We start from the raw sequence: 144,179 nt of genomic DNA, 5'->3' as shown, positions 1-144,179 counted from the left end.
AACTTCAGGTCCCTCAGTTATGACGTCCTCTGCTACTGACGATTGTTACAGCTGCTGAGAAGATCGTCCACTGCCGGATTACTCCCCAGGTCCGCAGAGCGTATATTCACACCAGCAGGAACCATATTTCTGCCATTATTTCTCAGTTTATTCCCAAATTGGTACCACTGCCGTAATTCGGCCTATTCTAATTGTTTCGATTTGATCTATCAGGCAGAGGACTTCTTCCCCACCCGCCACGACCGTTGTATCAATTCCACCTGCCGGCCGCTGTGGCTGAGCGGTTGTAGGCGCTTCACTCCGGAACCGCGCTGCTGCTACGATCGCAGGTTCGAATCCCGCCTCGGGCATGGATGTGTGTGATGTCAGGTTAGTTAGGTTTAAGTAGTTCTAAGTCTAGGGGACTGATGACCTCAGCTGTTAAGTCCCATGGTGCTCAGAACCATTTGAACCGATTCCACCTATTCTCAATATTCCCTTGATTCTATCCCATCTCTATCTGAGCTTTCAGGTGGGGGACTCCTTCTGCGCTCATATCAATTAGGGCTATTCTAATTCTACCCATTTTGATAGAAGGCTTGGTATCACCCATCGAATCTATCGCGATCACACGTACCTTCACGCCTGTTGTGCCTACCTCCACTACGACTCCTATTGCGCGGCGGTTCATAGTAATTATTTTGGCCTCGCCAGTCATTTTGTACCGAATTATCCCCCCCCCCCCCCGTCATATTCCAGTTCCTGTAATAATATTTCGACAGTTTCTACACCATCATTGCGTCTTCCTGCTAGGATGATGAGTCTAGCCGGCCGGAGTGGCCGTGCGGTTCTAGGCGCTCCAGTCTGGAACCGATCGACCGCTATGGTCGCAGATTCGAATCCTGCCTCGGGCATGGATGTTTGTGATGTCCTTAGGATAGTTAGGTTTAATTAGTTCTAAGTTCTAGGTGACTGATGACCTCAGAAGTTAAGTCGCATTGTGCTCAGAGCCATTTGAACCATTTTTTGATGAGTCTAAGATACGCAAGTATCTTAGTGATACAAATTCTAATCAGTTCTGCCGGACTATATGGATTGTATAAAAACTGGTTCTTTAGTACCCTCTGTTACAAGAGCACTGCCGTACTCGAATACCCTGAGAATTAATAATCTGGCATCATTATGATTTCGTGCTGTACACGATCTTGCGCGGCCTCCGACCATTATGAGAACAAAAGTGCTTGGCAAAGCTTTCTGTACAATTGCTCTCCCGCGCGATAGACCGCGTTCTAAGTGCCGGTTCGTTTTCCAGACAACCGCAAAAAAAAAAAAAAAAAAAAAAAAAAAAAAAAAAAAAAAAAAAAAAAAAAAAAAAAAAAATGTCCGAACACTATGGGAGTTAACTTCTGAGGTCATCAGTCCCCTAGAACTTAAAACTACTTAAACCTAACTAACCTAAGGACATCACACACATCCATGCCCGAGGCAGGATTCGAACCTGCAACCGTAGCGGTCGCGCGGTTCCAGACTGAAGCGCCTAGAACCGCTCGGTCACGCCGGCCGGCCAAATAACCGCAAATAAATTCAATTCGGGAGGCACTGGGCCATGAAGATGGTAACAAAAAAGTGAACTGTTCTGGCCAACCCCTGGGGTGAATCCCGTTGGGTGAGTTGCGAAAAACGAACTTTCGTACCGACAAGAAGTGCTTGTAGTCGAACGCTCGCATCTCTTGTCGGGGCGAAAATCCTCGGAAATTTCTGTGAACAGTCCTTCATCGTGCCTCCCAGTTTTCTTCTGGCTCATCGTCCGACTCATCCTCGAGTCCAGAGTCGCAGTGATCAGCCCTTGAAACCTATCCTTGCTAACATTCCTATTACCGCCAGCGCTATGAGATAAACTTTCCTCTGCCTTAGCCACCTGCTCATGTAATTCCTGCCTGATCGCTCGCTGACGACGGTTGAGCTCAAACTGACATTCTCTAAGCTTTCGCAGAGACAACGTCGTCAAAATCAGCCACCGCAATCAGCAGAGTCCAGTCACTGTTTCTATCCGTACTTGTTAGTTCCTTTACGCTCTCCGCTAGCTGTGGCATCCCCCCTTTCAGATTTAAATTTTGTTCCTCTGTGTTTAGCTTTAACGATACTAATTTAGTTTCCAGCTCCTGTATTGACGAACCATGGTTCCACTCTGCTTTGCATATTTCGTCTGTTCTGTCCGTACAGCGTCTAGATCTCGCTGTACGGCATCCTCGCGCTCTTCAACCTCTTCACGCACCTTGAGTCCACGGTTTCTGTCCTGTTATCAGCCCTTAGAAACTTAGTCTCCTGAACTTTTCTAACGTTTTCCCGAATCTGACTGCTTTGTGATTCAAACCTCTCGCCTAAACTTTTCGTCATCTCTTCACTTTTTCTGGTTATACACTGAAGAGACAAAAAAACTGGTACGCCTGCCTAATATCGTGTGGGGCACCCGAGAGCCCACAGAAGTGCCACAACACGATGTGGCATGGACTCGACTAATGTCTGGAGTGAACTGACAAACTGTATACTGCAGGGCCGCCATAAATCCGTAAGAGTACGAGGGGGTGAAGATCCCTTCTGAACAGGACGTGGCCACGCATCCCTGATATGCTCAGTAATGTTCATGTCTGGGGAGTTTGGTGGCAGCGGAAGTGTTTAAACTCAGAGGAGTGTTGCTGGAGCCACTCTCTAACAATTCTGAACCTGCCGGGTGTCGCATTGTCCTGCTGGAATTGTCCAAGACCGTTGGAATGCAAAGTCGCTATGAATGGACGCAAGTGATAAGAAAGGATGCTTACGTACGTGTCATCTGTTAGAATCGTCTCTAAATGTATCAGGGGCCCCATATCACTCCAACTTCACACGCCTCCTCCATTCGCCTGATACAATTTGAAACGAGACTCGTCCGACGAGGCAAAATGTTTCCAGTCATTAACACTCCTATGTCGGCATTGACAGGCCCAGGCGAGGCGTAAAGATTTTGTGTCGTGCAGCCGCCAAGGGTACACGAGTGGGCCTTCGGCTCCGAAAACCCGTACCAATGATGTTTCGTTGAATGGTTCGCATATTGACACTTGTTGATGGCCCAGCATCTGCAGCAGTTTGCGGAAGGAGTGCACTTCTGTCACGTTGATCGATTCTGTTCAGTCGTCGTTGGTCCCGTTCTTGCAGGATCTTTTTCCGGCAGAAGCGATGTCGGAAATTTGAAGTTTTGTCGGATTCATGATATTCACGGTACACTCGTGAAATGGTCGTACGGCAAAATCCCGACTTCATCGTTGCCCCGGAGATGCTATGTCCCATCGCTCGTGCGCAGACTATAGCACCACGTTCAAACTCACTTAAATCTTGATAACCTGCCGTTGTAGCAGCAGTAACCAAGCTAACAACTGCACCAGACCCTTGTCTTATATAGGCATTGCCGACTGCAGCGCCGTGTTCTACGTGTTTACATATTTCTGTATTTGAATACGCATGCCTATACCAGTTTCTTTGGCTCTTCAGTGTATTTTCACCCTGAATTTTAATTTGTTCGGCCTGAGTTTTATTTTTTACGCCATGAGTTTTACTTTATTCTTTCATTTCTTTTGTTCTTTATAAAACCTGACGTAGAAAACCCTCTATACTCTCTTCTTGACTCACAGAGCCACTGGTTTCCTGTTCATTTTTACTGAGTTACTCATTTTCAGTATCAGAGTATTGGGAAACAGCGACGTCATTTATATCGTTACTGCAACTTCGTGATTCGTCTAGAATCCACTGTTGCAAACGTACTATAAATATCCCTCTCTCTACCAGCGCCCAAAGTGCCTTGCTCAGTAGACAATGGATCAACTCCCTACTCGGTGTCCGCATTCTCAAACATGAAATGAATATTTTCTAGTAACCCTACATTTTGATCCCACGTGTCTTACGTTCCAGATTCCATCGAATGTTTTGTCATATTATCCTGAGTTCTCCGCAAGCTACTTTTGGACCTATTTCGTTACGCCATTTTCCAAAACTAACTCATGTTCAAACAGAATTTAGATTCGGCACATGCAACACAAAATTAAATACCTGCGCTTATTAAGCCGCCAACTATTGACTCCATAAGCTCACCAGATAGATCAAAATCCCCAAAGCACAGTAAATCACATCTCACGAAAACGCTTCAAACAACAAATTCAAAACACAAAACAATGCCATATCAATGCAATACAGGAAGACAAAAGAAACCATTTGAAACCTGGAAAGAGTTTATATTAGTCATGCTATACATCTTTTCGTAATTTTATTTTATCTAATTGCTTCATAGACGATTATATATACTGTCAGAGGTTCCGAAAGCAGGGTTCTCCATGTGAAACATACCCGTTAATATTAAAATGTGCTAGTGGAGGACAAATTAATTATTTCAATTTAAAGGGTGCATCTTTCCTTTAAGATTTAAATGTGGGCCCACTCACTGCTTGCATCTCATAATCATTCAAAGGAAAACGCAACGCATAACTATCTTCTACGTCTAACTTATTAACCGAAGAGAAAGGAATTCTAATTTATTAATGGTGTTTTCAATTCATTCTTCCACAAATACAGAAGATAAAAGGGGATGGGACTGCCATATAGAAAACGCGAATTAGTTTTCAACATATGGTCCGAATGATATATTAAACAATTTGACTGGGCGAGAACCATGTGCAGACAAAACAGCAGCACTCAAAATATAATAGGTTGGTGTGGTTCTCTACTTTACACGAAGATTTTATGAAATACATTGGGATCGCACACCCCCTCATACCACAACGCACCAATACACCGAAATAAACACAGCATTTGCCGGCCGGTGTGGCCGGGCGGTTGTAGGCGCTTCAGTCCGGAACCGCGCTGCTGCTACGGTCGCAGGTTCAAATCCTACCTCTGGCATGGATGTGTGTGATGACCTTAGGCTAGTTAGGTTTAAGTAGTTCTAAGTCTAGGGGACTGATGACCTCAGATGTTAAGCTCCATAGTCGTTAGAGCCATTTGAACTATTTTTTAAACACAGCATTATTACTACCACAACTATCACAAAAAACAATGACTACACTGCACCGGCTATCTTGACTAGAGACGTGAGATAGAACGTAGGCTGATCAACACGCGGTAGCACATGGCGCAATACAAACAAAGAAAATTCGCGGTTATAGCATCGATAAAACTTGTAGAAATATAGTAAATGTACAAACGATCTACGAATGTTGAAGGCATGAAGAGTTGTTGGAAAAGTAATAAAAGAACGAATTAGTTGCTGGCATGTTCTAAAAACAGTGAAAGTGCCCTGAAGTGCTCAATTCTTGAATCAAAAATAATTTGGCTAAGCAAATACATATTCCACATTACAGACTGAAATCAATCTACTGATTGATTATAAAGATGCAATACACTTTACTCTGCTCAAGCGTGATTCCCACAACGAAACCATCGATTTACAACAGAAAAATTCAGTAGGAATTGGGAATGCATTTCATACAATACCTACGCACTGAAAGCGCACACATTGACTAGAAGCTAACAAAGAATGAGCGTAGAGTCTACCATCGACCACGTGGCAGTGTTTCTGCAAAAAACCACCGACTTCCGTGTTCCAAAAAACTCATAAACGATCTAAAATTCAGTCTCGCGCCTCTCAGAATTTCTTTTAATACACTTACACTATACACTGAGAGTGTATTAGCTACACTACCGGTCTTGATAGTCAAAGTATTCAATCACTGATAGACGTGCACTGAAGTCACACCTGATGGCTTCCCAGACCATGATGACAGGAGTTGTCCCGACGTGCCTTTCCAAAACATTTGAAAATAGAACTTTTCCCAAGCTCATCGCCATATTCGTCAATGATGATCATCTGAAGTACTGCAAACCCCAGTCCGGCTTTTGCTAGTCTCCGATCAATGGTGTAGGGTGAAACGGAATCTTACATGGATACCATCACTAGTTCTTGGATGACACTCATAGATGTGAAATGGTTACAACGTTTTCTTACACAATATGGCGATCCCCCCACGTGGTGGTCTGACATGCTCGACCAGACCGCTCGCGACCAGCATGCCTACTCCCACGTTCCCTTGCAGTCCAACATCGGGCTGCTGTCACATACTATTATCCCACAAACCTAGATATCACACGATTCGACCAGCTGGCCAACTGGAGACCTCTTTCGAACTCGGCCTTGTGCTGTCTCACGCAAGTCCCCAGCATCTCCGTGTCCTTCACAGTGATCTCTCGACATCTGTCGCTGCTCATGCATGTTATGTAGTCTACCAGGTCTGGTAACTACATTAAACACGAACGACACTGATCCAAGCTGGTGACCATTCTACCTGCCACAGAGTATTGCAGCTCTAATCATTCACATCCATTGATTACGCAAACTACATCAACTGTCACCCACGTCCTCTTGGTGCTTCACTTTTTTGTCAGGTAGTGTAATTTTGTCAAGAACTGACCGGCAATGGAGAGAGGGGTGATGGCACTAAGATCATTACCACTGACTTTGCACCTGTGTCACAGGTTAAATTCCGAACCTCACTTCAGTGCCTCATGGGAAGACAGTACGTGATTCTGTCTGTGGCATGAAGACGCTAAGCTCTGCAGCCCTCTTGGTGCTAGTTTTAGATTATTTGTCAGCGCAGGGTTTCAGCCTGTCCCTTGCCTCTGTCATTATCCGAGAGGACGGACACTATACTTAACTCGGTGCATACTCGTCATAGATGTACTTCGCGAAGGAGAGCTGACGTTTTGTGCAAGGAAGGAAAACCTGTGCAATTACGTGGCTCAAGAACCCCTCAGGATTTCACCATCCAATAATGTCATGTAAGTGTTACGTAGAGATAGCTGGAACATGGTTCTAGGAGTGCATTACAACCAGAAGTAGCTCCATCGCTATAGTCTATCACTGATAGAAGACATTTTCTACCAGATAAAGAGATCTTTAAGACGAGCGATATTTTGTAATGTCACGAGACGTCAGAGTGGACCTGATGAAAGGCACCCACGACGCCCGATCCACGACGCAGCCACTATAGCCCATCGGAATGTTTTGCTGTGCTGTTGAGGAGAACAGTGGAAGGGGCGCAGATTGAAACGCCTTGTAAAACTGGAGCTAAGACATTTCCAGTGTGCCAGACGAGGGGTTGCTTGTTATAAATGTCGAGAGGTGTGGGAACTATGCGTAAGTCCCAATTGATATTAGTTGATGAAAAATGAACGGGATACAGGGTATCTGTTCCTAATTGGCGTAACGTTATGCGCCCAGCGAAGGAATTTCACCCACAATAAAGTCTGCGTGTGGTCGTCTAGCAGTGTATGTGGTACAAAACATTTGACAAAGATCGTGAAAAATTATTTGATTTGCCAGAAGAGAAACATAAGTCCGGTTGTACGGCCAAGTCCAGGGTGATAGCTCTGGAAAACCGCAAAGAGATCGCCCTGGAGACAATGATGGTCGAGACGGAAAAGGGGACACTTCCCGGTGGGCCTCTGAGCGCCGCTGCCGCCATCCTCGGACATCCAGCGCCGGCAGCTGCCAAAGAGACGCAGCGGCCGCTGCTCCGCGCCGCCAACAGCGGGAGATGCGTCCGCCGTCTCGGCACGCATGACTGCCGCCTGTCTTCAAGCTGCCGCGAAATTCAGCTAGCCGATCGTCGCCCGGTAAATGCACTACGGCTCTGTTGCCAATGGCTCGTAGCAGTCAGGATTGAATCACGCTGGTAACTGTAATGTCGTCCTTGCACGCTCTGTGGTTCTTCAGCGGAGCGAGGAACGCATGTTGTTCATGAACAGAAAATTCAGATATTAATTTATGAAAGAGCACAGTTGCTACTTACCATATAGCGGAGATGCTGAAGTGGAATAGGCACAACAAAAATACTGTCACAGAATAAGCTTTCGGGCAACAAGGCCTTTGTCAAAGATAGACGACAGTCTCACAGAGACACACACACACACATTCACGCAACAGCGTCTCACAAGCACATGACTGCAGAGTGTTGCAGCTGAAACCAGAGCTGCCAGAGACTGCAGTCATTTGCATGTGAGACGCAATTGCGTGTGTGTGTGTGTGTGTGTGTGTGTGTGTGTGTGTGTGTGTGTGTGTGTCTGGGAGACTGTCGACTATCTTTGACAAAGGCCTTGTTGCCCGATAGCTTATTCCGTGACAGTATTTCGTGTTGTGCCAATCGGGACTCAGCATCTCCACTATATGGTGAGTAGCAACTTTCCTTTTCATAATATTGTTACATTCTGTCCTGGATTTTCCGTTGTTAGATAATAATTTACTCTACATCTAATATCAAATAGCAAAAATAATACATAACTTTATTGCTGTATTTGCAGCGTCAGCTGCTTATAGTAGATTTGAATGTAGAAATATATACAAAGGATTCATAAATCTGGCGCTCTGCAATACAATGTCTATTCAGAAGAGGTCGAGCCCTGGCCACTATGAAAGTAAATGTTATTCAACCGACAAACTCTCAAAAATGGGATCAGTGCATAAATGTTCGAACTTAAGTACGCCCGCCGCTGGAGTCTGGAGAGGGGATCCTTGCTTCTCATTGGCGTAATCGTTCGTGGCAGCGCCTCGCGAAGCAGCGGCGGTTGTTGGAAACGCGGAGGAATAACTGGCGGCGCGCGTATTCGAAAGTGCGGCCGGTACCGCAGTAACAAACTGCATAATCTTGTAATTGACAATGAGCAAATCATTAATTCATTTTTTCATCAGTAAAAGTAATTTGTAATATGCATCTGAATAACTGAGGTCCTTAGGCACTTTCGTTTCTAAAAATAAATATTTGTTACTGATCTCCTTATACTCGTGTGGCTGAGGCTCCAAATCCTCTCATATAATTTACAAACGCCGCACACAAGTGTAATTTATGGTACTGTAATTCCTTTTTATTTACTTTTCAAATGCTGCACTTAACTGCAGTTTCATATATTGCGATTTCTTTTCTTTAATACAAAAATGCTACACTCAAATGTAAATTAATATATACTGTAAATGCTTAATGTTTCGACCTCTACGATATATAATTCTTGCTTCATAATGATTTTTAAAACAATCAGTTGCTCCTCGGACAGATATTAAACGCCAAAGATCGTGGACAAAAATAACACATTAAACTAGGAGAGGATTAGACAGCCGTTTTAACTGGAAGACACCTGTCTTCCTCTTGGACAGCGAAGTTAAGCTGGCTGTAGGGGAACATACTTTGGACGAGGTTATACAGTTGGCGGTGGCCATTCGTACAAGATGGCAGTCAGTCTGTTCTGTGGCCATTCTCTATGGTCTATTTGTTACTCACCACCGCACTGGACACTCTTGCGTTCAACGTCACCCCAAAAGCATTACTATCGTAGCTGCATGATCTAAGCTGGAACACTACTATATGAAAACCTCACTGACTGTTATGGTCTATTCAAATTCATGTGTTGATATTGCGTCTACGACGAGCTGTATTAGCTGTTGCTTTCACGGATCCGCGTCGTATGACGGCTCTTCATTGATTAAGCGTGCCGTGGCACAGGCCTTACCGTTGACGCGTGAATATGCGTCGCTGGCACTGCATATGCACCATCTCTACGTCTACATATACATAAATAGTGAAGCGCATGGCTCTTGTAACATAGTATTTTTTTTAATTCAGCGTCTTGCTCGTTGCCGTGTATTGTATAGTACGTAAACAGTTATTTACGCTTTTATACACTGACGGAAAAAATAGAACACTAAAAAATAATTAATGTAGAGTAATGAATTTTGGGAACGCATTTGCCTAGGTAACATATCTAAGTGATTAATACTCCACGAACACAGGTTAATATAAGCGCAAGATGAGCCGCTGCAAACGTGAAATTCTGGTACGTTGACAACTAGTGTAACCACCAGAATGTTGAATTCAAGCATGCAAATGTGCATCGATTGTGTTGTACAGGTGTCGGATATCAGTTTGTGGGATGGAGTTCCATACCTGTTGCACTTGGTCATTCAATACGGGGACGATTAATTTCGATTGTGGATCACGCTGGAGTTTTCGTCCGATGATGTCCGATATGTGCACGACTGGAGACAGACAACGAGATCGAGCAGGCCAAGGCAACATCTCGATACTCTGTAGACCATGTTGGTATGTGGGCGAGCGTTATCCAGTCGGAAAACACTCCCGGCATCCTGTTCATGAATGGCAACACAGCAGGTCAAATCACAAAGCTGACGTACAAATTTTCAGTCGGGGTGAGGCGGATAATCACGAGAGTGCTCCAGCTGTCACACAGAATCCCTCCCCAGACCACAACTCCAGATGCAGGTCCAATGTGTCAAGGCCAGTGACAGGATGGTTGCAGGCGCTCAACTGGTCTCTTTCTAACCAACACAGGGCCATCACTGGCACCGAAGCAGAACTAGCTTTCATCAGTGAACCGTGATTTATTTTCAAAGAATATTCTTAAGAATTTATTTTATTTACTAGCGATTCATCAAGGACATTAACACATTTAATCACACTATGTAAGCATGGAAGTAGTTGCCAGGGAGTAACTGATGAAATCTTAACCAAATTCCTTTTAACAAATGGGAATTTCATTCACTTTAATAGTGCCTAAAAGCATTTTTTTAAAAGAAACCTATTTAAAATTATAATCTAAATATCGAAGTTACAGTTTATTCAGAGGCAGAAAGAAACAAGATTTGACTGTGTTGTGGATTGGCAGGAGCCAACCCACGGGGTTTGGAGGAAGCCGAAAGGCACGCGTTTAAGCTCACGCAGGCTGGCGTGAGGTCTGGAACAGGACAAGGTAGTTAGACTAGAAAAAAAAGGATGTAACTGGTGGAATACTTAACTTTAATCCATTAATGTTGAACGTAGCTCTTGTCTGTACATTCTTTACAATATCAATAGCAACTGATAATGGCGCCTTGCTAGGTCGTAGCAAATGACGTAGCTGAAGGCTATGCTAACTATCGTCTCGGCAAATGAGATTTTGTCAGTGAACCATCGCTAGCAAAGTCGGTTGTACAACTGGGGCGAGTGCTAGGAAGTCTCTCTAGACCTGCCGTGTGGCGGCGCTCGGTCTGCAATCACTGATAGTGGCGACACGCGGATCCGACGTATACTAATGGACCGCGGCCGATTTAAATGTTACCACCTAGCAAGTGTGGTGTCTGGCGGTGACACCACAGACTGTATGAGCTTTCGGGCAGACAACCTTGCCGTAGTTACGACCGCTCACAACAACCTCTGAAAGACTACTCTGGTGCAAATCTACAACACACCAGATAACTTTAAACTAAGAGTTTTAACAATTTACACAAGCTCACAAACTATGCACACGGCCCCCCCTCCCCCCCGTAGGAGGGGTGGAAATGGTACAAAACACTAACAATTAAAATATTAACCTTGCCACCGAAGGTGCAACTTGATTTTAACTTCTAAGAAAAGTCTTACGGTGAAAGGGTGGCAACTTTATATACTAAAATGATCATTTAAATAAAATCCCATAAAATGCAATATTATATAAAATTCTACAAGGTTGGCCAAGCAATAGTAAACATACTCTACAGTACACAGATACCGCCTCTCAAAATCATAGGCAATAATATCAAAGATTCCAAAGATGAAAACATATTTCAGGTATTAGGCCGTTACACTCCAAGCAATAAATTCGTTAACACGCCAAATCCGACAAACATGACAGAGGCAGCTACTAACGTACGGTAGATTGATAGGGAGATTACCGAACTGCAGGTTGCTCTTACCCGCCCCTACCCCACAAGGGAAAAACGGACCACCCAATTTATAAACAACCACCTTCCCGCGGGTGGGCAAACGGAGAAGAATGGTGGGACGACCGCAAAGCAAAACGGCTGGTGACCTCACCAAGAAAACAAGTAGAATTTAACAAATCAAACAAAATATCACCAATCACTTAACTTCTAATAAATTGCGATTTCTCGAGAAGACCTGGCGCAGCACCCCCAAATCGCTCTCCCGAACCGTCCGCTGCCAGCCGCTTCAACGGGCGCAGGAAGGCGCGCCGATCTCCCATCTCACAGCGTCGCAGCTCGCACCGGCCAGACTGCTGTCGTGGGTTGACTCCTGTTGCTCTCGTGTCGACCGCGAAGTCACTACCCCTCGCTATACGCTGCGGCCCACTGAACTCACATGGCGACCCCACATGCGTCAACGCTCAAGACAGACAAGTCGTCTTGCATCTCAGTGCGCGACCGACCAACCAATCGATCCAACCTCCAATGACCATTGCCTGAGCAAACTCGAGCAGACTGGCGGCCTAACGCGCAGACACAGATGCAGGAACTAAGCCCCGACCGGGCGACCTCGCAGTCTGGTCCCTTTAATCCCTCAAACCAACCAACCAACCGGGCGACCACTCGCTGAGTTCTCTTACTGGCGGAGTGGAAAGACTCTCATTTTGCCGGCTTTAAAGCTTGATCCGAACGATAGACATACTAGCACTCCGGACGACAGACAGACACTAACTGCCTAACAAATGCGGACGTGAGACAGACTAGCAACCTGGGGACGAGAGACTGACACGGACTGACCCACTGGAGAGTTTTTTTTTTGTTTTTTTTTTTTTACTTTATTGTTATTTTAAAGCCTGTACAACAGACAGGCTGTCAGCAGCACACTACGCTGCTCTTCAGCCATAGAATATACAAGCAGAGAAAACAGGAGAAGACACATAAGTTACAGAATGTGGGCAATAAAACAGGAGACACATAGAGACAAACACGGAGCCGTTCACACTCGTCGATAATCCACACTGCTAACTGATGAGACGACGCACAAACTCTGAAGATGACGATGGCACTGGTGAACGAGGGAGTGTGACGGGGAACACTGAACACTAAACACGACGGCACACACTAGACACTGATGGCGATGATCTCCGGCGCGCGAATGTTCACCATGCGTGTGCGAGTCCGGGGACCTGCCAAGAGAGGAGGAGGAGGAAGGGGAGTGGGAGAGGGAGAGGGGAGAGCAGAGATGCCACGGGCAGGGGAGAAAGGGGGGGAGGGAGGAAGGGGGAGGGGAAGCCCGGGGGGAAGAGTGGTGGAGGGAGGGGATGGGGGAAAAGGAAAGAGAAGGGGAGGGAAGGGAAGAGAAGGGAGGGAGGGAGGGTGCCTAAAGGAAAGGACACCGGAAGTGGGTGGTGGGGCAGGGTCAAAGTTGATAGGAGGGGTAGATGGAGGGGAGGAGGACATCATCAGGGAGGGGGAGCTGGCGGAAGCCACCTTGGGAGAGAGTAAGGAGGGTGGAGAGATGGAGACCGGGCGGGACGTGGGAATACAGGCGCGGCAGCGGGCGGGGATGGGAGAGGATTGGGGAGACGAGCGGGTGAGGAGGATCGAGTTTACGGGAGGTGTACAGGATCCGTATCCTTTCAAGGAAAAGGAGGAGGTGGGGGAAGGGGATGAGATCATACAGGATCCGCGTGGGGGAGGGGAGACGGATGCGTTAGGCGAGGCGGAGAGCATGGCGTTCAAGGATTTGGAGGGATTTATAAAAGGTAGGGGGGGGGCGGAGATCCAGGCTGGATGGGCATAACAAAGGATAGGGCGGATGAGGGATTTATAGGTGTGGAGGATTGTGTAAGGGTCCAGACCCCACGTACGGCCGGAAAGGAGCTTGAGGAGACGGAGGCGGGAACGCGCCTTGGCTTGGATTGTATGGAGATGGGGAGTCCAGGAGAGGCGACGGTCGAGGGTGACGCCAAGGTACTTAAGGGTGGGAGTGAGGGCGATGGGACGGCCATAGACGGTGAGATAGAAATCAAGGAGGCGGAAGGAAGGGGTGGTTTTGCCTACAATGATCGCCTGGGTTTTCGAAGGATTGACCTTGAGCAACCACTGGTTACACCAAGCGGTGAATCGGTCAAGATGGGATTGGAGAAGGCGTTGGGAGCGTTGCAGGGTGGGGGCAAGGGCGAGGAAGGCGGTGTCATCGGCAAACTGGAGGAGGTGGACGGGGGGCGACGGCGGCGGCATGTCCGCCGTGTACAAAAGGTACAGAAGGGGGGAGAGGACGGAGCCTTGGGGCACACCGGCGGAGGGGAAAAAGGTGTAGGAATCTGTGTTATGGATGGTGACATAGGAAGGACGGCGGGAGAGAAAGGAATCGATCAGACGGACGTAGTTAATGGGAAGGGCAAAGGTTTGGAGCTTGAAGAGGAGACCGGAATGCCAGATGCGGTCATAAGCGCATTCGAGGTCAAGGGAGAGGAAGATTGCGGAGCGACGGGAATTAAGCTGTTCGGAAAGGAGATGAGTGAGGTGAAGGAGAAGATCGTCGGAAGAGAAGGATGGCCGAAAGCCACACTGGGTGACGGGAAGGAGGCGGTGCTGGCGGAGATGCTGGTGGATGCGGCGGGTGAGCATAGATTCCAGGACCTTGCTGAAGACCGAGGTAAGGCTGATGGGACGGTAGGAGGAGCCACTGGAGAGCTCATAGCGCCCCTTAAATGGACGTGAACAAGCAACCTTTCCCCTTTCCGACCAGAGTGAGACACCAAAGCTGCGATTGCCACAGCGGCGCGCTCTTCAAAACAGCAATTTTTTACCACGGCTCAATCAGAACACACAACAGACCTCCACTCTACCCTCCGATGTGATCTCCCTTGACACCACTGAAGACTAAAATGGCAGTGGTCTGGGGTCAGTGGAATGCACGCTACAGGGCGTCTAGCTCGGAACTGCCCTTGAAATAACCGATTTGCAACATTTAGTTGTGTCACTACGGTGCCAACTGCTGTTCAGCTACTGCAGCTGCAGGATGATGTGCCAGAGCCATAGGCCGAATACGAAGGTCTTTCCTCTCTGAAGCTTTATGTGGCCGTCCGGTGCCCGATCCTATGGCGACCGTAAGTTCCAGTGACCACCGCTGCCAGCAATCAAGTACAGTGGCTAAATTCATGCCAAGTCTTTCTGCAATATCGCAGAAGGAACACGACCTCGTTAAAACTCATTGTGCTGTTGATAATGGCGTCTTTGTCGCCTTAAAGGCATTATTGACTGATATCAACTCACCACGTCCAATCTCAAAGGTAACTAACGCTCACGACCGTTATAGAGCGCATTTAAAGCAAACATAATTTGCATTCTCATAGTGGCGCTATTAGCGCCACATTTATGTCACTGGCGTAAAATCTGAATAGACATCACCTTTCAGACGGAGAAACACGCCTATCAACATTCGTTTATGTCGCACAACTCCTTCTTTGTATTGCAATTTTCTTCCGTCAATTTGTCTATTGTCATTAACTCTACAAACATTTCGTACAGTTAATTAAAAGGACAGCAACATAACTTCACTACCATGTTCCTCAAATGACTGTATAACGATTGTCACCTTGTGACACTCAAAGTTGCTGAAGGACGCCCTCACGGTTGGGGAGACATCAAGCTTCAAGATTCAGGTGCTTCACAAAAATGTTCACGTAACCCACTGCTGTTGTGGTCCCTTCGTTCGCCACCGAAGACCCCTCGAAATTCCAGCCAAGTATCCCTCACAGCATGGAACTAGGGACCCTCGCCGTAGCAGCAGTGGTACACAACTCCACAACAGGCTGCAGCAGTCCACTCACCCCACCGCCACCCCACATCGAACCATCTTACAGGGTTATTGTGCGATCGGCCCCAATGGACCCCGCCCCCCGGGAACGTCAAACACCAGACGAGTGTAACCCCATTCTTTGTGTGGTAGAGTAATTAGGGGCCGCGCGGGATTAGCCGAGCGGTCTCGGGCGCTCCAGTCATGGACTGTGCGGCTGGTCCCGGCGGAGGTTGGAATCCTCCCTCGGGCATGGGTGTGTGTGTTTGTCCTTAGGATAATTTGGGTTAAGTAGTGGGTAAGCTTAGGGACTGATGACCTTAGCAGTTAAGTCCCATAAGATTTCACACACATTTTAACAGTAATTAGGCTGTACGAGTACGTGGAGAAAGTGTTTGCGCAGCATACTCCGACATAAAGTAACTGAGGCGGAATAACGGGAACCAGCCCGCATTCGCCGAGGCAGATGGAAAAACTCCTTAAAAACCATCCATAGATTGGCCGAAACACCCGACCTCGACACTGATGAGTCGAGCGGATTCGTGCCAGGGACCGGCACGCCTTCCCACCCGGAAAGCAGTGCGTGAGACCTGACGGCTAACAGGGCGGGCTGCGCGTCAGAACCAAATACTACCCCGCGGATCTTCGTCTATGGCGCAGTGCTTGCTTAGAACAGCCATTCGCCTGCACGACCTAGGCACACGATTTATCGAATGAAGCGACATGTTTCCAATCTCGGTCCTCCCGTGCCCACTGCAATCGACAATGTCGTTGGGTCAACATGGGAACGCGCAGAGGTCGTCTGCTGAAGAGTCCCACTTCAACAACGTGTGCGCAAAGGTGTGCTCCGACATACTTGTGTCTGCATCACCATTTCGTCCTGCCATCAGATCTGTCGCAGTTCGCCACCTATCCCACATTACAGAGCGAGGACAAGCTTCTGACATTCATGTTTTGTGACGTGGCGTGCACGTCCAACACCTTTTCGCCCACTCGTGGTATCGTCGTTCTTCAGACATATTCCACAGATATGAGGGTAGTACACGGACAGTAGACCAATTTCGCGGTTTCCGAGATGTTCATCCCCAGAGGCTGAGCCATAACAAACTTCAGCGTCACTTATGTCCGTGGCTTTCCCGATTTTCAGCCCGAAGAGTCTCATTTTCCCTGATCCGCTTGTATACTTTCCTTACCGCGTCACGTGCCTGCAGTGCTACCAGCCGACATTCAGTTTCGCGGTGAGCAGTGTCTATAAGTCGTTTCTCATCAGTGTCTTTCCCATGATTAATCCACCATGAAGAATTGTAGATAATGAGTTCTAACACGAAAAACGTTTCCAGACCCATCTCATTATAACACATACCTTCGTCTTTGTATACGAGATGCGTCCCGAGGGTCTGGCCGTACTATTACTCCATCTATTTCAGTACGCTGCCATCATCAGAAGAAATAGACTGAAGAGTCACCAAATTGATGTACGCATAGATCAAGTTGACTGACACTGTAGCGCAAAATGTAAAATCATAATACAACATTATTTATAGAGGTCCCGATTTAAAAGTATTTACTGAAGTAACAAAAATCATGGCATATTTCCTACTATAGCGTCGGCCCTCCTTTTCCCCAGCACAGTGCAGCAGCTTCAAGTGGCATGACCTCAACAAATCGTTGGAAGTCTCCTGCAGAAATATTGAACCACGCCGCCTATACAGACGTCCATAATTGCGAAAACGTTGCTGGTGCAGGATTTTGTGCACGAACTGGCCTCTTTATTATGTCTCGCTCAGTAGGATTCATGTGGCAAAATTCAAAATGGTTCAAATGGCTCTAAGCACTATGGGACTTAACATCTGAGGTCATCAGTCCCCTAGACTTAGAACTACTTAAACCTAACTAACCTAAGGACATCACTCGTGTCCATGCCGGAGGCAGGATTCGAACTTGCGACCGTAGCAGCCGCGTGGTTCCGGACTGAAGTGCCTAGAACAGTTCGATCACAGTGGCTGGCCTGTTGCCAAATGATTTGCTCGAATTGTCCAGAATGTACTTCAAACCATCCACGAAAACTTGTGCCTCGGTAACATTACATCGTTGTCTGAGAGACAAACGGCTGCTAATGGTCTCCATGTAGCCGAACGTAACCATTTCCAGTCAACGATTGGTTCAGTGGGACCAGAGGACGCAGTCCATTTCAACACAGCCTATGAAGCCACCACCAGCTTGGACAGTATCTTGTTGAAAACTTGGGTCCATGGCGTAGTGTCTCGAACACTGTCATCAACTCTTACCAACTGAAATCGAGACTCATCCGACCAGCAATGGTCTTCCATATGGCTAGGGTCCAACAGATAGCCGCGGCAAGTGGCCGCGCGGTTGGAGAAGCCACGTCACAGATTGCGCGGCCCCTCCCGCCGGAGCTTCGAGTCCTTCCTCCGGCATGGGTGCGCGTGTTGTTCTTAGCATAAGTTAATTTAAGTAGTGTGTAAGTCTAGGAACCGATGACCTCAGCAGTTTGGTCCCTTACGAATTCACACAGATCATAACCGATATGGTGACACGCACAGAAAAGGCGCTGCACGCACGCTGTGCTGTTGACAAACACACTGACGTCAGTCGTCTGCTGCCGTAGTCTATTAACGCCAAATTTCCCCGCACTGTCCTAATGGATACGTTCGTCGTACGTCCCACATTGATTTCTGCGGGTGTTTCGCGCGCTGTTGCTTGTCTGTTACCACTGATAACTCTAAGCAAACGGTGCTGCTCTCAGTCGTTAATGCGCGGCCATCAGCAACTGTGTTGTCCGTGTTGACAGGTGATGCCTGAAATTTGGTATTCCCGTCACACTCTTGACATTGTAGATCTCGAAATATTGAATCCCCTAACGATTTTCGAAGTGAAATGTCCACTCTGCCTAGCTCCAACTACAATTCCGCGTGTGAAGTCTGTTAATTCGCGTCGTGCGGCCATAGTCAAGCCTGGAACCTTCTCACATCAATCACCTGATACAAATGACATTTCTGCCAATGCACTGCTCTTTTATACCTTGTGCACGCCATGCTACCGTCTTCAGTATATGTGCATATTGCTTTCTCGAGACTTTCTTCACCTATATAAACCAGGGCAATGGGTATAAATGTGATATTTTTATATGTGGTACGTTACTATGTACACACTTCGGTGTGTTGATTGTTTTTTCTCTGGGCCTAACAGTCTTCCAACGAACACGTCACAATTTTTACGATCTGGTGTTTTCTGCATGGTCGTACTGCACCACTAAGTTGACTACGCCTCTTAGCATGGACTAACCGTCTTCCGCGAGAACCTCCGCACTTCAACACCTGAACTGCTGCCCCGGGAAAAGTAAGCATTAATGGCTTGTCATTGCCACATACACTTTGAGGTACTAACCAACCTAAAAACATGTGACTTGAAATAACTATTGTTATTAGTCTTCAAATTACGCGATGTGTTACATATTTAATAAATGTGTTGGCTCTGTAACACCCGTATTGTAAATTAACTATAACTAAATGAAATATTTCGCTTTGCAAAGCTAAAAATCTAATTGGAAGATTTGCAATTATATTGAAGAGTGCAATTTATTTCGTCAATCGGTTGTGTCTAAGAAACTGTAGGTGATACGGTTGAGAGCCGGCCGAAGTGACCGAGCGGCTATAGGCGCTTCAGTCTGGAACCGCGCGACGGCTACGGTCGCAGGTTCGAATCCTGCCTCGGGCGCCGGCCGCGGTGGCCGTGCGGTTCTAGCGCTGCAGTCCGGAACCGCGGGGCTGCTACGGTCGCAGGTTCGAGTCCTGCCTCGGGCATGGATGTGTGTGATGTCCTTAGGTTTAAGTAGTTCTAAGTTCTAGGGGACTGATGACCTGAGATGTTAAGTCCCATAGTGCTCAGAGCCATCTGAACCTGCCTCGGGCATGGATGTGTGTGATGTCCTTAGGTTAGTTAGGTTTAAGTAGTTCTAAGTTCTAGAGGACTGATGACCTCAATGTCAAGTCCCGTAGTGCTCAGAGCCATTTTTTTGATACGGTTGATATTTTTTTTCCCCCAGCTTTGATGGACACCCATCTTTGTACAATAGAGCAGTAACGTAGAATTTATAACGAAGAGTCGTGTGTTTGAGCTCATCGAGAGCAGCTGTACAAAATGTGCGGGAAAGAGTGTCGTAAAACGTAAGTTTGAAGAGAGGTTAACAAGCGATTCATTCTTCCACGTTCTGATAAACATCCAACTAATCTGAAGTCCATGTATTTAAAGATTACCTGTGAAAAGTGCTGTGTGACGATTAACTGTGACAACGGCTACTGTACTTCATTGAAAAAACAGATAGCCCTAAGTTGATACTAATTCAATGCTTTCTTTGCGAACATTTTGCTTCAAGAGCTAAAAACATACAACATAATTTAAATGAAAGGCACATAGAAATTTCAACTTTCATGGCTAGACGAAAACAAATCTGTTGATTGGCTTTACTTGATTTTCAATTTTTTCCTGTTTTTAAAGCTGTTAAAGCTAATAACATTCTTAAAAAAACAATTCTAGTATACTCAGCTAAAAAATTAAAGTAAAACCACCCATCTTCTGCGAAATACAAATTTTTCTCTTTTCTTTATCGTGTCATACTTCCACAACTATTAATTTTTATGCAGGGGTCCCGCTTCATTACTGAAAGAATAACACAAAACAATAAGTTCGTTTTCTATCTTAGGCCCAAAAACGATAAGATTTGCAGTTTTGATTACTGCGATTGCTTGCCTGATATTAAATTAATTCCAAAGATGATATTGCTCATTTTCTTTTGGGTTTGAAAATATGTCACATGCATTTTTGCATATTTTGCCGGAGAGTAGTATCTTGGTATAGTCAGTCAACAGACTGTCCAGCTCTTGGTCGGTCCTGCCTTCTATTGGAATGCCACCTGCCTTATTGAAAGGCAGAATGAAAGGAGAGAAATCCCCAGAAGTAAAACTAGTTTCGATCGTACCCCAAAGGAGAGTTGTAGGACCATTAATTTTCACATTATATATAAACGACCTACTAGATAATGTCAGAAGCTGAATGAGGATGAGCGCAGATGATGCTGTTCAAAAAAATGGTTTAAATGGCTCTGAGCACTATGGGACTTAACATCTGAGGTCATCATTCCCCTAGAACTTAGAAGTACTTAAACCTAAATAACCTAAGGATATCACACACATCCATGCCCGAGGCAGGATTCGAACCTGCGACCGTAGCGCTCGCGCGGTTCCAGACTGAAGAGCCTAGAACCGCTCGGCCACGACAGCCGGCGATGCTGTTCTATACAGAGAAATCACAGCTCTAGAAAATTGTATCTAAATGCAGGATGATCTGTAGAGTGTTTCGTCACGAGTATGTAGGCGAGCTATTCGTAGATTTATGGCCGGTACTGCGGAGAGACGAATTTGCTTTGTTGGCTGGGTACAAGTGGGCGAGACGAGGACGTCACACGGCCACCCCAGGCGAGCTCAGGTGCAGAGATAAGAAGTGCGTGGCCGCAAATGGGTAAATCCCGGTATGGGGAATTTTGACAGCTGTTGCTTGCATTGCCTTTCTGCAGAAGATGCACCAAAAAGGTGGAGTGTCAGACAAGCTGAAAGATGGCTTTTTACAGCTCTCTGCGAATCTTTACTAATTTACAGTCAAGTACACTCCTGGAAATTGAAATAAGAACACCGTGAATTCATTGTCCCAGGAAGGGGAAACTTTATTGACACATTCCTGGGGTCAGATACATCACATGATCACACTGACAGAACCACAGGCACATAGACACAGGCAACAGAGCATGCACAATGTCGGCACTAGTACAGTGTATATCCACCTTTCGCAGCAATGCAGGCTGCTATTCTCCCATGGAGACGATCGTAGAGATGCTGGATGTAGTCCTGTGGAACGGCTTGCCATGCCATTTCCACCTGGCGCCTCAGTTGGACCAGCGTTAGTGCTGGACGTGCAGACCGCGTGAGACGACGCTTCATCCAGTCCCAAACATGCTCAATGGGGAACAGATCCGGAGATTTTGCTGGCCAGGGTAGTTGACTTACACCTTCTAGAGCACGTTGGGTGGCACGGATACATGCGGACGTGCATTGTCCTGTTGGAACAGCAAGTTCCCTTGCCGGTCTAGGAATGGTAGAACGATGGGTTCGATGACGGTTTGGATGTACCGTGCACTATTCAGTGTCCCCTCGACGATCACCAGTGGTGTACGGCCAGTGTAGGAGATCGCTCCCCACACCACGATGCCGGGTGTTGGCCCTGTGTGCCTCGGTCGTATGCAGTCCTGATTGTGGCGCTCACCTGCACGGCGCCAAACACGCATACGACCATCATTGGCACCAAGGCAGAAGCGACTCTCTTCGCTGAAGACGACACGTCTCCATTCGTCCCTCCATTCACGCCTGTCGCGACACCACTGGAGGCGGGCTGCACGATGTTGGGGCGTGAGCGGAAGACGGCCTAACGGTGTGCGGGACCGTAGCCCACCTTCATGGAGACGGTTGCGAATGGTCCTCGCCGATACCCCAGGAGCAACAGTGTCCCTAATTTGCTGGGAAGTGGCGGTGCGGTCCCCTACGGCACTGCGTAGGATCCTACGGTCTTGGCGTGCATCCGTGCGTCGCTGCGGTCCAGTCCCAGGTCGACGGGCACGTGCACCTTCCGTCGACCACTGGCGACAACATCGATGTACTGTGGAGACCTCACGCCCCACGTGTTGAGCAATTCGGCGGTACGTCCACCCGGCCTCCCGCATGCCCACTATACGCCCTCGCTCAAAGTCCGTCAACTGCACATACGGTTCACGTCCACGCTGTCGCGGCATGCTACCAGTGTTAAAGACTGCGATGGAGCTCCGTATGCCACGGCAAACTGGCTGACACTGACGGCGGCGGTGCACAAATGCTGCGCAGCTAGCACCATTCGACGGCCAACACCGCGGTTCCTGGTGTGTCCGCTGTGCCGTGCGTGTGATCATTGCTTGTACAGCCCTCTCGCAGTGTCCGGAGCAAGTATGGTGGGTCTGGCACACCGGTGTCAATGTGTTCTTTTTTCCATTTCCAGGAGTGTATTAAAGGAAATCTGAATACATCTGCGATCTCGGCAAAATGAGGTGCGTCCAATGACAAGACAATATTTTCAAAATCTTTAAAAATACAGAAGTTAATATTTCACTATGACTAAACATTTTCGCAATGAATCTCTAAATTAACAACTTCTAAATTCTTCATGCGAGTTCAACAAATGACATCTCAGGTGACAGGACTGCACGACAGCTATCATCCCTGAAAGCCACTAAATATTTATTGACTTATCAAGTCTTTTATATCTTTTTTTTATTTTGCAAATATTTGTCGAAAAACTGTATTCTCCACAATTGCACACCAAATGAATCCAGCATGAATACCTCACATATTGACATACTTGTGTAATTATTTAATGAAGAGTTTACTATTTTGCCGGTAACTTAATTTAAACGTTAATTGCAAGTGCTATTCAAAATTGCGCTAATTGGAAAATAGTCAGTTGCATGTGTCAGCGGACACTACAGTTGAAAGGAGAAACAAAAGATGATTTTCTCAAGAAGACATAAATAATTCCTTAAACAATATTTCACGACAATGTGTTGCCATTTATCTTGAGCACACTTGTGCAAGAATACTAGCTTATTTATTTATGGACAACCCTTTATTTAAATTTATTTTGACTGGTCTGAATGTGACCGAATATTTATAACAGTTCTTTTTTAAATATTGTTGTAATATATTAGTTTAGTCAGGGAAGTTTTCAAGCTGAGTCAGATGTTGTCCGAAGAACGCAAGAACGATATATTTTTCGTGGGGACAGCCATCAGCCAATGGAATGTAGACCATAGTGCAATGCTACAAGAGTCAAGTGGATGATGTTTGATGATGTTTTGTTTGTGGGGCGCTCAAATGCGCGGTCATCATCACCCGTACAAAGTCCCAATTTTTACACAGTCCTTTTTTTCACAATCCAATCTTGTCACTGTCACAAATGATGATGATGACGAAATGATGAGGAAAACTCAAACACCCGCCCCCCGGGCAGAGAAAATCCCCAACGCTGCCGGGAATCGAAGCCGGGACCCCGTGATCCAGAGGCAGCAACGCTAGTCCCCAGACCACGAGCTGCGGACAAGTCAAATGGAGACTGGGGCTTTTCGAATGAAGAGCTCATGTGAACGGTTCTGGGCACTTTTACGCTAGTTCTGGAAGGAGGTAGACCTGCCTGTAATAAGGAGGAGTATTCCATATGGAGGTGTTTAATTATGGCCGATGAACAGCCGTTACCATATTTGAACTTCTCAAGGAACTTTATATTTCAAGACGTCTGAACATGCTTCAGAGTATGACTTTAGCTTTCCCGCTTGTGTTGTGGAACTGAGGATACTCAGAACATGAGTTGCTACTCATGTGTGACAATTTGTATAGCATCATGTTGATCTCTGAACTGCTTTGAGCTGGTGAATATTTCGTCTATTGTATTTACGAAATGGACTTAGTTTTCGCGTCTCTTTGATTACAATTTAGTCTGGGAACTTTGCTGTCATTCTAATAACGCTCTCAATGTAACTTTACTGCATTTGATAAGGGTATTTTCTGACTGTATTTTAACTGAATATCACAGGACCATTTCTCGTCTGTTGTGATGTCTCCTTTTAAACAAATATTATTCAACATAATTCTCTGTCGTATTTTTCTATTTCTGTGTATTTTATTGACTCGCAGTTCTAGCCAATGCATAGTCTATTTGACTGCACGATGAGAGCTACAGATTGTTAGATTGTTATTTGGAGCTAATTAACTGCTGGGCACGAAAGCAGACATGCGCAGCTGGAACCTATGACTGTTTCGAGCATTTTTTTTTTTTTTTATTAACAGAGACTTGCATAGCTCAAGTACCTAATGCACGAGTAACCACAGGCAAGGACGCAACTGGTTTGCTCGTATGGGATGCTGCAGCAAAAAACCGTTAGGTACCGTGGCGAAAGGGTTGGCAGTTGACCCTCAGCAGAGCCAAAAGTAACCTACTGCTTATAAATATGTAGAGAGAGCCATTATTGTATGACTACACGATTGCGGAAATAATCACTGGGAATATGTACACGAAATGATTTAATGTGGAACGATTAGGTAAAACTAACCATTTGTAAGGCAGATATTTTGAGATTCATTGAAAGAAACCTCAAGAAGCATAGTCCACCCAAGAAGGAGCTAACTTACGAAACCGTCGTTGGATCAATATCTGAATATAGCTCGTCAATAACGATACAGAGAGGATATCCAAATAAGAGCAACATGTTTCCTCACAGGTTCATTTGGGAAGCGCGAAAGCGTCATAGAGATGCTCATCAAATTCCACTGGCAGGTGCTGCAAGGGATGGCATTTGGTTTACTGTTAGAACTCCGAGAGCTTAGGTGCCTAGAAAAGTAAATCGATACATTGCTTCCCCTCGGGCATGGGTGTGGGTATTGTCCTTAGCGTAAGTTAGTGTAAGTTAGATTAAGTAATTTGTAAGCCTAGGGACCGATGACCTCAGCGGTTTGGTCCCGTAGGAACTTACCACAAATTTAAAAAAAATTCATATGCATTGCTTCCTCCTGCGTATATCTCAAGAAAAGATCATTATGCCAAAATCAGAGAGATTCGAGATCTCACGGAGGCTTACCGACAACCGTTATTCTCGCTGAAATTTCGACACAGGATCGGAAAAGAGGGAAACGACTGTGGTATCCAGGGCATACAGCTTCTCATCTCTCCACATTATGTTTTTATACAGAAAAGAAAAATTTCTTTTCGTTTCGTAATCTGTTTGTGTTGCAAAATGAAATTCAGTTTGCAAGCGTGGCAGAGTTATATATGATAAATGCAAAATTGCCACAATTACTTCGTGAACCAGAGATTAGACTGGCCGTCGCGAATAGGAGTAGCAAGAGAGACAGGCTGGAGGGCAGTCGGCGTGCATAGCAGCTGCGATCTGGTTCACACGAAGGAAGAGTGTGTGGGAGAGGTCCATTATGCAAAAGGCCCGGTGTGAGAGAAGTCCATTATGCAAAATGCTCGGTGTAAATGATGGAGTTGTTGGCTAGTACTGAGCATTAATTGGACACATATTTCTGGAATCAATTTGAAACCAGAGCTGCGAGAGGACGACGCGGCGAAAGAATATGGAAGGTGATTCATAAGCCGATTTAACAATTGTATGAAATGGTCTGAGTAAAAGCAGTACTGTTACTGCAACCCCTTTTACAGTCAGAAAAATTTTGGATGCTCTGACTTATTTGTAAAATTAGCTTCTGTTGCCGTATTTGAATTTCTTTATTCTCTAATGCTGGCTCCTGATAATTGCTGCTCGTATTCTTTCTAATGAACTATTTACAGTTTAAAAGTAAAATAAGGCAAATGTAATATTGTTTCATGTAATTGTTTTGGGTCCATGAACGAATGAATTTACTATTTTCTGTCTTTTGTGTGTAACATTCTACACTACATTATACTAACGTGGTATTATGACAAGTTTTAATTTTAGCATATGCGATAAGATACGCAATACGAATTGTTAGTGTGTCTTTTAGTTGCAATGTTTTTCGTTATTGTACTAATGATTTTAAGCTGAATTATATTTTTTCCAGAAATTAATTTGTCATGCGGTTTGCCATTTTGTCGATAACCTATGTTATATTTAAGAGTAATTTTTGAGTAAGAAGTGCATGATTCATTACAAGGAAATTTTGAGGTACCCTAATAATCTACATCTACATCTACATCCATACTCCACAAGTCACCTGACGGTGTGTGGTGGAGGGTACCTTGAGTACCTCTATCGGTTGTCCCTTCTATTCCAGTCTCGTATTGTTCGTGGAAAGAAGGATTGTCGGTATGCCTCTGCGTGGGCTCTAATCTCTCTGATTTTATCCTCATGGTCTCTTCGCGAGATATACGTAGGAGGGAGCGATATACTGCTTGACTCCTCGGTGAAGGTATGTTCTCGAAACTTCAACAAAAGCCCGTACCGAGCTACTGAGCGTCTCTCCTGCAGAGTCTTCCACTGGAGTTTTACTATCATCTCCGTAACGCTTTCGCGATTACTAAATGATCCTGTAACGAAGCGCTCTGCTCTCCGTTGGATCTTCTCTATCTCTTCTATCAACCCTATCTGGTACGGACCCCACACTGCTGAGCAGTATTCAAGCAGTGGGCGAACTAACGTACTGTAACCTACTTCCTTTGTTTTCGGATTGCATTTCCTTAGCATTCTTCCAATGAATCTCAGTCTGGCATCTGCTTTACCGACGATCAACTTTCTAATGATCATTCCATTTTAAATCACTCCTAATGCGTGCTCCCAGATAATTTATGGAATTAACTGCTTCCAGTTGCTGACCTGCTATATTGTAGCTAAATGATAAGGGATCTTTCTTTCTGTGTATCTGCAGCACATTAAACTTGTCTACATTGAGATTCAATTGCCATTCCCTGCACCATGCGTCAATACGCTGCAGATCCTCCTACATTTCAGTACAATTTTCCATTGTTACAACCTCCCGATATACCACAGCATCATCCGCAAAAAGCCTCAGTGAACTTCCGATGTTATCCACAACGTCATTTATGTGTATTGTCAATAGCAACGGCCCTACGACACTCCCCAGTGGCACACCTGAAACCACTCTTACTTCGGAAAACTTTTCTTCATTGAGAATGACATGCTGCGTTCTGTTATGTAGGACCTCTTCAATCCAATCACACAATTGGTCTGTGTCTTAGAGAAGACCATTGTCTAAATTGCTTTAATGTCGTAAAAAAATCACTAGAGCGCGGGATTAGTCAATACAAGTGTCTAGATTTCTTTTTTCATGACAGTTCAGAGACGTCTTACAATCACCACAGGAATCGCTAGTGGTCTAGTCTTCTTCTTGTCACATGTAAGTGATCTTCCATCATACACTGATTCGGCAAAAGTCATGGAATACCTCCTAATATCGTGTCGGACCTCCTTTTGTCAGGCGTAGTGCAGCAGCTCGACGTGGCATGGACTCAACAAGTCGTTGGAAGTCCCCTGCAGAAATATTGAGCCATACTGCCTCTATAGGTGTCCTTAAATGAGAAAGAATTTCCGGTGCAGAATTTTGTACACGAACAGACCTGTCGCTTATATCCTATAAATGTTTGATGTGATCCATGTCGAGCGATCTGGGTGGCCAAATCATTCGTTCGAATTGTCCAGAATGTTCTTCAAACTAATCGCGAACAATTGTGGCCTGCTGGCATGCCGTACTGTCATCCATAAAAATTACATAGTTGTTTGGAAACATAAATTCCATGAATGGCTGCAAATGGTGAACTCCACTGAATGATCGATTCAGTTGCGCCAGAGGAGTTAGTCCATTCCATGTCAACACAACCCACGCCATTATGGAACCACCACCAGCTTCCACGATGCCGTGTTGACAACTTCAGCCAATGGTCTCGTGCGATCTGCGCCACACTCGAACCTTACCGTCAGCTCTTATCAACTGAAACCCGGACTCATCTGACCAGGCCACTGTTTTCCAGTCGTCTAGGGTTCAACCAATATGGTCATGAGCTGCAGGTGATGTCGTGCTGTTAGCAAAGGCACTCGTGTCGGTCGTCTGCTGCCATAGCCCATTAATGCCAAATTTCGCCACACTGTCCTGATGGATACGTTCGTCGTACGTTCCACTTTGATTTCTGCGGATTTTTCACGCGTTGTTGCTTGTCTGTTAGCACTTATAACTCTATGCAAACACCGCTGCTCTCGGTCGTTAATTCGAGGACGTCAGCCACTGTGATGTCCGTGGTGACACGTGATCCAGAAATTTTGTGTATTCGGCACACTCTTGGCGCTGTGGATCTCGGAATACTGAATCCCCTAACGATTTCCAAAATGGAATGTCGCCTGTGCCTAGCTCCAATTACAATCCCGCGTGCAGAATTTGTTAATTCCCTTTGTGCGTTCATAACACGTCGGAAACCTTTTCACATAAATCACTTGAGTACAAATGACAGCTCCGCCAAGGCACTGCCGTTTTTTACCTGGCGTACGCGATACTTCCGCCATCTGTATATGTTTATGTCGCTCTCCCGTGCGTATTGTCACCTCTGTGTGTATCCAACAAGCGAAGCAATAATCTTTGCTGACAGCGCACGTATTATAATCAAGTCTCATGGAATAACTATAAAATAAATAAACAACTTGAAAATAAATAAATAACTCGAAAATGTAAATAAGATTTTCTTGGTCACACGATTATAAATAACTCATGAGGACAAATCAATAAACAAAAGAGAATATTCTTAATTCTTAAGTGTTTATATTAATAAGAATGTGAACTGGAAGTCACATTATACAGATCTTCTTAGCTTTGCAACTTTCGTGTCATGGATAATATCAGCTTTTAGAAATGATAAAGGAAAAAAAATTGTGATTTACTTTTCCTATTTTCATTCACTAATGTCTTATGGCATCATAAACAGGAGCAACTTGTCACTGCGAAAAAAGTGGTTATTGAACAGAAGCGTGCAATAAGGGTAACGTGTGGTGTGTACTCTAGAACCGCCTTTAGACAACTCCTTAAACAGTTGGTCATACTGACAATAGCCTTACAGAAAATTTACCCCCTTATGAAGTTCGTGGTCAACCATGAATCGCCTATTCTAAACAACAGTAACATTCGTAAATTCATTATTAGAAGCAGAAACGATTTCTGCTATCCATCACTCAGTCCTCGTACGTCGCAAAAAGGAGTAGCGTACTCAACCGTAACAATCTTTCACCACCTACCCAGCAATATAAGCAATTTGATGGATAATCAACTTCAAGCAAATTCAATCGAAATGTACCACCCTGACATCTCCTTCTCCTCCATAAAATAATTTCTCAATGTCTGTCTGTGTGTGTGTGTGTGTGTGTGTGTGTGTATTTTGAAGAGATGGGCAGAGAGACACTGAACATATTGTGTGATTCAGTCAGCAGACTAGTCTGCTGCAGCACTTCATGCTAGTCTATCTGGTGCAAGCATGTTCTCTGCGCAACTATGGCAATCTACATCCACTTGAACTTGTTTGCAACATTCATTTCTTGGTCCCATTGTACAATTTTTACTCCTGCCCCCCTCACAGCCTGCCAACACACACACACACACACACACACACACACACACACACACACACACGCTTCTTACCTCCAATACCAAATTGACGGTTTATTGATACTTCTGGAATGTGCACTGACAATGATTCCTTCTCCGTAATACGATTCAGTATCACCTGGTTACGTGATCTACCCATCTAATCTTCAACATTCTTCTATCGTACCGTGTTTCAAAAGCTTCCATTCTCTTCTTACCTGAAATGCTAATAGTCTAAGTATCACACATGTACAAGACTACACGCCATTCAAATAGCTTTGGAGAAGACTTCCTAACAGTTGCATTTCTATTTCGGGTTAGCAAATTTCTCTTTTTCAGAAACCGTTTCCTTGCTACAGTCAGTCTGAAAGTCATATTGACTGTTAACGGACAGTGACTGTTTCAAAATATGAAATTGTTCTTCAGAGACCGCTACCGGTTTCAAAACATGTTTACTACTCAAATGGTTTAATGTAGCAACGTGTTTCCATCTGTCAACCTCATCTTCAAGCTACAGTGGCCATATGGATATATTTAACAAATGTATGCGTAGATATTAAAATTGTTCCTGAGACTCTTGGTATGTGTGACGTAGTCATTCTGTGGAGAAGGAGGAGGATAACTTAATATGAGGGAATATGCATTGCCCGCATTTCCTGGTCGTGCGGTAGCGTTCTCGCTTCCCACGCCCGGGTTCCCGGGTTCGATTCCCGGCGGGGTCAGGGATTTTCTCTGCCTCGTGACGGCTGGGTGTTGTGTGCTGTCCTTAGGTTAGTTAGGTTTAAGTAGTTCTAAGTTCTAGGGGACTTATGACCACAGCAGTTGAGTCCCATAGTGCTCAGAGCCATTTGAACCAAGCCATTTGAATATGCACCTCATATGTCTGTCTGTCGTTCATATTTAAAATCACTCACGTTGCTTATATGATATGGTTATCTTCTTGTGATGTGTTCAGTCATCGCCATTGTTTCTCCTCCTTGGATCTTGTTTAACCAGTGTCCATAAACATGCAAAGGATTCTTAACACATGGAATCACAGTCTATCACCCCATGCAGCAAAAACCAGAGGGCGATAAAAACAAAGCTTGTTTCGATTTAACTATCGATATCTCGATACTCGCTAGGTTTACCAGATACAACGTTATCAACAGATTCTACCCTTTTGTTTTGTTTTGTTTTGTTCTGTTTTTTTTCGCCCAAGTTTTCTTCCTCCGTTTATTTTCTTCCCCAGAGTATTTTCTTAAAATGCATCTTCTTGAAAGTCTTTGTTATAATTTCTTTAGCTACACTGAATTACATGGATATTGGTCAAGCTTAAACTTCCAAACCGAAGCAACAACCAGCGATACCAATTCACATTGCTTTCTTGAGCAACTCTAGTCTGATTCAAGCATGTTTCGGGGTGCGTTGTTAATTCGTTTGTCTTCCCCTGAAAATTAGTTTGAAACTAGAAATGTGTGATGGTGAACGAGATCATCAAAGACTCCTCTGCGAAAGAGTGATAGCCAATTATTAAAAAGTTCCAGAAGTTCAGCGACATAAATTACAATCATTTTGAATCTCCAAACAATCCTGTTGGAAGAACATCCGCAACTGAGCATTATACCAGAGGTTGAAAGTACCCCTTCAGTTGTAAATTTCTAATATTATCACGCCCGGTTTCGGGCTCTCATATGCCCATCCTCAGGATCGCACCGGAAATAGCAAAAGGCTGGAGATAACTTTAACACGCCACAACACACACAAAAAATTTCAAAAAATGTTTTAAAAAACTTTCAAAAAGCTTTCGAAACAGCTGGTCGGGCTAGGTGCTGTGGAACCTATTCCAATGCGAAAGTGACATCAGACAGTACTACGGACGACTGCCTGGGTAGGGAAACATACAAATAATACCAGGACCCTTACACCGTGCTGTGGCCACCAAGCGCCGCGGTGGACGTTTACTAGGCGCGGTGTGCTGCCTATGAGCGCAGAACAGGAAGCAGCGGATGCCAACGAGGAAGCAGATTGGTAAACCAGAGTGGCAAAAGTGCTGCGATCTATTAACCGAGAGAAGAACGTGGGCCACTGGCCCGGCCATACACAATTTGAATTAGTGGTTTACATTTAAAATGAAGAAAAAAGCAAAAAAAAATTACATAAAAAATACACGAAATAAGTTAAAAGGGCATTATGCGCAGTAAAGGAGCGTATTGAACAGGTCAGTACAGAACTGTGGTAAAACTGAATGGAAGCTGCGATATAAGATTATTATATGTCCTGGTATTTTTTGTATATTTCCCTACCCAGGCAGTCGTCCGTAGTACTGTCTGGTGTCACTTTCGCATTGACACAGGTTTCACAGCACCTAGCCCGAAGAGCTGTTTCGAAAGCTTTTTGAAAGTTTTCTAAAACTTTTTATGAATTTTTTTTTTATATGTGTTGCGGTGTGTGAAAATTAACTCCTGCCTCTTGCTATTTCCAGTGCGACACCTGAGGATGGGCTTGTGAGAGCCCGAAACCGATCGTGATAATAAAATAAATTTACAACTTAAGGGGCATTTTCAACCTCTGACAGTTTGAATCTGATTAACTAGACCTTCAAAATCATAAATTTGTACTTTTTTGTTCTTTAGATGCATACTTCGGCGCTATTGCTATTTTGTAGCCTCTATCAAATATACGGAAGGGCTATGTATTTTTTATGTGCTCTATGCGTGTATTTTACTTCTGAAAATATTATTATAAACAAATAATGAGTCGTCACTATGTTCTCTTATTATTTTATAAAATCTGGCAATCCTGATCCTAGCGTTTCAGTCACTTGCAGTTTCTTTCTGCACACATCGCTGTCGCATCTCTGATGTTAGTTGGCGAAATATATTCCAATATGAAAGACTGTGACCCCTCGGGCATGGGTGTGTGTAAAGCTTAGGGACCGATGACCTCAGCTGTTTGGTCCCATAAGACCTTACCACAAATTTCCAAAATTTCCGTCCCTGGTGTTGACCGAGCAAATGCAACATGCACGGAACTCCATCCAAGAAGCTGACATCTGGCACATGCGCAACGCAATGGATACCAGTTTGTATGCTTGAATTCAACATTCTGGCGGCTATATCTGATATTAAAGTTCTGGCATTTCATATTTGCAATGATTTATCTAACGCTTACCTGCGACCTTGCAACGTTAATGAGTTACATAAATTTCATAGACAAATGTATTTCAGAAATTTCGCTACTCTACATAATTTTTTTTTTTTTTTTTTTTTTTTGGTGCTGCTATTTTTTTCTGTCAGTTGACTATTACAACTCTGTGCCCTCTGTCGTCTATATGTTTTTCGCTAGATAACTGATTAGTTTTATCAAGTCTGAAACAGTCGACGGTTTTTTAACGGGTTTTAAAATTTCTCCCCTTAGATGAATGTTATAATTTGTTGCAATGATCACGAGGTATTTTATAAATACCTGATTTGTTCAGTTTCTCAGCTGGTTGTGAGACGTCAGGCGCCGGTTTCTTTAAAGTGTCTGTCGTGACAAAAGTGATCCTGATATCTGCTTACCTATTTTGTCTGTAGTGACTCCTAAATGCGGTATAGTTACACACCTAGATCTTTGTATGTTGTTCTCAGCGGTGGCCATGTCAGTTTGTTAGTTTTTGCTTCTTGTTATATGTAGTGTAACTGTATCTGTTTCATGTTTATGATAGCTATTGTAATGTGCAATGTACTGGACTGCATTCATTTCTGTCTGATAGTTGTTGTTGTTGTTGTGGTGGTGGTGGTGGTCTCCAGTCCGAAGACTGGCTTCATGTGTATCCCCATGCTGCTCTATCTCCGAATAGCTGTTGCAACTTAAATCCTCTTGCATCTGCTTCTGTATTCATCTCTTGATATCCCTCTACAATTTTTACCCTCCCTCCCCCCTCCACACACACACCCTTCCCTCTAATACTCAATTCGTGATCCCTTGATGTCTCAGAATGTGTCCTATGAAACGATCCTTTCTTCTAGTCGGGTTTCGACACGTATTACTTGTCTCACCAACTCTATTCAGTGCCTCCTCATTAGTTATGTGATCTACCCATCTAATGTTCAACATTCTTCTGTAGCACCATATTTCAAAATCCTCTATTCTGTTTTTGTCTAAGTTATTGATCATCCATGTTTCTCTTCCATACATGGCTACACTCCATACAAACATTTTCGGAAAAGATTAACACTTAAATCTATACTCGAAGTTAACAAATTATTTTCTTCAGAAATCCTTTTCTTCCCAATGTCAGTGTACGTTTTATACCGTCTCTTCTTCGGCCATCATTAGCTACTTTGCAGCCCGAATAACAAAACTCATCTACTGCTTTAGTTGCCTCGTTTCCTAACCTAATTCCCTGCCAGCTGGTGTGGCCGAGCGGTTCTAGGCGCTTCAGTCTGTAACCGCACGACCGCTTGGGTCGCAGGTTCGAATCCTGCCTCGGTCATGAATGTGTGTGATGTCCTTAGGTTCGTTAGGTTTAAGTAGTTCTAAGTTCTAGGGGACTGATGACCTCAGAAGTTAAGTCCCATAGTGCTCAGAGCCATTTTTTTATGTGGCTTTGTATTTGGTTTTCTGTCCTGCAGGTCTGGATTAACTTGTGCCTACGTGCGGTACTGCAGGCTCTGACAGCCTGACAGGGAATTAGTGCTGCTCCAGGGTCTACGTGAGTAGAAACGACTCGAGCAGTGCCATTAGGACGGGGATTAGACGCAGACGTGGCAGAACGAGCTGTTGTAATGACAAGGTGCAGTACGTTACTGGCCAGCCTCAAGGTGGCTCGCGACACGGGCCGCAGTGGGGTGTGGTGAGGTGCGCCGTGACGTAATGCGGCCCCTGGAGGGGAGATGTGGTCCACGGCGCGGCCGGCGCTGGCGACTGGCGGCGCGGACCGGGGGGTTGGAATTTGAAAGCCGGCGGATAGTGGGGCAGTGGCGGCTCTATAAAGCGGGGCGGGGCCGGGCAGCGGCCAGTGTGTTCAGTGACCGCCGCACAGCAAGATGAAGGCCGCTCTTCTCACGGTGAGTAGCACCAGCCCCCGCCGTCCACCGGCCCCACGTGCGCACCACGCGGCCACAGCGCAAGGCCGCCGCGCTGACCCAAATTCGCCGCCGGGACTGGTTCCGACGGCGCCAAACCGATCTGCCGCGTAGGGGGCAGTTCCACGCGTAACAGGAAGCTGCCCGCTCTTTCCCATGTGGAGGAGAAACAACCTGAGTAGTACCTGATCACAGCATTAGTAGTGAATATCGTCAAATCGTAGCCAAGTATTAAGAGTAAATCAGCGGTGTTGCTCGATGTCGTAGTGGTTAAGTGCCAGACCACGTATCCTGACATCGTGCATCCATCTCCCATTAGATGCCGGTTCAGTACAGGGGATGTAATTTTTTTCGTATACACTACGAGTCGAATGATGATAATTACAAATGTATTACGTCAACTATTTTGACCTAAGGATGACTAAGTGCCGAAAAGGGTAATCAGAAATAGTAAAGTGCGACAAATAAACAAAAAAAATCCGTGCGACTGGAAATAAAATGACTCCTATAACTTAAACGTTATAGGAAGGCAACAGCATATCGTGCCTAGTAAAGCACAATACTGTTCAATGCAACCCTCTGGTTGAAGACAGGTTATGAAATGGGACGATCACGTAAATTCAGTATTAGCGACGGTGAACGGAAGACTTTAATTTGTTAGAAAAATTCTGGAAAAAATCAGTATATCTGTAAATTAAATTACATACAAGACGCTATTGCCATCGGTTCTAAAGCATTGTTCCAGCGTTTGGAGTTCTTCTCAAACATACAGTGAATGAATTCAAAGGCGCGCTGCTAAGATCGTGACAGGTCGGTATACACCATATAAAAATTTAATGGAACTGCTTTTTATAGAACTTAAAATGCCATCGCCTAGAAGAAAACGGCACAGTTCTCACCAAACCCTTTTGGATTGATTTAGGAGACCTGTATTTCGAGAAGACCGGACGACCATCGTATGTCTCGCGTAGGTATCATGAGAGAAATTATGGTACCTACAGAGGCGCGCAGACAGCTTTTCTCTAGCTCAACGCGCGAATAAGTCGGGAAAGGGAATCTATAATACTGGTAGTATGTACCCTCCATCATGCACTGTGCACAGGCTTGCAACAAATACTGTGTGTCGCAGGTGGAATGATCAATATATTCAGGGATATGACAAAATCACTCCTCTGAAGCAACAAATTTTGCATGGATGTATGACCTATTTCGAATGATTTCTGAGATAGAACACATTTAATGCACATTATTTTTGTATGGAAAACAGCTGGTTAAATCATGCTTCAAAACAGAATTCAGAAAGTTGTGCGCATTAATTCAAATAACGTTCGAAATATATTTAAAAAAAAATACTGATTGGGGATAAATCACAAAGGGAGTCCTACAAGGTTCAGTATTGGATACACTTCTATTCTTATAGCAGACAGACATCGGGAGAAAAGAGGTTGAAAGCAACGAGGTATGTTGGACTAGAACAGAACATCAAGGACGCTGGGTACGTAAGACACATGGTTGCACACCACTAGCCCAAAAACAAATGTACATTACACGTGTAACAGGGCATGTATACATAAGAAGTTTTCTGCGTTCCTGCCATATCTCCGAATACTGATCATGGCTCCTGGGACACCCTTCATACGTAGATGCAGAAGCTAAAAGGCAGAAACGAGTACCACAGTGGTCCACATTTACCTTCAAGGAAATCAGCTGAAGGACCATAAGGGGAAACTTCAAGAATTAGTATGAATTGAATCCTCCTGTTTTTGTATCTCAGACTGCAGATTCTTCTTCTAGAGTGAATTCCGTCGTTGCAAAGTTTTCTGGACGTTAAAACTGTGCCAGACAGACGGACAGGACTAGAACGTGGATCGGTGCCTGCTTGGTACCTCGGTTTCATTACAGCGCTCATTCCGCTGCTGGGTGACAGATTCTTTCTGGAAACGGCCCCTTAGGCTGTGGGTAAGCAACGTTCCACGATACCCTTGTTCCCAGGAGAGCCACTCCAGCAATACGAGCAAGGCAGCTTCTGTGGTGTTGGGAAACTGGCAAAGAGATAGCAGCGGGATCGAAGTGTTTTGGATAGCTCAGGCAGCAAAAGCTTTCACCGCGATAGCCAAGGGTACACTATCGTGACTCAGTTCAGCACACAATTTCCTCAGGAAATTTACCTTGATTCCTTCACGGAAACACTTTTCAGCACTTTTGTACCGTCTTCAGTGGATTTCTCCCTCATATCTTAGCTGAAATTCATTTTTATTCAAGGTAGATTTTCATACTTTATTTCGCTGTTGTGCTCTCACGTACATTGTCCTTCGTTGAAACATAGTAAGACGAACATAGTTCTTTTTTTTTATGCCGCACTTGAACCCGCTAAGTATTGAACTGCACTATGTAAAATGCAGTATTTTCATTATTTCTGTAAACGCGTGATAGAGCAAAACTGAAGAATTGTCAAAAGAGAAGGCGGTTAGTGTTTCGTGTCCCGTTGACGTCGAGATAATTAGAGACGGAGCACAAGATGGGACTGCTCAAAAAGAGGTACGAAATGGACCATGGCCTCTGCAAGAGCTATCCCAGCCTCACGGAACTTACAGAAATATCACTACAACATACTACATTTTACTATGCAGCCGATGACATTCCACGAAACTCAATATTTCGCCGCTGAAAATGGGAAAAAGTCAGATGGCGAATAATAACTTACAGCTGAGTATAACTTAAACTAAATTATGAAACAAAGCAACCTTGAGTAGCTGTGCCTACTTACAGTTGTTTCATTTAAATATAAAATGTTTTTCGTTGCTTGTGTGGCGTCTCCCAAAATTCAGTATTATTCTAAAATTGGCGTTCGTTGGTATTATTACATTATATCTCGGTACATTTGCGTATTCATCTAATTTCTCTTGTTGTCTATCTGAAAACAGTTTGTTGTACGTACTTCTCGAATACGCAATTTACCCATAAAGGAAAAAGGGATACATTTTAGTTTAGAGAGTTTCTCCTCTTTTCTGTTTCATTTCATCAGTTAGGAGAAACCAATTTACATTGTACAAACGATACTTACGGAAGAGACAAAGAAAGTAACAACAATGTTTCATGTAATGCAGCTAGCACGGCTAGTATAAAGATTTTTATAACAAAAGTAAGTGAGAAAAATTTTCGAACGTCATTAGTGTTGCGCCTACATCAATCGCAGATGATATATGTTAAGTATACGTGGAATACTTGCGAATCTGAAAGTAATTCTTCACATCATAAAATAGTGTGCCAGATAAAAAGTGCAATGAGAATTTTTTGTACAAATAAAAAGAAATTTTACAATTTATCAAAAAAGTGTTAACATTAATTTCAGAATAAATAGTAAACAGCTCCCGATAATGCAGCTGCAATCACGTGAAAAGTTTGGGAGAACGTAAAACAAAACACTGTTTACACAGCGTGGACCAAACACACAGAAGTTTTGTTACAAAGCGTACTCTTTTCAAGACTCTAACAAGTTCTGCCCACAGCTTATCGACATCAGTTACGTACTCCCTATACTACAGAGCCTGTCAGCGGGGTCCGTTATAACAGTTGCCCTTTCTCTCATTGCTGTTTCAGTTTTAGTCATTCGCTTATAGACTCTGTATCTCCTACACCCAGGCTTTATTGTTATCCGCCGTACTTGGCTTACAGGAACTGTTGTTATAGCGGTGAGAAAAGAACGTACCTGGAGCTCGGGAAGAATCCGCCTTGCCCGATACTGGCTCCATTATCTACGGCGCAAATGGGATATGCCCTGTAGTCGTCATTATTGATCGGCTTTTCACAGCCATAAGTGGTAGAGAGCAAATATTTGTAACTGTGACTACACCTTAAGTCGGATTTTACAATCTTTGTATTGCCATCACACATGGTTTCCTCGACAGACAAAAAGAGGGGGAAAGATTGAGTTTTCGGTTACGCATAGTCATGTACACAGCGCCACCTGAAATCCTGCACGATAATTCGTATACGTAATGTAAAACATGCAGATGCGCAATTCCTGGTGGCAATAGGAATCGTAATTGTAATTTTAAATCTCCGTTCAGTAATGATAGTGGTTACTTCACAAAAAAACAGCTAACATACGGTCCGTAGTAATATCGCCTAAGTACAAGTCACTAGCGACAATTATTGCTACACAGCTGTCCGAAGATAGCAGCGTCTCTAAAATGAAGCATAAACTGACGCATTATGTTAATATACACGCGGGGACTAGAGAAGGGAGCGACGCTGTAAGCCGTTCGTGTTCCGTGTCGTGAACGTAAGAAAATGTCTCAAGCTCATAAGACGACTTGTCGGTGAGGGAAAACACAATTCAGTTGCGAAAAAGCGAGAAGCATTCTTAAGTACCGTACTGCCACCTCAGTATTGTTTGCAGAACGTCAAGGAACAATTTGAAGCTCCGAACACGCTTTGCAAGGAGCTCTAGCTACAGAAAGTAACGTAAGAGTGCAGTTTTGAAATCTCACAGACTAAAATGGAGCCGCTTGACTTTTGTGCCCCATCGCTAGTCCATTGGATGTTCGTCTTTAATAACAGATCCGTTAAACAAGTCGGCTAGTTTATTTTGCTTGACCGTATACTTCCACCCGCTGAGAGAGTCAATAATATTTCGACTCGCAACGAATAACATCTCCCTTTACATGTGGATTAAGATAAAGTAATGAACTCAATAAAGATCGGACATCCGACAAGATTAGTCATAAAAGTATGGAGCACGTCATGACGCATGTTTGGTGTAATCCTAAGAAGTTACATGAAATGGAACGATCACGTATAATCAGTATTAGGAAAGGCAAATGCAAGACGCAGATTTGTAGGAACGCTTCCTGGAAAGCGTGGTGGACCTCTAAAGGAAATCAGCGTTTGGAGTCAAAAAAAATGGTTCAAATGGCTCTGAGCACTATGGGACTCAACTGCTGAGGTCATTAGTCCCCTAGAACTTAGAACTAGTTAAACCTAACTAACCAAGGACATCACAAACATCCATGCCCGAGGCAGGATTCGAAGCTGCGACCGTAGCGGTCTTGCGGTTCCAGACTGCAGCGCCTTTAACCGCACGGCCACTTCGGCCGGCCGTTTGGAGTCCTTATGAAATAGTTATGATAACAGAATCCGAAAAAATTCAAAGCCGAGCTGCTAGGATCGTAACATATCGATATTTTCTTAAGAAAGTGCCATAGGGGCGTTAGGGGGATCTTAAATGGAAATCTTTGAAAGAAAGCTGACATAGTTGCCGCGAAACCCAGTTGGATAAATTTAGAGAAACCACGTTCGAAGAAGACTGTGCAATGTTTCTGCTGCCATCGTTGTATATCTCCCATAGTGATAATGACAATAAGATAAGAGAGACGGTAGGGCCTAAGCGACATACTATCTTTCCGTCACTCAATACGCGAAAGGTGTAGAACGGATATCGCAATACTGGTACGAACGACCCTCCGTCAAGCTCTGCACAGTGGCTTGTGGAGCTTGTAATTAGATGCAGATACCAATATTTTCATAAAGTAGCACATACCGTCTTGTCTCTAGAACTATACTATTGTGGCGACGGTATCCATACTATAGAGCGCCTGCGCAGAATTGAGACGTAAATGGCAGGGCCAGATGACTCAGTCAAAGTTATAATAGGTTGCTGATGACAAAGCATCCCTATCAGTGTACGAGGTATGGAATGGCATCAAACATAGTGTTTTACATGCATGGTTCATTATCAAATTAGTCAATGGAGGTACAAATCTCTCTCTTTGCTACGGACATGAGCGCTCCAACGCTAGGCTGGCAGTCTGCGATTGAATGGCCACAATAAAACAACAGTCGTTCATATTAATAACAGCTTCTAGCTTCTCAACATGGTGTTGCACAAAATGGCGGCACTAGAAAAATTTCACGTTGAGTAACAGAACGCAGGGAAGCGGGGGGGGGGGGGGGGGGATGAGAGTCTTTGGCATCATTAAATTGCTTATCTACCAAAACATTGAAGTAAATATAATTTTAGAGCAGCATTAAACAGGTCGCGAAAAGGTACCTGCAGTAATGTAGCATATGTCAAAATTCGCAATGAGCTTTATCACAAAAAGTCGGAAAATTTGTAAATCTAAGGAAAGGGTCTGGAGTACAGCACAGTTTCAACTCCTACATAAATAATATAGCCTAATAGGACTGATGTCATGCTGTGCTAGCAGCTTGCAGTTTCACATTTAGCAATTTACCCAGCTTTTTCTTTTCTTTTTTTTCTTTTTCAAGAATAGTAAACTGTGAGTACTGACAGTGCCATACGATTGTTTGTCTGATGTATGGAACGCCTCTAGAAATGCACATCTTTCCAGTTTTCTTCAAATATCGGTATTATGTCTCGGAATATCATTTGCTGGACTCTTGCAGGTATTTTATACGGATGTGTATAAGCAGATTCTGTAAAGTACTGGCTATGGTACCGTGTCGAAGGTCGACGAAAGTTGTCAGTCCATGACCGTGGGTACCAACTGAACACGCTTCTAATAGATACCAAAGACAAGCACACTAGACAAAAAATTAGTCAAGCTATGAAGACATTTGGCCAGTATTGTCTAACAGCGGATCTAGCCTTTGTAATTATCCGAATTCGGCGAGGAAGCCACTCATTGGTGACCAGGTCCTGTAGAAGTATCAGATTACGGGGATGTGGACAGCTACGTTTGACCTGCTGCTCCCAGCAGTGCCAGACTTTTGTACGGGATTAAGATCGGATGGCTTAGCGGGCCAGTCGAAGTGCGGAAGGGTGCTTGAATACTCGTCAACCCAGGAACGAATGCGTGTAGCTCTGTGAGCATTTCTGCAGAAATCCTGGAAGATGGGAGTGTCCACGAGATACTCATCCTGATGGCCTCGCATCATTTAAAAAGCGGCAAAATAGCGATTCGTCGCACTAAAACACATGCCTCCAGTCCGCTATAGTGTCTTGTGCTGTCTGGAGCGTTGAAACGTACAGCTTTAGGTGCGCCCGTGAGCAACGGTCTTTCACAAGGAACCCGACTCCAAACGTCCATTGCATACAGTTCTCTTTACAGTGGTGGCAAGGAAACTGGTTGAGATGCACCTGTATTTACTGAAAGCAACACCTTCTGTTGGATCTCAAATCGACGATCATTCACAAAGTGTGATACAAATGTGCTGGCCCTGTCGGTTAGGATCTTTTGCAGACCGCTGTTCTTTCGCTGTGTTTCATTGCGGCCAGTGGTACATCATCCTTTGTAGACACGTTGGACCGTCTGCGATGACCCATCAACAGATCGAGAACGTTATTCACGGTGCGGTCATGGGCGCTTGCAAAGCCGATAGCTCCTCTCTGTACTGTCACTTCTCCACGCCGACTCATCTTTTTCTGCTTCCATAAAAGCGACTGGCACGTACACATCACTGCACTGCCTTCACTTACGCCAGCGGTGCAGGGTCACGAGTCCACCCGGAATCATTTCAACTCCATTGGATGGTGTTTGGTTTGTGGGGCGCTCAACTGCGCGGTTATCAGCGCCCGTAAAAATTCCCAACCTTTGCTCAGTCCAGTCTCACCACTTACATGAATGATGATGAAATGGTGAGGACAACACAAATGCCCAGTCATCTCCAGTACACCATCTACACCGATCCAAATCCATCAGTGTATTCCTCTAAGGAGGTGATCAATGTTTTGCCCGGTGACTTTACGTGTTCCTAATGAGTACGAATGGAACACTGGACTGCATAATTAAGAACTAAAGTAACTTATGCGTGATGTCACTGCCAGGTAACACAGGTCGATGAAACTGGACGACACGAATAAAGAACTGCTTCAGTATAGTTACGAAGGTCGAGGCGGACAGAAATGACACTTTTGTTAAAAGGCAGTAATTACACTGAACTACCACGGTTTGTGATGGTCCCCTAGACGGGACATGGTTCTTAATAGGATGTGTGATCATCACGGACGGCAATACATGCTCTGCAACGTGCCCCCGTGCTGCTCACAAGTTCGGTAAGGAGTCCTTGTGGTAGGACATCCCATTCCTCCAACAGCGCAGATAACAACTGATGATGTAGACGTGGTGCAGTATGTCTCCCCAGCGCACCCGACACGTGCTGTATGGGATTTAAGTCGTGTAAACGAGCAGTCCAGTCCATTCTCCCAATATTCTCCCGTTCCAAGAGATCCTCCTCTCATGCTGTTCGATGCGGTCGCATGTATTCATCCGTAAAGTGAAGTCCAGGCAGAATGAACCAGCGAAAGGATGCACATGGGAGTGCAGTGTCCAGTAACGTTGACCGCTGAGTGTACCTTGTTCAAAGATTTCTAAGTCACCATGTTAGTGCAATGTTAAGCTTCCCTACATGGTAACACTCTGGCAACCAAAACAATCATGTTCGACAATGCTCCTGGGCGCATTTCATGTGCCCACCTCTCACCACATGAGAGTGCGTCCAGCATTGCCGAAAACGACAGTTCTGGTGGTCCAGCTGCTGTGGTGTGGGGAAGCATAATACTGCATGGGCGTATCGACCTCCAGATCTCTGAACACAATACACTCAGCGCTCAACGTTGCTGCGTCACTGAACTCCTTCCCTATGTGCGACTTTTCACGGTCTTGAATTCATTTTTATGGATGACAATACGTGGCCGCATCGGACAGCGCAGGTGAAGGAGTTCTTGGAAGGACAGGATATTCGGCGAATGCACTGGCGTACCGTTTTCCCGACTGAAGCCCCGCGTGTAGGATGCGTTGGGGAAACGTATTGTATCTCGTCCACCTACATTAACTACCATTCAGCAGTTTACAACCACGCTAGTGGAGGAATAAAACGCCACACAACCACAACTCCTTATCAGCTTTGTGACCAGCGTGGGAGCAATTAGCAGAACATGTATTGCCGTCCGAGGTCATCTAACATCTTATTAAGAACCATGTGTTGCAGTTTGTAATGCCCAAGGGATGACTTAAGAGTAATTAATGTCATTTCTGTCCGTATCATTGCGTATTTCTTTCATTTGCCCTCTGTACTATACTGTAGAAATTCTTTCTACACTATGTGATCGAAAGTATCCGCACACCCGGCTGAAAATGATTTATAAGTTCGTGGAGCCCTCCATCGGTACTGCTGGAATTCGATATGGTGCTGGCGCACCCTTAGCCTTGATGACAGCTTCCACTCTCACAGGCATACGTTCAATCAGGTGCTGGAAGGTTTCTTGACGAATGGCAGCCTATTCTTCACGTAGTGCTGCACTGGGAAGAGGTATCAATGTCGGTCGGTGAGGCCTGGAACGAAGTCGACGTTCCAAAACATCCCAAAGGTGCTCTATAGGATTCGGGTCACGACTCTGTGCAGGCTAGTCCTTTACAGGGATGTTATTGTTGTGAAACCACTCCGCCACAGGCCGTGCCTAATGAACAGGTGCTCGATCATATTGAAAGATGCAATCGCCATCCCCGAATTGCTCTTCAGCAGTGGGAGGCAAGTAGGTGCTCAAAACATCAATGTAGGCCTGTGCTGTGATAGTGCCACGCAAAACAACAAGGGGTGCAAGGCCCCTCCATGAAAAACACGACTACACGATAACACCACCGCCTCCGAAATTTACTGTTGGCACTACAAACGTTGACAGATGACGTTCACCGGGCATTCGCCATACCCGCGCCCTACCATCGGACCGCTACATTGTGTACCGTGATTCGTCAATCCACACAAAGTTTTTGCGCTGTGCAATCGTCCAATGTTTACGCTCCTTACACCAAGTCGTTTGGCATTTACGGGCGTGTTGTGTGGCTTATGAGCAGCAGCTCCACCATGAAATCCAAGTTTTCTCACCTCCTACCTAATTGTCATAGTAATTGCAGTGGATTCTGATGTTGGAACTCCTATATAATGGTCTGCATAGATGTTTGTCTATTAGATATTACGACCCTCTTCACCTGTCGGCGGTCTCTGTTAGTCAACAGACGAGATCGGCCTATACGCTTTTGTGCTGTTCGTGCCCCTTCACGTTTCCACTTCACTATCACATCGGAAATAGTGGACCTAGTAATGTTTAGGAGTGTGAAAGCCTCGCTTACAGACGTATGACACAAGTGACAGCCAATCACCTGGCCACGTTCGAAGTCCTTTGAGTTCCGCGGAGCGCCCCATTCTGCTCCCTCGCGATATCTAATGACCACTGAGGTCGCTGATATGGGGTACCTGTCAGTAGGTGGCAGCACAATGCACCTAATATGAAAAACGTATGTTTTTGGAGGTGTCCGGATACTTTTGATCACATAGTGTATGTATGGTCCAACTTTCTTCGAGCTATGTTACTTGGCCGTGACACATCTTGCGACAGCTACTTTTGTTCTGAAGTTTTGCACACAAGTGTATAGGCTACTAACGATTATCGGTGGGACATACTCCTAATGATTACCAACGGAACATACACCTAATAGCTGCTGGTAGTAACTGCCCGAAAGTGTAGCAACGACATGCACTCGTAATGGGTAGCGACGCCGTCTGCCGTAATGAGCGCCGATGGCAGTTGTCGGTTGCTCCTAATGCGGCGTCGACCTTACACGCCGTCCGCCGTTCGCCGGCCCACTGACCGTCTTGTCCACACCGCGTTGCGTCACAGCCGACGCGAGCCTCTGCGTCACCACAGCCCGGAAAACAAATCAAACACTCTCCCTCTCGCGTGCACACGCCACCATCTACTTCACCCTCCAAGTCTGCACTCTTTCGACTGGTTCACCGCCGCTTCCGTGTCTGTCCATCCAGTGCCAATATCCTCACCTCCTACGTACCTGTTACCTCCAAATAGCCGTGACTCACAGCCGAAGTTCCTCATTACAGACGTACACGAGAGAAAATCTGGGAGTAAAAAGCGATATCCACCCCAGTCTTTGTCGTTTTCTGCCATACTCGAAAATTGGTTCCCCCTTGTGCCTCCTCTGCACTGTTGCCATTTTTCGGGGAGCACTCAGCCTCGTGATGTCAATTGAGGAGCTACTCGACCGAATAGTAGTGGCTTCGGTCAAGAATACCATCGTAACGACCGGGAGAGCGGTGTGCTGACCACACGCCCCTCCTATCCGCATCCTCCACTGAGGATGACACAGCGGTCGTGGCCTGAAGACGGAGTGCTTTTGGTAAGGATTTTCTGTAAGTTTCCTTCCTTCGTTAATTTAACACTCTTCTCCTTCTGTATCCACTCGCAAATATTTTCTAGATTTCTACATCTACAGCTACATCCATACTCCGCAAGCCACCTGACGGTGTGTGGCGGAGGGTACTTTGAGTACTTCTATCGGTTCTCACTTCTATTCCAGTCTCGTATTGTTCGTGGAAAGAAAGATTGTCGGTATGCCTCTGTGTGGGCTCTCTCTGATTTTATCCTCATGGTCTCTTCGCGAGATATACGTGGGAGAGAGCAATATGCTGCTTGATTCCTCGGTGAAGGTATGTTCTCGAAACTTCAACAAAAGCTCGTACCGAGCTACTGAGCATCTTTCCTGCAGAGTCTTCCACTGGAGTTTTTCTATCATCACCGTAATGCTTTCGCAATTGCTAAATGATACCGTAACGAAGCGCGCTGCTCTCCCTTCGATCTTCTCTATCTCTTCTATCAACCCTATATGGTACGGATCCCACTCTGGTGAGCAATACTCAGTCAGTGGGCGAACAAGTTTACTGTAACCTACTTCCTTTGTTTTAGGACTGCATCTCCTTAGGATTCTTCCAATGAATCTCGGGGTGGCATCTGCTTTACCGACGATCAACTTTATATGATCATTCCATTTGCCGGTATTTATATGATTGATGGTCATAACATCATTGCAGGTGGCAGCAGTGGGATTTCCCTATATAATATGGCGTGAGATCCTCGTGGTCGTGCGGTAGCGTTCTCGCTTCCCACGCCCGGGTTCCCGGGTTCGATTCCCGGCGGGGTCAGGGATTTTCCCTGCCTCGTGATGACTGGGTGTTGTGTGATCTCCTTAGGTTAGTTAGGTTTAAGTAGTTCTAAGTTCTAGGGGACTGATGACCATAGATGTTAAGTCCCATAGTGCTCAGAGCCATTTGAACCATTTTTTTTTTCTCCAGCTCACTCCTCGTTTAACACGCTGAATGGGGTGCAGATGAAAGTGAAACGTTTTATAATTTTTCGAGGTGGGTAAGTGGGTACACTTGTCTAACTTGGAACGCGTGTCCCACTCAGCTTGACCGCGACGGAGTTCGCCCAAACCAGTTTCACAAAAATTTCCATATCATAACCTTTCGATTTAAATAGTTCCGCTTCGTATCACGTCGCTGAGTGTGAGGTCTTCATTTTCAAATTTAGAAATCAGTGAACATAATGTAACACCTCTCATACAAGCGAGAGTTATGTGGAAACTCACTAATAGTACATTTAACAAAATAATATTCTATCGTTCTTTTTTACTTTAATCGTTACCTGCCGTACACAAGTAAACCAAATGAAACTGTCAGGCCTGTGTAGCATTCAAATTACCAACTTGCAGCCCTTCGCGAACTGGGGTGGGTAGATTTTCTTTGACATTGAACCAGAATCCTTGTCTGATACCGTTGTTTCGTTCTGGATTCTTATTCCCTGTCATGCACTTTCATTTACATGCTCTTACCACTGTCTTGGGTCGAATAGGGTTGAAATGATTTGCTCTTCTTGTGGGCCACCAGAGAACAATCCATTTTTAAGCAGTTTTGAGGCATGCGTACCAGCGTCACATAGGACATACGCAGTCAGATTCATGTTAGCGAAAAATGTATCCCAAAGTGTGAGATATGGAAAGATTTATTTCGTTCCAGTTTGCCGAAGATCGTTAGTACCTACTAAGCCATTAGGAATATTCATTTTGAGTGTTTTTCATATTGATGCACCTGAACTCTCGTCTTATCTTTACGTTCCGACCTAACTTTACTATTTAGAAAAATAGCAAATATAACAAACCCGCGGAAGCACAAGCCCTGTGTATAATCTCGATTTAAAGTAGTTATACTTGGAATTATTACGCAGTCCGGGGGATGTTGAAACGGAACTAGAGTTTCGACTTGTTCTCGTAGATCAGAGCAATGACCACACGTTTACCTATTGGTAGTAACATCAATCACCAGGAAAATTCTTAAAGTTCAATACTATAGAGCGGTTTACCTAGACAAAAATAAAATGATCTTCTTTTTTTACCAAAAGTATTAATCATATCAAATAATGACGGCAATTAATTCGTACGATGTTACTCATACAGTCCAACGCGTAAGGCAATATTAAAATTCTGCTGTTGGTTTTTAAACTATCGATGCCAAACACGGAAGCTGAATATAACGCTTCGCAACGTTCGCTTGAGGGGTGTTGAGCTTCATCTATCTATCCCTACTTGTACTCCGCTTCAGATGCATATCAGCCCATTTTACGTGCATTTAGTCACTGTATCATTCTCCGTACAGCTTTTACATCGCGGTATTCGTCCAAATAACATATAAAAAAACACTTAACGAACTCAACACTGTAACTGCGTACTTCCAATCTTGTCTCCATTTCTCATGTAATCATCTTCTACTATCAAAACAGAGGGACTCCCAGTATCTGCAAGTATGCTAAGCAGGACACACGTATACAGGACTGGAAATCGTGTTTACGATTTCCGTTGTCAAACAACTGCTGCAAGAGGAGGAAATGATCGATACGTAGACCGGCAACTTACAAACCTCGATGCTGAGATTAGCGATACGTCCCAGAGGCGGGCCACAAATCAGCAAAGTAATAGGGACCCGGCTGCTAACGGCCGGCGATCTAATTACGCGCCGAGATTTATGCCACGTATCGACATCTGGAGTGCCTTCGCGAGATAAATGTGATTCCAGGAACCAGTTGTGGTGCTAGTCCAATTGAGAATGGTACCCCATCATTAATAGGCACAGCACGGCGATTCGTGTCTAGGAGGCGCTCGTAGAGGAGGGAAAAAGAAACCACCATGCCCCTTCAGTCGACATTAAAGAACTAACAGTCAACAGCTGAATCACTAATGTAAAGGTTGAAACTGCAGGCTACCAGCTCTTCTCTTCCTGCCAGGCAGATTCTGGGTATGAAAATTTCTTTACAAGGACAGTAATACCGTGGGCTAGGTCCAAATCGGTCGCCATTATGTTCTAGGAAGTTGTCGATGTCGAACACGAGGGTGTGGTTTGTCGAAAATTGCCTCATGACAGGCTGAAAGCGTGTGCAGCACGAAAAATGAAACGCAGTAGGTGTTTGCAAATCGAGTAGGCTGATCACGCTTCACGAAAGGCCTCTCAGGTTAACTGGCCGGTTCCTCTCATTCCAAAACCATGCCCCACTGAAATGGCTCTGAGCACTATGGGACTTAACTTCTGAGGTCATCAGTCCCCTAGAACTTAGAACTAATTAAACCTAACAAATCTAAGGACATCACACACCCATGCCCGAGGCAGGATTCGAACCTGCGACCGTAGCGGTCGCGCGGTTTCAGACTGTAGCGTCTAGAACCGCTCAGCCACCCCGGCCGGCCGCCCCACTGAAACCATATCACTATGTGGAACATGTGAGGTGTATCTCAGAATTGAATGCTTTTGTTACCTGCATCAGGGAAATTAAGTACTCACTCCGTCTTCAGGCCACGAGTGGCCTACCGTGACCACCCGACCGCCGCGTCGTCCTCAGTGGAGAATGCGGATAGGAGGGCCGTGGGGTCAGCACACCGCTCTCCCGGTCGTTATGATGGTTTTCTTTGACCGGAGCCGCTACTATTCGGTCGAGTAGCTCCTCAATTGGCATCACGAGGCTGAGTGCACCCCGAAAAATGGCAACAGCGCATGGCGGCCCGGACGCTCACCCATCCAAATGCCGGCCACGCCCGATAGCGCTTAACTTCGGTGATCTCACGGGAAGCTGTATACCTACTGCGGCAAGGCCGTTGCCCTCAGGGAAATTAAGTAAGTAATTTCATTAATATAATTTACGAAAATAAGTCTTGTTTCGAAATTTAAACTTACATATGACATCTGTACAGCATGCATACATAGAATTCAGTGTATCATACTCATTTCTGCTACCAACAGAACATCGACTGGCAGTTGAGTCTCGTCGTAAATAGATAGAACTGCTTTTTGTTTGATTATTACGCTAGTTATCAATCTATGTAAATAGTCAAATCATGCATTCGGGGCGATTTACGGTGGAACGAAAACAAAGAACTGGTTAACAGTAATGACTGGTAGCGTTCAGCTGTTTTGTGTCCAACACACAACTCAACAACGCGTTTCGAGAGACAAAGATTTCGTCATCAGGGTGTCTAATTCAGCTCAAGATCTGAGTTTGACAACTTGATGAGTAGAGCGTTCTCTCTTCAACGCATTGTTGGGTTGGGTGTAGGGCACAAAACAGTTGCATGCTCCCAACTATTCTTCTTTTTTTTTTGCCTTTGTCCCGCACCTACGCGGGGTGGACATGATTGTAATCAGATTTGGCATTGTTAGTTTAAGTTGCCACTACGGATTCCTAAAAACTATCCTGATCGGTAAATGGAGGCGAGACAACTGTTATTTCATTTTTACAGTTCCAGAGAAACGCCCATTTCTATTGTTTTCTTCAAGCTATATTCTTGAACGTTATTAAAAACAGAACGTTAATTTCATAGAACGGTTCAGTGAACTCTAGGGTTCGGAGGAACACGATTTAAAACCGCTTTCCAGAGGGGCATTACATTCCCTTTCTCGTCACCCTGGTGTTACCATTCAGTATTCACCGGCAAAGTAGCGTGTTCCTAAAGTGAGCATTCGCCAGAAGTTACCAAGGAAGGTGGCATCCTCCACCAACAGCTCTGATCCGTGGCTGATTTTGGACGGTACAGAGGTCCCACCAGCAGAGTGCAGGAGCTTCCACTGTAGTACATGATGAAGACAGTGAACTTACGCCAGCAGAGCGTCGACCGGCCTGTTGAGCTACAAACGTGTCCTGTGTGACCATTCGCGTCCGCGCGCGTTGCGAGGCAAAGTGTGCGCCGCGATGTGCGAACAGGAAATCACGAATGTGCCGGTGAAAGCGGCATCGGTATGCGGCGTGCGAGATAACGCAGGCCTGTTACGAAATGACCTCTCTTTGCCCCAGGGCCCTAAACACATTTCAGCGGCCGGCGCCCTGCTCCGTGCCCATATTTGGGGAGCTCCGCTAAGTAGTTTCTGTGTTTTCCTGACACGCCTGATCACCGTTCCTGCGGCCTGCATTAGCGTAAAGATATCATAGCAGACGACGCTGCCGCTCAGCTAAAGAGATTGCCTCGCCCCAGAGACCGTGTTTGGGGAAACGATTTACGCTCATGACTCTAGGTTCTATCTTCTCCGCAATTTTCTTGCAACATATCGCTTTCATTCTCTGCTGCTTTTGTTCTCTCCTCAGCTCATTCCCCACTGAGCAAGATGGCGAAACATCTGCAACGTTACACTCATATTCTGGAGGAGCGGTGTTCAGATACCCGTTCGGCCAATCCCATCAACTTTTTAGTTTCCACCATTTCACTTGACGCTAACACCACGAGAGACACTCGAGAGAAGGATGGTCAAAAGATTTGAAATCTGATCTACAATTTCATCTAAAAAATTACTCTGCAACTCATACTTACGTGTTTGCTAGTGGGTTCATAGAACAACGTAATACTGTTTCTCGACCGTTTCACTCTCGAACAGCATATGGGAAGAATTAAAACTCTGTGTGAGCTCTGATTATTTTATTGCGATCGCCATTTCTCCCTATCAGGTGGAAGTCAATAAAATATTTTGGAATTCGGAGGAGAAAGTTAATGATTAAAATTTGGTGGAAAGATCTTGCCCCAACGAAAATGATTGCCACCCCAACTCGATTGCCATATCTGTGACTCTCTGTCTCTCTCTCTCTCTCTTTCCCGGTAATACAAAAATAACTATCCATTGAACTTTCTCAGAGAAAAACGTCACGGGGGTTGGGGGGGGGGGGGGGGACGAGTGGACTTTTTTTGTGCAGGGTAAAATAATCACTGTGCGCTACGTTGCACAGGCTACTATCCTCGTGACTCGGACCTTTCTTCGACATGAGAGTGATGCGCTTTTTCAGCGGGACAATGCACGACCACATACGACTGCCTAGACGGAATGTGCTCATCGTGGTGTACAACAACTGCCCTGGCCAAGAAGATCACCAGATCTCTCGCCATTTAACACATATAGGACGTGATATAGCGGAAATTACTCGTCCTCCAGGGCCTACAAGAATCATTGCCAAATTGTAGCAAAAGGTCTAAAATGCTATGGACAGTCTACTCAAAAAGACCATTCGGCACCATTATGATCGCTTGTACGTGAAAATACATGCTTCTATTGTCACCAGAAGGGGACCGCTGTATACTTATGCGTCTGTTTTGGCACCTTTACTCTGACATGTGTGTTTTATGTCTGAATTTGTTATCATATACTTCTACAATGATACACCACCTTTCACCTCATTTATCAATAAAACAAACTTGTACTTGAGGGTGATGCATTGTTTTCGGCCTTGTGTTCAATAAAACTGTCCGATTTTACGAGGGTATATGTTTTACATGCATCCTTGTGGTTGAATCGTAGTTTTCAATTAAGTTTCACAAAAGTTCACTGTGCCCTCCACCGAACGCACATAAAACAACCAGGTGATAATCAAACAAGCCCCGAAAACACGAGAGTATGTGCCGAGTTAATATATAGGCAGCTTCGCAGTTCGTCCATTGTCATCATTGGTATTGTTGTTGGAAAAAAGACAGAGGAGTCTGTCACAAACCTCATCAAAAAAAGTCGCGTACTGTAAGATCAGGCAAGCTAAGAGACCAACATCACGTTCCCCATTCATTTCTGTTACTAGGCAGCTTCGCAGTTCATCCATTGTTGTTGGATAAAAGACGCCAGAATCCGTCACAAACTTCGTCAAAAAATGCGGTGTTATAAGATCGATCAGTTGTTTATCAACATAATGAAGGGCGGGCTTGTAAATAGCAAGTGAATCCTTTATGGTTTGAAACACAACGTCGGTGACAAACTCGCCACACACACACATTATGAAAGGCTAACTCTCGGCTGGCACCGCATGTACACTTCCGTGGACCACGTGCAAAACTCCGATGAACGCACTACATGTCATGAACGAGTGCGACCTGTTGATTTCTCTTTACAAAGACAACCATTCTCTTGAAACTGTTGATAGCAATATCTATTGCTACGAGCTACGCGAAGTGCACTGTGGTACTCTCGACGAATGTGACATCGCAGAGCCATAACATTCCCCTGCTGAAACGGAGACGCAACACCCCTTGACTTGCTGTGTTGTTATCCTCTCGGCTCGATACCCATTGGGTAATTAATGAGATATGCAACGAAAAACCCAAACAGCTGGCTAGATCCTCAGCACTGTTATCCAGAAGCACCAATCGTGACCGACCTACCGCCAAGTAACCCTCTGCCAATGGCGTCATTTGGATGCAGTATTGAGGAGCATGGGGCGAGTACACACATCTCCTGGCCGTTGCCGGCTTCCTAGACCTTGGAGCCACTGCTTCAAGTGGCTCCTCAATTGGCATCATAAGGCTGGATTCAGCTCGTTCCAGTCCTCCCACCAAGGAAAAATCTTTAGTAATACCAGGAATAGAACCCGGGTCTTTCGCATAGTAGCCAGGTTCGCTGAAGAGCTACGGAAGTTTACTGACTTAGAGCTGACGCCAATATAAATTTTTAGTATCAGTTCTTAAGTTATATTCACCCCACGTTTCTCTCTTCTTTCATGTAAAAAATAGAGTGTCATGAAATCGGGGAGGCCGAAAGTAGATTAACCACATAAAACCAGGAAAAGCAGATGCCAGGCTACTCATCGGAAGCATCTTAAGAAAACATAATCTTCCCCCGAAAGAAATGGCTGGTTCTACTCAGAAGTACGATTTATCAGTCTTGCGACCCTTACCAGACTGGATTCCTGCATGAGATGCGGAAGATGCAAGGAACAGCGGGCCGTTTCATCACGGGGTAGTTTATTCGGTGCGAGAGCGTTATGATGGACTTGTTCAACAAACTCGAGTGGCAAACGGTACAAAAGAGGCGTTGTGCATGACTGAGAGGTTTATTATTGGAATTCCAGAGAGTACGGTCCGGGAAGAGTCGGGATGGATATTACTTCTTCACACATACGTCTCACGAAATGAGCATATTGAGAAAATCAGAGAAATTACAGCTTATACGATTCACCGATAATTATTCCTCCAGAGGTTAACCGCCACGATACGGTGGTTACTTCTCTTCGCGTCACATCACCGAAGTTATGTAAGGTCGGGTGTCGACAGTAGTTGGATGGGTAACCGTCGGGATACGCTGCGTAGTGTTTACAATCTTCCTTTTGATGTACGGCAGAGGGGACAGGAAGAGTGGTGGCAACAGGTGCCTTATCACCAGTCTTTGTGCCGGTGCCCTAGATTGAATTCCAAACCCATCAGCAGCATTTCTTGGAGTGAGGGCATGCGACACTGCTGATCGTGAGCCGTCCGTCCACGGACACTAAGCTCGACGGTCCCCTTGGTGGTCTTGTAGGCATCCGGTTTCACCTTCTCGCTTCTCTCACCATCTCCAACACTTAACACTACACACATACACCATTACAATGATATACACTTAATAGATACACTGCCACATACAACTCTCATACTTCGGGAAGGAAAGGCGGCTGCGGACCGGGGGATAGGGAAAACCTTTCCAGTTAGGCAGCAGAAGCTGCCCTTCTGGGTCTCAAGCCACTCACGCCATGCGACTTTATTCTTCCAACATAAAATTCACGAACGCAACGGAAAGGGCCACACACCATAAGGCGGCTTACGGAGTATGGATGTAGATGAATCTCACTGAAGCAACATGTAGAATCCTACACCCATATACTGATCAGCCAGAACACTATGACCACCGATCTACTATCGATACAAACGTATCTTGGCGATAGCAGCGTCACCTGGCGAGAAATGACTGCTAGTCAGGCACACGCACGCTGCGTTTAGTATCAGTGATTACGCTGTCCGCGTGTATAAAGGGGAAGGCGTGCGATCGATCTTAATTTGACCGAAGGCAGATTGTGATGGCCCGAAGGCTGCAGTTTCGGAAACTGCACGACTTCTCGGGTGTGTGAAGACTGTTGTGGTGTCTTCAAGACGTGGTGAAACCAGGGTGAAACCAGGGTGAAACCACGTCCAGACATTGTGGTGTTGGGCAGCCACCCCTCCGCACATCGTAGGCTGGGCAGACTGGAAGGACAGGCGGCGAACTGTGGTGGAACTAGCATCAGACTCTAATGCTAGGCAGGGTACAAGTGTGTCGGAAGACTCTTAACGGTGAGCCTCCGCGGCCGACTGTTAAGACCACGACATCGGCAACTACGACTGAAATGGGCACGTGACCATCGACACTGGACGTTGGCGCAGTGGCGGAGCGTTGCACGGTCTGATAAATCCCGATAACTTCTTCGCCATGCCGATGGGAGGGAGCCAATCCGTCGTCTTACAGGAGAATAGCTTCCTGACACCTCTACTGCGGGGTGCAGACAAGCTGGCAGCGGCTCCATTATGCTATGTGGAACATTCACGTGGTCATCACTTAACACTTCCGGGCTGAGATGCCGTGGTCCATACATAAAACTCTCCCCTGACGTTTCGCCTTCGACTGCGGAAGGCATCCTCCGAGGACAAGCGGCGAACTGCGCAGTTCGCAGCTTGTCCTCGGAGTATGCCTTCCGCAGTCGAAGGCGAAACGTCAGGGGAGAGTTTTATGTATGGACCACGGCATCTCAGCCCGGAAGTGTTAAGTGATGACAACACCTGCCGTGAAAGCCTGCATTCTATGATTCACGTGGTCATCCATGGGTCCACTGGGACTCGTTCAAAGCGCCGTGATATCCTAGGTGTGTCGTACACTGGTTGCAGACCACGTACCCCCTCTCATGACGATCAGGTTGCCCGACGACAGTGGCATTTTTCAACAAGATAATGCGCCATGTCACAAGGTCAGGAGTGTGATCGAATGGTTCGAGGAACACAGTGGCGAGTTTCAGTTGATGTGCTGGCTCCCCAACTCACCAGATCTGGACCCGATCGAGCACGTCTGGGATGTATTTGAACGCGACGTCAAAGCTCATGCCCCCACCCCTGCATCTTACGGGAATTAAGTGGCTTGTGTGAGCAGAGTTGGTGCCAACTCCCACCAGCGACCTACCAAGGCTTCATTCTTCCGTGCCACGACGCATCGCCTCTGTTACTCGCGGCAAAGGTTGACATTCCGGCTGCTAAGTATGTGGTTATAGTGTTCTGGCTGATCAGCGTAAATAGGCATTTCTGTGAATGTTACTGCAGCTAGTGATCCTAGACACGCTGCGTGGGGCCTCTAAGAACCCAGAGCTAGTCCGGAACCGGCGACCCCCGCTCCGCCAGAGCTCTGGCTGGCTCGCGTGGCGCCGCGGTGCAGCTAGACAGCCAGCTGTCGGGCCACGGAGGAGCCGCGGGCGCTCCAGGAAGCGGGCAGACGGCTGCCCGCGTCGTGTCGCAAGCCGCCAGCCCCGGCCACTGCCGCAGCCGGCCGGGCGCTAATTGCCGTTCGTGTAATCGCTGACGCCGTACGTAACGCGGTAGCGGCGCTGTCTGCTGTCTGCCTGTCTGCTGTCCTCCTACTCCCCCTTCCTTACCTCTCCACCTCCCAGCCGAGGAGACCACTCCCCTGGTCTGGTCCGCCATTAGACTGCAACCAGCCTAAGTCGCGGCTGCGAAATGCAGCCACGCACTCCCACTGCACACCAGGGCACCTCTTCACAGCTTTCGCACTACCCCTGACGTATGAACTACACTACTGGCCATTAAAATTGCTACACCAAGAAGAAATGCAGATGATAAACGGGCATTCATTGGACAAATTTATTATACTAGAACTGATATGCGATTACATTCTCACGCAATTTGGGTGCATAGATCCTGAGAAATCAGTACCCAGAACAACCACCTCTGGCCGTAATAATGGCCTTGATACGCCTGGGCATTGAGTCAAACAGAGCTTGGATGGCGTGTACAGGTACAGCTGCCCGAACAGCTTCAACACGATACCACATCAAGAGTAGTGACTGGCGTATTGTGACGAACCAGTTGCTCGGCCACCCTTGACCAGACGTTTTCAATTGGTGAGAGATCTGGAGAATGTGCTGGCCAGGGCAGCAGTCGAACATTTTCTGTATCCAGAAAAGCCCGTACAGGGCCTGCATCATGCGGTCGTGCATTATCCCGCTTAAATGTAGGGTTTCGCAGGGATCGAATGAAGGGTAGAGCCACGGGTCGTAACGCATCTGAAATCCACTGCTCAAAGTCCCGTCAATGCGAACAAGAGGTGACCGAGACGTGTAACCAATGGCACCCCATACCATCACGCCGGGTGATACGCCAGTATGGCGATGAAGAATACGCGCTTCCAATGTGCGTTCATCGCGATGTCACCAAACACGGATGCGACCATCATGATGCTGTAAACAGAAACTGGTTCAAATGGCTCTGAGCACTGTGCGACTTAACTTCTGAGGTCATCAGTCGCCTAGAACTTAGAACTAATTAAACCTAACCAACCTAAGGACATCACACACAGCCATGCCCGGGGCAGGATTCGAACCTGCGACCGTAGCGATCGCTCGGCTCCAGACTGTACCGCCAAGAACCGCACGACCACTCCGGCCGGCAAAACAGAACCTGGATTCATCCGAAAAAATGACGTTTTGCCATTCGTGCACCCAGGTTCGTCGTTGAGTACACAATCGCAGGCGCTCCCGTCTGTGATGCAGCGTCAATGGTAACCGCAGCCGTGGTCTCCGAGCTGATAGTCCATGCTGCTGCAAACGTCGTCGAACTGTTCGTGCAGATGGTTGTTGTCTTGCAAACGTCCACATCTGTTGACTCAGGGATCGAGATGTGTCTGCGCGATCCGTACAGCCATGCTGATAAGATGCCTGTCATTTCGACTGCTAGTGATACGAGGTCGTTGGGATCCAGCACGGCGTTCCGTATTACCCTCCTGAACCCACCAATTCCGTATTCTACTAACAGCCATTGGATCTCGACCAACGCGAGCAGCAACGTCGCAATACGATAAACCGCAATGGCGATAGGCTACAATCCGACCTTTCTCAAAGTCGGAAACGTGATGGTACGCATTTCTCCTCCTTACACGAGGCATCACAACAACGTTTCATCAGGCAACGCCGGTCAACTGCTGTTTGCGTATGAGAAATCGGTTGGAAACTTTCCTCGTGTCAGCACGTTGTAGGTGTCGCCACCGGTGCCAACCATGTCTGAATGCTCTGAAAAGCTAATCATTTGCATATGACAGCATCTTGTTCCTGTAGGTTAAATTTCGCGTCTGTAGCACGTCATCTTCGTGGTGTAGCAATTTTAATGGCCAGCAGTGTAGATTGGCGTACCTAAAAACCTTCACAGCCTCACATCCAACAACGTAACGAAGACACTTCGAAGTCACTTACACTTTATTTGCTCCTCAGTCGCTAACTTGCTGTAGTGTTAGGACGGAGGAGTTCGAGCTCCATCCACTGGTGTTCTATATTACCCGATGAAGCGGACTGAAGACATGGCCTGTGTGGCGCCAGCGTCGTTTTTACACCCGAGAGACAGGTGGGAGGAGGGGGCAGGGAGCCAGTAACAGTGTACACTCCATCTCCTTACAAGTATCACGCGCTGTGTGTCTTTACACCGATCCCCTTCATACCGCAACAGTTAAATACTGACTAGCACTTTTGTTTGCATAACCTCGCACGCACTATCACTGTGATTTTTATTCGCAATGCAATGCGTATGAATCCAAGTTCCATTTGAATAAACCACTGACCTCTTGAATGACGCTTCGTTTTCTTGGTGAGAACCTGATGCAGTACAGTTCTTCTAAAAATTATAATCTCATTCACACACGACAACTCATTTATTTTGGAATAATTTTAAAGCAAATTCCATTGACAGAACCATTTATCTGAGAGTTTCTTTGCTAATATTCTTCTGTGAGACAAAAACTGTGAAGAACTCACTAATTTGCTATTTCTTTGTGTTGTTCACAAAACTGCTGCCGGTACGTAGCAGCACATTTATACATATCTCTACTACAATACATGCAGGAAGTTCATATCACTCCTCTATCGTTTCAAAAAGTCATAATTTGGAAACTGTTAGAGTATCGTGGTCTGTTGCAAAACGTTTAGCGGCACTGTCTTTTTCTGTTATGCCTAAATTTCAATTGTTGCCCCGTCCGCCATTCGTGGAACACAGACGCAATATTCCCGTTCTGCCCACGTGGGCATCTTCACCGCAACATCAACAGCTCTAACTGCTCCACTGATAAGTGCGCACCGGCCGCTGTGGCCGAGCGGTTCCAGTCGCTTCAGTCCGGAACCGCGCTGCTGCTATGGTCGCAGGTTCGAATCCTGCCTCGGACATGGATATGTGTGAAGTCCTTAGGTTAGTTAGGTTTACGTAATTTTTAGTAGGGGACTGATGAGCTCACGTGATAAGTCCCATAGTGCTTAGAGCCATTTGAACAATTTGATAAGTGCGCGAATACTTCTAGACTACCAGAACTGTGGACCTACGGTATATCGTCTCAGTTGTGCGACTGGTTTCGTGATTTCTAGTCAGAAAGGTCACAGTTCGTAGTAATGGACAGGAAGTCGTTGAGTAAAACAGAAGTGATATGTGGCGTTCCCCAAGTAAGGTCCTCTGCTGTTCCTAATCTATAGTAATGATTTAGGAGAAAAACTGAGCAGCCTTCACCTCCGCTTCTTAGATTGTTTGCAGGTGTTTTCATTGACCGTCTGGTAAAGTCCCATACGATCGGACCATCATGACCCACCTATCTGTCTGGAAATGTCTCATTCAGCAAATACCGCACGTTCAAAAAATGGCTCTGAGCACTATGGGACTTAACATCTGAGGTCATCAGTCCCCTAGAACTTAGCACTACTTAAACCTAACTAACCTAAGGACAGCACACAACACCCAGTCATCACGAGGCAGAGAAAATCCCTGGCCCCGCCGGGAATCGAACCCGGGAACCCGGGCGCGGGAAGCGAGAACGCTACCGCACGACCACGAGCTGCGGACACCGCACGTTCAGACTGAAATAAGGGGGTGCACAGTCGCATCAGAAGACGATTTGCGGCTACAGTGCCGTTGTCACAGATTTGGAGTCTGCGTACCAAATGACATATTGCACCTTCCTTGTATTTGTTTTCATTTTGATGCGCACCAAGTCAATACTACAACAAAGCACAAAGGAAAAACTTTTGGGAGCTGAAAACATTCTATAACAAACCAAAATTCTCTCTCTCTTAATTGTTTCCAAGTTACGCTTTTTTTTTAAATAATAGAGGCACTTAATGGACATCACATATATTGAGCGAACTTTGCTTGTATACACTTGAATCCCGCTACGTTTTTCATCGTTTCTTTCATACACATTTTTGAACACTGTCGATTCACTAAGCTTAACATTTTTCTTGGATGTTCCGTCACGTTTTCAGTCTGCACTCTTTCTCATTGCCAATAAATTTAGTGACGTTAACACCAAGCCGTCCTGGCATCCGAGAAGACATTTTCTGTGATCACTTGCTGTGCTTAAACAGGGTGAGTCAGGTGTCCTTACTTATGGCTTTTACGCAACCCGCAACGCCTTCACAAATCATGCGCGAGATTTTCATATTCTCTCGCTTGCTAAGCGCAAACTGTTAGTCCTACAAAAAAAAAAGAACGGAACCCTTTTGTAGGAAATTTAACATACCTAGATGAATTTTATACTGCGATACGTTTACGCCGAGGGGAGTAGGGCTAACAGTTAGCAGGTAGCGAGGGAGACAGTATGAAAATCTTGCTCGTGTTATCTGAAGGCGTTACGGGTTGCATTAAACCCATAGGTAGGCGCTGCCGGATAACCCAGCATAGCCAGATAGCAATGCGCACTGCTTTGAACTGGAACGTGGCTGTAACCAATAACTTTGATTATTTCCCGCTACGACCAGGTCAGCGTTCTACACTATCAAGTAATACGTCTAAAACCATCTTTTCTCTGTGGTTTTCAGGCAGAATGGTATGATGCATGTCTCTACACTAGTCTACCTTGTGCTAGTCTTTTCACCACTGCATAACAACTGCAACCTTCATCCTGTATCTATCCGAACCTACGGATGGTTATAATTAAAGTGCAACTATTCGCAGAGGTCCAGTGTTGGCTGTGATTATAAGTCAGCGAAATTTGGTGCATACGCTAATTCATTAATGTGTAACCAATTTACACAGGAAAAAATTTTGGTCTGCAGCACTGTGAATGCAAGAAAGGCACACAGAAATGTTTTCATATGTGATGGATTAGTAACGGGACATGCGCAGAAAAAGTCAAACAAATGAGAAACACATAATATTAACTTCATTATTAACCGTTATAGTTTGTCAAATTACAGCGTGGATGTCAAACTGTCATACAAACAGTGTACAGCGCCAGATTTGCACCTGGTGACTAAAATTGGAACTAACTTTTTTCCAGCGTAAATCGGTTCCACTTTAACGCATTAGCATATTTACAAGTTTCGCAGCCATGCGATAATTACAGCCCACACTGGACCTCCGTGAGTAACTGTGCTTTAAGACCGCTCCTCATGTCGTATTCAAAAGGCTCGCAAAACTGTGAAAACTGTTAAGAAGCACATCGTACTACAGTAGTGTTCGATATATCTAAGTAGTTACTGCAGTCCTGTGAAAAATGACAAAATCTATGACCCGCTGGGGAGTATCATACTCGATACTGTCGAGGTCTGGAATGGATTTCACACAGCCTCGTGAAGATAGCTGTGAAGTTACTGAAAGGAGAAGTAGAAGTAGGTTCCGATTACGCATTAAGAGATGGGTCAATGAATCACAGCCATTAATATCCCTTCCTTTACACCCGTCCTTCGACGCATTGGTTGGAGGATAAAGGAGTGATACCACGCACTGTCGTCTGAGCCACGTCCGATGTTAAGCAGCAGACATGACGTAAATGCAGCAGCTCGCTACGTTCTGCGGCACCAAACACAGCGACACTGCCGACGTCGCTGGAAGACGGCTGACAGCAAGTACCAAGCAGCATTCCGAAAGCTGGACAGGGATAATTGAATAAATAAACTGACGGGACGACAAAAAGCTGGAACTGAGAGAAGTAAAATTGGTCCAGCGGAGACGTGAAATAAAAAAAACGAATCCTGTTTTCGGCGGCCAAGGGTCCGCGAGGAGTTCGCGAAACCTGTACTGGGCGGCATTAAAACACTTGCCACGTAGGCGAGGGTCTGCAGTGGCGAACAGTGGAGCGCGGCATTAGTATGCAGGGCGGCGCGGCTTCGAGTCCCGCCATCAGGAAGTGGACTGCGCGCCACTAATTCAGCGGCTTCCTGCGGCTCTGCAACTGGTTCCCACGTCGCCTACAACTGTCAATTAACCGCCACAGCACAATCCCACAGCAGCCGCTGCCGCGCGCCGCCTGTCTGCCCTCCGCTTTCTGTGTCCGCAGGAGAGTTATTTGCTAGGGTAGCGCCGTGTTTGTCTCCGAGCCTAGCAGGACCAACACTACATCTGTCGTTACGCTACTACTTGGATGTGAAACCTGCCGATATGTATACCGGGACAATCTGACTGATTCTGTTTACCCAATCTGAGTGACAGGGTGAACATAATCTGCGACTGTTTGCTGATGACGCTGTGGTGTGAGGGAAAGTGTCATCGTTTCCTGGCTGCAGGAGGATACAGGATGACTTAGGCAGAATTTCTATTTGGTGAATAAAATGAAGAAAAACGTAAGTTGATGCGTATGAGTAGGAAAGACAATCCTGTAATCTTCGAATACGGTATTTGTGACGTGCTGCTTGACAAAGTCGCGTTGATAAGATATCTATGCATAACGTTGCAAAACAACAAGAAAACGAACGAGCGCGTTAGGTCGGAAACAAGGAAGGCAAATGGAAGACATCGGTTTTTGGGGAGAATTCTACGAAAGTGTAGCTAATCTACACTCCTGGAAATTCAAATAAGAACACCGTGAATTCATTGTCCCAGGAAGGGGAAACTTTATTGACACATTCCTGGGGTCAGATACATCACATGATCACACTGACAGAACCACAGGCACATAGACACAGGCAACAGAGCATGCACAATGTCGGCACTAGTACAGTGCATATCCACCTTTCGCAGCAATGCAGGCTGCTATTCTCCCATGGAGACGATCGTAGAGATGCTGGATGTAGTCCTGTGGAACGGCTTGCCATGCCATTTCCACCTGGCGCCTTAGTTGGACCAGCGTTCGTGCTGGACGTGCAGACCGCGTGAGACGACGCTTCATCCAGTCCCAAACATGCTCAATGGGGGACAGATCCGGAGATCTTGCTGGCCAGGGTAGTTGACGTACACCTTCTAGAGCACGTTGGGTGGCACGGGATACATGCGGACGTGCATTGTCCTGTTGGAACAGCAAGTTCCCTTGCCGGTCTAGGAATGGTAGAACGATGGGTTCGATGACGGTTTGGATGTACCGTGCACTATTCAGTGTCCCCTCGACGATCACCAGTGGTGTACGGCCAGTGTAGGAGATCGCTCCCCACACCATGATGCCGGGTGTTGGCCCTGTGTGCCTCGGTCGTATGCAGTCCTGATTGTGGCGCTCACCTGCACGGCGCCAAACACGCATACGACCATCATTGGCACCAAGGCAGAAGCGACTCTCATCGCTGAAGACGACACGTCTCCATTCGTCCCTCCATTCACGCCTGTCGCGACACCACTGGAGGCGGGCTGCACGATGTTGGGGCGTGAGCGGAAGACGGCCCAACGGTGTGCGGGACCGTAGCCCAGCTTCATGGAGACGGTTGCGAATGGTCCTCGCCGATACCCCAGGAGCAACAGTGTCCCTAATTTGCTGGGAAGTGGCGGTGCGGTCCCCTACGGCACTGCGTAGGATCCTACGGTCTTGGCGTGCATCCGTGCGTCGCTGCGGTCCGGTCCCAGGTCGACGGGCACGTGCACCTTCCGCCGACCACTGGCGACAACATCGATGTACTGTGGAGACCTCAAGCCCCACGTGTTGAGCAATTCGTCGGTACGTCCACCCGGCCTCCCGCATGCCCACTATACGCCCTCGCTCAAAGTCCGTCAACTGCACATACGGTTCACGTCCACGCTGTCGCGGCATGCTACCAGTGTTAAAGACTGCGATGGAGCTCCGTATGCCACGGCAAACTGGCTGACACTGACGGCGGTGGTGCACAAATGCTGCGCAGCTAGCGCCATTCGACGGCCAACACCGCGGTTCCTGGTGTGTCCGCTGTGCCGTGCGTGTGATCATTGCTTGTACAGCGCTTTCGCAGTGTCCGGAGCAAGTATGGTGGGTCTGACACACCGGTGTCAATGTGTTCTTTTTTCCATTTCCAGGAGTGTATAAAGGCGACCGCTTATACAACAGTAGCACAATCCGTTCTTGACTATTGCTCGAGAATTTTGAATCACCACCTGCTCGTACAAAGGAAGACATTGAAGCAGTTCGAAAGCGAGAGGCTAGATCCGTTAATAGTAGGTTCGAACAACAAGCAAGTGTTCGTGAACTCAAATGGGAATTCCTCAAACGAAGATGACGTTTCTTCCCAAAACACAAGTGAGAAAATTTAGAGAACCAGCATTTGCGGCTGTCTGCAGAACGGTTTTACTGCCACCAGCATACATTTTGTATAAGGACCGAGAAGACAAGGTGAGTGGAACTGGGGCTCGAAAGAAGGCAAACAGGCAGTTGTTTATCCCTTATTCCATTTGTGAAAAATGTTCAAATGTGTGTGATATCTTATGGGACTTAACTGCTAAGGTCATCAGTCCCTAAGCTTTCACACTACTTAACCTAAATTATCCTAAGGACAAACACACACACATGCGTGAGGGAGGACTCGAACTTCCGCCAGGACCAGCCGTACAATCCATGACTGCAGCGCCTGAGACCGCTCGGCTAATCCCGCGCGGCTCCATTTGTGAGTGGAACAGGATAGGTAATCACTACTAATGGTACAAGGTTGTCTCAGCCACGCACCGTATGATGGCTAGCTGCGTATGTATACAGGATGAGTCAGGTACATGGTTTGAGTGGTGACATTATTAGTGATTCTGAACCAAAAAAAACTTCATATGGACATATACGCTATGCCGAATGTTATCCGAGAGAGAACACATGTAATATCACTTGTGTACGTTTTTCTTGAATAACACGAAAACCGCACTTCTAGCGAAAATGTGTCGTATAACAAACTTAAACTACATTAAATTTCCCACAAAAAAGGGTGTCTCAGTGTAGGTTGTGCTGAGAAATAATGTCAAGAAAAAAAAATCTATACGCTGCGTCATTTCCGAATTATTTAGCACAGAATACAGTCACTCGGGCCGTTGCGCGAGCAAATTCAAGCAGCCCGTAGACACAATTAGTGACAGTTTTTCTCATAGCACAGATCATAGGGCACGGGACTGTTCAGCCTTTGGCTCGCTTTCGATCGCTCTCTCGTTCGGTTTTAGCAAACCAAACGAACTGAGACACCGTCTCTCGCGGACCGCTTGAATGTGCGTTCGCAGCGGTCTGACTGGCTGACTGCCCTCCCCTATTTCTTCACCTTCTCCATGACGTTACCTTTCAACAAGATAACACAAAGCCGCATGTTGCTATACTGCCCTGACCTATCTCGCCACTGGGGTGTTCGACTGTTGTCCTGACCAGCACGTTCTCCAGACGTCTCATCCGCATCTTGTCTCAGGTTGGCGATAGGCCGGCACGCCGCCACTTGCCAGCCGCTACGATTGATGGAATCTTGCAAGATAACCGAGCCGTCTTGTGCGAACGAGACTGTACCGTTTCAGAAAAGGCATACAACTCCAATTTTTCACCACAAAATCGAAGATCATAATTAATAAGTCTAGCAGATTATTCAAACGAAACATGGATTCGTACTCATTACACTGAATAAATGTTTATATATGTTTGGTGCCTGTTCTTTCTGACATGTCCGAAAGAACTGTATACGTATTGATTTCAGTGCGGATGCACTCTCTCTCCTGAACGCTTGCTGGATGAGGGGGGCGGGGGGGTGGGGGGTGGGGGGTAACTACAGTAATTTGTGACAAGACGGGAGCTTGGGGCAAATTGAAAGCGTGCTCGGATAGCCGATTCTGTTAAGGCGACCGCTTGTATAAAGCGGAAAATCCGGGTTCGAATCCCGGTCCGACACAGATTTTCATTTTTCGCCATTGAAATTATTTCAGTGCCCAGCTGCGGCCGATCTCAGATTTTATGTCATTTCATTATGAGGAAATGTTGTCACAGTCATAATGTCCGAGATGTTACTTGTTGTTCTATGTAGGACATCGGCATATAGACACGTAGCGTGTGCCAGCGCTCCTCTTGTAACAATACTGCAGTGACAGTCATGCTACCTCCCCTGTTTCTGGTGCGTAAATGCACCGTCACTTACAACTCTGACCAGTTCTTCAGCTCGCTTTGCCGGGTAACATCTCTGTGTAACTGAAGACTCGTATTTTGCGTGCCACCTCGGCGTTAGACGGCGAGCTTTTACAACGTTCTCCCACCCCGGAAGGGTCAGTGAGCGCTGCTCTTGCAGCTGGAGCGCGCGCATCACGTTGTGTCCGTATATGTGGCCCGTACGACCAGTTGCCGGAAATCGGTGATTACGTACTCCACCTGTCCAACCGCGACAGCTGAAAGAGGCAGCGAAAATGGATGCGGAATAAACTGCGACCCCTTGCGTAACTGATCGCCCTCGGAGGAAACGGAAACGGACCGGGTCGTAAAAGTCGCGAGGAGTGCAAAGTAATATTTTACGGCATCGCTCCTGCACGAGAGCGAACGTTTGCTGCGCGGAGAGGATCAACGTTGCAAAAACGGCGACCATCCGATCCAGATGTGCCGACGTAGTAACGAGCCAGCCGTTTTCTTGCGGAAGCAGCTTTTGGCTCGTTTTATGTAACAGTGAAAACCAGGTCGGCTAAGAAATGGCGACGTCTGCAAATAAAATAAAAGGGCGAATGAAGCCTTAACGATCGCATTCACTTCCGGACACGTTTTACTCCTCGTTGCTCGGACGCCGGCTGATACAAACGCATGCTCCCCCAGCCCTGGGCTGCCGGCATAGATTTATGATGACTGTCGCCTGTCGGAACTGCACTTTCCAAGTATCGTGTTGGTTTCTTCTCGGAGAAATTTCCTTTCGCTAAAGCTCCAACGCAGTCGTTTTTTCCATTGCTAAACACTGTTTCAGGTAGGGTATGACTTTCTTCCTAATTCGGTAGTTGTATTTAGCTCGCCCAGGAAATCTTCTGTTGTGCCGTGCCACGTGGTATGATACTGATTAAAGGCTACAGATTCTGAGGGCTTCCCCTTAACTCCTTCCACAACTTAGTAGCCCATTTCCTTTCATAAATAAGGTCATATTTAGTGTCCAGTCGACGTCATGGTCATTCGGGATGCACTAGCTCAACTAGGGAAAACATTGAGAACGACTTCTGTCGGAACGATCTCGGCATTCACTTAGAATATTTCGTGTAAATCGGAAAGATCGGTCGGCCATTTGAACCCTTCTTCTCATGTATACCCTTGACAGATTACTACACGACTGGACTTAGTCGGGAAAACTGCATGCACTTAGCGCAGGCGAGCCACTAACATCTGCTTACAGAGAATAATTGCAAGGCTCGACTTCATGTACATCGTTTCCTTACGTCACCCAGGGATGTTTAACAAACGCACCGCGGTTCTACAATATTAAAGAATAACCCGCGCTTGTAATAGTTATCGATGAACAATACGTATGCCAATCTTATTTCTCGTGGTTCAAGGAAGCAAAATAAAATCGGTTAGACGCTCATGTCAATGAACGTCCACAAATCGATTTATTTTTCTCCTTTTTTTCTTAATCACAACTGCTAGTTGACATTCTTGTAGTGAATCCCAATATACGCTAAAATGAAATAAATCGAAAATTAGTAAAATGATCCTTCGTAGCAATTTACTGCAGAGTCTGTCTGTAAGTGACTGTGTTTACGTGAACCGCATTCATAGCGTATCTGTCATAGTATCTGATCGTTATACGAAGGCCTCTGTTTCGATTGCAGATACTTTTTAACGGTTCTTGCTTCGACAGAAAGCAAAACGGTATTCACTTGGGATTCTGAAGACAACTTAGAAACCATTCAAAAGAGAAGCAACGGCTTCGGTTACGAGAGTCACTATTAAAGGTTCTATACAGCTGTCACACAGAGAAAGATATAGCGTTCTGTAGAAAGCATAGCGTGTTCCCGTGGACCTGACCGAAAAATTATTTTTGCCAGAGTTGTCTGAGACATCACTACTGGCTGGACAAAATTTTAGTACGGTGCTGAAATCTCAGATTAACCTCATACGCCCGCTGTGCAGGAATAAATATAAAATTCAACTTTGTCTAAAAGATCGTTTTGGCAAGGGAACTGCCTTTTTCTCCACGCACGTATTTTCTGCAAACAGTGAAGCAGACGACATTGTACAGTCTGAAAGCTTAGAATTCCCCAGACATTGACGAACAGTTCCAGTTAGAAATGTTCACCTGCAGTAATTATTGTTGTTACAGCTTCAACAAAGACAAAAATAGCAAATTACAAATTTTGGCACGAAAGCAGGAAGTTAACGTACTCGGTTAAAGCATATAACAGATATTAGACTTTTACGTAACAAAACGTTATTATCGGAATTCTGTTCAGCTTTCTCGTATTTTGAGTTCCACGCTTAATTACTGGTACTCATCAAGAAAAGTTTTGAAGAATTAAGAACCTTGCTACCTTTCTGCATTCACGTCAAAATACATGCAGTTTCTAGGTAACAGTGAATTTAATCCACAGTATTAGAGATTCCTTACATATGCCGAAAGCTATATGAACTAAATACCGAGCATACCAGCCGTGTACTACCTCCAGATATTCCCCTCCACGCCTCTGTTCTAATTTCAGCCGCGAACTGTATTATGTTTCGTGAAAGTTGGAAGTTTTTTCGACTAGTTTTCTGTAGAAACGAGATGGCTAAATATCGATTTTTAAAGCGTCATTGAAAGTAATCACTTTCGATACTTCAGGAGGCGGATAGGAAACAAATGCTCTGAGATAGATAATTTTAACCTACAGTTTCTTTTCTATCCATGCACTGAAGTCTCCATTTATAAATACTGAATACTGATGGCAAAGTTTTCAACTCCCTCAGACGTTCGCTTAAACTTTTGATGGCAGACGTTAAGCGTGTTAATTCACTATCGTCTCCAGATGGTAATAACGCCATCAACATCCTACTTCCGTTGCGTCATCATTGAAACCCAGCTCAAGTCGTCGATAGTTACAGTTTCTTTCCTGTCCGTGCGTTGAAGTCTCCAGCATTCGAATGTATTGTAATGGTTATGTCTAATCTGCAACAATGCTACAAACTTTAACGATCGTCTAAAGAGATGTATTAAAACGGATTCACTATCGTAACCAGATGGTTAAACAAAATAAGTGATTTATCCACTGCTTGCGTGTGTTTGCACATAGCCCGTGTGAAGAAACACTGTGAATATGGATACCTTCATACTTGTTTCTGTCGATGATTACGGCAGTAATACACGCGTGCGCAACGAATCCTGCCACAGACAGCTGACCCTGGAGTGCGGGCACGTCCGCAGCTGAATGTGGAGGAGCCAGGACTTCGGAGTGCTGTTGCCAGGCAAGAACAGGTCCTCGCCAGCCAGGAACGCCCTAGCCCGTCCGCTTTTTCGCGGCGTCTTCTCGCCCCATCATCTAAACGGCGCTGCACCTCTTCTTTTATGTTTTTTTTGCTCGAACTTGTTCCTAACTGCCAAGGACAACAGGCTTGAAGGTCGTGACGAAAATAACGTGCGTAGTTCTAAATTAGTGTTCGTGCGAGCCGAGATTTGAGAGACTGGCCGATCAGGTAACGAGGCTCCGGGTTGCCGCCTCTCCTGCTAGGCTACGTGAAAAGCAATATAGAAATTCAATCTAGACGTTGTCACATTGACCCTTGTGGTTAGCTCTATCTACTGTGCCGTTTGCAACTGCTACATTTAAACGAACAGTACTTAGAGAGAAAGACATTTCCGCTAGGTTAAAATAAGTGCTTTGTGAAACACTACCGGCCAATTCCGAACACTACCTCATTTTCAAATTCGCAAATAGACTTGGATACATCCTCCTCGAAGGTGTATATCAAAAGACACACAGCACGCATATTTTTCGTCGTATAACTGTAAATACATGAGGCTCGATTGCAAACAGTTGTGTATGACTACGTCTATTTATTTCGCGGTTGTGCCCACTGAGCATCAGGCCGTGTATAACTGTGGGTTACATTTTACTCTTGATATATATCTACGAGGATATTGTATGCACATCAATTTATGCATTTGAAAATGAGCCAAAGCGCGAAACTGAACGGTAGCACTACTTTGAAATGACGGAAACATTCGAGATCTTGTCCAGAAACTGAACTCTGCTTACTTTACTGTAGGAATGATCTCTAGTATCACCGGCACTGAAATCCCAAGGCTGGTTTCCTTTACTTGCTTTCACTCTATCATCTGGTACGATGTTACATTTTGAGCCAATTCTGTACACTCAACAAGGCTATTCCCAGGAAAGAAAAGGGCGACCGGAGTGAGCTGAGGTGTCAGTTCATGTAGGCCGTTGTTCAGGTGTCTCGGATTTCTAACTCTGTCGTCTCTGCACTCGTCTTTCACATCGAAAATATATGTGTAAAGTGTACAACAAGTTGTGTGTGATGCTAAGTGTGTGATACTCTACACAAATGGACCATTAGAAAACTGTAAGTACAAATTGTTCTAAATTTTAGCCACGAACCTCACAAAAAGAATTGATACCCAACTAAAAATCGCGCTTCTTATGTATTACAGTAAAAGTCAACAAAATGAAGCAGACTCACACACACTGACAACATCAAAAGAAAAGGCTTAAAACACACAAAAAACGCACTTGAAAATGGGAATTATTTCTCGGAACGCGTCGTGCGAATAGTAAAATAAACAAAAAATCGTGACTGGTAGCAGAAGATTTATTTATTTATAAACAAACCTATTGTATCTACAGTCGCAGGCTTTCAGAAACCATTTATAATGGATCAAATCACAAAATTGAAATCTATCACTTGTACCATACACTTTTTTTGTTCAAAAGTTCCTCGCAGTAGTTTATAACTTCGATGGTGCTTACCACTCTGGCCGAATCTTCTCTGTAATGCTATATTTATTCAGATACTCTCACATTTTTTCTTCATCCTTTAAACATTTTGTTGATAGATTTTCTAATCGTCATTCTGTAAACTACGTACAAGTAGTTTTGGCTAGCATGATACCATGAGCTCCAGAAATAAAACAGCCCGGTGGAAATGAAGTCTTTCGTTAAATATATCTAGGCTGTGGTGCCCACCGGAAGAAGTCAATCGCAACTGTGCTGTATTTCTCCAAGTCATTTCAGTACCCCACACTAGGCGACTTAGAGCGTATATTCTTGCGATTTAGAAGAAAATATGCTTACAATCTGACATCCCGTGGACGACAAAGCCATTAGAGGTGAAGTACTAGCTTTCTTGAACAAGAATGGGGAAGATAATTTACAGTGATATTCTTGACAACCATCCCAGCAATATTTCCTAGATGCTTAGGGAAACCGCTAGATATTTCAATCAGGATACGCAGAGTGGGGTTTGAACTTAGATTCTCCGTAATACAACCTATTGCTCCATCTCGTCCAATTACACTGCAACAAAGTTATTCGGAAGATACGAACCTGTGTAGATTCAAAGTAGCTTGCGTTCTGTAAATCTCGTAGCCGCACTCATTTTTTAAAAAATGTAACGAAGATAAAAATTATAGCCTGGATGAAACAGCAAAGAGCTTTGCCAAACCTTGTCAGTTTCAGCTGTACGAAGTTATGAAGAACTAACACAAGTTATCCACGGCATTTACTGAAAACAGCTTTCTAAACCTCAAGTAAAACAGGTAGCAGATAAATCCCGTCTGCACTGTAAAGATTGTTTACATTTTCAGGCATTACTCTCGTTTTGTGTAGAGAATATGATATTTCGGTCTGTACATGGTATGAGTTGTAATATTATTGTGAGTTTTATGACACCAGTTTATTTAAAGTAAAGACATTCGTTTGGTGAATGTTTCGGCAGTATATCAGTACCGTTGGTATTCGCCCCATTACGGCGTGAAATACATGCATACGGCTCACTATTACTGTCGGATCGAGGTAAATATCCCCAGAGCTGTGTAGCATGTAGGTGTCGTGTTTTTTGTGGGAACTGACTTCAGGGAATAGGTTATAACGGGGAAAAGAGGTGTTGAAGCAGTCGTTCATTTCACTCGCAGCAGGGTTCCCATGCAGATGTAACCAGCGGTCGCAATTTCAGGTGTTGGACTTAAATTATCGCGCAGTTTCGTCCGTAAAAAATGTGAATACAGCTTGAATTACCGTTATGGTCTTCATAATAGTCTTCAAAACCGGAACGGCTAACGTGCGCGTTAATAACGGCACTTATTGGAAGGTCGGCCACTTCGGATACCGGATATCATCACATTTTGAAAGATATTTGTCGCAAACATAGGAGTGGTGATTTAAGTCTTTATCCCCACGCCGTTCGCCGTCCGGAGTTCTGTGTGTTACCCTAGCCTCTCCAATAAGTACTACAGAATCTTAAGCTAGTTCAATGCCCGTATTTCAGACTTCTCGGTTCATCTGCCCTGACTGTTCTCCTCAAAAAATGGTACTTGTGAACTAAATATATAGCACCACACATAACACGTGATCATCCATCATCTGCGCTGTACAGTTACGTAAGTTGGATGGTCACTCCACAAGCACGAAGGACCTCTAGGCGAGACAATAGTTAAAATGACCTGCATACCCTACGAAAGCGAGTAGCTACAGAAAAAACTTAATTGGCTTCTCTTCTGTCCCTCCTGAGACGGCTCAGAGTAACCTGGAAAGCATACCAGTGGATAGGATTTTATCGACATCACAATCAACAGAGGAGAACCACTAGTTCACTTGGTTGAGCATGCAGAAAGGAATTGGCCGAACTTCTTCAAAGGAACCATTGCACCATTCGGCGGAAGAGTTTTAGGACGAATTAAACTGTTCTGGTAGAAGTGGAAGCAAGAATCCCCATGCCATTCTGAACTGATACACAACAGAAAGATCAGTATGTGTGACTCCTGAGGGCAAAAATACACTTTATTATTCAATGTGGCATGGAAGCACACAGCCTCCGAAAATCATGTTGAGGAATTTATTACCGTGCCTGGGACAAATGCTGTGTCAGCTGAAAGGAGGTATGAAAGTATACGTCTTCCCATTGCATCATAGACATGCTCTATGGGTGACAAATCAGATTGCCGGAGAAACAATCAAGGATCCGTACATCCATCAAGGCATCTGCAGTACGAACCGTAGTGTGGTGCGCTACAGTATGCCATTTGGTACTCTGATCATAAAGGATATAACAACAAGCTCTAACGTTCCTCTTACATTATGACGAGTATTCAACTCCCCTTCAACAATTACCAGATCAGTCCTATTGGACGGCCGCTGTGGCCCAGCGGTTCTAGGCGCTTCAGTTCGGAACCGCGTTGCTGCCATCGGGCGTGGATGTGTGTGATGTCCTTAGGTTAGTAAGTTAGATTTAAGTAGTTGTAAGTCTAGGGGACTGATGAGTTCAGATGTTAAGTCCCATAGTGCTTAGACCCATTTGATTTGAAGTCCTACTGCCATATCCAACAGCTCCACACGCCATTATTCCAGGAGTTGGAGAGATATGGCTCTCGAGAATCACCGTTTCCTATGAATTTTCACACGATTGCCTAGGACACGTTGTCATCGATCAGACCACCAGAAACAGAAATGAGACTTGTTGCTCAAAACCTTACAATGCTACTCGATGTCCCAATTGACTTTGTATCCACATGATGTAAGTCTACATTGTCTGTGGTGTGCTGTCAGCGACAACCGCCGAATGGCAACTGGAGATCTCAACCCAGATTCCAGTAAACTGCTCCCTACGATTCGTGGTGACAGTGTTTCCGGTTTTCAGTAGTTGTCATCCATCTGTTCATGATAACCATCGAACAATAAGGACCCGTGTCTACTTTTCTTGCTTCTCTGTTGTTCTGTATTCATTCCCTTCTGAAGTCATCACACTATAGTCGACCATCTGTTCGATCTGTCTAGATGATGCTCCCATGTCCGTCATGCTAATGATTCGATCTTCTCCAAAGACCAAAAGATAAGCTGCACATAGCGGTAATCTGAGCGTGCTGTGTTGCCGCAACCTTAGACACACTGAATAGCCTTTACGTACACACACCATTATTCATTTGTAGAAATTCATATTTCCGTACGGAAAATATTGAAAATAAGCTCCTACAACGACGAAATTTTAATCGGCTCATCCCACAGATATGATAACGTTCGCTCAAAATTTTCTGGTGTAACTGTTTCTATTTCAACCCGTGTAGATAGCAAACTTCATGCGTGCGTGTACTTCCAGACGTTGACTTCCGCAGTAACATATAAAATTGCAGTAGCTGGCGCCGCTATAATTGACACGAGTGTTGCAAGAGCAGCCTGTTTCGTCGAAGTCGGCAGCGCCGCTGTTGGTAAACACAGCTGGGCGTCGCGTTAATCGCCGGTCTTGCGAATAATGAGAGGCTGCCAGCGCCCTCAGCGCCTGCTCCCACACATTGGGGCGGCCGTGGCCCGTAATTATGATTCGGGGCCGCGGCTCTGACAAATGCTCTGACCGCAGCGCTCAACCAGCACCCGCCAGAGGGCGCCGAGTCGTCCAAGAGCAACACTGTGCACTGCCAGGCATTGGAGACTTCAATGCACGGACAGAAAAGAAACTGTAGGAGCTCGTCTTGAAACTATTTTTCTTCATTGGCGATGCGCCCATACAGCACGGGGTACATGAGTAACTGCAGTTCGCGTTATCATGACAGACATATTTTCTGTCGGAATTAATGGCTACAGCTGGATGATTCTTAGGAACTATGGTTATGGGGTCCACTCATGCACAGCTTGCCTGGCCAAGAAAACTACTGCGTGCCACGCAGCATTGGGGACTTCAGTACATGGATGGGAAAGAAACGGTAGGTAACAATGTGGTGAGCTCGGCTTCAAACTGTATTTCTTCGTAGGTGATACGTCTATACAACGCCGCGTACATGAGTACTTGCGATTTGCGGTATCATCACAGACAGGTGAGAGCTGAATAATTCTGATGAATCTTGAGTACAGGGCCCAGAAACTCAAGTCGTGAAGAACCTAAAGTCTTTTTTTTCTGGAGTTGCTACTACATCTGCAGTGCCCTGGAATAATCGCAGTGCATTGTGGAAGGAACAGGGAGAGCTCTGTGGCAGGTTGAAACTTCGAGTACGCTATGTTAGCGCAGCTGATGGCGCACCACCAGTTTCGAAACACTGTCCGGTCACACAGCTTTAATGTTTCACTTATAATTACTGCAGCGTACTTCCAAAAAACAGCAGTTTCTACTTCTCAATGGGTGATACATATAACTCAACTTCGTCTTCCCTAGAAGTGTCCCCTGCTGTTGCCACAGCCTTTGCTGGTGAACTGTACCTAGATTCCTTAGTCAATGTTCCACAACTCTGTTCTTTAACGTAGACCTCTTTCATTTCTTTTACTATTTCAAGCCTCTTCACTTCTACTTATTACCATCGCCATTCTGACTACACAAATAATGACACTGAAGTCAAGTCTGAGTTGCGAAGGTTTCATCCTCTGGACAACCGCCAGTTAGGAGATTTTGGTCACGGTGACCTGATAAATCTGAGGCGTCCATGTCACGAAGCTGGCTGACGATCTATTGTAGCTATCCCACAGTAAATCTTGCCAATATGAACATTAAGGCTAATTAGTATCCGGCAAGCAGAGTTGAACTCCCAATTACTTTTTAGTCCACATGCTGTCTATGTGATCAACTTGCCCAAGTGGAATTTTGAATAAATTGTGAAACGTCTTTATGTTAATTAGGAGCATGAAGTGTTTTTTGTACCACCGAGCGATGTGACGCAGTGGTTACCACACTGGACTAGCATTTGGAGGCGCGGGGTTCAGTTCCCCACTGACACATCCAGATTCAGCTTTTCCGTGGTTTTCTCAAGCTACTCCAGCCACATGCCGTAGTACTTACCGCTAAGGTCGCGTTAGCTTTCCTACGTACGAGCGTTTGTTTTCGTCGGTAATGACGTCAGATAACACTTCTTTCTTTCGAAAAAAAGAAAAAAAGAAAGAAAACAGTGTGTATGTGTCTCTTCGTCATTTAGTGTTAATTTTTTCTGGTTTGTTCGCTTTACACTCATCTACTGTTTAACTTCCTCGACATTTTCAATTACGTTACTATTACACTGTCAAAGATGAAATTTAGTCAGAGTTTGCACATCACTCTCCGTGTGTAATATCTCTTGCAATTTTGTGCATCGTCATTGTACCTCCATTGGCGATGATAACCAGGTAAAGTCTGGTGATGGCTTTGTAAACCTAAAACCAATTAACGAAATAAGTTAATACTGCAGAACATACACAATTTAGTGCTTTTCATTTATTTGCTACCAAGCAGGGACGGAAGAATCAGTTAACGCGATGGAATCTTAAGCTTGTAGGGCAACGGGGCACTACGATTCCTCTGCCAAAGATGAAACTTACTCTGTGTATGTCTGGAAATTAAAAACGCCGAAGGTCGAAAACCAAGGGGGCTTTATAGGGGAGTGGGGACGTCAAAGTCTGTCGATTAGAGTGGTGCTGTCTGTAAATCAGGCCTCGACTATATGTGCCCGTTAACTAACTGTAGCTACGTACGGTTTCGAAGTAGTTTGCGTAAACTGAGGACTTGCCCGATCATCTAGACTTGCAGCATGTGAACGCAGCTCCGGCCTTAGCCCCGTGACAAATTGGCTTAAGGAAAGCTAGTCCGCGCCGCTCTCGGGCGGTGTTCGCCGTCTGCCTGTCGTACTGACCGGTTCGTACCGAGGATCGCTCCGCAGCGCGGCGTACTGGTAGCCGGGGAATTTTAACTCGACTGTTCCCCGCGCGCCCGCCTGTCGTGGCGGTGGCTAAATTATGGCTGACTCCGACATGGTATTTACACGCAAATACAGTCCCGAAAAATGCGGCAGTTTGTTATTGGTGAAATACGACTTTCCTAAATGAGATGTAGATTCCGGAACGGGTTCCCAACTGAGTAGCAATTTATTTCTCGGAGGCGACAGAGCTGGCGAGCTGGGTGTACGTGCTGCGATGCTCAGCTCGCGCTGAACGCCGGGACTGCTGGTAACCGGGTGTGTGTCTCGACTCTTCACACTGGGTGCCCTCATCTGCGGAAACTGGGAATGCTTCAGCACTAAGGCAGAATGTTGATGCGGAACAGAACTGCTTCTTCTTGATGGATTTCCACGTGATGGATTCCTTGGTTGGGTCCGCAGCTGTGTTACCGATATTGTATTGGAAAGGAATCCATCACACAGCCACAATCTTTTTTCCCGACCTTCCTTTGAGGGCTGATTTCGGGAAGTTTGTTCCCATGCTCACTACTAAAAAAGAAGAAAAAATTTGTTACGCCAGTAATGTAAAAGATAAAAGTTTTTTACGTATAAGAAATTGTTAACATTTCTTTATATCATGAAACGCTACTCCGTGTCCTAGAATGAGTACAGATGGCACAACATGATGCGTAATTTAATTTTGGATTAATCACAGTAAAAAGTCTGATGTTAACAAACATGCCAAATTACATTAAAAAGACAAAGAGATAACCGTAAGAAACTTCTGCACAGTTAAAAAATTTCCTTTTTGTAAAAAATGTTTGCCCTTTTTTCCTTTTTTTTCCATTTTGGTCTCCCAAGAGCTTGTTAATTCCGGTCAGCTTCGTTTCTTCTGAACTGTAACCTTGGCTAATATTATTTCATTCTCATACTTCGCAAACCATCTTCAGTTTCCTGTCCATAACGATTTTGTCCTGGGTATAAACTGCGCTGGAAATTTACAATAGTCTGATTATATTATTTGGAAGTAACCCTGTTGTAGCTCTATGTTTCCTGTATTCCCATTTCCTCCAGATCCCCCTGAGACTCTTGGATCCAGGATTCGACGTGGGTAGGTGTGCTGGCCAGCCAGGATGTGGCTTTTAGGTGGTTTTCAAAGTCTGGCTAGGTGAATATCGGGCTGCTGCCCACATCCCGACTCACTTACACTACTCACAAACATCTCGAAAACGTTATCACTCTTTTACAATGGTGTAACACTAGACGCAGATAGCTGGGGTTACACAAATTTGACGACCCCATGAAGATACTGGATAAGACCAGAAAGAAGAAGAGTATTACGCGTCTAACTAATGTCATTTGTCTTACACTTTTATATGTTTCTCTGATCCTCCTCGTTACGTACGAAGATCTTACCATTGTTCGTTGAGCAGCCTTCCATTTTTGAACTCTATGCGCACTTTTGTTCATGTATCACGTCCGTGACTTAGTCACACATTGGTACACAACATCCATGTTTGGCAAGAATAAGATTTGCAACACAACCGACGGTTCGTTACCTGTAGCGTACGATTGCCAGGTCTCTCGCAGTGGTCCCCGTACCGTGTGCAATAACGGCTGCTGTCGGCGTACGCGGAACGGCCAATGATGTACGGCGACCGGCTACCGCCGCAGCCAGTAGCGGCGCTCCGGCTACACACTGCACAGCGCCCGTGGGCCCGTGCTTCCGTTTCAATTACCCGATGATGTGCTCACTGCCACTTTACAATCGAGTAATGCCACACCAAGCTTCCCGTCTAGCGCACGTCTCTTTATCTCAGCGGGCGCTAAAGACTGCACTGTTGAGCGCCCATAACACCGTATCCATCCATCCATTTAACTCAGGGCTAGCTCTTTTCTAAGTTTACGGCGTCCTGAAAGATAAAGCCCATTTGCCAATCGATACATTGGTGTAAGTCACGTTACCGTCTCCTCATTTATGTCTCATTTTCTTAGGTTAACACAAGAGTTTGCAGATATCTAAATCACAATGACTGAACCCTGTACGGCATCAGTTCACAATTGGGCGAATGCAAAACGTTTGTTCACTTCTTCACGTCCAGTGTACATAAAAAGTCCGGAAGCGATTGTCTAGTATTTGACAACAGACACCTTCAATCATATCTCTTCCCACTTCCTGTTCGACTAAATTTAGAATGCGGGAAAAAATTACTAAATTGTTGGTTGCCTTTATCTTCTTTTGCCTTGTCCCGTTTCTCTGTGGGGTCGGCACTGTTAAGTGATACAGGAAAAGTATTCGCAGTTGCGAATATGATCCACTAACGGCTGTGCATAGGAATGACGGCAGTGAAAATTTGTGTCCGACTGAGACTCGAACCCGGGTTTCTCGCTTTACGTGAGTAGTTAGTGACTTCCGACAACCTTTACACATTTTATCAACATTTTTCTCTCTGGCATGCTTCAAAATACGATGAAAGGCAAAAAGTTTGTAGACTACTACATTTTTGCTGTTCGTACAATAAAACTCCAGCGTCATGCATGACTTTTTTACTGCTTTAGTAGTGGCTCTATTCGTAACACACTTTGCAGACAGTGTCCACATATACCACTGAATGAACTTGCAAAATTACACTGAAGCGCCAAAGAAACGTATAGGCACGCGTATTCAAATACGAACATATGTAAACAAGCAGAATATGGTGTTGCCGTCGGCAACGCCTATATAAGAATGGTTCAAATGGCTCTGAGCACTATGAGACTTAACATCTGAGGTCATCAGTCCCCTAGAACTTAGAACTACTTAAACCTAACTAACCTAAGGACATCACACACATCCATGCCCGAGGCAGGATTCGAACCTGCGACCGTAGCGGTCACGCGGTTCCAGACTGAAGCGCCTAGAACCGCACGGCCACACCGGCCGGCCCTATATAAGACAACAAGCGTCTGGCGCAGTTACGGACATCATGCTGTCGCAGGGCGTGATTCTTATATCTCTTGCGAACAGAATCCAGACTGTCGCCGTGTTTTTTAATTGCCTATCTACTATTTTCCCTGTCTGCTTCCTGTGTATTTTATTATCATCGCCCACCATTTTGTTTTATGCTTTAAATTTTCACAATTTTCCGCTGTTTTACATTTTACGTCACCGTTTTATCGTCTGTTTTTATTTTTTCTTATCTTCTTATGTTTTAAAAATTCTGTAGGCTGAAGAGAGGCGTACTAAGCTGCTGCCGGCCAGCCCCCTTCGGGAACAGCGCAGTTGCTAGATCTGTTACTCTGCTACAGTGGCAGGTTATCAAGATTTAAGTGAGTTTCAAACTGGTGTTACAGTCGGCGCACGAGCGATGGGACACAGCATCTCCGAGGTAGCGATGAAGTAAGGACTTTCCCGTACGACCATTTCACGAGTGTACCGTGGATATCAGGAATCCGGTAAAACATCAAATCTCCGACGTCGCTGAGGCCGGAAAAAAATCCTGCAACAACGCGACCAAAGACGACTTAACAGATTCGTTCAGTTTGACAGATGTACAACTCTTCCGCAAATTGCTGCAGATTTCAAAAAAATGTTAAAATGTGTGTGAAATCTTATGGGACTTAACTGCTAAGGTCATCAGTCCCTAAGCTTACACACTACTTAACCTAAATTATCCTAAGGACAAACACACACACCCATGCCCGAGGGAGGACTCGAACCTCCGCCGAGGACCAGCCGCACAGTCCATGACTGCAACGCCTTAGACAGCTCGGCTAACCCCTCGAGCCGCTGCAGATTTCAATGCTGGGCCATCCACAAGTGTCAGGGTCCGAACCATTCAACGAAACATCATCGATATGGGCTTTCGAAGCCGAAGGCCCACTCGTGTACCTTTGATGACTGCACGACACAAATCTTTATGCCTCGCCTGGGCCCATCAACACCGACATTGGACTGCTGACGACTGGATACATGTTGCCTGGTCGGATGAGTTTCGTTTCAAATTATATCGATCTGATGGACGTGTACGGGTATGGAGGCGATCTGATGAATCCATCGACCCTGCATGTCAGCAGGGGGCTGTTGAAGCTGGCGGAGGTTCTGTAATGGTGTGGAGCGTGTACAGTTGGCTGATACGAGACACCTGATACGTCTAGATACGATTCTGACAGGTGACACGTACGTAAGGATCCTGTCAGATCATCTGCATCCATTCATGTCCAATGTGCATTCCGACGGACTTGGGCAATTGCAGTAGTACAATGTTACGCCCCACATATCGAGAATTGCTACAGAGTGGCTCCAGGAACACTCTTGTGAGTTTAAACACTTTCGCTAGCTACCAAAGTCTCCAGAAATGAACATTATTGAGCACATCTGGGACGCCTTGCAACATGCTGTTCAGAAGAGATCTCCACCCCCTTGTACTCTTACGGATTTATGGACAGCCCTGCAGCATTCATGGTATCAGTTCCCTCCAGCACTACTTCAGACATTAGTCGAGTCCATGCTATGTCGTGCTTCGGCACGTGAGGGTGCTACATGATGTTAGGCAGGTGTACCAGTTTCTTTGGCTGTTCAGTTTATATCATAGTACGAAACATAGCTCGAGAGATGTGACATTTAATATATGTAAGCTCGATTCCTTAACGAATAGACTTTGGGATGGGAGGGAGGATGGAATACTGATATGGCTTCAAATGTTGTAGAATTTTGCAGTTGTTTTTGTTGTTGTTGTTGTTGTCTTAAGTCTAGAGACTGATTTGATGCAGCTCTCCATGCTACTCCATCCTGTGCAATCTTCTTCATCTCCCAGTACCTACGGCAAGCTACATCCTTCTGAATCTGTTTAGTGTATTCATTTCTTGCTCTCCCTCTACGATTTTTACCCTCCACGCTGCCCTCCAATACTAAATTGGTGATCCCTGGATGCCTCAGAATGTACCCTACCAACCTATCCCTTCTTCTAGTCAAGTTGTGCCACAAATTTCTCTTCTCTCCAATTCTATTCAATACCTCCCCGTTAGTTATGTGATCTATCCATCTAATCTTCGGCATTCTTCTGTAGCACTACATTTCGAAAGGTTCTATTTTCTTCTTGTCTAAAGTATTTGTAGTCCACGTTTCACTTCCATACAAGGCAACACTCCATACAAATACTTTCAGAAACGACTTCCTGACACTTAAATCTATACTCGATGTTAATAAATTTCTCTTCTTCAGAAACGCTTTCCTTGCCATTGCCAGTCTACATTTTTTATCCTCTCTACTTCGACCATCATCAGTTATTTTGCTCCCCAAATAGCAAAACTCATTTACTACTTTGTCTCATTTCCTAATCTAATTCCCGTAGCATCACCCGATTTAATTCGACTACATTCCATGATCCTCGTTTTGCTTTTGTTGATATCTTATATGCTCCTTTCAAGACACTGTCCATTCCGTTCAACTGCTCTTCCAAGTCCTTCGCTGTCTCTGACAGAATTACAATGTCATCAGCGAACCTCAAAGTTTTTATTTCTTCTTCGTGGATTTTAATACCTAATCCGAATTTTTCTTTTGTTTCCTTTACTGCTTGCTCAATATACAGATTGAATAACATCGTGGATAGGCTACAATCCTGTCTCACTCCCTTCCCAACCACTGCTTCCCTTTCATGCCCCTCGACTCTTATAACTGCCATCTGGTTTCTGTACAACCCCTCGTAGTCTTACGGATTTATGGACAGCCCTGCGGCATTCATGGTATCAGCTCCCTCCAACACTAGTTCAGACATTAGTTGAGTTGCGGCACTTCTGAGGGGGCGCTAGACGATGTCAGGCAGGTGTACCTGTTTCTTTGGCTGTTCAGATTACATCATTGTACGAAACATAGTTCGAGAGATGTGACATTTAATACATATAAGCTCGATTGCTTAAGGAATGGACTTTGGGATGGGAGGGAGGATAGGATACTGGAATGGCTTCAAATGTTGGAGAATTTTGCAGTATGTCACTGAAATAAAATTTTTAAAAAAAGATTAGAAACAGAGAGGCAAGAACAGGAGCTGGAGAACTGGTCCGATACGTGCTGTGGGAGAAAGCGGGATACAGTTCCCCGTGAGATAGGTGACGCCAACGGTGACTCCAGTGGCCGGGCCCGCTTCTAAAAAAGGAGGCGAGTGCGCGCGCTTGCATAAGCGCAGCCGCGGGGAGGCGTTATTATTTGGACGCGGAGGCCGCGCTCCACTGTAGGAGCAGCAGCAGCAGCAGCGAAAGCCCGCCGCCGCCTAATGAGATGCAGCCGGGGACGGAAGCCGCGCCGCGCCGCGCCGCGCTGCGCTGCAGTCCGCGAGACGAGCCTGCCGCAGGCTGCTGGCCCGTGGGCGGGGCCACGGCGTCCGCGGCCGCTTACGTGGCGGAGCCGTTCTGTGGCGTCGGCATGGGTGGTTTCCTGATTCCGGGGTACCCGTCGCATGCTTCTCTAGTGGGCGAGCGAGCTTTAAGGTAGTGCTCAGCGGTCAGTAGTGGGACGCGCTACAGGAAAGACGTATGCAACCCGGGAAAGGTCACTAATAAGAATATAACATATCAGAATTTCACAAGCCACGTATTTGCATTTGGAATTACATCCAACGTGGGCAATTCTACGCGGGTCGTTCAATAAGTGACGCGACACATTATTTTCTAAAATCAGGTTGGTTTTATTCGCGCTTCCAATACACAATATTATTCCCCACACTCGTGTATACAAAATCCTATTTTTCAAGATACACATTTATACTCAGCAAGCCACCCAACGGTGTGTGGCGGAGGGCACTTTACGTGCCACTGTCATTACCTCCCTTTCCTGTTCCAGTCGCGTATGGTTCGCGGGAAGAACGACTGCCGCAAAGCCTCCGTGCGCGCTCGAATCCCTCTAATTTTACATTCGTCATCTCCTCGGGAGGTATAAGTAGGGGGAAGCAATATAGTCGATACCTCATCCAGAAACGCACTCTCTCGAAACTTGGACAGCAAGCTACACCGCGACGGAGAGCGCCTCTCTTGGAGAGTCTGCCACTTGAGTTTGCTATACATCTCCGTAACGCTATCACGCTTACCAAATAACCCTGTGACGAAACGCACCACTCTTCTTTGGATCTTCTCTATCTCCTCTGTCAACCCGACCTGGTATGCATCCCACACTGATGAGCAATACTCAAGTATAGGTCGAACCAGCCATTAAAATTGCTTCGCCACGAAGATGACGTGCTACAGACACGGAATTTAACCGACAGGAAGAAGATTCTGTGATATGCAAATGATTAGCTTTTCATAGCATTCACACAAGGTTGGCGCCGGTGGCGACACCTACAACGTGCTGGCATGAGCAGAGTTTCCAACCGATTTCTCATACACAAACAGCAGTTGACCGGCGTTGCCTGGTGAAACTCTGTTGTGATGCCTCATATAAGGAGGAGAAATGCGTACCATCACGAATGTCAACAGCAAGCTACTCCGTACCAATATGCCTATTCAGCAGCGTCTGATGCTGGCAGTAGATGAGAACTCTGTGCTACTCTAGCAGTGTCGGAACGCACTGCGTCTTTTGTATCCAGTATTGTTCTAGATACAAATTTGTAATGGTAACAGCCAGCGCATAAATGCAGTTCACAGTAACCCGTGGTTTTCAGTAATTAGTAAAAGATGCAATGCAGGAATCGTCTTTAAAACACAGGAAAGTTGTGGCTCGCATTCCGCAAACAAGTGAGTGATGAAATCGAGCCACCGTGGCCAAGCTATGTGGCGCACTGCCACAGTTTCCGGCGAACATTTGACCCTGTCACTCCAAGCGCGTTCTCTGCAAGATCATGACGTAGCTGGCGGTCGGTTTCGCGCCGTCGCAGTTAGCGTCACTCCCGCTGTAGACGCAAGGCGTACTTCGACTTTCCGCTGTCTAGATCGCTGGCGCGGGCGCCTGAAAAGTGGTTGCGTAACGCAGATAACCCAGGGCCCAAGCTCCGCCTACTACCCGCTAATTATCGGCTGCAGAGTTTACTGTCTTCCCTCCACCGATCGTTCGTCCGTTTACGGAGGAGCGATCGGTAGGGGGAAGGGACGTTGAAACCGCGACGACGTTGGGGTCGTTGGTAACAGAAAACACTGTCAACCTGGTGTAGGACTGAGAAGGTAATCGACCGCGGCTGTATTTAAAGATCCATCCTAACATTCTCTTTAAGTAGTTCAGCGAAAAGACAAAGATCGTGCCGGCCGAAGTGGCCGCGCGGTTCTGGCGCTGCAGTCTGGAACCGCGAGACCGCTACGGTCGCAGGTTCGAATCCTGCCTCGGGCATGGATGTTTGTGATGTCCTTAGGTTAGTTAGGTTTAACTAGTTCTAGGGGACTAATGACCTCAGCAGTTGAGTCCCATAGTCCTCAGAGCCATTTTTTGACAAAGATCGTAAGTCATAAATTTAAATTCCGCTTTTGACATACGTGGATCTACACAGATACATACAATTTCCCGTAAACTGCTTCTAGTTAAATCTGCACCTAGGGAAATTTGCTCCCAGGAAAAGTCGAGGGAATGTTTGCCAGCCCCTCTGTCCGAATTTTGTAACTTATCCGGCAGGTGCAAGCTCCTTATGCTTGATGAAGAGGACTGAGATACTCGAACAAAAACTGTGATGCCAGAATTATTACAATCGGAAACGATGATAATGTGTTGTATTCTATATGAGGCAATCACAGATTTTTCTGATATCTGTGCGGTTTGGCACGGCCTTTTTATAACATACTTTTTGTTCTGTTCTTGCATTTCAGTAAATCATGCCCTTGATCGTGCAGGTCACGAAATTGTTCGAAATGTCGAAAGGAATTATATGGTTCCAGAGATATTTACAAATCTCAAATATCTATGATGTACACATGCAGACTGAAGCGGTGAATGAAAATTTGTACCAAGGTACGGACCCGAACACGGATTTCTTGCTCAGTAGGCAGATGGCAGATGCGCTAACCACTACGCCTCCCTGATACAGTGGCTTTGCACAACTGCACAGACAGTAGTGAACGGGAAACCCAGGTTAGAATCCCGCCTTAGTACATATTTTCATTCATCGCTTCGGTCTTCTTTTCAAATATATACTAGAAGTCGGGTTGTCTTCATCTCGCAGCATCTTCTTCGCCTGATTCGGTGTACGGTCTTGTAACGCTTCACATTAACGTTCGTTCGAAGTAAGGGCCTTGCAACCTTTATTCTTTAGCAGTCCACATCAATACTTTGATTTTTTTTTTCAAGTAGCAAGAAATGACGACCCCGTCTACTTTGGCACTCTTTCAGACACACCATTAACCTTAATGGTGGGCACATGGCTTACTGCAGATGGTCGTTGGCTCTTTTTATCAAACCTATAAGGAGAAAAATACACAACAGTTACGAAATGAACCCTACAAAAGTTCAGAGTCGTACCCATAGCCCGGAGCGACTGTTCAAGTGGTCAAGCACTGGCTGAATGAGGTCTCTGGGAGTGAGGGCAGACTTTAATTCGAAGGGAGCATTTGCGGTGGACCAGGACTCAAAACTGTTCAAAGGTGTGTTAAATCTTGTGGGACTTAACGGCTAAGGTCATCAGTCCCTAAGCTTACACACTACTTAACCTAAATTATCTTAAGGACAAACACATTGTTGTGTTCATAGTTCCGCGCGTACACAACTTTCCCAATTGAGCGCGCCCCGCTAAGCACAACAGCGCAGGCGCAATGCTCGTCTGTCTCCGCACTACGAGATGGCGCTGTCTTAGAGACGGACCAAATTCTGCTTCCGCCGATCCGCGTATTAATTTGTAACGCAGCCAATGAGATTGCTGCTAACGTAGAACCTTTTCTCCTCCCTGATCACACTCGTGCAGTGATACATGAACGCGCAAGGTATTATAACGAGTGTACAGACCTCCGATTAGTCAGTCTGCATTTGTCTGCATTAGTCTGCATTTGTCTGTACCAGTCTATAGTCAAGTTTCAGTCTGCACCTAATAAGATTATCATATTCCTGTACATAGCCATGAAGATAAATGAATAGACACTTTGTCAAGTATCAGAGATGTGAGAATAAGATTAACGTACCAAGACCAAAGGAACTTCAGATTGTCAATTGTAAATAGCATCCAGAATCAAGTTAAGTAAGGTTTATGATTGTTATTATTTTAATAAATGCCGGCCGCGGTGGTCTAGCGGTTCTAGGCGCTCAGTCCGGAACCGTGGGACTGCTACGGTCGCAGGTTCGCATCCTGCCTCGGGCATGGATGTGTGTGATGTCCTTAGGTTAGTTAGGTTTAAGTAGTTCTAAGTTATACGGGACTGATGACCACAGATGTTAAGTCCCATATTGCTCAGAGCCATTTGAACCATTTTAATAAATGTGTGTGAAGATTAATGAAGTTCTGTTTAAAGTTGGTCACCGTCAATCCGCTACTCTAAGCGTCCAAGTGGCATTTCTATCGTCTGACCTAACGGCAGAAGATAAACACCCCACGATAAGACCACGAGACATAGTGCTGACACTCACCTACTTCGCTAGAGCGACAAGTCAAATAATCTGATGGTGTGTGTACCGAAGGTCTTACAGTACGCACACCACACACACACACACATCCATGCCCGAGGGAGGACTCGAACCTCCACCGGGACCAGCCGCACAGGACCAGGACTCTCAGGGTGCAAGTAGGCCGTGACTTAGTGAGCAGCTGATTTCCAGAAATACTTGGCACCAGTTTCGCTAGCAGCAGTTTTTCATATTTCCATACATACTCCCTTCCTCTCTCTCTGTTGATAATGCACCAACCCATATAACTCTATCAACCATTTCCCACAAAAAGCGATAGTTTGCACAGGACTTTCTTTAACTAAGTTATGAAGCTATGGCTTACAGCTGGTGAGTACATGAGGTCTGGGTCTCTGCAGAAATTTATCTAACCTTATCTACAAATGAGCTAATGATCATTCCATTTCATACCACTACATATTGTTACAGCCAGGTCATTGTACGAGTTGATTGATTGTGTACTTTCTAACAATACCACCACTTGCAAAAAAATGGTTCAAATGGCTCTGAGCACTATGGGACTTAACTTCTGTGGTCATCATTCCCCTAGAACTTAGAACTACTTAAACCTAACTAACCTAAGGACATCACACACATCCATGCCCGAAGCAGGATTCGAACCTGCGACCGTAGTGGTCACGCGGTTCCAGACTGAAGCGCCTTTAACCGCACGGCCACACCGGCCGGCCCACCACTTGCAAAGTAGGTTAGAAATCAGATTAATAATGTTGCTCACGCAGCATATGTTCGCTTTATCGGGCGACAACAAAGTTATTGACTCTGGATGGTATCGTCAGAATGGAAATAATGAAGTCACTGTAAAAAAGTCATAAATTTTGGCACTTATCTTGAATGGATTCCCACGTAGATTTCGTCGAAGTTGTTATGGCTCATCTTGTTGATTCTAGGGTGATTCCACTTTGACTGCTAGAAGGTCCAGATCTGTATTTTAGCAATATTTGAAGGCCTAACAAATGCGTTTTGCAGGAAATTCTTAATGATGAAACAATCCCAGATCAGAATAATGGTATGGTAGAAATAATTTTTGACTTGGTGTTCACGATCCACATTTCTATTAAACTTCTTGTAAATTCACATATACTTCTTCTTAATTGTCACATCATCAAGAAAACAGTTTTTCAATCTTCATATATTTAATTTCCCCTTTAACCAAACACAAGACTTGACTGTTCTTTTACAAAAAATATGTTCAAATGTGAGTGAAATCTTATGGGACTTAACTGCTAAGGTCATCCGTCCCTAAGCTTACACACTATTTAACCTAAATTATCCTAAGGACAAACACATACACCCACGCCCGTGGGAGAACTCGAACCTCCGCCGGGACCAGCCGGTTCTTTTACAAAGCGAAATAACAACTTAACTTCTGCAAAGTGAAACAAAGACCGCTCTGTGCGCATTCGCGCCAAAACGGTTACAAGTGAGTCAACGATTATGACAGTCTCACAGAAATGAATACACACAAGAACCATATCACTGTAATATATCGATACATCGGAGTACCTATACATTAATAACACCAAATGTGAATATTGTGACAAAAATATGTCTGTTACTTCGCAGAAAAGTAGTACGACATTACTGGTATCGAGAACTGGGGTTGGAGTGCCGTAATGGTCACGTAAATACCATTACAACGTGAATCATTAGTATTGTAGTCACCAGGCTACTACGTTTGTTTTGGTTTTTTGATGCGCACAATTTTTCATTTCTGGACATTTAAAGCAAGTTGGCCATATTTGTACCACTTTGAAACCTGACCAAAATCTGAATATTTCCGCGGCTTTTTTCACTAACTGCGTCATGTGTGAAGAGTCAGACGTTACTCTTAATACTGTCAGGTCAGCATCAGAGAAGAGAGATGCGTCCAACATTCTCGAGTGCAGTGAGCTACTTTGCTGGTTTCGGAAATACCACCCCACGAGCTTTGGTGCGGCAGAGTGCTGGGACACGAGAGGCTTCGCTCCCCGCGAGACGTGTCGCCGACCCCTGCCGCCCGGGTCCGCCGTATTTCTCACCTCCGCGTTATCGCCATCTCCAGAAACGCAGCTTCGGCCACGAGCGGCGCTTAATATCGCACGGGCGGTCGTTTCTCAGCACCCGTTACGGCGCGCGCCTCGCTGCGACCGTGTCAGCTATAACTGCGCTCCATTTATCCGCTGTCCGCCACACGCGATATGCCGCCCATTCTCAACGACACCTCCTTTTTTTTTTCCTTCCCTTGCCCCCGCTGCAGCTAAGACGATTTCCCGCTGCAGAGAAGCAGAGTCATTTCTTTTAATGCGCCGGGAAATTGCATCGCAGAAGACAAGTAACCGACGCGGTTATTGAGAAGTTACAGATAGCGCGCTAATGCATAATGTGTCAACCAGCTGTCGACCATTTATCTCGTGTACTCGCATTTGGATGCATGTACGTGAATGCTCTTTCACTGTCTTCATCACTGGGGAGCGCTTTAGAATATTAACTACCACAGCTCTCTAGCAAGTAAGTTCAAGTTCCGCCTGCTCCCACCTTCCAAACCCACTCTCTCTCTCTCTCTCTCTCTCTCTCTCTCTCTCTGCCCCCCCTCTCTCTCTCTCTCTCTCTGCCCTCTCTCTCTCTCTCTCTCTCTCTCTCTCTCTCTCTCTGTGCGTCTCTCTCTACCCCCCCCCTCTCTCTCTCCCCCCCTCTCTCTCTCTCTCTGTGCGTCTCTCTCTGCCCCCCCCTCTCTCTCTCTCTCTCTCTCTCTCTCTCTCTCTCTCTCTCCTCACATTCCATTACCTAGTCAGGAATGAAGATAGGAGTGTAATATAACGTCGACGATGACGTTACTGGAGCCCGATCTCGGATTGGGAAAAGATGGGAAAAAATTCTTTTTGGTGAGCTTGTCCCAATATTTTCCCTAAGCTCTTTGGGTAAAACATATTAAACCCACGTCTGGATGGCCGGACGGGGGTCTGAACTGTCGTTCTCCCGAATGCGGCTCCAGTGACTTGGCACTGCGCGAACTCACTCGTTCCATTGGTTAGGACACTGACTTTTTTTGAAAACCATTTTCGCTCATCCTGATTGGATTTTTTTAGCTTTTTCTGGATCGCGAACGCTGGACTGGTTCCTCACAGCACAGCCTCCCCCCCCCCCCCCCCCCCCCTCCCCAATATACCCTTTCACCGAGCGGTCTAAGGCTCGTGTCGCTAGTCACACAAACAGGGCAATGTAGAACTTTTCCTTTGATATGGATCGCAATGAGCCAATTTTCACATGGAACGATCCTGCGTAATCAACTCCACAGCTGAAGAAAGGCCTCACATCTTCTACACGTGGGTGTGGCAAGTCTCCCATGAGCTGATGTTCAAGTTTTGCCTTTAATCACTGACGAGTCAAGCACCGATACAGAACGTGCCGGACTGCGTTTCGTCCATAAGGTATCCAGTATTGCTTCCTGAGAGATGTAAGCAACAGTCAGTCGGCAAGACTCAGCGGAGCAGCGCCTCTGAGGAAGTCCAGCTCAGTTCTGGACGAAACGTAAGGAGCAGAAAAGTTCTTGGACCACGACCTCACATCCCGGAAAGTATATCAACAGCCATGTAAGCAACAATTGACACCCACCATGGGAAAGACGACGATGTTCACTTTCCACTATTAGCCTTGTGAGATGATGATCAGGTGACAGTATGAGCTGATGCTTCTCCTCATACGACAGATCAGCCTTTCATAGCCTGCCACAAACCCATAGTAATCCCGTGTCGTGGAGGATAGCATGCAATGATATGAGCTTGTTATTCTTTTCTGCTAGCTTGTTAGTCTCCAATTGGTAGATTTCTATTGCATATGTGGCTTCTTAGTTATTTTGACGGGCCGCGCGGAATTAGCCGAGCGATCTAAGGGCGCTGCAGTCATGGACTGTGCGGCTGGTGGTTCGAGGTTCGAGTCCTCCCTCGGACATGGGTGTGTGTGTGTGTGTTTGTCCTTAGGATAATTTAGGTTAAGTAGTGTGTAAGCTTAGGGACTGATGACCTTAGCAGTTAACTCCCATAAGATTCGACACACATTTGAACATTTTATACCCTTTCATCATATCCAACGACTTAGTACTCTCTGTCCAATGCTATATTGTTCGTAGCCGGGGGAGCGTAATACGCCAAATTCTAAACCCCGAGGTTTGAATGTCAGCGGGTGCTGGAATGTTACTGTAATTTCCAGCTCTGGTAATGCACCGTGCTTCGGGCTCTACGTTGAATTGTAGGTTTCCTGTATCTGGCAATGTGAGCTGGTCCTCCGACCGTAGGAAGTCGAGGGTGTACGTTTCCAGTAGGGCCATGTGGTCTTCAGACCAAATATTGCGTCTGAATCTCTCGCTCTATTTAGGCGTGTGGAACTTTTAGTCGAAAGTTTCAGGTTTTGTTCGCTTGAAAGCCCTCTATCGGTTAGGCCATACGAATCCGAAAGCTTACTTTTATCCCTAGTGAGCAGGTCTTCCTAGAGTCAACTTTGCGCCTCAGATGCACTTAAATGTCAAATAAAAGCACCTCCAACCGTCTAAGTTTCCAGTTTTAGTTTATTTGTGCTGCCAGTTTCAGCTTTACATTACACCATCTTTATGCCCCCTGACGGACTTGGCTCTGAGCAGTATGAGACAACATCTGAGGCCTTCAGTCCCCTAGAACTTAGAACTACTTAAACCTAACTAACCTAAGGACATCAGACACACCCATGCCCGAGGCAGGATTCGAACCTACGACCGTAGTGGTAGCGCGGTTCCAGACTGTAGCGCCTAGAACCGCTCGGCCACCCCAGCCGGCACTTTTAGGTAGAATCCCACCGCTTGCACGGTCGAAATAGAGGCCAACATTCAGTCACTGGTATCCGCAGATTCATTTTTAACGCAGTGATCCTTTCGATCATGACCTGCCTGAAGAAGATGCCGTAATGTAACGCAGAAACTGCTTGCACAAATGAAATGAGGTGTATAGTGAGCTGCATCTCCCAGGAATCACAGGCCGCGGGGACTGTGACGAGAAGGCCCTGTCGCCGAAATATGAAGACATGTGCTGGGAACAGTGCCCTATTCGCAGTGGCGGAGTCACGCTTGCTTCATTCCTCGCAGTGACCAGTAAGAGGAACGCCATGGCCGGATAGTTGTCTTCACCGCCCCCACTTTCTTGTGCTTCACGGCCAGCCAGACCTCCCGCAGTTACATGTCTTCCTGACTGATCAGCGAAATGACAGCCAGCAGCGAAATCGCGCCTTGTGCCACGTCATGTACCCTACAGGCCTGCGTTTCGCACAGATTCGCACACAACCTGGTAACCATCACATTGGAAAACACCCTATTTCTCTTCCTGCTGAAGTCCTTGAAAGGGTGTTCAGTACATCGCGACTAACGAATCCAGTGCCTTAATCAGTAAACTGCCTCGAGTGCTTCATGGCAACTACCAGCCAAATCGTCATTACGAAGCTCGGAAGTAACGGAAAGCTGGACTTGTGAAGCAATGACAATCTGCTGACAGCGCCCTGGAGATCAAGTTGCGGTGCAGTAATTCTCGCGCTTCGCAGGATGTGTGCCATCGGCGGTCTCCGTCATAAACAGTAAATTACACTACTGGCCATTAAAATTGCTACACCAAGAAGAAATGCAGATGATAAACGGGTATTCATTCGACAAATATATTATACTAGAACTGACATGTGATTACATTTTCACCCAGTTTGGGTGCATAGATCCTGAGAAATCAGTACACAGAACAACCACATCTGGCCGTAATAACGGCCATGATACGCCTGGGCATTGAGTCAAACGGAGCTTGGATGGCGTGTACGCGTACAGCTGCCCATGCAGCTTCAACACGATACCACAGTTCATCAAGAGTAGTGACTGGCGTATTGTGACGAGCCAGTTGCTCGGCCACCATTGACCAGACGCTTTCAATTGGTCAGAGATCTGGAGAATATGCTGGCCATGGCAGCAGTCGAACATTTTCTGTATCCAGAAAGGCCCGTACAGGACCTGCAACATGCGGTCATGCATGAACCTGCAGAAATGTAGGGTTTCGCAGGCATCGATGAAGGGTAGAGCCATGGGTCGTAACACATGTGAAATGGAACGTCCACTGTTCAAAGTGCCGTCAGTGCGAACAAGAGGTGACCGATACGTGGAACCAATGGCACCCCATACCATCACGCCGGGTGATACGTCAGTACGGCGACGACGAATACACGCTTCCAATCTGCGTTTGCCGCGATGTCGCCAAACACGGATGCCACCATCATGATGCTGTAAACAGATCCTGGATTCATCCGAAAAATGACGTTTTGCCATTCGTGCGCCCAGGTTCGTCGTCTAGTATACCATCGCAGGCGCTCCTGTCTGTGATACAGCGTCAAGGGTAACCGCAGCCATGGTCTCCGAGCTGGAGCCCATGCTGCTGCAAACGTCGTCGAACTGTTCGTGCAGATGGTTGTTGTCTTGCAAACGTCCCCATCTATTGACTCAGGAATCGAGCCGTGGCTGCACGATCCGTTACAACCATGTGGATAAGATGCCTGTCACCTCGACTGCTAGTGACACGAGGCCGTTGGGATCCTGCACGGCGTTCCGTATTATCCTTGTGAACCCACCGATTCCATATTCTGCTAACAGTCATTGGATCTCGATCAACGCGAGCAGCAATGTCGCGATACGATAAACCGCAATTGCGATAGGCTACACTCAGCCCTTTATCAAAGTCGGAAACGTGATGGTACGCATTTCTCCTCCTTACACGAGGCATCACAACAACGTTTCACCAACCAACGCCGGTCAACTGCTGTCTGTGTATGAGAAATCGGTTGGAAACTTTCCTCGTGTCAGCTCGTTGTAGGTGTCGCCACCGGCGCCAATCTTGTGTGAATGCCCTAAAAAGCTAATCATTTGCATATCACAGCATCTTCTTCCTGTCGGTTAAATTTCACGTCTGTAGCACGTCATTTTCGTGGCGTAGCAATTTTAATGGCCAGTAGTGTATCTCGAGTGCTTCATTGCAACTATCAGCCAAATTGTCGTGATGCAGCTCAGAAGTAAAGGAATGCTGAACTTGCTGACCGCGCCCTGAGGAGCAAGTCGCGGCGCAGAAAGGGTCACGCTTCGCCGTGGGTCTATCGCAGGAGGTCCGCCGTCGGTAATCGGCTGTCGGTCCCGTCACGGCAGCCCCCAGGTTGGTGCAGAGAACGGGCGAAAAAAGGAGGAGGACCTGCGGTAGCGGCAACTATTTGTCAGCGCTGACAGCCGCCGCGGCAGCGCCACGATATTCCGGAGCGCAACACGGGCGCCAGCGTCCGAGGACTGGGCGCGAACCGGTTCCGTCACCACAGAGCCCCGACACGAATCCTCGGCAGCGAGGGAAGAGGACAGCACCGAAACCTCCCACTGCGCCTTTGTTACCACCATCTGTGCCTCTGAATTCAGAGTCTGGGGTTCCACGTCACCTTGACACGAGATTATTAAAGATGGAGCACAGTTCTGGACAGGGAGATGGCGAAGAAAGTCAGCTGTGCCTTACCAAAGGAACTATCGCGGCATTAGCCTTCAGCCCAATGTTCATAGGAAGAGAAGTTTTGTAGAGTTGTTGGTCATTAAAAAGGAGAGGATTGATACCTTTATAAATGGGGTATGAACCCATTAGCTTGATTAGCTTACCTTTTTACATTAAGGTGTATGATGCACGTTAGTTTTTGATACTAAAGGAGGCAGTTTAATTCTATCTTATGTAATTTGTTTAATGAAGGTAATTTTTATTTACTTAATTTACCCTATCAAGGGAAATCACGGGAATCTTACATGAGTATGACCAACGAATAGCAACTCGTTTTAAATACACATATACTTAAAACTGTACAATTCAAACAGCGAAAAATCGAAGTTTACTATGACAACAATATCAGTGATTCACGATTAGACTCAGGCAACTGATACAAATGCGTGGGTGTAGCAGTTTTTATGAATATGAAATGGGATGATCACAGAGGCACAGTTGTAGGTAAAGCAGAGGGCAAATTCGATTCTTTGCTAGGACACTGGGAAAACGCAATCAGTATACGAATGAGATTTCCTACTCATGTGACCCACTCTACAGAGATTCCTCAAGTGTACGGGACCAATATCAAAAAGTGCGGTTTATAGATAAGAGCCACAAAAGTGGACAGGTTTGTTTGAGTCATCGAAAGAGGAGATTGACAGAGAGATATGTGAGCAATATTTGTGACATACGCATGCGGGGGCAGAGCCGTGGGTAAAAGACTAATTATGCTAGAAAAGGAATCTTAAAGTTGTTTGTACTGAGTTCTTGAAGAGTGTACCCAGAGTACATCCACGAGCACCTATTCATTTTCTCCACTACAGCTAACCATCGCCTTTTCAATTCCGTTCGGTCGCCGTAAAGAAAACTATACTATTCTATACGGCACAATACTAATTATAGTGTAAATATTTGGCGTCCCTATTCGCGCGTGCGTTTCGATGCCCCAACTCGCGCTACCAGTGCTCTTGGGTCCAGCAGAGATGTAGCGTAGGTGTAACGATATCTGTATCCTTAAAAATAACAGCGATCAGTAGTCCAATTATCGAAAACCGCCACAAAATGCCATGCTGTTCTACAATTCTTCGCCCGTTGGAACCATGGTAGAACTCACGTTTGCATACCACATTCGATATAAATACCGGTAATAATAAATAAAGTTCGCTGTAAAATTAGTGAATTATCAACTTTCTCTTAAACTTATTTACAAATGCACAGTGCAGCGTGTAATACACTGAGAAGTGTAGCACATTGACACGCTTGAGCCTTGTCCCGCAGTTACGCAGGGTCAGCCATCGTTAATCGGATTTGGCATGTTAATGGTTAAGGGGTGGTCGGATGCCCTTCCTGCCGCCACCCCGTACACCCCAGGACGGAATTAGTGTACCCCAACTGTCTGCGTCGAGTGTAATCCATGGAATAGTGCGAATGTGTTCAGATGTCTGCCAGCCGTGTAACTGAGGCGGAACATGAGGACCAGCCCTGTATTCACCAAGCGGGATGTGGGAAACCACCTAAAAACCACATCCAGGTTGGCCGGCACATCGGCCCTCGTCGTTAATCCGCCGGGTGGATTCGATCCGGGGCCGGTGCGCCTACCCGAGTCCAGGAAGCAGCGCGTTAGCGGTTCAAATGGTTCAAATGGCTCTGAGCACTATGGGACTTAACATCTATGGTCATCAGTCCCCTAGAACTTAGAACTACTTAAACCTAACTAACCTAAGGACAGCACACAACACCCAGCCATCACGAGGCAGAGAAAATCCCTGACCCCGCCAGGAATCGAACCCGGGAACCCGGGCGTGGGAAGCGAGAACGCTACCGCACGACCACGAGATGCGGGCAGCGCGTTAGTGCTCTCGGCTACCCTGGCGAGTACGGAAGGTGTTAAGAATATGACACGCTATGATGCATTAAAAGGGAGTCATGCTCGGCCTCTACGTTCCTAGTGCATAGAATGTACATTACGAAGAACGACGTCAGCAGACGTAAATTTAGTCCAGAAACAATCCTACTTCATAGCTCCAGCTATTTTATTTTATTTTATTTTATTTATTTATTTTAATCAAGGGATGTGTTAACTCGATGATGAAATTCACATGTACATGGTTTGGTTTGGGGATGACAAGCTGTGAGTGCAGTACACCATGCAGTTAGTCCTCCGAAACCACTTAGTGTAAAATCACGGTAAGAAGCAAAACGAACAAAAACTTTCTTTGGACCCCATTTTGTTAGTCTATCAAAAATGTGTTCGCTTTTTGAAGTTTTCAATGGCACAGAGGTGCTGAAACATGTTGCTGTTGTGGTCTTCAGTCCTGAGACTGGTTTGATGCAGCTCTCCATGCTACTCTATCCTGTGCAAGCTTCTTCATCTCCCAGTACCTACTGCAACCTATATCCTTCCGAATCTGCTTAGTGTATTCAACTCTTGGTCTCCCTTTACGGTTTTTACCCTCCACGCTGCCCTCCAATGCTAAGTTTGTGATCCATTAATGCCTCAGAACATGTGCTACCAACCGGTCCCTTCTTCTTGTCAAGTGGTGCCACAAACTCCTCCCCAATTCTATTCAATACCTCCTCATTAGTTATGTGATCTACCCATCAAATCTTCAGCATTCTCCTGTAGCACCACGTTTCGAAAGCTTCTATTCTCTTCTTGTCCGAACTGTTTATCGTCCATGTTTCACTTCCATACATGGCTACACTCCATACAAATACTTTCAGAAACGACTTCCTGACACTTGAATCTATACTCGATGTTAACAAATTTCTCTACTTCAGTAAAAACTGTGTGTTTGCAGCCGCGCGGGATTAGCCGAGCGGTCTAAGGGCGCTGGAGTCATGGACTGTGCTGCTTATCCCGGCGGAGGCTCGAGTCCTCCCTCGCGCATGGGTGTGTGTGTTTGTCCTCAGGATAGTTTAGGTTAAGTAGTGTGTAAGCTTAGGGACTGATGACCTTAGCAGTTAAGTCCCATAAGATTTCACACATTTTTGTGTGTTTGCAAAAAGGCGGAACAGGAAACACAACAGCTGCAGATCAAAAAGATGAATAATAAAGGCGTATTGCTGTTCCTAAAAAACGTGTTCGCTTTGACTGACAGGTTCTGAATCATTTATCCATTCAGAAATGCTGCCACTTTTCTCATCGCTTTGTGGTGCCATGCCAGTCGCAAGTTGAGCGGCGCAGCCTCTGCCGACAGCCCCAGTTTGTGGTTACGCGTCTGCGGACAGCGGAGTGGAGCGTGGAGCAGGTGCCGCCGCCAAGGCCGCGCGCCCTGCGCATGCGCACGGGGGCCGTACCTGCCCGGGCGCGGCCTTCCCCTTCGCCCAGAGAGTCAGTGACCAGAGCGGCAAGGTCGCGGCCACGGAGCCAGCGGTCGCGGCGCCGCCGCTCGCCGGCTAATTCATATTTATAGCCGCAGCTGCTACCGCTGCTGGCGCTGGTCTACAGGGCCTAATTACTCTAATTACCCCCTTCACAGAGAAGGGCCCGTCCGCGAAAAACGAGCAAAAAAGCGCCGAGTGGGTCCCATGGCTCTCGTGCGGGTCCGTGTCATTAGCTGGTTGGCTTTCCTTCGCGCGTCCCTACTTGTTGCTAAATTCCTCTCGCCACTTTCTGCCGACCGAGCGGCTTGGCTATGCCGTAAGACATAGTCCTGTTTTTAGCACTCACAACACAGCATGTTGTTCTCAATGGAGAGACGTCTACAGACGTTACAGTAACCTCTGGCGTGCCACAGGGGAGTGTTATGGGACCATTGCTTTTCACAATATATATAAACGACCTAGTAGATAGTGTCGGAAGTTCCATGTGGCTCTTCGCGGATGATGCTGTAGTATACAGAGAAGTTGCAGCATTAGAAAATTGTAGCGAAATGCAGGAAAATCTGCAGCGGATAGGCACTTGGTGCAGGGAGTGGCAACTGACCCTTAACATAGACAAATGTAATGTATTGCGAATATATAGAAAGAAGGATCCTTTATTGTATGATTATATGATAGCGGAACAAACACTGGTAGCAGTTACTTCTGTAAAATATTTGGGAGTACGCGTACGGAACGATTTGAAGTGGAATGATCATATAAAATTAATTGTTGGTAAGGCGGGTACCAGGTTGAGATGCATTGGGAGATTCCTTAGAAAATGTGGTCCATCAACAAAGGAGGTGGCTTACAAAACACGCGTTCGACCTACGCTTGAGTATTGCTCATCAGTGTGGGATCCGTACCAGGTCGGGTTGGTCGAGGAGATAGAGAAGATCCAAAGAAGAGCGGCGCGTTTCGTCACAGGGTTATTTGGTAAGTGTGATAGCGTTACGGAGATGTTTAGCAAACTCAAGTGGCAGACTCTGCAAGAGAGGCGCTCTGCATCGCGGTGTAGCTTGCTGTCCAGGTTTCGAGAGGGTGCGTTTCTGGATGAGGTATCGAATATATTGCTTCCCTCTACTTACACCTCCCGAGGAGATCACGAATGTGAAATTACAGAGATTCGAGCGCGCACGGAGGCTTTCCGGCAATCGTTCTTCCCGTGAACCTTACGCGACTGGAACAGGAAAGGAGGTAATGACAGTGGCACGTAAAGTGCCCTCCGCCACACACCGATGGGTGGCTTGCGGAGTATAATTGTAGATGTAGATGTAGTCCTTATGTGTTTATGCAGACTGAAGTGACGAATGAAAATTTGTACAAAGGCCGGGATTGGAACCCAGGTCCCTGCTCACTAGACATATGTGCTAACCACTATGCAGCCCTGGCACAGTAGCCTTGCATAACCCCCTCCTCAATCAAAAATCCCTATTCACGTTTCAGCCCACTTGGTATTCCCCTTAAACTCCAACAGGGAACAATGGTTAGTGCACCTACCTGTCGACCGGGAGACCCGGGTTCGAATCTTGCTCTCGGTGTAAATTTTCGTTCGTCGCAAATTTTGCTGGTGATAATCTCCTTCTATTTGCCTTTAGTATAGATGAACTTCAAAGACTAATGGAACAAATAAAGTAGATCAAGCTTCAAAGTAAGCGTGAAAAATCGATTATGATAAGACTAACATCGCATCAAAAAGGAAAATTCTGTAAATTAAGAGTAAAACCACAGAAACAGTTGGTGAGGTTTTGTATTTAGGGCAGTTGAAGAGAGCAAGTAGGTAGGCAGTAAAATAAATAAACAGAAATGTAAAGATTGCCTTGGAGCGCTTTTGGGGAAAGTAAATAGAGTTTCGAAAACTGCACTTCCGATGTGGCTGAAAAGGGAAGTTTGCAATGAATGCCTGTTACCGGCTCTTACTTACAGCAGTGTGACATGGACATCCCGTGTGAAAACCAAACAAACACTGAGACCCGAGGACTGATCAGTGAGGAATCGTGAGATCTAGGTTGGCAGTTGCAGAGAGAGCCTGGGGAAAAAGGTGGAACAGGACACAGACTGCGCGAATGGTGCGAGGGAAGAATGATTGCTGATAAGTCTCTGAGTGGGTTCGAATCTTCCTGATTTTGTCTTCATGCACTTTTCGCGAGATATACGCAGGAGAAAACAATATATTGATTCACACTTCTGGGAACATACACTCCCGAAATTTTAATAGTAAATGCACAATGCCTTTCTTATCGCGTCTGCCAGTCGAGTTGGTTGAGAATCTCCGGGATGGTTTCGCGTTCAATAAATGAATCTGTGTCGAAACGTGCTGCACTACTTTGAATCTTCGCTGTCTCTTCCATCAGTTTTAAATCGTTCAGGTCCCATCCTGACGGGTAAAATTCAAGTATCGGTCGAACGAGGATTTTGTAAAGTACCTCCTTCGTGGGAGGACTACCCTTCCTGAGGATTCTTCCAGTGAATCTCCTTTCCCAGAGATTTGTTTTACGAGGTCGTTCCACTTTATATCCAAAGTAAATATGACCACTGATAAAAAACTACGGGAGTGTCACGCGTAGCTTGGCAAATGGATAGTAAATGGAGCAAGGTAGGTCCTTGCTGGACTCCAGAAAATGAGAAAAAACGTCTCACTGGAATGTGGGTAGCTGACGTTAGAAAACATACAAGACCAACATGGATGGGTGTAGTTGGAAACTGCACAACACGGAAAAGTATAAAAAGGCATTTATCTAGCTGTGGACATGAAAAGATGTTGACATAGGTGATGTCAACACTCTCCACTGTTAGACAATCCCTGTCCACCATTACATGAGGTCTGACAGGTGTTGGTTTAGTCGTGCTTCTTCCTTCGTGTTTAACGGTTGCTGTATCTGTTCCAATATTTATTTGCCCAGGAGAGTGCGCTATATGATCGAAAGTAATTGGACAGCTATTAGTGGACATTGACATGGGGCGTGTGCACTCTTCGCTTTTGTGATGGCTTGAACTCTACTGGCGTAACCCTCAATGATGCGTCTGATGTCTCTGGAGAATGACAGTACATTCTTCCTCAAGAGTCGAAACCAGAGAAGGCAGCGGTATGCGACACTAGGGTCTGGAGCGAGGTCAACATTCTGACCCCTCCCAAAGATGTTCCATTGGGTTCAGGTCGGAATTTTGGGCAGGCCAGTCCATTTCAGGGATGTTGCTCTCCACATTCTGCCTCACAGATACTGTTTCATGACAAGTACACTGTCTTGCTGATACAAACAATAATCGTCTCCGAACTGCTTCTCTACTGCAAGCAGTGCACCGTGCTTTAAAATGTGGTCGTATTCTTCCTGATTTAGCGTTTGCTTAAGCGCGATAATGGGATCACACCCTAACCACGAGAAACACGGCCATACCGTAACACAATGCATACTTCACTACTGATACTACACATGGTGGCAGGTAGCGTTCTCAAGGAATTCACCAAACCCAAACCCTTCCATCTGATTACCACAGGCTATAGCGTGCTTTACCACTGCAAAGACTTCTGTCCAGTGGTGTAGCACTATACACCAGCTTATTGACACCAGTGCTTACTAATTTAAGTTATAATTACAGCACTGAAGATGGTCACTAAGTGACCGAAAATCGATTTTGCGATAATAAACAAAAATATACGACCAATGCTGTCTCTCCTTCCAAGTATACCCATTATCTGGTCGTAGTGCACAGGACACCATGGAGTCGCCAATCAATACTATACACCAGCTCTGACTACAGAATATAGGACTTATGACGAGCTGTTGCACCACTCTACCACATTCTCTTTAGCGTATTCTTTAATGCACAGTCGTTGTGCTAGCTGGTCCGCTGGTAGCACTTTGGAAGTCACGGGTGATTCCTTTCGCTCATTTCGTGGCATCATTTTTTACAGACACCCTCTCCACTGCTAGACGGTCCCTGTGCGCCAGTGCATGAGGACTGCCAGGTGTCGGTTTAGTTGTGCTTCTTCCTTCGTGTTTCCACTTCACAGTCACGTTACCAAGAGTCGATTTAGATAACTCTAGAAGGGTTGAAATGTGCCTGATGGATTTGTATCTCAGGAGCTGTCCAATAACTACTCCACGTTCGAAGTTACTGAACTCAACCGACTGGACCATTTTGGTATTACTGCTCCTCTAATGGCAACACAGTACTCCTCGTTTTATACTGGTGGGTTCACCTATCGAGACATCTAGTGATCAATTCCGCATTACATCCAAGTGTTTGAATACATTTGATCATATATATTTTCTTTCTGTTTGCTGCCCTAGAGAAACTTACTTTGTGGAGAAGGAATTTCCCCTTTAGACCACGCAGGCGCATTAGGAAAGGGAGTGGGGATAGGGCAGTACATCGCAGGCGGTGGTCTGTCATAGGCGGAAAGACAGGTGGTGTGCGGCGAGCCGGAATGCGGCGGCGAGACTGGAGCGACATTCCAGAGACGCCGACTGTCCACTGTAGGCCGCCGGTGGTCGGCGCACCTGCGCCGTCACCGCCAGCACACGCGCAAATGAATTGAGAAGTCGCGAGGCAAGGCCAATGTGCTCGCTTACTCCACGCTGACGTGCTGTGGCAGCTGGCTGTCAAGGCTGATTGTCGCTGGAGGTCGAACGGACCGTAAACGATAGCAAAGCTACCGACGCTCTGCTTCGGGTCACAGCCACGAGGTGGTATCCAAAAGTTCCCGAAGTACGAGAGACGTTACGAAAGTAAGTTTCGCCTTGGTTTTTCAAATGGAAACGTTATTTCCAAAAACAAACACACCGTGGCACCACGAACTATAAACCTAGCACTATTTTTCCGACACAGTTGCCACCGACATTGGGACGTATATCGTAGCGCGCAATCAGTTTGAAGAAAACCGCTCTGGTAAGACCGGACGCCCTGCCATGCAAGAAATTGCCGCACAACCTCAGCACTGTTTCGCAGATGACACTCCGAAAGTGCAGCTTTCAGTACACGGAACAGGTAAAATTCCTATGGGGTAATATCGGGGCTGTAGGGCGGGCGATCCAGTCTCTTCCGTACGTAGGGTCGAATCTGGTCCTCTGTGTGCCTTCCTGTGTGTGGTATTGCGTTGTCATGCAAGAGCACAACACATTCACTCAAGAGCCCTCGTCTCTTTCGTCGAATGTTGGATCCAAGTTTGGTGAGCTTGTCGCAGTAGCGTGCCGCATTGATGGTCCAGTGCTGGAGAATCACACCAACCATTCCAGTGGAGGATAACAATTTGAATTTTCTCCTCGCTGGTGAAGTGAGATGCTTTCACATCGTTGGGGGGGACCTTGGATTCTGGGGTAAATTGGTGCACCCTCGTCTCATCCCCTGTGATGATACCGAAAAGGAACTCATTTCCCTCTCCCACGTATCGCTTCAAGTGATCGAGGCTGAGCCCTATTCTTGCATCCTTGTGATCTGGGTTCAGGAGGCCTCAGCAGCCATCTTGCAGATACTTTTAGGTAACCAAAACATCATGGAGCCTGTGATGGGCACGGCTAATATGTCTGACCCTGTTATGAGCCTGTCTGCTAACACCACTGCTACTGCAGCAATGTTGCTTTCATTCGTGGATGTGGACTTCGACTTTTATCCTCCGCACTCTGCCTTCTTTCTCTGAACATGCAACACCAGTGACAAGCCATTTGAAGAAACATGACCTCTTCACCATACACGGTCTGTAGGCGTGCATAGATGATGAATACATTAGTCCCACATGTTCAGTCATATTGGATAATAGTACGCACTTACACTGGTGACAATGTTGTCGGCATACATCTGTATCCCATCATGATTTGCCCTCGAATAATCTCTGACACGCCGGTCTGCTGCTACTCTCTCTTCTTCGGCGCTTTGCGCATGCGTCATTCCTCCCCAGCTGATGCCCCTTTCGTTGTTTAATCAACAATGGGTGAGGATTCATATGGCCTTTGTTTGTCATCTAGTGTACCACCTTTTTTTTTTCAAAAACAAGGACGAAATTTACTTTTGGAACGTCCCTCGTATATTAACTAAAATTGTCACTTCTAATTTCAATCTTTTAGTGCACACACCTTTCAAATTAGCTCGTTAGGAGCGAAAACACAGATCACAAGGTTTCTGTGACTTTTTAAATGCAGGCAACCGATAGAGAAGCTAGAATTATTTTAAATCTAGATCAATACTTTTCAAGAGACTTTACGGTGTGCGGCAGAGGGAACTTCCGGCATCACTATCAGTTCCCACCCTTCCCTGATCCATAGGCTAGTGGTGCGTGGGGAGGATGGTTGTTGATAAATCTCCGTATGAGCTCTAACTCTCTGATTTTGCCGTCGTGCTCATTTCGCGAGACATGTAGGAGAAAGTAACATGCTGCCCGGCCCGACTCCCCTTCTTACACATGCTCTTAGAAATTCAACGGTAAATCTCTCAGTGCTACATAAATTTCTGTCTTGAAGGGCTGCCACTGGAATTTTTAAGCATCCCGGTATCACTTAGCAATCGATCCCGTGACGAAACACTCCGTTTCTCGTTCGATTTTCTCTTTCTGTTAATTCACCTATAAAGGGTCTCAGGCTAAAAAATAATACTCAAGAATCGCTCGTAGTCTCGCATCTGCTTATAGTACAATTAATTTTAAGTGGTCAATCTAGGTACCTTACTGTTTCCAGAGATTTGTCGGCAACAGCGTAATCGATAAGTAACGCGTCTCTTCACCTATTTATAAGCACTGTGTTGAGTTTCTTTACGCGCAGAGTCAGCTGCAAGTCTCTACACCAATTATAGAATCTTTGAAGCTCTCCCTGCGTACAGTGTTTTAGTGTTGTAGCACCACCGTTCTGGCGTCAGACGACCCAATAGGTACCGACCGACCGACGTGTTATACTCTGCGAATGGCATCATTTGCACGAGGTATGGAGGGACACAGGGTAAGCACACTATTCTCTCGGCCAGCATCGGATTTGCAGACCTGAGAACCGCTATTTTTCATTCAAATATCTCATCAGTTGGTATCATGAGGCATGAGGCTTCCTACGAAAGAGACAGTACCAGGAATCGAACTGCAGTCCTCTGGATGCCAGTCAGTCAAGCTTAGTTATGGAGGAAGACTCCTATAGACTCTATTGAAGCTTAACACACGACAAGGCGAGCTCGAATGTTCGTCGACTGTGAGAAAAATGGAGGCGTTTTCTATGTGGGCAAGATATATAGTCCTGTGTAACATGAGTTAGCTCCAGCGCATGCATCTTGTAGTGTGTAGTAAGCCAGCACTGCTGCTACAGCTCTGGTGGCGATCGCTGACCTCTGCATCGTGGCTGTTGCAGGTGATGCTCAGCTGCGCCCTGGCGCTGGCCTCGGCCTACTACGACCACGACCTCGCGCACCACACGCACACGACACAGTGTGGACACCTTCCGCTGGCCGCCCCCGCAGTCGCCGCTGTCGCCGCCCCCGCAGTCGCCGCCGTCGCCGCTCCCGCAGTGGCCAGCTACTCGGCAGGCTCCTCCTATTCGGCTGGGTCCGCCTACTCCGCCGGCGCAGCCTACTCGGCCGGCGCCGCTCTCAGGGTGAGCTCAGTTCCACTGCACCTGTTCAACACTCTAATAGATCCCACCTGACAGATATCAGTCATCCTCATTATGTACTAAGAAGAGCTACAGTTTACGTCTTTATTGTCTCGGCAGCACAGCTGTCGTTACTTTGTGTCAGCTTCTATTAGAGGCACCACGCATCTATTTTCCCCTGCTGACAGTGGCTGCACTGACTTTTGTGTAATTAGGTGATGTTACAACTTTATTGCAATTTCAAGAGTAAAACGAACACCAGCTGCAAATTACAGGACAAGCAAGTTCCCAACCTCTAACTCAGCATCTTTCTGTCTGTCTCTCTCCCCAGCAGCAGATCATAAAGAAAGTATATGACTGCATCAGACATTATCAATTGCGCCCCAATTAGTTACAGGTAGCAACTGAATAATCCACTTTGATCATCATAATTATATTCTCATGGCAATGTATGTAAAACTGTGTAGCAAACAGCCTGAACGACCATTAGTGAACATTGTAGTTCTTGCCTTTATTAACTATAGTAACTTAGGTGATGGACACCTCCCCTTCTTACCCAATGCACATCTGTGTGCAGACGGCAGCTATAGCAGCCCCTGCAGTAGCCTACTCGGCGCCGGCAGTGGCGAGCTACGCAGCACCTGCGTTGGCCGCCTACTCGGCACCGGCAGTGGCCTCCTACTCTGCACCGGCTGTGGTGAGTGCGGGCTACTCTGGCTACTCCGGCGCCAGCAGGGCCTATGGGGGATCTGCTGCCACCTCCTACACCTCGGCCATTAAGTCCGTGGTGGCCGCCCCCGCAGTCGCCGCCGCCCCTGTGGTCGCCGCCGCTCCTGTAGTCGCCGCTGCACCTGCCGTCGTCGCCACTGGCTACTCTGGAGGATACTCTGGGGGCTACTCGTCTGGCTACTCTGCTGGCTACTCAGGATCGTCTTACAGTTCAGGTGAGAGTGCAGCAACAAGAAAAGTTTTAGTTTGCCGTATTCGAGCTTATACATTAAGGCCTTTGATATCACTACCCGTTTATTCACGAGTAGACCACACACTCAGTCTTGTCTGTGATCATAGTGGCCTGGACATGTCCAAAAGTGTCCAGAGTCAGTCTTGCAGCTGGATTGAATGTCTCCCAATTCTAACAACTTCATTGTATCACACTCTATAAGTATTTGGTGGTAATACCAAGAAGCAAGATGGAATGGGACGATTATACAAAATTAATATTAAGGAAGGCAGATGGAAGACTGATTTGTTGGAAGAATTCTGGGAAAATTCAGTGCCTCTGTAAAGGAACTCACATACAAAACACTATTTCAACCAATTATAAATTATTGTTCCGGTGTTTGGAGCCATTAGCAAGTAGTCATGACTACAGACTTTGAACGAATTGAGAGACAAGCTGCTAAGATTGTAACAGGTCGGTATCCTCCATATGAAAGTGTAATAGAAATGCTCAGGAAACTTTAATGGGCGTCTCTCAAAACTCTCCTCGGTAAATTTATAGATCCTGTATTCGAAGAAGACTGTGCGACCATTATGCAGTCACCATCGAATAACTCATATACTTATAACGAGAATATGACAAGAGAGATTAGAGGATATGCAGATGTATGTACGAGAGATACAGTATTCTTTCTGTAGCTTATTACACGAATGGAATAGGAAAGCAAGTTGATAATATAAGTACAAGGTACTATCCATAATACACAGTAAAGTGACTTGTAGAGTATGTAGGTGTAGTTGCTGACGAGTCACAGATGACTAGCAGAGTCACACGTTTTGACGTTCACTGCACACCAGGCTTGTCATTCCGTCGATCATCTTCACTTAACAGTAAAAGAACGTTAGGAGGCTTTTAGAAATATTTACTCAGAATTGCCATGTTTATGGGAAGGAGAAACCAAATCCCATTCCAACAGGAATGTAAGAAACAGGGCATGCAACGAACTCACCAAAATTATAAAAAGATGCTATGAATAAAGTATGCATTACTAAATGTTTGTTCTTACCACCCCTACATCTGCTTCCCCATATAAAAAGCCCCCCAAACTGAGTCAGCAGCGAGAGCAGTTGCGTCAGGTCAACCAGATGACTTCGCCAGTCGCCGAATCACTATGGAGTGCTGGGTGTATCACTATGACCCCGAGAGAAAGGACTGTGGAAACACTTGGATTCACACCAGCATCGAGAAAAGGCAAAGAGCAATCCATCATCAGGCAAGGAGATGCTGAACCTGTTTTGGGACTGGCATGGTTTGGAGCTAACAGATTATATTCATAAAGGGCAAACTGTCAGAGCAGCATATTACTGAAATCTCCTGATGACGTTATGAGTACTATCAAGAAATATCATCGTGGGATGACGAGAAGGTGTCAAAGGAGGTGGGTTGGCGCCATGACAAGGTGCCTGCCAAATCTGCACAGTACACAGTCACACTTGCTTCTTTGGGCTATCAAATTTTGTACCCACCTCACCCCACGCCTCCACCCACACAACATTCTCCTAACAAGCTACTGAGTGAATTTTTCCCCTTTCCTTGTATGAAGAATCCATTGAGTGACAGAAGCGTCCGAATTATGAGATGATTTTTCGAGGAATAGCATTGTCTGAACAGTTAAAATGTCTCTGTCAGGTCATCCATCGTTGGGAGATATGTGTTGCATTACAGAGTGAATATGTGGGGAAGACTGTGAACACCGTCGCCAAGCTTCATGGTCACAGCTTCAGTTTTTGAGGTGACAGTTAAAACTTTATGACTGTCGTTAGTAAAGCTACAAGGAGCGAACATTTCACAAGGGATTATACTGGGAAGACTAGCATGAAAATAAACCGTAAATTAAAACACATTAATAAAATGTATAAAATAAAACATTTCAAAGTAACAGACTAGGTGAGAATTGGCGAATCAAGGATGACATAAAAACCATTGTTCAGACATTAACTTCGGTAGTTCTCTCGCCAGTGGGTCACCGAACGCAACCTTGGATGTTTTGAAGGTGAATTTAAACAAGTGGACAAATAAGGCAAATGGAATTAGACGTATTACTTCCGTCATTATATATTGTAATCATGGTGAGATTTCACACGATGTAACATCGCGTTTGTGTTGCTGATTACGCTGATACTTCTGCAACCAAAGTCGTAATTAAGTCATCCGTCATTGGGAAAAATGTTTCACTTTGAAATGTGAATACATAGCGAAGTACACAGTTGGATTTTTAGAGGTGATGAAACTTTATGACTACCCCTCGTACAGACATAAGACCTGGGTAGGTGGTGGAATAGACACGTTTTTCATCATGTGTTGTTCAGTGTAGCCATCCTAACTGGGGTACTTACCCTGTGAGTCTCAAATAAGAGCGAGAGGTTGTTCTGTCACTGAGGGGATCCCTCGCCTACTGCAGGAATCAAGTCCGCCGCAGTGATATCCGCCCCCGCAGTCGTCGCCACTGCCGCCCCCGCCATCGCCTACAAGGCCGTCGCCCCCGCAGTCGCTGTGAAGGCGGTCGCCCCGGCAGTGGCCGCCTACTCGGCCGGTGGCTACTCCGGATACTCCGGCTACTCCAGCGGCAGCTCCTACTCCGCAGCACGCCTGGGCGCCGCCGCCAGGTACTCTGCCCCCGCAGTCGCCGTCGCTGCCGCCCCCGCCGTCGCCGTCGCCCCCGCTGTCGCCACCGTCGCCGCCCCCGCCTACGCAGCTGGTGGATACGCCGCTGGTGGCTACGCTGCTTCCAGGCTGGCCTCATACTCTGCAGGTATGAAGACACCGAGCACTTTCGCCGCTACAGACGTCGCACTTTACAACTTTGTTGTTGTTAGGTTCAACTAAGGCGCTATTGACCAGATACGTTTATATGACGTAATGATACTGATGCGAATGTAGTAACTGAATTCTACTATTAATTCAGCCCAAAACACCCACGGTAGAGAAAACTGTTCCTCTTCTATAGTTCCTTAATGGTAGCTGATTTGCAGATTTGGAAATAAACACTTGTTAGATAGGGCAGCAGTATAACAAGCAATAGTGGCAACACAATACGAAACAACAAATAATATTCATTAAGAATATGTTACAAATGATACTTAACTTTGATGAAGTTTGATTTGTGGCACTTGATGTCCCAACCTAACATTGTGATATCTAAAATAATTTCGCTCTCTCTTCACAGTCTTTGATCTTAACTCTGGGTTGGTCCAAGTTCTCCGTAAACAGTGACTCATAAGTCGGAAGGTCGTCTTGAGAGTATTGTACTGAGCTGACTGCAGGCACTAAACAGTGCAGTCTGGTTCTTAACTGTGTAAGGGTCTGCAGCACATCGTGTTTTAAGTCAGTCAGAGGAATGATTTACATGTCTGACAGCACAAGACGGAAGCGAAATAGTCTTGATGACAGTGTTCCCTACTGATTGTCAACACTGTTGATGGACGTACACGACTTAGTGAAGGAACTGGTACAGAAGTAGTGCTTCAGGGTCCTAAGCAGCACTAGGTGAATTGTTGTGCCTGTGTGTTGGCAGTCTCTCACAGTATTTTTTGTTGCCTCTTGCTTGGTACACAATAGGTGGAAACAGGACATTTAAACCTTGTGTGATAGACCTTTTGTATTAGACGTTCTCGGTCCACTTGTAGCGTAAATAACCTATGAAAATCCTAGCTTTGACAGTACCCGCCAATGTCATCGTCAGAAAAGCTACTGACTGTTGAAGAAATAAATGAATTTCTCAGATGTAACAGATGTAGCAGTGCTCAATGCGATCAAGATTACATTGGGCCAACGATGAAGCCTCACACAGTATCTTTGTTCCCATCACAATGTATAATACGGGACATAATCCTGTGTGGTCACAGGTACACTGCATTATGTCAAGTAGGTTATCGACATCACTGTGCACTCAGTTTAAAAAACACGCCTATGCATGTACTAAGCATTCATATTCTTCATCTGGAACGTATTTTCGGAGTATTAAATCGAAAATAGTTCCCCACCTTTCAGATCTCACCAAGATTTTTTGGAGCTTGTCCTTAGCTGAAGGCAAAGGATGGGACTGAACATCCTCTCCCAAGTATTCCCAACTGGTACTCCCTATGGCTCTCCACCAGTTTGCCTGGCATTTGACTGAAAATTGCTGGCTCTTCGGTGGGCCATTACTTGTTCAGATAACCCTGCTCTACTCTTAGGGGTAGGTGCAGTCTCGAGGTACAAAGTACACGCCTTACACACTACTTCACTCTCGGTCTTATTTCCACAGTCATAAATGACTTCGAGTCCTACGAGTCTAAGGGAATTAGAATGTGGTTGAACAATTTTTATTAAGGTTTGGGTTTGTGGCTCAGTAGTCCTTGTGGACGTGCACTTTGTATCGATGCGTGAATCAGAATAACAAACTGATTAGGAGCTAGGCGTTTACGAAAGTGTTTCCGTAGCAACAACTAACCAGAAAACAAGGTAGGAAGCGCCTTCTGTTTTTTCATCGTTGCCATGTCGATCTATGGGCTACATTTCCGACCGTTAAAGTACCTCTTAATTCATTTTCTTCATGTTCTTTGTTTCATTCGGCGTGTTACTTTAATGCTCGATGGACGCAGTAAACAGCGAAATTAAGGAGAAAGGTGGTGAGGCTGCTACGATTCTGTAAGGCGAACTCAGTAGCACAGGTTACAGCGAGAAGTACGAAGAAATTGAGTTCCGAATTTCTTTGCTGTTGATGCCGCTGCCACGGACAGCCTGAACGTGCTGGCTAACAAGGAACCGACAACATCGACACTTTCCATGTTGGTCAGTCTCGTTGCTACTCCTGAGTACGTGCTGCATTATACATCGTGATCGAAACTAAGAGGTTGCGAGTGAGGTTTCATCGTAGGCAGCAATGAACACCTTGCTCGCAGCGGGCACTACTGCTCCAGTTACATCTGAGTAATTTCTTTACTTCTTCGTCAGTCAGTTGCTTCTTTTACTATGACTATGATGGATACTGTCGAAAGTTCGAATTTTTATCGATAAATAACGCTACAAGTGCACCCAGAACATTTGTTGGCCTTATCCGCAAAATATAAAACACAAATTCACCTACAAAATTTAATCATGTATTCTTATTAGTATACTGTACGCACTTAGTAATTAAAATTTCGATCTTCGATGCTTCCCGATGTTGCAATGTTAATGGTCGACAGTGCAGAGTTCGCTCAGAACTTCCTGAACCAGGGCTCCATAGTTCTGAATCGGCACAAATCAGTAGAAGTCAGTCGGCTTCCGCCTGGTAATATTTTGTATCCGGCTACTGCCAACATAGTCAACCCAACAGTACCAAGCTCCTACCACGCCGTAACAGAGAAGTGATGCAAGTGTTCACGAATTGATCCTCTATTTATAGGGACGAATATAATTACTGACCTAGCGGTTTGAAATGTATGAGAGACAACGAAACGAAACGAAAGAACAAAATAAAAGGATGTTTTCTTCACAACTCCTACTGAGCAATGACGTCTGTCTGTTATTCTTGAATGAATCTAGTTTCTTAGCTTTCTGTATTAGGTCGGAATCAAAAAACACGAAGTTATAGATATCTATTCAAGAATATAGCGATCCTTTAGTAGGAGCCAAATTCGGCAACTTATCCATTCAAATTAGTTGCATGAATCTTATCAGGTAGCGTATAGTGAGATTATTTAATCATCCATTTTCAGTTCTGAAACGAGTTGGAATCCTATTTTCATTAATTTTGCGATCACAACTGCTGAGGTGTGTGCTGGTGCATTGTCGTGATGGAAAAAGGATCTTTTTGCGGTCCAATCGCCGGCGTCTTTCTTGCAGATCGGTTTTCATACAGTTCAATAACGATGAATAATATGCACCTGTAATAGTTTTACCCTTTTCCAGATAGTCGACGAGGATTATCCATTGCGAATACCAAAGGACAGGCATCATAACCTTTCCGGCCGAAAGACTGGACTTCGCCTTTTTTGCTGCAGTTTCTCCCTTGTTAGCCCATTGTTTAAATTATTGTTTGGTCTCAGGAGTATAGTAATGTATCCATGTTTCATCCACAGTGACGAAACGACGCTTAAAGTCTTGTGGATTCTTCCTGAACAGCTGAAAACCATCCTTCTAACACTTCACACGATTCCGTTTTTGGTCAAGCGTGATCAATCGCGGAACCCATCTTGCGGATAGCTTTCTTATGTCCAAATATTAATGCAAAATATTATGTACCCGTTCATTCGAGATGCCCACAGCACTAGCAATCTCACGCATCTTAACTTTTCTGTCATCCATCACCACATCATGGATTTTATCAACGATTTCTAGAGTCGTAACCTCCACAGGGCGTCTAGAACGTTCAGTATTTGTGCCCATATGGACACTCCGAAAATTTTGAAACCACTTATAAACTGTTCTAATCAAAAGTGCAGAGTCACCTTAATGTTTATCAAGCTTCTCTTTAGTTTCCTGAGGCGTTTTGCCTTTCATACTGTAATGTATAATCACCACACGAAATTCTTCTTCGTCCATTGTTTGACAATCACTCAGCTCCCTTGATTCACACGAATGCCAAACACAAAGAAATAGACCAATATGGCTGAAACTTGGTGTGCGTTCTTTCCAAAGATGCTATTAACTAAACATGACCTCGATACGCGCCGGTGGTGCCATCTCTCGGACTTGACTTTTCAAACGCCTCTCGTGGTTACTTTTACACAATTTGACACTTTTTGAAAAGGACAGCGGCTGCGTGTACCTTAACCTTCAAGTAGTGACTGTAAGTACATATATAATGCCAGCACTGCATGACGAAAGCGCGATCTGTTCCTCGCCCTCCCCCCCCCCCCCCCCCAATACCCGGTCAAGCCACTTGCCAGGTCATATGCTGGGAGTCAGTCCAAAACACCTTGCTTCCCCTGCTACCCGCACAAACCTGAAAATTCGCACAGGACATTGTCAACAAACAACAGATATACATAAAATGACCCAGAGAATGCATAGATGCCCCTGTGTCAGCGAATTTCATCTGAAGGATAGTGGAGGAGACGGATTCCCAACATGCGCCAGTAACTTGATTTCCGTAACGCGATTCTTGTGGCAGCCCTTCACGTGTGGAGGTGCAGTTCCCATCAGCAGCCGACTGTTAGCGTCTGACATTGCCCGTTTCTGCAGCTTCCAGCCTGAGCGCCGCGTCGGCGTACCGCGCGGCGGCGCCGGCCATCGCCGTGCAGAAGTACGTCGCCGCCGCCCCCGTCGTGGCCGCCGCCCCCGCAGTCGGCGTGAGGTACTCGTCCGCCGCGGGCGGCCTGGGCTATGCTTCCAGCGGCTATGCGGCCAGCGGCTACGCCGGCTACTCCGGCCAGGCGGGAGCCGTGCGCTACGCCGCCGCCGCCGCCCCCGCCTACGTCGCCACTGCGCCAGTAGCCGCCGTCGCTAAGGTGCCCGTGGCCGCCGCCGTCGTCAAGCCCATCGTCAAGGAATACGTGAGTACCGTCGCAAGCCCAGCTCTTAATTTGCTCATGCCCTCGAGCATTTATACTGTAGACTTTTCTTGTGTCGATGCACCACACAAAATATTTGTGCACACTGGTCACCTTGGAACACTGTAAACGGTGTAGAACTGGCGCCAGGCGGTCGTCGACCCTCCGTCGCTGACGCAAGTCGTGGTGGTGGTGGAGTAGTGCGTATGTGACAGACAATCGTATGTGGTCGTTGCATTAAGACAGGTTAACAGGGTGACTTGACAGAATGGCAGAAAGGAGCTACCGCGAATGGACATGTGCCCGTGACCATATCGTGAATGACGTCGGCCCGATTTGTGTGTGTGCCAATGCAGATTCTCCATCGGGTCTACGAGGAAAGGTATACTGCTCGCAGTCATGTAACTCGGCCGAAGTACAGTTGTGAAAAGAAAAGCGGCAGGGGCCACAGACCACTGTCATACCTTGTCACTCACAAACATTTTCAGACTAGACAGAAATTTGTGCTGTCAGTCAACGCAGATCCATCTCAACCAGTTTCGTAATTTGATACGACTGACATTCGGAGTTCAGTAACTCGCAAAAGAACATTTCTCACATCGGCACATGTAGCTACACGTCTTCAGTGATCCAAATGACATAGAAATTCAACAGTAGCTGCCTGTAGGCATCGCAATTTTGTTCCTTTGGAAACGATTCAAGGAGTGGAGTGCACCGGCGTCCCACTGAATTTTTACCACTCAGTGTGTGTGGAGGGTGTAGTTCAAATGGTTCAAATGGCTCTGAGCACTATGCGACTCAACTTCTGAGGTCATCAGTCGCCTAGAACTTAGAACTAATTAAACCTAACTAACCTAAGGACATCACACACATCCATGCCCGAGGCAGGATTCGAACCTGCGACCGTAGCGGTCACGCGGTTCCAGACTGAAGCGCCTTTAACCGCACGGCCACACCGGCCGGCGGTGTAGTTCAAGCCAGAGGTGATTCTGTCATGTTGTTGGAACGTTTTGCGTACCATGAATTGATCCCACTTATTCAAGTTACCGTATACATGAACAAGGTTATTTCAAAATTCTCGATGGCCAAGTGTTGGGCCTTTTCACTCCCGTGTCCCAGATGACAACAGCTGTGTCCACAGGGTTTGCACACATACCACAGAATGAAAACGCATTTGCTATTCCCACTAACAGTATTTCTCTGGGAGGTACTGCACCGTGCCAGAAATTATCAAAAGTTTATTTCCAAGATGTGCAGGAAAACGCCCTCCATGATGGAAACGCGCAAACCCTTATGTCAGCCTAGTATGTCTGGCTCATTTAGAAGTACGAAGAGTCTGGCGTACTATCTCTGCAGTGGACAAGGCTATCTTCCCCTGGAGATTACAAACGACCTCCTTCTGCCACAATAGCCACAGGAAGACCTCAAGTATGCGGCTGAGAAGTCTATCGGAGGCAAATCCACAGAAAACTCTCGACCTGCTTGGCCCGTTAGCAGGGAGATGTGTAAAACAACCTAAGCCAGATGCACGTCGTAGAAGATGGAAGGAAGCGCCTCCAGATCTACAGTGATGGTGATAACTTTTTATGGCAGTGAGAGGACTTCTCAGCCTCTTAGAAGTGGCTGATGGTGACGATGCCGGCCGTTGTGGCCGAGCGGTTCTAGGCATTTCAGTCCTGGTCAGCGCTGCTACTAGGGTCGCAGTTTCGAATCCTGCCTCGGGCATGGCTGTGTGTGATGTCAGGTTAGTTAGGTTTAAGTAGTTCTAAGTCTAGGGGACTGATGACCTCAGATGTCAAGTCCTATAGTGCTTAGAGCCATTTGAACCATTTTTGATGGCGACGATGATGCTGACGCTGGTATACAGAGAATTCACCCTGTAGAAGACACATATCAAACAGCTGAGATCAGTATCTGGTGTTGACAGGCCGCTACGTACCTGCATGGGTGTCTGCTTGCAATGCTGCGCATAGCTGCTAAAAGCGGCGAGATAAAGGAGTAATACAGTTAAAATGATTCAGGCAATTCCACAGACGTACGTCTGGGTTAAGGTTGGAGGAGAAGGGGAAGAGAAGGGTCTTGTGTGCAGAAAAATACTTAGGAAACTTGACTATTTTAAATAAACCATTGGGAGAACGCTAAATTGCAAGGCGCATTATCTTTCTTGAAAAATATCGCTCTCCAAAGGGATGAGAATCATTTAGAGTCCCGAGAAACACGGAGTTGCGGTAATCCTAAGACACTGAGAAGAAAATCGTATCCATCATTCCAACACGATCCTGTTTTAACTGCTTGCCTGATAAATACAGTGAACTCAGAGCAAATCCCGATAGGGACGATGCTATAAAATTATCAGTTCAAAGTAGTCTTACATTCAGGAACTGAGCATAGGCGAGTAGATGCGGGAATCCTGTATCGCCGTTCTAGACGAAGTCCAAGCGGAGGTGGTTTGCCGTTGCCTTCCTCCAACATTTTACGAGGTGTCAAATGTATATCTGTGTCATGTGTCTGACTGTACAGTGTAGTGTTGCGTTCGCGTTGTTGTGGATGAGGGGACAGTGGAGTGTGAAACCCAGTGCCAGCACATAACCTAATCCTCTCCAGTAGCACCAAGTGGGCTGCCGAACTTATCGTCCTCACCGTCAAAGATGTCACGTGAGCTCGCTTCCTGCAAGGCAATGTGGAATTTAATCCAAGACTTTGGCGCAAATAGTGGTGATCAGGAACTTAACGCCACCATCTCCTCTCCCCTTCCTAGCCAAATACTGGCAGTGAAAATTTTCTCCCACCATGGTTCTAATCGGTTCATCTCCGAGTCGAACGTCACTGCACAGGCCTGCATGAGCGACCTCGGCTATGGAGGCGGTTTCTAAAAAGTACCAGAAAAATGAAATATCAAGGCATTTGCACGTGTAACCTTTCCAAGGTCGCAGCAGTATTACACAATCGTCAGAGCAAGAAAAAGAACTGTGGACTGATGCCGAAAGCAATAACTTGCCATTACTTCAGCAAAACGTGTAGCAAATGGCTAATGAGTTTTCCGAAAGACAGTGACGTGTTAGGGATGAAGCGCCACTGATGAAATCGATTCAGCCCTCTACACTACAGGAAACGAAGAATAAAGCTTCGGTTTCTGTACGGGATTTTAAGTAACTACACAATTTAACGAACTCTCGCGAATGAATACGCGGCTGGAGCAAGAGAGCACGACATCTGTCATAATCCAGCAGCAAGTTAGTTCCTTAGAAAATAATCCAATCTTGGGCAGTTTGCTTTATGGAATCGTTCTGTAAAACAACGTCATAGTTCAGGTTTCCATGTCCGACCATATCTTTGTCGTCTTATTCTTTCGGCTTTCAAAAAAACAGCCCTGCGCAACTTTGTTCGCCTGATCATACAGAAATGGACGGCGCGTGTTCTTTTCAATTTACACCGGGCATAATTCTCATAATCCGACGCGGCCAGTTGTAAAGCAAAAATATGGCTCACTAAACGAGGAAAAAGCCTGAGCGCCGCTCCAGCAGCGCACATTTGTTTGGAAGAGGAGGCCGCCGCTCTTTGAACGCGCGTAATAAACATCCAGAAGAGCCGCGCGGCCGCTATTTCAAAGGGCGCGCGACGCCACGGGCTCTGCCGCAGTAATTAAGAGCTCCATTTAAAAACTGTAAATAACACAGCAGTTGCGCGGCAGAGGCACGGTCCACAAGTCGTGAGGGAATATCACCCGTGATTCATAGCTCTGTCCGTCTCATCTAACAGCCCACTAGCTACCAGATTAACTCGCTCCCCTGTCGTCCGGACATCGTACTGCTGCAGCACTTCCAGGATTTACGTTGTTGCCATCACAGAGCGTATTCAGGTAGTCTAAGAGATCAAATATATAAATCTGTGCATCATAATAATTGTATCAAAATTAAATTCCTCGAACAGTTGCCTTCTATTTTCTTCGAAGGAATCGCAGTACCATATACGGTAACGACGAAGAACTTGTTTGTAGCTTTTAATGAGCACCTCAACTAAGTAGAAAATAATTTCGTCAATGTACCAAGATATTCGCTTGTCTCCATGCCCTCCAGAAGTTTCGAAACATATTTCCATATGGTGAGGGACGTAAACTAGAACAAGCAGCCGCGCGGGATTAGCCGAGCGGTCTCGGGCGCTCCAGTCATGGACTGTGCGGCTGGTCCCGGCGAAGGTTCGAGTCCTCCTTCGGGCATGGGTGTGTGTGTTTGTTCTTAGGATAATCTAGGTTAAGTAGTGTGTAAGCTTAGGGACTGATGACCTTAGCAGTTAAGTCCCATAAGATTTCACACACATTTTTTTAGAGCAAGCACTCGTGATCCAAAACGGCACGAGTAGCAAAAACTCTACACTGCTAGAACTTACAATGAATACTTGTGTGCTCTATTTCTGCAACATCCGTCTACTTGACCGTGCCAGTGCTTAATACACGCAATTAGGATGGCTGCGTGATGGTTACGTGAGTAAAACACGCTGCGCCTTCATCAGCTGCACACTGCGCATGTTCCCGATTACCTCGCACCAAAAATCAAATACTCCTCGTGTCGTCATAATCGCAAGGCGAGATCTCACTTACCTAATATTCTAGCCGCACTCATTCACAAAACAAAGGCACATTAAATTCCTCCCTATAGCTATCCGCGTCTCGTACAAGCTGCCGTGCACTCTACGCACAATTCGATTCCCTGTAGTATTAAACTAAAAGATGAACTTCTTTCCCTAAACAGCTAATTTATAATAGCCAGTTTCTCAGCGAAACAGTAGAGCAAATGTTGTCATGTTCGACGAGTTACGCTTTCTTCTCTTTTCGTCTCTCAGTCGCTTCCTTTTCCCTGCCTACATTACCTGTGGTCTACCACGCTACTCCCCTCTTCCTGTCTCCCTTGACTCACATCTTTTCTTGCTGTCATTTCTAATGTATCCCTATATATATATTTCTCACCCACTTCCTTCCCAGAATAGTCATGGATCTCAAACGCTCCACCTAACACGATATCCATACCGATCTGCTCGGCTACTAGTCCATACCCTACAGCCACTTCTCTTCCAAATTATCCATCACCAAGGCGCTTCCTTTCTTATATTGCAGCATTTACTCTACTAGTTATCTGATTTATCGATATCATTTTAAAGCAACAACTCACTTCCGTCACCACTCAAAACACATAGTCATAATTTTACAACCATTTTAATACTTTTCAATTATGTATATAGATTTCATTCTTTTTAAAATAATGGAGTTCCATGTTTTGTTATTTTTCTCTTACATTATTTTTGCTACTGAGAGAATAGTCTCTTGTAAAGAGGTTATAGGACGAAAACAAATAAAACTTACACCAGGGTAATGGAATGTGGTCGAACTTACATCAGACGATACTCAGGAAACTGGATTAGGAAATATGCTGCAGAATAACTGACGACAACCGATTCAGAATTTATATAAATTTGGCAAGTAATAAAAACAGTGATTCTGAAAAACACAAAATTGTTAACAATTAATATAAAGTTAAGCCCACCCGGTTAGCCGAGCAGTCTAAAACACGGCCTTCCGGAGTGGGAAGGAGCGCCTGGTCCCCGGCACGAATTCGCTCGGCAGACTTGTGTCGAGGTCCGGTGAACCGGCCAGTCTGTGGATGTTTTTTAGGCTGTTTTCCATCTGCCTCGGCAAATGCGGGCTGGTTCCCCTTATTCCGCCTCGGCTACACTATGTAGGCGATTGCTGCACAAACAAGTTATCCACGTGCGCGCACACCACCATTACTCTACCACGCAAACATAGGGGTTACACTCGTCTGGTGTGAGACGTTCCCTGGGGACGGGGGGAGGGGGGGGGGGGGGGAGGTCCACCGGGGGCCGAACCGCACAATAACCCTGGGTTCGGTGTGGAGCGGCGGAGGGGTGAAGTGGACTGCAGAAGTCGTCGTGGGGTTGTGGACCACTGCGGCTGCGGTGGAGACGGAGCCTCTCCGTCATTTCTAGGCCCCCAGTTAACATACATACATAGAATATAAAGTGACAGGAAGTCTTTCCTGAGGTTCTTTGTCTGCAGTGAAGCCTTCTACCGAAATGAAATGTTTACTATAAAGATTACAGGCGAGGGGACAATAGAAGCTTTTCTAAATGTGTTGTAACAGAACAAAACAGAAGACCATATGGGTCTATGCTGTAAGTAACGAAGAGGTATTATATTAAACTGGGGAGAAAAAAAATTATGGCACACTTGGACAAAAAAAAGAAGGGGCCGGCTGATAAGACATATTCTGCGACATCAAGGAATGATCAATTTGGTAATGGAGAGAAGTGTGGGGGAAAATGGAAATGAGCGTTTGGCGTCGTTGGCCGGGAGGCCCCTTACGGGGCAGGTCCGGCCGCCTTGGTGCAGGTCTTATTACATTCGACACCACATTGGGCGACCTGCGCGCCGGATGGGGATGAAATGATGATGAAGACAACACCAGTCCCTGAGCGGAGAAAATCCCCGGCCCAGCCGGGAATCGAACCCGGGCCCGAACGACGGCAATCCGTCATGCTGACCACTGAGCTATCGGGGGGGACCAGTGTCGGGGGATAACAATTGCAGGGGGAGACCAATACAGTAAGCAAGTCAAGTGGGTATAGGTTGCAATAGTTCTGCAGAGATGAATGGCTTGCAGAGGATAGGCTAGGGTGGAGAATTGCAAGACCACGAGGCAGAGAGGGAATTGTTATTACTGACAAACGGGAAAAGGAAAGAGGAGAGTACAACAGTACCTTTCCACACGTTATTTTCCTTCCAGTATTCCAAAACATCGTTTTTCTACCCTGTCTTCCTCAACAGCTATTGTGCACACATAGCTGTTTGACTCACCCTCCCACTTGCACTCTGCCCGCAGGACGACCACCCCCGCTACGCGTTCGAGTACAGCGTGCACGACGCCCACACCGGAGACATCAAGCACCAGTGGGAGCAGCGCGACGGAGACGTCGTGAAGGGACAGTACTCGCTGGTCGAGCCCGACGGCTCGGTCCGCACCGTGGACTACGTCGCAGACTGGGAGACCGGCTTCCACGCCACAGTCCACAAGGACAGGCCACAGGCGCACCCCTAAGGCCGCCGCCGGACTACCACGAGCCTCGCTCACCCTCTCTGGTCACGTGTCTGCCACAGCCGTGCACGTCATGTTCTCCGTTGTTCCACTACTCTCTCCAAATTCCTGGTGTATTTTTGACCAGGAGACTTTCTCGTGTCTAAATCAAGTCTAATGACACCGGGAACCTTCTTTTTGCCCACCTTCGGTCGTCCAAAATCTTGAGACAACTTTTGCCTGGCCGGCCTCTTTTCGTGGCATCGACTATCATATCTCAGTCTACAAGTTGTTCGTAAGGCCAGATTCCAGGTGCACATGTGGCTCAAAAAGTATTCATGATCATTCTTTGTCTGCATGGTGCAAATACCTGTAGATAGTAGCCTTGGGTAACTACTCCTCTTTCTGACACTGGAAATAATTCATGAATGTTACCCCAGATCCATCGTATCAACTAAGCCATTAACCTCGCGCCATGAAATATTTCTGCTATATTTAAAACAGCAATGTTTCCTCTTTCGGCTATAATTATTGTTTATTTTCCACTATACGCCATTTTCAAGCGATAGTTAACGTGCGTGAGGATAAGCCACCAAGCAGTCCAGCCATCTGCATATAGCGGACAAGCATGAAACTTTGGACAAGTAGTCGGGCAAACAAGTGGTGCGCAAAACGTTTAAAAGTAGTGGCAGAAATAGAGCACTGCACACTGCAAGCCAACTGTAATAAATTAACTTGTCGTAGCAGCGATCACCAGTGACGACATCAATAACAGAGTGCACATTGAGTCATTATTTTCGATCGTGTCAACACGAAGACCGCTTGAAAATGGTGTAATAGCAGAAATTGGACAATAATGGAAATGTTTCAGAAATTTTGCACGACTGTGGTATCTGCCCGAAAAATAGTAATTTCCGTTATCGTTACTCCCAGAACATTTAGAATGAGAAATGTCGCCCCGATTTCCATACTTTTCGGGTTCTGGAAATAATGTATTCTTAACTTTAAAAAGTGCCGTACAGAGAGGGAAGCAGCGAAGCAACACAAAATATAATGCCTTCCGCTGTAACTTGTTTATCAGTGCTGACAAACGTGAAACCTTTGACATGCTATTCAATGCAGGAAAGAGAAATGTGTAAATAACTATGACTGTAATGTTGAAGTGGCGTTCTCCCTTCTTTGGATGTCTTACCTCCAACCTCTCAGCGTGTTCGAATGTATATACTCTCTTTGTTTCGAAGCGCCTTTCTCATTTCTTGAGCACTTTGTACTATTTTATTGCTCCACATACTGTGTATAATCAGACGCTGTAAATGATGTGAGCTTCTGCCACACAAAGTAAAAGCTCATTCTCAGCATTATTATTACCCCACAATTCTCCACATTTCTAACGTCGTGGGAAAGATGTTCGTATGTTGGGAACTTGGCTTCATTTCACGATGAGGAACATCTTCACTTTTCACAGAGCGTGCCTTATTCTGCTGAGAGAAACCTTTACTGTGTGGTACAAGATGAATGCACAAGAGAATATGTAAAATTCTCATTTTGATATTCTCTCTTCCTATAGCCTCTGGAGGTAGCAAACGATAAATTTTTTACTATACGAATGTAGATTACCAGTCTGCCAATGCTTTTTGTCTTGAAATCTTATTCATTATTCCCACAAACTCTTCTTCACGGAAATTTCCCCTATTCAGCACCATTCACCTCACAATTCCCGCATATCTTCCGTTGCAAACGATTTGTGGGTCTTCCTTTTGAGCAGAGAACGAACCTAAAGATTCAACATACAGTCTAAATCATATCATTGTATTACATGTATATATTTATATTCACTTCATTATTTTCTGGACTACGTTTTGCGTCATCAGACATCAAGAATAATGTCCTAGACAGTATTATATTTTTCTCGGCTGCAGAAAATATTTCTCTGCAGCGTTTTCCGAGAACTGCCGCATAGTATAGAGCTCGCTGTCAGCTTAAAGCCAGCTAATAGTATTGCTGCATTTCATTCGAGGTGTATTTGGTCGATGGAAAATACTTTATGTTTATTAAGTGGTTCTTTTCACAGCAGGAACTTCGAAGCGCTAGTCCTAATTTTTGTATATACTGTGCTCTTATCGCTTTCACGTGCAATCCAAATACATTTATAGACCCATACACACAGAGTACATTCATATATCAATTTTACTCACACTGGTGTTGTTCCAGGATGTGCACATATCATTTTCTATCGTATGTAGTTTTTTTATACCATGGTGCTGTTCATTAGCGATATCATTTGTAAGTAATAATTCAGCTTCACAGCGAACAAGCTTGTAACACAATATGCTTGTATAATAAGTACAATTTGAAATGTAAATGACATATAACTGTACATATTATGTGTACTTATATAAACGTATGTAAGTACATGCGTCAAATAAATTTTTGAAATGATATTGTATTATTTCTTCTCTACCCTCGTGTCGATTACCATACTTGCTTTTTTGAGAATGATTTATCTTGTATCAGAATAAACAGAAGGGCTCTGCGACAAATACATACAGACAATAAACACTGCACTGAAGCTGTAATCACATTTTTCAGTTAAGAAGATGCCTAATATTCTCTTTCCTACTCCTGAAGACGTTCGTATAAGCCAAAGAGTTTTTCAGGACTATTATGAATTCTTGAAGGAGTACCACTTCGAGTCTCCCAGACACAAAACATGGAATGTTCTTTAGTTGTTGCATACAGAGAAAACTGTAATAATAAAAGGCATTAAAATGTCTATTCGTAAGAGTATTATAAAAAAATTAATAACTCTGACGAGAGAGCTACTTCTCTATGGAATATAATTAGACGAGGTGAGAAGCTATAGTGCAAGATTAGACACTATACTGTCAATCATAATTCAGGAACTCTAAATATTGGCGGAAATTATTTCATGGATGCGTACTCAAACGGAAAAATTGAAATTAAAAGACTTCTCAAGAATGCAAATTCGATGCTCGTTGATAATCTGTACTCCAGATCTTTCTATTAAGGGTATGAAATTACGAAACTCAAGCATATTTTTAATTAAGAGTATGTTCATACTAACAGAAAGTTTTCTTTTGAAAGCCACACGAATGGGAATTTTCAAATTACACTTTGCTATAGTGATCAGTAGAAGGGAGACAGCTTTCTAGAGGCTGTCTTTCGTTCTGCAGCTTTGACAAGCTCGTTAGGAAATAAAATAATATACTCACAAGCTGCGACATCGTCGCGAAAAAACACAGTGACCCGTATATGTAATAAGTTTCCTTTAATTTACGTCTATGGTCACAATCTTTTCTGTTTAACATATTACCGGTTTCGGTCTTTAATGACCATCATCAGATCTGTCTCATAAGAACAAAGTCCTAATGCACTGCAGCCATAGTGGCATAGTCAACTGTTAAATGCGGAATCAGCACCAGCATCGTCAAATACATATAAATCACATCACATGCACGAGTCATGTTGTCAGTAAAACTACTGCTCAAAAAATAATATACTAACTGACAAAAAAGTGAAGCATCCAAAAGAGGAGAAGAAAACAAAACGAAAATCCTGGAATTGAGAAGGTCTGTGAAAAAAATCGAGTCAAATTTATGATGAAGTTGGCAATATGAGCCCACTCACTTATCAGAATGACGTCGTCCCCCCTCCCCCACACGACTCTGACCCGGACTGATGATGCGTGGATTCGCTTGTCCCTCAGGAGTGGTGGCATAAAGTCTTTGTATCTTCTCCTAAGGCAAGCTGGCCCAAGGCTGCTGTAATAATTGGTCCTTAACATCCTGTGTACTAACACTGGTTCCACACATGTTCTTTCGGGGACGCATCTAGGGATCTTGCTGCCCACGAGAGATCCTCAGTTTCACGCATACAGTTCATGCAGACACGTGCATTGTCCTGTTGAAACATGGCATCACGATACGGTCGCATGACGGGTAACGCGTGAGGAAGCAGGATGTCTATGGCGTACCGTTGTGCCCTCAGATTCCCTCAAATGCTACCAGCCGTGACCTGAGGTCATACCCGATGCCTCTTCACATAAGGCCGCCAAGAGTAATACCGCTGTCTCTCTCAAAAATATTGGCATTATAAGGTCTCTGCCCAAGTCGCCGCGACACAGGCCGACGGTCATCCTGTGTAGTTGCTGAGCACAATGTGACGCCACTCGTCCGCTGTCCACGCTTCCTGGTCACGGCACTGTTCCAGACGCAGTTGTGTATGTTGTGGTGTTAACAGCAGCCTACACGTGGAAAGGTAATTCCCTAGCCCGGCTGCTACTAGTTTCCGACCGATGTTGTGGCATGATACAAAATGTTGCAAGAGTCCGTTATTTGGTAGGGACATACACTATGTGATCAAAACTGTCCGGACACCTCCAAAAACATATGCTTTTCTTATTAGGTGCATTGTGCTACCACCTACTGCCAGGCACTCCATATCAGCAACCTCAGTAGTCATTAGACATCGTGAGAGAGCAGAATGGGGCGCTCCGCGGAACTCACGGGTGTCGAACGTGGTAACATGATTGGGTGTCACTTGTGTCATACATCTGTGCGCGACATTTCCACGCTCCTCAAGATCCCTACGTCCACTTTTTCCGATGCGATAGTGAAGTGGAAACGTGAAAGGACACGTGAAGCACAAAAACGTACCGGCCGACATCGTCTGTTGACTGACAGAGACCGCAGGCAGTTAAAGAGGTCGTAATGTGTAATAGAAAAAATGGCTCTGAGCACTATGGGACTAAACATCTATGGTCATCAGTCCCCTAGAACTACTTAAACCTAACTAACCTAAAGACAGCACACAACACCCAGTCATCACGAGGCAGAGAAAATCCCTGACCCCGCCGGGAATCGAACCCGGGAACCCGGGCGTGGGAAGCGAGAACGCTACCGCGCGACCACGAGCTGCGGACTGTAATATACAGAATCTGTCCAGACCATAACACAGGAATTCCACACTGCATCAGAACCCACTGCAAGTACTATGACAGTTTGGCGGGAGGTGGGAAAACTTGGATTTCATGATCGAACGGCTGCTCAAAAATGGTTCAAATGGCTCTGAGCACTATGGGACTTAACAGCTGAGGTCATCAGCCCCCTAGAACTTAGAACTACTTAAACCTAACCAAACTAAGGACATCACACACATCCATGCCCGAGGCAGGAATCGAACCTGCGACCGTAGCTGTCACGCGGTTCCAGACTGTAGCGCCTAGAACCACTCGGCCACAACGCCACAAACTGACTTCCGGCATCTCTACAAGACAATGTATTCGCGTTTGCTGGCTTGCTTCCAACAGTCAGGCGGCTACACCGGTTATTAATGTACCAGCATTTCACATTCAATGATTCATCTCACGCTTACATTATAACCTGTGTTCTTGCAATGTTAATCACTTACGTAAGTTACGTAGACAAATGTATTCCCAAAATTTCATTACTATACATTAATTATTTTTTGGTGCTGCAACCGGCCAGGGTGGCCGAGCGGTTCTAGGCGCTTCAGTCCGGAACCGCGCGACTGCTACGGACGCGGGTTTGAATCCTGCCTCGGGCATGGATGTGTGTGACGTCCTTAGGTTAGTTAGGTTTAAGTAGTTCTAAGTTCTAGGCGACTGATGACCTGAGAAGTTAAGTCCCATAGGGCTCAGAGCCATTTGAACCATTTGGTGCTGCAGTTTTTTTTCGTCAGTGTACTTTTGTAATATTCTACATCTGCAGCAAGACATAACTGCAGAAGGGTTCTCTCGACCAATGGTCTTGTCTTCTACTTCCACCCAGTCAACCAAATCACTGCTTCTCACGCGACGTGATGCACTCGTAACAAGACAGGTGCATGGCAGGTTATATAGTGAGGAAGAGAGAGACAGAGAGGGGTGGGGGGAGAATGAATACTCTGCAGTGACAGCACTTTCTTTGCAGCTTTTTACTACACCCCACTCTCCACCCGTTCTTACCATGAATAATCACTCGCAAGGTCTGGAATTAGTCCAGATCTGGCGAGTGATAGACTTAAGGAAGCTGTATCTACTTCATAAGAGTTACTGATATCACCTCTTAACTTTATCTTAACTTTATCTTCGTTCATTTACTTTACGTCAGCTATGATGAAAATTAAGGTGATAAAATACATTGATCAGCCAAAACATTATGACCACTGCCCACCGTGACGTTGGCTAGCGCCTGGTGGACTTGCACGCACATGAGGCGGTAACAGAATTACTCATATGTAAGTGGAGCAGACGCGGATTGGGATCACACTAGCGAAGATATAGGCACAAAATGGGGAAATCCTTTGAGATAAGCGAGTTTGACAAAGAGGAGATTAGTATTAAGCAGAGTCTATGAACGAGTCTGTCGAAAATGGAGCAGCTGGTCGAATCTTCACGTGCTACTGTTGTTAGCATCTACAGAAAGAGGCAGAAAGACAGTGACACTTCCACTATGCGCTAAATGGTTGGACGTCCACGACTCTTCACAGAATGTAGGGTTTGAAGGCTTATGCCGGCCGAAGTGGCCGTGCGGTTAAAGGTGCTGCAGCCTGGAACCGCAAGACCGCTACGGTCGCAGGTTCGAATCCTGCCTCGGGCATGGATGTTTGTGATGTCCTTAGGTTAGTTAGGTTTAACTAGTTCTAAGCTCTGGGGGACTAATGACCTCAGCAGTTGAGTCCCATAGTGCTCAGAGCCATTTGAACCATTTTTTGAAGGCTTATCTGCTGCTTAAAGTAGGATAGATGGTGATCTGTGACATCACTACCGAAAGGGCACAATTCTGGTGCATGCACACTTTTTTGAAGCACACCGTTCTTTGTACATTGTTGAACATGGGGTTCCACAGTAGACAGGTGCTTCGTGTTCACGTGCTGTCCCAATGACATTGTCAGTTATTATTGCAGTGGACACGGGAGCATCGGGATTCGACTGTCTATTAATGGAAACTGTCTGCTCTTTGGGTGAATCACATTTTTGCTACACTGCGTCAATGGCCTTCTCCACAAACGCCATCATCAAGATAAACAGCAGTAGTGGGACAAGAGGGGCATAGGACAATTTGTTGTCTACATCGGGGCAAGTATACATTTAGGGGCAAACCTATTGTTCTCCTTTAATTGACAGGTCCTTAACTTATTGTTCTGCTAAGAGGATTATTACCCCCTGGGCATAATCTGTCCCAACAAACCTTCCCCAAGCCCTCTCCCACTCCTCCTCCCAACCTCTCAAGGAAACCTCCAACCCTCCCCCACCCCCTCGCTGGTACAGGTACATTTTCAAGCTTGAGTTAGCCCACTCTCACTCTATCAACTTTACTACTTAATTGAACAATTAATTAACCCCTCCCCCTCTGGTAAACCCCCAACTCCACTTTCGCCTCCCCCCCCCCTCACCTACCTGGAAATTGGTGACTCTGTGCTAGAGAGGAAGGCTCTCACAACAGGAAATTCAGTTACATAGCATTGGTTGTATCTCTCTTACTCATCATTCTCTGCTGTCTGGGGAGTTGAAGGTCTTGTAAAATACATCGATCGCTTTTTTTAAATCCCGATCGCACAAGGAACACCATACAAAACACCCACCACAAGTAATTACACTGTTACAAATCTTTCGATCACGAAACATGTGCTATCCACTGTCCCACACAGAATGCCATCTGCATAGGCTGCTGGGAGGCGGAGAGTACCGGGGACCTCCATAAAGACACATGACTGTCAGTGGCGCGGCCATGTGCAGGGATCTAAGAGGTGGGTGCGCAGGCCTCACAACAGACGGACTATATGCCACGCTAACCCTGAGCAAAAGCATCAAGAAAGTCTTGTCAAAACATGTGCTGTCTCTGTTTCTCCTCCTGTGAGGTCCCACTGCTGGACCAAACCACAAACAGAGCAGCATTTACCCAGTAATCCCCTGTGGATTACTGACACATGTGAGAACTTCTTTCAAGGCAAATGCCTGATTGGGAATCGTTCCAGATATACTGCTGAAGTCAATAAATAATTAATTTCTGGTCACATGATCTTGACATAGCAGGTAAGGTGAGCGTGATAGCTCACCACTCCCGCTCACAGCAGTTTCTGGAAAAAGAAGGACAATGGAGTGTCACCAGCAGTCGAGATCCTCATCTGCCCCTCAATCGCAGAAGAAGTGTACAAGCAAGTACTCATTACATTTCGTTGCTACTATTACTTTGTAGCAGTTCCTCTTATTTGTTCAACTCTATGTCATTATCTGTGGATTCTTATTGTATCTCCTTCTTCTTCTTTGTTCAGCGATCTCTGGGGTGTCTGGGCCAGCAGCAGCCATCATCGCCTCGTCGGGACTTGCAGAAAACTCTGGCCTGTCAGGATCAGCTGCAGTAGCAGCTCCATGGGAGCCTGTAGCACACCCGACCAGCAAGCTGGGGCAGGGCAGCAAACTGCTTTTATCCATTCCACTCATTGATTTAGACACCCAGCAAGTCCCCAACTCTCAGAAGAACTGTGTAGGGGGCCAACACCTACACCTACATCAGTGGGTCAGTACGTACGCACCATCCCGGAGCAGAGTGTTGGTGTGGTGGATGAGAAACTGTCGATTCCTCCCAGTGCTCTACTGCTTTTCACTTCAGTTTATATTTTAACAGCTAGTGTTCAATGTGCTCAAATATTGATAAAGAAGCGTCAGTGGACAGTGACTTGTGTGTTGTGTTAGAGATTGAAAATGCATAAGAAGTGTTAAACTGCTCTTCCCAGAGATGGAATAGGAGAAACTGTGCCATGCAGGACACTACATCAACCAACAGATGACCTCTGAGTATTCTTCATCTCCAGACATTTACTGTGCACCTTTGATGCTTTCTATAAGATCATTTTACGATGGCGTGACATTCATGGGGAGATCTGGAGGTCGATCCATTTATCTGCAACACTCCAATATTACAGATTTGTTTGGTCTATGGATGGCGTGGTATCGACAGCTACAATGCCACGGCGTAGGAGCAAGTTCTTAGGTTGGCACTACGACACAGACACCGAAGACAGCGCCCTCTAGCCGGCCCTGTGCAGCTCTACGAGCGCCGCTCCAGATTCTACCATTTGATTTCGAGTAGACGACCAAGCAACATTGTTTCTATTTCATAGTGGGCGAGCCACTACAGATTTTGCCTTTATAGCTTAATGTACGGCTTCGCACCTACGTGCTCTTCTCAGCCAAAGTTAAGTAATATTATAATTTGTACATGTTCATATACAAGTAAAAGAGTTTTAACTTATACACAGTACCGCAGTACTTCACCTTTTCCTGCTCCTATTCGCTTCCTACATTCGGCCTACCCTTCAGCTTACAGGAGCAGACTCACGCGTCGTCTTCCAGGCGGGATACAAAAGATGGTGCTGTCCCTTGTGTTGGAAAGATTCAGCTGCGGGCTGCTGTGTGTTCAAACTATGTATAAAGACATCATGAACTATTGCCATACATATAGTGTGCATGCAGATGTTATAGAACAGTACATAAATATGGTGTCAAAAGTAGAAATTTGAGTGAAATACATGCTGAAGTAGAGCACTAGTTAAATGGCTCGGAATTCCTGCAGTGCAAAACAGCTAGACTGTTGCTGATGATTTGCTATATAATAGGTGATACGTGGTACTTACTGGAATTAAGGAGAACGTGGAATGGAGGACCCACCAATGTAACTTCATTTTCACACAACCTATTTATTTAACAATATATAACCGTAATATTTTCTTTAACAAAATGAACAAATTTGCAAAATTCTTTTCACCTTAAACCTTAAGCTTTTGCAAAATAAATCAAAACAGCAAACAATATGACAATGGTTACAAGATGTCTGGATCTGCAGCCCGCCCATTATCGGGTGAAAAAACGGTGTTTACTACCGCGCTGGACACAGTGTGTCTTATTAAATCCCCTTCTGCAATGCATGAGAACTGTATAAGCACCCACCACTGATGACAAGAGTCATTCAATTACTCAAAACAGATGAAGTAACTTTTAATTCAAAACCTGTATGTCGAAAAGTGCGGAGTTAAGATGCGCACCGGTGCTTACTGGTTAAACAGATTAGGAAACAATGCGACAATGATAAGGCTTAGTTCAAAGCAACCAACCTCTTAATTTCAATAGGAAACCTATGTACGACTGGATCCCAGCCTGTCCCTTCTGACAATCTTATTTTGACTAAATCCCCGGTGAGAGTTGTTAATATTTTAGAGATTGAAAATGCATAAGAAGTGTTAAACTGCTCTTCCCAGAGATGGAATAGGAGAAACTGTGCCATGCAAGACACTACATCAACCAACAGATGACCTCTGAGTATTCTTCATCTCCAGACATTTACTGTGCACCTTTGATGCTTTCTATAAGATCATTTTACGATGGCGTGACATTCATTTGATTTCAGTTATTAAGACCGTTCTGAAGGAACATCTTAAAACATTAATCAAAATATCCACGTATTTTCTTTTTAATGGAGAATACTACGAACAAACGGAGGGAGTCGCCATGGGTAGCCCACTCTCAGCGGTGGTAGTGAATTTGTACATGGAGAACTTCGAGGAGGAAGCCCTGTCGCCATCCGAATGGAAACCTACTTGCTTTTTCCGTTACGTGGACGACACGTTCGTCATCTGGTCACATGGTATGGATAAACTCCATGACTTAGTTACGCATCTAAACTCCATACACCCCAACATCAAATTCACTATGGAGACTGAAACGGAGGGTAAATTACCTTTCCTTGACGTCTTGGTCAAGAGAAGGGCTGACGGCACCCTAGGTCGTGGGGTGTATAGGAAGACAACGCACACTGATCTGTATTTGCACGCAGACAGCTGCCACCACCCTTCACAGAGGAATGGGGTACTTAAAACTCTAGTACATAGGGCGCGCACTATCTCTGACGCAGAGAGTCTACCCTAGGAATTGGAACATCTGAGAACTGTATTTCGAAAAAATGGGTACTCAGAATGGTAGATTCAACGTGCTCTCCGCCCAACCACTACAGCACAACCTGTGGAGATGGATGAAATCACGAGGGAGGAGGTAGGCACTGCGTTTATTCCATATACAGGCGCTCTCTCGGGGAAAATTGCACGCAGTTTGAAGAAACACCGGGTCGGAACTGTGTTTTGTCCTCCGAATAAAACTCGTGCACTGATGGGGAGCGCCAAAGATGACCTCGGTTTGAGGAAGGCCGGCGTGTACCAGATTCCGTGTTAATGTGCCAAGTCGTATATTGTTCAGACGATGCGTACCGTCGAGGATCGATGCCGTGAACACCAGAGGCACACTCGACTGATGTATCCGAGCAAGTCGGCGGTCGCTGAACATTGTTTGTCGGAAAATCACGCTATGGAGTATGAACGCACGAGGATTCTGGTACAGACGTCGAGATACTGGGACAGCGTTGTTAGAGAGGCCATCGAAATTCGCACCAATGACGACCTCATAAACCGTGACTGTGGGTATAATCTTAGCAAGGCTTGGGAACCAGCGATTGGGTTAATCAAGAGTAAATCGAGCAAACGTATAGTTGTGACGACCACGGCGGACAGAGCCATCACACCGAAGTCATCTCGGACGCCGTCGCAATCTGTTCCACCGCTCGACCGTGGCGCGGGGCGTGGACAGCGGAGGGAGCGCGCCGCGGGCGGAGGGTATCTAAATTGGCCGCCGCCGCGATCGAACCCAGTTCCCTCTGAGCAGCCATAGCGTACGGATCTCCGTGCCGGCACGTTCACAGGAGCTCAGTCCGTCAGTTCCCCTGATGATGGCGACATGTATGATCGCCGAAATATTGTGCCCGTTGGACACTGTAGACCGGCAGTACACCCGTGGATATTTTGATTATCAAATACGCCGGGAGAAACTCAAGAATCACATCTTAAAACATTACTTGTGATCACTTATTACAAGAGAACTCACTCGGCGGAACCATAAGATCTACTAAAATACATTAATAATGACACAGTCTTTCAAACACAGCGACGAACAGCTTAGTACAACAGGTTGTTCAGATTATAACTAATGACTGAGAAATGTAATTACGACCAAGAATTGAACCGGTTAACATCTAAATCTAACCTCAAACTCTCTCTTTTGTTTAACGGCAACCGTGCACTAGTACAACTGGGTACAATCCAGAAGGAAAGGCAATATAATAGCGGCACAAATTTTCAAATGACAACTAGTGTTTTTGTACAAAACTACGGCCTATTTTTATGACCAACGAACCGACTGAGTTTACACAAAACAGAAAATAATAAGGAGGGCAGGTAGACAATGACACAAATCACCATGAGGATTACAGAATCTTACTCCCCTTTATCAGCAAGCAGTTCCATGGATCCACGGTGCGTCACAGCAGTTACTGAGTGGTGCCGATGAAAGCCGGGTAGAAGAGGGTAGCTTGGTCACGAACGGTTGTCCGACACGAATATTGCCAACCAACCGAAGGGATGTCGGCCTGCTGCTTGTAGTCGATGCTACCCTCGGTGAAGTACTGCGGTATCTTCGCTCTGCGCAGGCCCTCCTTGTGCAGCTCGTGGCTTCGGCCACTCGAACCTCATGACCACCTCTTGTTGCGTCGGTACCACCAATGCTCAAACTGCGTTCCTCTCTCTCGAGACAGTAAACCCTGTATACATATATCGGAAACCAAGAACCTTCTAAGGGCACAACCCACAGATACCCACTCTTCCTCGTTGATATTGGCAACGGGGCCGCAAGAGGGGTAGTCAGTACTACACCTGAGCCGGTTGTGTCAGACAGACAGCTCAACCTCCCCCTCTTAAACCTGGCCTCCCCTGGGGATAAGAACCCCTCACTCTGCTGGAATGTTTAATCTGACTGAGGCGAACCCTTATGAGCTTCCCCTTTCCCGTGTCCCTGACCAAAAGGTTGACCGGGCTTAAAATTTTGACAACGAAATATGGTCCTAGGAAACGTGGGGCGAGCTTCAATAAGCGTTTATCCAGGGACCAGGAGCTGATCTATTAGAACATTAATGATCAGGTACAAACCAGAAGGAAAGGCAATATAATAGTGGGACAAATTTTCAAACGAAAACTAGTGTCTTACTACAAAACTAAGACCTATTTTTACGACCAACGAGCCGGCCGAGTTTACACAAAACAGAAAACGCCCAGAAACGTTCCTGATGTAGACAAGATCCGCTATCTTCCTTTGAAAGGGGCGCTTGTTTCTATTATAGCGACAGACCTGACGATCGTAAGCCATCCTAATATTTGCCTGACCTCGCCCCCACTTCTTCCTAAAAACCTCCACAGTGACAGATGGAGGTAAAAGACCATTTATCTCCCATAGATTTGAGAGCGGGAATTCATGGGATATGCGAGCATTAGGCTAGCTGGGGTGGCCTAGGATGCTTCATGCCATGCGGAGTTAAACACTAAGTTTAACCAGGGCAAAGTGGTATCCCACTTCTTGAGCGATTTATGGTGGTAAATAATCATCACTGACTTCAAGTTGCGGTTAATACTTTCGGCAAAGGAAGCCTGAGAATAATAAGGTGTGGTGGTAACATGTTTCATCCTACTGTCAAAACAGAATTGTCTAAACGACCTTACCAGAGAGCCAGGAGCGTTATCCGTAACCAACGCCCGCAGTGGCCCAAACTACATAAATATATTAGTAAGATAAGAGATGGTGATAAGAGAGGTCACACCCCCGCTAGATATCAACCAAACGAACATGGTGAAAGCGTCCACCGCTACGAGAAAATACAAATTGCCTCTTTCATCCGGAATAGTGGGCCCACATAATTTACAAACAATTTTTCCAATGGATGCTCTTCCCGTTCCGACTGCAGCAATCCCCTCGCCGGAGAGTTACTTGGTTTTCCCTTCTTACAATCTCGATATTCTTTGTCTAAACCTCTAATGTCTTTATAGAGGGTCGGCAAGGTCAGCTGCTCCCTGACCTTCTCTGAGGTTTTATAATGACCTAAATGCCCTCATACTGGAGAGTCACTGAAGTACCGGAAGACACGAATAACTAAGGTTCGTGGGAGACAAATTCTAGCTTCCCCAGACGCACCCCTGTGGTTACACAGAATGCCATTCATCAGAAAATAGTCACTGGACTCCTGTCCATCTAGTATTTGCTTCCTGAGCACCCTCACAATGGGTCTTGTTCAGTTTTCAAAATCTTTGGTAATGATCGTAGATACTAGGTCACTGTCCGGCGTTTCCTCATCAAGCTCGTGCTGTTGGAACATCCTGGGAAGGGTGTCAGCAACCTGGTTATCAGATCGCTTAACGTGCCGAACATTAAAATTGAAAGCCAAAATGCTGACCGCCCATCTGGCGATACGTCCTCTCTTCCAACACGAGCTAGGACCCAACTAAGGGCCTGGTTATCCATCTCTAGGTCACCGAAATTTTTCCAGGGCAAATAACACAGCTAACGCGTCGCACTCATATACCGAATAATTGTGATCAGGCCCCTCCAGACGCCGGGAAGCAAATGTTAACTGACACCTGATATCTTGATCTTCCTGTAAAAGAACTGCAGCCACACTAGTATTGCAAGAATCAGTCTGGACCACAAATCTTTTCTTAAAGTCAGGTACGGCTAAAACCAGTGGGTTAGCAATCGCAGTTTTAATTCCTTCAAAGGCTGCCTGCTGACTTTCAGCCCAAACGAATTTCTCATTATTTCTGCATAACAGATTTAATCGAGCTGCAAGTTGGGCAAAGTTTGGGACAAATCTGACGAAATAATTATCCATCCCTACAAATTGGGCAACCTCCTCTTATTTCGTGGCTGCGGAAAAATCCTCAGCGCCTTATTGCGTTCCTGATCAATACTAATTCCGTCCCCAGACACCAAGTGACCTAAAAATGACACCTGGCGCTTATCCAAGGATATCTTTGAGGGTTCCATAGTGAGCCCCGCATCCGTGAGCCTGGATGTGCTCTAACAGCTCTTCAAAGGAGGTACTAAATATGACCATGTCGTCCAAACAATTGAAGACGCAATTAAACTTTAAATCACCTAAAATTTTATCCAATAAACGGGATAAAACTGATGAACCGGTTGACAAACCAAACAGAACCCGGTTAAACTCAAATAAATTACACTCTGTGGTGAAGATGGTGACATGCTTAGATCCATCCGTTAAGGGTATCTGTTAATACGCCTGATAAAGATCTAGCACCATAAACCAAGATGCTCCAGAAAACCAGGTGAAACAGTTATGGAGATCAGGCAGTGGCACCGATTCCAAGATCACTTTTTTATTGAGAAGCCTGTAATCAATCACAGGACGGAAATTCTGCCCCTGATCTTTGGGTACTAAGAAAATGGGGGAATCATAGGGGAAGCATAAGGGGTGGTAGACAGTCTTATGACTCCGTCTTTTAACAAGCCCTCAATTTTGTGCCGCAATATCTTTATCTTTAGGTGGTGACAAGCGATGTGGAGACTGGCGAACTGGCACGTCATCCATAACACGAACGTGGTATCTAATGACGTCTGTGACCCTGAACCTGTCAAAAGGTACACCAGGAAATACTCCCAACAGTTCACTTAACTGTTTCCTTTGTAGATTAGAGAGGTGGTCTATCCCAAGCAGGCATGTGATGCTACTGGTGTCACGTCCCATCCCCACATGGGTATGTGAACAATAGGCTATTCGATCGTTGGGGTAAAATTTGAAATTAAAGGTCCGGGTACCAAACTCTAACACCATACCGGTCTTACGAATGAAATCATGCCGTAGAATTAGGTCAGGGAACAGTCCCTTAACTAATAAAAACTTCATAGACCATGAAAATTCACACATGGAATGATTTGCCTTCACTTCCCCGCACAGAGGTAACTCTCGGCCATTGGCCACCCGACATCTCTCAATCAAGGGATCTACATAAGTGTACATATTCAATAAACCACTCGTAATTAAAGAGTGACACAGAGCTTTCTGAATCTAGTAACCTACCCAACGGTTCTTGTCCTATAGCCATACAAACAAATGGTAAGGTACACGTGGTGGCTGCCTGTGTACGACTACACCACACCTGTCTCCGAGGATGCGGATGCGACGCCGCCCCCCGCCTGGCGTCATTTCTCAGCGCGAGGCGTCCTTGGAAACGGGCATCATCGTACTAAATGGTCACGTGCGCTGCATCCAAAAAGATCCCCTGATTCCATTGATCCATGTGCTCTACCTATCATACTACCCTCTGGACCGTAGTTAAGTTTTGATGCCCCCCACCCCGTTAACTCATTTCGCTGGTTGTCGGCAAAAGACGATTTCATAACGGAGTTAACAAGATTTACAGCTCACGAAGAGTGACCAGGCGAGGAAAGAGTGCGATACGAGACCTATCTTCAGGTCGAAAATCTTCCAAGGCATTATCAACTAAATTCGCCTCGGGAACATCCATACGTAGCGTCGATACTGCCTCACGAACCTGCTCTGCGTATTCAAACAACGATTCGTGGGAGTCCTGCATGCGTCAATAATATCTACACTCTGGCTCTTTGCGCACACTGTCTGATAGCTTACCCTCCACAACCGATTGCCTCAGTTGCCCGATCGTCTTACCCTACTGTAAGGTTTCAGATAGCAGATTACTTAAGCCAGCACATAATAACGGGTAGAGTGTGATAAGTACTATGTGATGGGGAGTCCTTAATGCCTCATCATGCCACTCAAACAGGCATCCACAATAACTGTTGTACATTTTCTAAGGTTTCAATTGACAATTTCCGAATGATATTTGAGAGACACATCATCAGGTTAGGGAGGTGGGCAAAATATTCCCCTAATCGATCACTTGGACCTCGGGCGATAGATCCACATTCAGCTATTGGATTGTCAGAAACAGATTCTATATTATTTGTATCAGCCCCACTTTCTAATTCTAAAGCAGCAGTTTGGATTTGCAAATCAAACGAAAGATTATTTAACTGAATGACAGGTGCTCGCTGCTCAAGGCTCGGATTTAGAAGTTTAAGATCCTTTACTCTACTGCCCAGGTGGACTAATTGTGAATGAATGCGCTTCACCTGCCTCACGGTTGGTTGGTTATTTTGGAGAAAGGAGAGATTATCTTGTAACTGATTCAATCCTACCATGATAGTCTGTAAATTTTGGCTCACCTCGCGCCAACCGTGCTGACAGAAATGGAGAGTGGTGTTGACAACGCTGCCCATAACCTGGCTGCCAGTTCCCCCACTGTACCGTGAACATTTTCTAGCCTAATGCTCAGTTCACACTGGACCTGATCCCGTTTTAGGTACGAAATACCGAGAAACTGACGTGGATCCATGGTGCGGCTGTCGATAAAAGAGAATAATTCAACAATGTCCAAAAAGAATAAAGTACAGAATTTAAACTCCAGCAGGTTACGTGAAATGAAACTCGTGACAACCGCCCGCTAACAGATCGAAAACCACACTCTGCTACCAATGATACGCGGTACTTACTGAAATTAAGAAAAACGTGAAAGGGAGGGCCCACCAATATGAGTTTCTTTTCACACAATCTGCTTATTTAACAATATACAACCATAAAATTTTCTTTAACAAAATAAATAAATTTGTAAAATTCTTTTGACCTTAAACCGTAAGTTGAATACGCTTTTGCAAAATAAATCAAAACAGCAAACAACATGACAATGGTTACAAGATGTCCAGATTTGCAGCCCGCCCGTTATCTGGTGAAAGAGCGGTGTTTACTACCGCGCTGGACATAGCAGCCACCGGAAAAGGACTATACCCGAAACCATATGGTCTACTCATAAATAAAAAAAACATTAGCAGTCCTAACAGAACGGCCACTCAAAAATAGAGAGCTTCTTAAGTTTGTTAGAAAAAAATTCAATTTTCCAAGATTCCGTGTGTGTTTATGCGGCATACCGAAGACTATGTGGAAAACTGGTGAACGTGGTATTGTGAATTTAGATGTTGCTGAAGGTCCCGGCATCCACTGGGTGTCATTTTTTATGATAAATGCAAATACTCATTTGATGACCCGCAACAGCCAGAACAATTACGATACTTCACTCGCTGAAGACACGTGTGCTACAATTTTCGGGGCTATCGGGACTTTAATGCACAGCTCTGCAGACACCTATGTATCATGTTTCTCTTGACGTTTACAAAGACGAAGAATATATAAGGAGGAGCTTTAAACATTCCTTCATCAGTTGAGGTTCAGATGCAATATCATACACTGTGACTTAAACAAAAAAATCATCAATATACGTGCAAATTACATCCCACCAATTGATTTGAGCACTGGTGAATGGAGTATTGCATTGATTGGACTGGAGACATACAACAGCATCGCAATGCCACCGATGCTAAGATAAAACTGCATCTGCTTATTAATGGTGAAAAAGACATGTGGAAATAGAACTGGTGCATATGATATCCACGATTTAAACCAAGTCTTAAAATTGTATGGAAAGGGTATTGAGCTACCTGCAAACATCAATACACTTAAATCAGAAATACGGACTGTGAGTGAAATTACTGAGTAACCAGAAAGGTTCAGCAGGACATCTACTGGGCTGGGTTTCACAAAAGGACTGGCTTTGAAGAAAGATTATAGTAAATTTTACACGTCAGATCAGACTGTGGACGTACTGCCAGTCAGCACAATCCGAGTCGAGTGTAACATTGCAACGAACTCCTGTCTCAACGACAGTCTGATTCATACTATTTACGGATTCCTCCCCCGCAGTTGCAACAGGGTATAAAATTGTTGAGCCTCCCATTAATTCAATATACCTTCCAGTGACAGTTCAGACATTGGATTATTTGCAGTTGCGTATTGTGGACCAGAATAATCAATCGATTTTCGTGATGAGGAAATCATTATATGATTACATCTAAAGCAGGAAGGGCGTACGGTATAAAACCAGTGCACGCAATTCACAGCACATCACTTCGTTGATAAGCCCCAAAGTCATAATTCGTACGAACTACGAGTTTCTTAACTCCGTTGGCTTGAAACCATGCAACGACGTTCTCACTCAATATAACCGAGCGAATTATACGTCAGGAATACTTCTCACATAAACCTTACATTTCAACCACATTTAACAAGAAAGATGAAATTAAGTTTGTCATCCAGCACCAAGTCACGCTGACACTTCCATGCAAGACCTTCTTATATTTAGAGGGGTCATTCAAGAAAACCGAAGGCAGCGCTACACTGGGATCCAAGCTTATACTAATGCTTTAGCATTCCTGTTTCAAGAGATACGCTATCAACTCAATGGGTCTGAGATCGATCACACACGCAATGTCGGCATAACATCAACCCTTGAAACATATGTCTCTGCATCACCCACGGATCTGAATGGTTTATAAAATGCGGGATGGTCATAGGCGATCTGGTGGACAGAACAGTTGCAGAGTACAAACGATTTACTGCGTGCACACCTCTAAAAATGCTTATGGGCCAGTTTGATGACATGAGGCAGATTATTATCAATGCTAAATAGGAACCCATTCTTGTACAGAGTGCGATGGATAATAACTCATACATTCAAGGAGCTCAAGAGAAGAATATGATCACAATCAGCAAGATAATATGGAAAATTCCTCATATCAGTGTATTAGACTAGGAGCGTTTGAAGCTTTCAAACGTTCTGAATTCCGGTATATATCTATCGCTAACATTCCTCTCATGGGAGATTTTCGAGTGCCCAGTGCTACCGAGGGCTATAAAAACCTTTTCGCGACTAGAGACGCCTAGATTCATCATATTTGCGTTTCAGACTGACAGAAGAGGGAATATAGCAAATGATTCCACAGTATTCGACAACTGCAAGTTAACTGATGCCAGAGTCTACTCTAATTCAGAATTCTAACCATATGACAATTTACACCTGCAGGGGTATGAAAATGTACACAGTCTAGCATATGACATGTATGCGAGGTTTCGTGCTTCTTACTATGAAAGTGCTGAAGAAGGAGGAGGAGGGTGTCTAATCAGACCAAGGAAATTCAAGGAGCTGTCACCAATCATTGTAATAGATTGCTCGAAAGAGAACGAGGTAATTAAGTCTGGACCCATAAACATAAGAACGGAATTTGAATCTTAAGCAAATTTCCCAGAACCCACTGCAGCATACGCTCTAGTTCTATATGACCATGTGATCAGCTACTGACCGCTCGTCGGTGTTGTGCAACGAGCTGTATAAATGAACAGGTGCTTTTCCATACTTAGAGCATTCCACAACGGCATCTCAAGGTGTGAACATCATTGCAGACGCTCAGAGTTTCTATTATGATGAGCACAGAGCATAGACAGTTCATATTTCGAGATGTATTCGTAGCGTACACAAAAGACGACGGAATAATAGAGACATTCTCAGCAAATATTGCATCACCGACGCCTTTCAAGGATGTAAAACACGGGAGAGTGCAAAGTGGTTAACAAATTTCTGCCATAGAATTCACTGGGATGACCCTGGCATAGCCTAAAAGACATGGTGATGTCACTTCGGTTATTCGACCACTTGAATACTATCATCTGCTTGAACAGGAAGAAGAAGATCTCATGGATGCATCGAATCTTCAAGTTTGCTGCTATTCAAGACCTGGAACTCTATGTGTGTCCTGCTCTCCATCGACTCAAGAAGAAATGTGAAAATAATGTTGCTGCGTCTGCTTATGAAAATGTAAAATTACTTTTAAGTTGGATGAAAAATAAATGAATTTTCAGCTGATAATATGTTTATGATTTTTCTTCACAGTTTTACTGCTTTGGCAGTATACAGTTTTACTCAGAAACTATGTCTTTTAGTTTTCTTCAAGGACAGGAGATATAATTTTAGACATGTTTGCTATTTGCCTTGGAAGCGGACATGGTCACATGCCTCTGCTCCCATAACCCAATTTGTGCAGCACTAAAGACATAATCCCATGCAACCATTCTACATATTTTGTCATTCTCGATCTTAAACTTCACCTTCTTAATAGTACACATCTTCAGAGAGAATAATGTCCAAACTCCGTTACTATTTGTATGTGTTATCACCATGGTCCCAATAATTATGCCTTTCAACATTGAATCTGGTAATCACATGCTATTTAGAACGTTTCTCAATGCATTATTGTTGTAATTATTATTATTCTATCGGTGGTATTGTGAAAAGATCACGTCTATTACCATTAGGGAAACAATGTCATTCGAAACTGAACATTTCACAATTAGCGGTGTTGGGATAAATCATACAGAACAATATCTGTGAGCGAAGTAACGAGCCCATGACAGATTGCAACGTACATGTGTAAATGTATCGAATTTTCTTACTGTAAACCTCTAAACCAATGTGGCAGACGTATGGTATTCACAAACGATGAATATGTGGACATGCTAACGGTGCATCTGATAACCAGGCTGGTGTTTCCACTGGTGAATATGCTGCTAGATATCTTCATCGACGCCATCCAGATAAAAATGTGTTTCGCCATATGGAGCTGCGCCATCGGCTGTCAGGTTCTCTCCTTCCACCATTGTGTGACAGAGATCATCCACAGACTCGCCATACTCCAGCAACTGAGGAAGGTATTCTGAGGTCATACACTAAGAATCTCAGCGAAGTACACGTAGCATAGCAAGGCAGCTGCGTGTCTCGTAATACACGGTCGTTAACGTACTGAACGAGGATGGGCTGGACCCCAATCATTATTATTTCACGCAACACCTGCATTGTGCAGATCGCCATCAGCGGAAACAATTCTGTGAATGGTTCCAACAACAACAGGAAGCCAACAATAACTTTTTGAACACCGTAATATGGTCGGATGAAGCAGCATTCATTCATGAGGGTGTCTTCAATATGTAAAGTGCCCACCATTGCTGTAAGGTTAACCAGCATGTCACCTGTGACCATGGATATCGATTGGGTATCAGCATCTAGGCCAGAATATTGGGTGATAGGTGCTTGGGCGCCTCCATGTTGCCTGACTGGTTGACTCCACGAAGGTATCATGTATTTGTCTCAGACTATCTATCAGGTGCACTGGAAGATGTTACACTACATGTTCGGCAGAGGATTTGGTTCCAACAAGATGGTGCACCTCCACACTCTGGATTTAATGTGCGACAGTATTTGGACAGAACATTTCCGAGGAAAATGGCTCAGACATGGAGGTCCAGTTGTATGACCACCACGTTCACGTGGCCTAAATTACCTGGGTTTCTTCCTGTGGGGACACCTGAACGAGCATGTGTACTCTACTCCGCCTACGAATGTGGAAGAATTGGTAGGGTTTGTTCAGGCTGCTCTTGTTCCTGTGGCCGCAGCTTCGCTGCAAAGGGTCCAGAGCTGTATGATTCGGCGGGTTGCGCAATGTTTGGATGTGCAGGGAGATCGCTTTGAGCATCTGTTGTTCTGAGGACAACGTATTCTGTTGTCAAGGTCATGCGGCCATTAATATGGACATTATTACTGTCACTGGTTGCTAATGTACAATATCTGAGCGCTCTTATTACATTT

At 45.6% G+C, this 144,179-nt stretch overlaps 1 protein-coding gene across 1 annotated transcript; it reads left to right on the top strand.

Annotated features, from left to right (window-relative positions):
* The first annotated feature begins 34,799 nt into the window (after window positions 1-34,799).
* On the top strand, window positions 34,800-124,029 carry LOC124545720 (fibroin heavy chain-like). The gene is made up of 6 exons (XM_047124662.1): window positions 34,800-34,833; window positions 105,886-106,128; window positions 106,703-107,069; window positions 109,527-109,877; window positions 114,275-114,585; window positions 121,476-124,029. Exons 1-6 carry the CDS (start codon window positions 34,813-34,815, stop codon window positions 121,689-121,691), a joined length of 1,509 nt encoding a protein of 502 aa, XP_046980618.1. The 5' UTR covers window positions 34,800-34,812; the 3' UTR covers window positions 121,692-124,029.
* The last annotated feature ends 20,150 nt before the right edge of the window (window positions 124,030-144,179 follow it).

Source organism: Schistocerca americana, chromosome 8 (genome assembly GCF_021461395.2).
Source record: "Schistocerca americana isolate TAMUIC-IGC-003095 chromosome 8, iqSchAmer2.1, whole genome shotgun sequence".
NCBI lineage: Eukaryota > Metazoa > Arthropoda > Insecta > Orthoptera > Acrididae > Schistocerca > Schistocerca americana.
Note: the sequence above shows the minus strand (reverse complement) of the source record. Positions and strands in the feature narration are given on the sequence as shown.

Excerpts from the sequence above, each read along its gene's own strand:
- LOC124545720 (XM_047124662.1), top strand. The coding sequence starts at position 34,813 with ATGAAGGCCGCTCTTCTCACG. Across the intron at positions 106,129-106,702 it reads CGGCCGGCGCCGCTCTCAGG|ACGGCAGCTATAGCAGCCCC; the intron begins GTGAGCTCAGTT and ends ATCTGTGTGCAG. Across the intron at positions 114,586-121,475 it reads AGCCCATCGTCAAGGAATAC|GACGACCACCCCCGCTACGC; the intron begins GTGAGTACCGTC and ends CTCTGCCCGCAG.